The sequence below is a fragment of the Melanotaenia boesemani genome, chromosome 21, assembly GCF_017639745.1.
Source record: "Melanotaenia boesemani isolate fMelBoe1 chromosome 21, fMelBoe1.pri, whole genome shotgun sequence".
Taxonomy (NCBI): domain Eukaryota; kingdom Metazoa; phylum Chordata; class Actinopteri; order Atheriniformes; family Melanotaeniidae; genus Melanotaenia; species Melanotaenia boesemani.
Genome location: NC_055702.1, coordinates 22,275,771 through 22,418,523, shown reverse-complemented (window position 1 = coordinate 22,418,523; position 142,753 = coordinate 22,275,771). Strand labels below are relative to the sequence as shown.

The following is a 142,753-nucleotide window of genomic DNA, read 5'->3' as shown; positions in this document are numbered from 1 at the left end:
CTATCAATGTCTCGGGCAGTGGATTTAAGCGGACTCGTGTGTTCAGTCAGTGTCCTTGGAAACGGCGGCTGCGTTGGTGGTGGCGGACTACCCCGCCCTCCAAACCTCCGCCCCAAAGTGAGCGCTGCCGGCCGCGCAGGTCGCGTCTCAAGCTGACGCGCCAGGCTCCTTCTCCTTTCAAAGATTCATGTCAAGTCTGCGCCTTAAGTCTGCTTAACTGATCACGCATCTTTCTTTGTCTTTGCCCTGCCCGCCTCCTATCGCCTTCTCTTTAATGTACATGAGGTCGCTGTGCACGCTGGGTCTCCTGGCGCACGGAGTGACCACGCCGTATGCCTCCCCAATGTCCTTCAGCTTTTTGTTTTTCAGAGACTTTCTGTGCAGCATGTCGCAGTACTGCACCGACACTTTCCTGTGGAGGTCCGGGCTCATTTCGTGAGGTAGTTTGGCCAAGGCGAACAGAGTCTGAAACATCTTATCCACGTTCTCGTTCCGCTTGGCGGAGATCTCGAAGTACGCGCACTTTTCGTCCCCGGCCACCAGCTGCTCGATCTCCTCCTGCTGCACCTCCCGGTGAAACTCTCTGTCGCCCTTGTTCCCGCAGATGACCAGGGGCACGTCGATGTTCTCTTTGATCTTGTTTTTCAGGCACGACTTGGTCTCGTAAATCTGCCGCTTGAGCCGCTGCACCTCCTGGAAGGAGTCACGGTTGTCCAAACTGAAGACGAGGATGAACACGTCTCCTGGAGAAATCGAGAGAGGAGGAAAAAGGTTAAATCTCTGATTTAAACATGCACTTTGCATTGCACCTTGCAGCAGTGCCAAAAAGGTGCACAAAAACAGCACAATTATCCCGTTTTTTAGGATTTTGATTTTTTAATTTTATTTTTGCAAGATAAAAACGTGGACAAGTACCTGTTAGTATGGAAAGTCTCCTCATGGCAGGGAACGGGTGGTTCCCTGATGTATCCAGTATGTCCAGCTGGTAAACGTCTCCCTTGATGCTGTACAGTTTCCTGTGAAAGTCCTCGATAGTCGGCGTGTACTGCTCCTCGAACCTCCCGTTCAGGAACCGGGACACGATTGCCGTCTTTCCAACTTTGGTGGAGCCCAAAATCACCATCCTGTAGCAGTTCTTTGCTGGGATGTCAAAATCGCTCTCAGATGGAGACATTTTCTTAATCATTTTTATTTCCCGGGTGTGTGGACAGTGTCTCCCCGCTGCTGCTTGTATACGTAAAGCTGCTTGTGGTCAGCGAAGAAGGTTCTCAGTCAGCTTCACAATGCGTTTCTGTCTGAACCCCAGGCTGGAGCGGAGAATTTAAGCGCGCGGCGGGCTCCGCCCCCATTGCGCGTCACGGCTCGGTGAGTAGGTCCTTGTTGCGCTGTGAAAATCAGGGGAAAATGGTCCAAACTCCCACTGGTGCGTCAGTCCCTCATTTCCAACAAAGAAAAAACTATATCGCTGGGAAACCGAAACAAATATGTTCTAGAAAAATGGGACATAAGAATATTTTGATGATGGAGAACTGTGCTGTGCACAACAGCAACATAATGACTTCCACGGATGAGCAAGTTAATAATTTACGTTTCTTCCGGCGTTTAACCCGCTTTTTTGTTTACTATAAGGCTGAACCTTAGACACTTTCTTATGAAAGCTCTTAGGAAATGCAATTTTCTCTAGACTGAATACATTTGCAAATTAATGCTCATATTTAGCATTATAATTAAATATAAGCAATATTTTACACACACACACACACACACACACACACACACACACACACACACACACACACACACACACACACATATATATATATATATATATATATATATATATATATATATATATATATATATGCATATGCATTTGGAGCCTATATGTATTTACATATGCAGAAAACATATAAAACTAATCTAAATAGAATATTATCCTGCAATATACAGGCTTGTTTGTCTGCTTTATCCAAACTCACTCACACTCCGAAAAACCTCAACAACCACTCGCTGTGACTCGGCAGAAAACAGTGGAGTGGGACAGGCTGCAGTTCCTACAATGGCCAAAAGAGGGCGCTCAAGCACGATTTTATCAGTGTGAGTCTGAGGAGGAATAAACCTGTAGAGTGGTTGACAATCCTGCATGTGTGTTAGTGAGTAAGCAGAAAAACAATCTGCACTGATTTTCTAACCGAGGCGTTTGATTCATCACATCGACCACATGTGAAAGAAAAGTGTTCATCTGTTACAGTCTACTAGCAGTTTTCTGTCATAAATTGTTATTAAAGAAGGAAAATTGCACATCTCCATTTTTCTCCTCAGCAATGGGTCATGCAAATTAAGTTGATATAGAAAGAAGGACAGGTTTTAAGTGGATGATGGCAGCTTATTCAAACATCTTCATTTAAAAATAGATTTAGTGTTTTAATGTGATTTATTTAGTCAGGTATAAAAAAATACACAATACACAATATTAATGTCATGAAGACAAGAGGAAACACTTCGAAATTAGCCTGTTATTAAATAGAATGTGACAAAATTGTCAAACTATATATTTTCCCATCCAATAACTATACAATACAGAGGGGCATATATTTAGGGGGCGGGTTTAGAGGGGTGGCCAGAGTGGTGCTGACCCCCTCTGAATTCTAATTGGACACCCCAGGTGTCACCTCAGGTGATTGACAGGTCACTTGAGGCAGACGACAAACATCCTTCCAGACCTGCATAGATCACCAGTGTCCTCTATACCAACTTGAAGTAAATTTTAATGTAGTTTCCTATAATTAGTCATCCTTTATAAACATTGACATTTGGCTGCACATTAAAAGAAGAGATTTTGTCCCTGTGCAAGTACAACTACTAATGTTATGCATGAAGGCAAAGCAAGTTTATATGTATAATCAATTTCAAAGTGCTTTACATAAAACAAAAGCATTACTGCGAGGTGCAGAAACGCATTAAAAAGTACAGAATAAAAAAATAAAAAGAAAAACAAGTAATATTTGGACACTGCAATAAAATAAAAGAATTAAAATCATGTTAAATAATTTAATAAAAATGATTTAAATCAAGTAACAATTGAGACAAGTTTAAAGATACTGTGCAGATTCCACATGTAGGCGCAGTAAAAGAAAAAGGTTTTTAACCTGGATTTAAAAGTGTCTACACCTGGTGAACGTTTCATCTCCACTGGCAGTTTGTTCCACTTGTTTGCAGCATAACAACTAAATGCTGTTTCTCCATGTTTAGTCTGGACTCTGGTCTGGACTAGTTGACCAGAGTCTTTGGATCTAAGAGCTCTGCTAGGTTTATATTCTCTGAACATATCACAGATGTATTCTGGGTCTAAACTGCTCTGGGATTTGCAAACAATCATAAGGGGTTTTTAAAACTATTCTGTGACCAGCTGCTGTTTAAACATTAAACAGACCTCCTCTGTATGTTTTAAAAGCTCTCCTTAAAATCCACTTACTTCCTTTGGCTTTTAACACTAATTGAGATAATGCTTTTATGTCTTCAAAATCTTTTATTGTTATTGGTAATGTTATAATTTCTTGACTGTTGGTGTTTTTGGCCTATGTTTTAATGTATTTATAGATTTGTATGTTTTTTAAATGATTAGTTGTTTTATTATTCAGCACTTTGATCAACAGTGTTATGTTTAAAGTGCTCTATAAATAATTTGGATTGGATGGTAAAAGGTAATTGCAGTAATCTGGTCTGCTGGAGATGAATGGATAGTTGACTTTGTCCTGGTCTTTCTGTGAGACAAAACTTTTAATTCTGTTGATGTTTCTGAGTTGGTAAGTTGGATTTGTGTGTCACAGAGAGGAACACAATCCTTTCCTTTTTTCAGTATATAACCCCCATGATAAAGTCTTATAAATGTCTAGCTCTGCCACTGCTTAGAAAGGAAATTAATATTGTTCCCAGCTCTTGGGGCCCTTTGCTCTGGCCCCTCTGGATGGCCGGTGCCCAGAGGGGTCAGCGGTTGCCAATCATGGCCTGCTGGGGCCTATGCCCTGCGACCACAGAGGCCTCTGGCTGGGGCCTTACTTTGCCACCCTCTGGGTGGGTCTTGGATCGTCTTTATGGTGGGGTGGCTTGGTTTCCTGCTGCTGATCACCCAGGTCTCTGGGGCGCTCTAGTCTGCCTCTAGCCTCTGTAGAGGCGTGGTCGCATTTGCCCGATAACACTCATCTCTGATCACCCCTCACTCCTCATCCTCTGCATGCTGACAGCCACTGAGGTGTTAAGTGGGTTTCTACACCAAGAGATACTTTTGTTTAGTTTTGTGCGTGTGTTTCTAGTACTTTGGCTGTTGTTGTGATATGTTCTTTTTCTTTTTCTTTTTGTCAGCCATAGGAAATTCTTATATTGTGTTGCTGTACGGGTGTAGCAGTTGGTTATCTGGTGTTAGGTTGGATTGTAGGGTTGCTGCCTTCTGTCTGTTGTATCTTTGTTTCCTCTTTTTTTTTTCTACTCTCCTTTTCTGTCCGCTCCGGTCAGGTTCAGCAAGATGACATAAATTCTATAATTCAAAATAAATAAATAAGATAAAAGAAGAAATCTGATTATAAAGAGAAGCCTTATACCCATAAAGCTCCCCTTGGCAAAGCTTTATGGGTCTGGCACAACACAGCAGACAGGCTATTATTCTGCTTGCTACGATGCTGGACAGGACAAGTTTTAAAAAATATTAATGTGCACAGAACAATCGTCACAATGGTAAACATATTTAATGGTGTCACTACCTGTCACTAGACCGTTGTTTTGTATATTGCATCATCAAAGTTACATCATGGAGACTGAACCCATTACTATTAAAATGTGTAACCTGTGACAGTGTGTACTTTTCTTACCCTAAATATTAACTATTATCAAATATGCAACATGAAAACAACATAGATATATCATTCTTTAAATATCACAGGTATTACCAGTGCTCATCATGACACCTCTAATCTTAACCTCAGCATGTATATTTAAACACATCATATCCACGTAGTTTGAACTCCTAACCTGTTTGTAAGTGAGAAAAAAAAGTAGGAATTGCAACTGGAAGAGGAGGCAGATAAATAAAATGATTAAGAAAATGTTGCAGGATGAGTCTCAAACTAAAAATCTTTAGTCTGAGAGTAGAGTACAACCCTCTACTTCTCTTGTTGCTCACAATAGACAAACTCAGTCAGTGTGTAACATGTTTATGCTGATATACAATTACATTAATCTGATATATAATAACTGTGTTCATATAATCAAATTCATAAAACATAATTGCTTAGTTAAGGAAAGAAATAGATTGCCTAAAGTCTTCTCTTCGGCTCTATCCCCCATCTTGCATGGGGTGGTGGGCCACAGTGGAGAGGAAAATTTCCTTTTAACAGGAAGGAAAACCTTCAGCAGAACCAGATTGTGGAAGAGTGGCCATCTGGGGGTGGCGAGGACAGGACAGAGGGTCAACAGCACCACAACTCTCAACAGGGATACATGCTGAGAAAGAAAAAGTCACAGAAGTTAATGACAATAATAATGTCATGTAAATATGCATGAAAAATAAAGAGGAAAGAGAGCAGAGTGGAGAGGTAAGTAAAGGGATGGCTAAAGGCCCATTTATGCTCTACGCAAAGACGGATATGGAGCATTTAATTTGTCTTCTGCACACTTTACATGCATGTCTTGGTCTTTTTTGGGGGTTCTTGCAGTTGCATACCCTGATGGAGCAAATGGAGTGCTACCACTGGAAACCGTGGGGGTCACGGTAAGTAGCATAACTAATGTGTGACTTACAAAAGGTACGAAGAAGGCGGCGCAGTGTAATTAAGGACCACCGCCGTCTACTGTGCTACCTCTTCTTATGTCTCCTCCTGAGAATGTATTTTATCATGATCTCCTCCACCGTCACCATGTTTACTGTTGGCTAAAACTGATGACGGTGAACTCTGCACTGTCCTATGGTGGACGTCAATGTGAGGGACACGTGAGAGTACGAGAACATTGAAATGTGAAACGGATGTACCAATTTATGTATGTATAGGGAGTGCAAATAGGCTTTAAGAGTCACACAAGCCAGCCCTAACTATAAGCGTTATCAAAAAGGAAGTATACCTTTAAGCCTAATCTTAAAGGTAGGTAAGTTGTGTGGTTCCACAGAGAGGGGCCTGTTGACGGAAAGTTCACCCTCCGGTTCTACTTTTCTAAACTCTAGGAACAACAAGTAAAGGTGCAGTGTGAGAGTGATGTGCTCAGTTGGGAAAAATCTAAAATATTGCTAAAAAATTAGCAGATTGCAAATACTTACAGAATACCGTTTCCTCTGCGAGTGCCATATTTAACCCATTCATTTTTCTCTTCAGCCTCAATCCACTCTCATATTCAGTCATGGATGAAAAAGTCATTTTTGCCTATAATAATATGGGAATTTGGACAGAAACCCGGATGGTGACGTCTGACAGCTCTCAGTTTTAAATGTATGCCTGGGCGCCGAGCTATGAGTCACCAGGCAGTTTGGAGGAGGATGATGCACGCATCTAATACTCTTTGAATCTCTATCAGCACAGTTAAGCAGTACTGTGGTAAACACTTACCCCAAACTGATACTAAAATCTGTTGTTTTTAGAGCTTATCTGATTTCATGGAGTAGATTTAGGTTGTTTTAACTGGTTGACCTTTCTTCAAAAACACCACTAACCAGCAGTTTGTCATGGAGAGAGATAACAGAGAGAAACAAAGTTCAAAAAGGTGGCATTAGCTTGCTGGTTTTGAGATAAAGTAAATGTTTTGACCTTGTATGAACCAAGCTGGGATCCCAGTATTATTCATTCTCTTAATCACCTTTCAACTTTTGGACAATGAGCAGCATTTTTGTCTGTGTCAGAGCTGGATCAAGTAAACAAACAGTTCCCCATCAGAGTCAGTGGGCAAGCCTGAGCCTAAGCATTCCTCTCAAAGGTTGGGTTACATCTTTCCATGTCCAGTTCAGTTCATCCAGATCTCAGCTGGGTGTTGCTGAAACAGCCACACTGTGTCTCATGGCCTGGCTACCTGTGGGAAAATGCTATTTTTCTGAGTCATGACCCAGTTTCTTAAGAATGCATGTGTCTTGAAGCAGCTGCAGAGAAAGAAGCAAAGGGTGAAAGAATGTACTTTCGTGCATGCATTGTTCTTTGTAATCCCCAAAGGTAGGTAAAGACAAGGTGTGAACGGGCTCATCAGACAAATGAAACTGACTGAAGAAATGTAAACGGGTCAGGATAGGTGGAGGAAAAGAGAAAAAGGAGTGGAACCATTCCACGTTGCCATCATATAACCCTTCATTTCATCTCAGCGACATTAAAGCAGAAAGAAAATTAAACAAATGCACAAACCCACATTTGCCTCATGTGAGAAGGAGTAATGAAGAAAAAGAGGCGTAAAACAGTGAACAGCAGATAAATAATGACGCTGAGGGCAAACGCAGAGGTGTGGAAAACAAATGAAGCGGAAGAAGAGGAAGCATGACTTCTAGCCAGCAGCTTGTAACGGACAGACCGCATGTTAAGTGTTGAAAATCAGTTTTAAGAGTGAGCACATAAAATTAGCACCTGTTTTTATTCTGGATGAATTAGCGAGAAAACCCTTCACATGCCAGTGATGAAACAACCTGAGCTTAAAAACTCTGAATCAACAGTTTATGTTATCCAGTGTTTCAAAGGTGTCAATAACTGTGTCCAGGGGAAAGATTGTTATTTCATCATTATGCAACTTTTGTTTTTGTTTTCCTTTTGTTCCCCCAGTAACCTTATACATTTTACATAAACACAGAGTTAAGAATTTGTCTCTGTCATTTTGGAAAAAAATGTCTTAAATTTCAAAAAGTGTTCAAAAACATTGTTACAATGTGATACAGCCCTGCAGTAGATCCTATATTTTGACAGACAGATGATGTCTTGGACAATGTCTCCATTTAAGTGTAGTTATTTCCCCTGTGACTGTGTGGGTGTCTATCAGGTCAGCAAGTCCACATCTAAAGGAAATGAGACATTACATGTTGTAGAAAAGAGAGATGGATAGAAATCTATATGTGTGGGTGCACTGATATACTGCTACTTGTACACAGTGTAAACAAAAAGGCTGATAACTAGGTCAGTTATTTTCTCAATTCAATTAATTTTTTTCTTCTTTTTTCTTTTTACTTGTCCTGTCCAGCATCATAGCAGCAGAATAAAAGTCTGACTGCTGTGTTGTGCCGAACAAATTTGCTTTGCCAATATATATATATATATATATATATATATATATATATATATATATATAAACTAATAATACTAATTATTATTATTATAATTATTGTTATTATCATATCATTTATTTTGAATTATGGAATTTACATAATGTTGCCAAACTTGACTGGAGGGGTAACCATCTGGACCTGGTCATATTTGCGCCTCCTCATCAGGATGCGAGCAACACGGTTCTGGATGTGCTGAAGCTTCTGCAGGCTCCTGCTCAGGGTCCTGACAAGGAGGGTGTTACAGTAATCCAGCCTGGAGGAGACAAAGGTGTGGACCGGCTTTTCAGCATCACTGAGGGAAAGGGAGGGGCGAAGTTTGGAAATGTTTTTGAGATGAAAAAAGACATTTTTACAGAGATATTGAAGGTGGTGGTCAAATGAAAGGTTGGGGTCAAACCTGACCACAAGGTTTATCACAGAGATGGAGAGAGGGATGGAGTGGTTGGAAAGTTAAATGGTTGTGATGGGAGAGGATTGGACCTGATGCGGTGTGTAGAAAATTTTGTGTCATCCACGCCTTTATCTCCTCCAGGCAGGAGGAGAGAGTGGATAAGGTGGCCATCAGTGAGATGGGGTCAGTCCGCAGGTAGAGCTGAGTATCATCGGCATAGCAGTGGAAAGAAATTCCATGCTTGCCGATAATATGACCCAGGGGAAGTGATAGATGGTAAACAGGGTTGGGCCAAGGATAGAACCCTGAGGGACCCTACAGGTGACAGCATGAGGCCTTGACCTGGCATCCCCTAGGGCCACATATTCAACCCTACCTGTGAGGTATAGACTGGAACCACTGCAGGACAGTTCCAGTCAGACCAATGGTATACTGCAGGTGGTGAAAGAGTGTATGGTGGTCCGCTGTGTCAAAAGCTGCTGTTAGATCGAGAAGGACCAGAAGACATGGGAACCCCCTTTGTCAGCCACCATCAGATGATCACTTGTGACCAGGGCTGTCTCTGTGCTATGTGCTGAATAAAAACTAGACTAAACTTTTCGTAAAGGTCAGTAGTCTTCAGGTGGCCCACAAGCTGGGTATCCACCACCTTTTCCAAGACCTTTGAAATAAAAGGCAAGCTGAAGATGGGCCTTTAATTTGACAAGGTATTTGGGTCTAGACCAGATATTTTTTAAGTAGTGGCCTAACGAGAGCTGTTTTTAGGGGTGATGGAACCAAACCAGATTTGTTTGTCTGTCAGTTAGGGCTTATGGCAAAGAGATGCTGTTTTAACAAAGCTGTGGGGAGAGGGTCCTTATTTTTTAGAGTGAATGATACTGATGCATGATAGATGGTAATGGGATGGATTTTGATTTCTGACATGTCGCTTATCAGCAAGCTGCTAGTTAAGAAATAATCTCAAGGCACTTTTAAATATACAGTCCAGTTCAAGCCAAGTGATTTATGACCAGGTATAATCCAATTATTAAATCCATCACATGATCCCCATTAGTCCAATTTATAATAATATATAAACCAGTTCATTCAACATAATTGTTTCAGGAAACCACAAATTGTGAAGTCATGAAAACACGTCAATAAAACAGCTGTTATTTCACCACCTTAGTTAGTCTCCTTACATTAGGAAAGTAGTTGATGATGTCAGTGTTTGCAGTTAACAGCAGGTTAACTGGTTAACTGAAACTAGACTTTCAGGTTTCAAAATTTGTTGAATGCAAAATTTGTCCATCTTTTCAAATGAAGCCTCCTCTTAGTCGTGTACTTACTTACTTACTCAGCTGATCAATACAGATATATGCTGTGAGGTATGCTACATGCATTATTTCTATTCATTTGTATTGGATGCACTTTTATTCCACAGTAATTATTAAATCTGCATCCACTGAGTGTTGTCAGCTACTCATATGACTGTGGCTGACTTCCACCTTCCTGAAGCACAGTTCAGCCTCTGTCTCTGAAATCCATCAGCTTATATAAGTGTGTCTCAGGCTGTCTGTGTTGCTCTAGCTTCTGACGCAACTCACTACTCACTTTGGGAAAAGACAAATGGTTGGAGAACACTCAGAGGAATTGCTTTTTATATTCACTCAAGCTTAATGTTACATGGTTACAGCAAAGAAAAAGGCAAGTCTAAGGCTTTATATTTTGGAGAATAAATAAAACAAGAAAATAAGCTCTTTACCTCTGGATTGAAATGGTTACATTACTGCCAAACATACTTTTTAAAATTTGTATATGTATATATTTTTTTTGTGGAAACTGATTGATAAAATTGGTAATAAGTTTCTTTGTTGGTAATTTGTTGTCTGGGAAGAGTTATTTTACTGTTTGTAACTATTTTAAGTCACTATTGTGTATCATAGAATATAAGACCAGCAGTTGCATAATATTAGCTTTTTTAATGCTTACTTACTAAAGTAAGCATTAATAAGATTCTTTTGTTAAAAAAATTGCCCTACACTTATCCATCAAGAGGGGTTTGATGTCAGAGTTATGGTGTACAGATGCAATGACAAGCGGTCCTTGCTTCATCCGATGGAATTGCACAAAGATACACCTGAGCCTGTCACTAGAATAAAACATGCCTATTTCACGTTCCTAGAAACTATGAGCATGCATAATAGCACCGTTTCTTAACCACAGATACATATTATCCCAGTGCTTCTCTTAGAAGAACCGGCGTCATTCCCAGCTCATCACTTATTGATTTCGTAAAGGAATGTGCACGCTCATATAAAAGTAGAAAAGTACTTAACAGGAACCAGTTTATGTTTTTCTCTGCCTGAGAGCATACATGTTTTCCTGAAATGACTACCAGCAACCTCAAAATCTCTGAAAAATAAATGTAACACTAAACATTGGAGATGATTGTTTAAGCGTTTAGAAAACAAATTAGCTAAAAATTATCAACCAGCACGTCAATATCCTTTATTCAGATGATGAAATCTAACTTCTTAAAAGGGAGAAAAAAAAGAAAAGAAGAAAAAAAAAACAAACACCTTTGCATATTTGAAAAAAAGAACAAAGAAAATATATCAAGTCCATATTGAGAGAAATGGACTGACAGTAAAGCCCAGGATTTCTGGAGCTGGTGTGCAAAGGATGAATTATTACAAGGATTTTTTAATCAAAACCTGATAAATGACTTTAGCCTGCATTTCTGTGAGGCTGTGCTTTACCTATCGGCTTGTTTAATACATAACCTACAACAAAGCTGTGCCAAGAGGGAAGGATTACTAGTAACTGTCCAGCTGCAACAGAAATGTAACTAAACTGAAAATATCACTCCTTTATTTTTACTGGTTTGGTATGTGCTAGCCTGAGCTTTGCTGGCTATGTGTGCTAATATGAGCTACAAGCTAGGCTAGGTATTTAATACTCTTCCATATGGTAATAATGTGCTTCAAAGATTTCTGAATGACTCAAATTGCCTCTAAAATAAGTTGCAATGGGGATGGGGAAATTTATGGCTTAAAAGGTACTGAATGGAAGTACTGAACTGTATCTCCTTAGAATTTTGATGGCAGGGTCCTGAAAGCACTGTAGAGCTCAGAGTCCACAAAGGCTTAGGTAATAAGCAGAGTGGTTATCCAAATCAACACTTAAGGAATACTCAACAGGGCCAGGCAGAGAACGGTGGTCAGTCCAAACAGGGGTCATTATCCAGGTAGGTAGAGAGCAGGAAAATCCAATAGGGAATCAGGCAGCAGGGAGTCCAGGAAATGTAGCAGGGTCAAACACAGGAATCTAAAGACAAAAATGCTGGATATCAAACAATGATTATTGCTGACCATCTGGCGGGGAAGCAGAGACTGAAGGGAGGTTAAATAGGGTGAAACAGGTGAGGAGTGTGAGCATTCATCAAGCCCAGGTGGATCAGATGAGCCTGATTGCATAAGCTGCAGATGAGGCAGATCGGCCCTCATGGCACTCTGTCAGATAATATCACTCAAACAGCTTCAAATCTGGAATTAATATTTGATTCTTATTTTAGTTTTGGTTCTCAAGTCAAACGTTTTTCCAGCTGCTGATTTACAAAAGTTCTGCATGTCTACTCTTGTCTTGACTACTGTAATTCATTGAACTCAGGTATCAGTCAGTCCTGTGTAGCATTTAATTATTTCAAAACACTGCAAGACTAGAAAAAAATAAACAAAAATATGAGCACATCACTCCTGGGCCTAGCTACCTACCTACCTACCTACCTACTTTACTTCACTGAATCCTGTTAGATTTTTGTATTGATTTCAAATCCTGTTGCTCACCTTCAGAGCTTTAGATGACTTAACATCTGTCTCAGATTTATTGACCTGGTATGGTTCCTTCCATCCACAGAGATTTACAGATAGTGCCCTTCTAACTATTCCCAGATCAGTTTCTGATAAAGGGAGATTCGGCTTTTTTCATTACAGTCCCCCACAAACACTTATGTGGCATATAGTCAAAAAAATCCCATATAATTATTTATCAGATTTTTTTTACTATATGCCACCTATTAACAAGTGTTTGTGGGGGACTGTAATGAAAAAAGACCAATATATAAACATACACTATTGGACACTTTCGGATGCTCTGCTCGCTTGCACCCTCCTTGGGCTCTGGGCCCTCTGCCTCTTACATCACCCCCCCCGGGCACTTCCATCAAATCCTCCGCCTTGTCACCATAAACCTGTGGGTGCCAACCTCTGCCTGCTGCACACTGGCTCACTGCCTCAAATTTCTTGCTTGTCATTGGCTGTCTGAGCCATCAATCAATAGCCTAACACTTGCAGTCAATACTGCAATCATGTCACAGGTGGAACCAGGAAAATAATCACAGTACAATTTTTAAAAAAGCATGCACTGAATTAAAAATAAAACAAAGTAAAACCAAGAAAACATGCTATAAAAGAAAACCATAAAACACAATAAAAACCTAAAATGAACCACCTTGTGACATATATTGAAACAACTGCAATAAATAGTAGTCCGTATGTCCGTATTTATAAATTTTAAGAAAATGACGTGATGCGGTTCCAAACGCTGCTGAGCATTCATGATCTGTGCACGTCAAAGGCGAATCAAATGGACTCTTAAGGTGGATTTATACTCGCGTGGTGTCTGCGTCACTGCTATAGGTGCTGCGTAGCTCCAAGGAGGCCCAACGCACACCTCTTCCAGACCTGACGTGCACATTGGTTATTCAGTTACGAGGAAGTACTCCAGATTCCAGATTTCTGGATCTTCTCAAATTGTGCAGTAACCGCCATTTTTAAAAACAACACAATGGATCAAGTTGATGAGATGCTGATCGAATTATTCCTTTTCTTCCACAAGCTAATACAAACACAGAACTACTCTGAACGCCATTGTTGTTTTAAAACAGAAAAAACCTACCGGAACCGAAGTGAACCATCAAAAGAACTCCGACCTGGTGAGATTACTGGATGATACCGCCCCTGCTGCCACCTTCAGATTAGGAGGAGAAACTGCAACACGACACCAAAACAACACATACCCCCTACGTTCGAGTGTGAGAGCAAACTCACCAGCGTCAGCTACGCCATAGCCGCAGATGCCGTGCGAGTATAAATTCGCCTTTACTGTCCTTAATGCTCTATATCAGGGGTGTCCAGCTCCGGTCCTCAAGGGCCACAATCCTGCAGGTTTTTGATGTGTCCCTGCTCCAGAACCATCTGACTCATATTGATGAGTCATTGTGCAAAACTTAATTGGCTGTTGGATCTATTTCATTTGAGTCAGGTGTATTGAAGCAGGAAACATTGGAAAATCTGTAGGACAGAGGCCCTCAAGGACCGACTTTGGACACCCCTGCTCTATATAGGTGCTCAAAATAAAACAAATCTCTTTATAATTGATCAAAAGTTAGTAAAGAAACATCTTCAAACTATTGCAAAGTCTGTTGATTTTCTATTTCATCTTTAGTCTTTAGGCTGAAGGACACCATATAACCAAAGTTAACTAAACCATTTTTATTAAGTAGGGAAGAGTTACAAAAATCTAACGTTAGCTAAAACAGCCTGTGCTATAAAACTAGTGTTATTATAGCACAGGCTATAAAGTTCAGCAGACGTCTATGTATGAGAGTTTTGCCAGTGGAGCTCCATATGACGAAAACATCAAAACAGCAGCTTTATTTATTTTACTTTTTGCAGATCATATCACCATTGCAACTTACAGTAGTAGCGGTTTAAAAGTTCCCCTGTTTCCATGATGGGTCCTTGACTGGTTCTTGACTGGTCCTTGACTGGTCCTTGACTGATCCTTGGCCGATCCTTCACAGGTCTGTGGGGGTAATGTAATCCCCCGCAATGACGTCGTCAGCGAGGCTCTGCCCCCAAGCAGCCCAAGTAAAAAAACAGCTGCAATCCCTCTTTTGTCCACGGGGAGGAGCAGTGATTTGATCTTGCTGCTCTCTAAACAGTTTATAATGAGCTGTGTCGCTCATTTGTTGCATTTTTGCCAACATTTAAAAAATGATTTGATTTGAAAATGGCGTCAAATAAATGTATCAAAAAAGCCGACATGTGTAGCTAATGGTGTTATGAGGCAAAGCACAACCTCCTCAAGTCGGCTAAGTGGTGAATGTCACTAGCAGCGAGCTTTCTAAACATCCCGAGGAGCGCTGCCAGCGGTCATTTGACTGCAACGTAAGTTATTCACAGTGGGGGTTGATACAGCTGCTGCGTAACTGAATATTGACAAAATCATAACGTAATATCGGCAGGTAAAAATAACATAATACTGATAATGTGTAAAGCAGGGATCACAAAAGTCCGGACCCAGCCCAACCTATATTCTGAATTAGGCCTCAAAGTGCTATTATCCTAAGTAGATAAGTAAATAAATGGTTTATACTGTGAAATGAAGTGTCCCTGGATTTTATTCATAGCGATCTAGTGATAAAACGTGATAAAACGTCATACAACTGTGTCTCAGTGGTGGGACAGCCGCCTGCCTGCTGTCTGAAGCAGGCACATGCGCAAAGGCTGGTAGGAATGACAGGAACCAGCAGCCTATCATCACACAGGGTTTGTGATCTTACAGCCAATCAGAAGCAGAGTAGGGCGGCCATTTATTACAACTCCATAGCCGTGATATACGACAGTTTGGCTGAGAAAGAGTCTCCCTGAGCGGCTCTGTGGAAGTTTAGACGTGCTAAACTGCTCGTAAATATTGATGTGTTTACTTTTCCAAACAAGTAAGCAGGTAAAACTATAGACAACAACTATATAATAAAAGTCCTAAAATACCAGGTTCAGCCGTTTAGTTTTTAATACACTATAAGCATGGTAGCGTGACTGGCGGTCATCAAAAGACCGCTGGCGGCGCTTCCAGTGTTTAACACTAGAAAACCCAGAGATTTCTTACCCCTCTACCATGCCCAGAGTACAACCAAAAGGCTGCCCGGTTTGAAATTAACAATTCAATGGCCAACAATTAGCACCTTTACATTTGTAAACACAGCCATTACCTGCCGTTAGCTGTTCAAGCATACTCCTTGGGGGGAGGAGTGTGCTTGAAAAGAGCCTTGTGGACTGTGCTGTATAGTTTCACTCACCACAAACGGTATTTGTGCTTTTGACCATTTCTCACATTTTCATGTACCCTTTATTGAGCATTGGTCATGTGAGTTTTCATCGTCATCACACTATTGTACGCCCAGCTTGCTTTCAAGTGAGAGATTATCACGTTTCTGTTTCCACAAAGGCAAGAAGGAAAGCATAATCAAGTATTTCAAATGAGAGATAATTACATTCCTTTTGACCTGGGAACAGAAAAGCAAAATCAATTTAATGTTCCTCACTTCCTAATATGGTGCAACAAGGTTCACAGTCCTCAATGTTTTTAGTAAAAAAAAAAAAAATTAAAAAACACCTTACTAACAGGGTGGAATGGAACATAACAGAGTGGAACAGAATATAACAGGGTGGAAAATATTTGTTCCCAATTCCAAATAAAAACGCTTCAATGGCCAGATGATCAGCAATGAATAAAGATATTTCTACAGTGATCCAGATTTTTTGTTTGTTGTTTTTTTTGTTTTACATTTTAGATTTTGTAAGAGATGGGTGTGTTTTAACAACAGCAGTTTTATCCGTGACTTTAATCGATAATTATTATCATTATCCAGTGTATAAAAATGTTGGTGTAAAAACGCCAAAGATAGATAAGCATGATGCTGAACTTCGTGGTCTTAGCTCCTGGTTTGGTGTGTCTTGTTCTGTTTATTATCATTCTGAAAGGTATACCAAGTTGTGGGCTGCATATATGCAGCCCACAACTTGAACAAAGGCTAAATTCCTCAACATTCGCACTTGCTCCATAAAATTACCATCTCCAAGGCTCCTCCACCACCACTTTGACTATGGATTGATAAGTAAATGAGCCGCAGTTTTGTAATTGTTGCATTGTCAAAACAGTTCTGTTAGTGTTGTCACACAAAATTCAGTAGACTAGTTGGTTCCTATGCAGTGAATTTACATGTTATTACAAAAATACACAATAATAAAATAGGCAAGTGGCAAGATTAGAATAATGTTATAAGTTCTGCGCAAAGACTCCTTTTTCGTTTTCCAAAACAAAACTGACATAAACAATCTTGAAAAAAATGTGCACGTAGGCTATGAGGAAAGAATGAATGCAATGAAGTAGGGACTGGTTGAATAAACACGGTTTAACTGGACGCCTAAGCGAGCGCGTTGCAGGATGGCTCCAGATTTTATTGTCAAATGGTTCCAGGTCAACCAAGTCCGAACTGCTTAGAGCAGAGTCCTGCACGGTTCTGTTTTGCTACGCATACCTGCTCTAACCCGTTAGAATGACTCCCGAACCCGACTCGTCACCAATGTATTTATTCCATTTAAATCCGAACCAGACTGATGTTTAACCCGCGAGCCGAGCCATTAACGCATCATTGCCATGCTGCACCGCTTCTTTTCCATTATTATAGCCTATTGTTGTTTTATCATTGTGTTAATCTAAAACACATAGATAGCCTATGAATGTTTATTTTAAGCTTGCTCAACATTTTTAAAACAGCTTTATATTCCTCTGACTGAACCATTTCAGAGTGAAGACTAAACCAGACCAGTGTGTTTTATTTTGCCACTGAGAGGGTATTTATAATAGGCTACTCGGAGATTGCTGTGCTTTAACAAAATGTAATCCACCTTTCCTGGCAGCAGCTGTGTTCTCCGTTCCTGGACTACAAATCCGGCGGCAGAAAACTCTGCTGCGCAAATACCAGCGTAAAATAAACTTTCATATATTTTCTCTGTGTTGTTGTAGTATATTCAGATGATAAAACAACAATATAATAAAAAAGAAGACTTGGAAGGAGGAACCGCGGTGCAGTAGGCTATGGCACACGTTAACGTTAAAAAGCACACTGCTTGTTGTAAATACTTGGTTTATGCTTTAAGAGGTAAATATTTTGGTTAACATGTTGAAGAAATATCGTTGTTTCTTTTTTCATCTCTTGCTATGCTATTGAATTTGGCAACATTAACATGGAAATTCACTGCATTAGGACCGACTAGCCATACTGAATTTCTGGTAGCATGACAACACAAACTGGACTCGTTTGACCACTCTTACCCAATGTGCAACAATCACAAAACTGGGTCACTGCTTCAGCTGCCTCATTGCGGCTCATTTACGTATCAATCCACAGTCAAAGTGGTGGTGGAGGAGCCTAAGAGATGGTAATTTTCTGGAGCAAGTGCGAATGTTGAAGAAGGCGCATGTTCAAGTTGGGGGCTGCATACAGTACCTTTTGGAATGGTAATCAGAGCGTGTCGGGGAATAGCCCACCTGGAGGGGTGACGTAATCGGGATTCCCGGCGAGCAGGAAGTCGCAGCACAGCGAGTGTTGGATGTCCCCCCGCGATTAGACACATTGAAGTGGAAGAAATTATCTCCGATCCTGCGTGGGGCTTTTATCTGTCGCCCTGTCTTCTTATGGAGGTGAAATAAATAATATGAGAATAAAATAACCCTTCCTAGCTACCTCAAACAGATTCTGTGTTGCTTGATCCAAATCTGATTTGTCTATGTTAATAATGCTAATATTAAAAGATTAATCAGTATGATAAATACATCCTATTGAGAATAGAGCTAGGGGCTGTGATCCAGTATTTGAAAGGTTTTATTAACCTACTAGCATTCATTTCTGAATAAAACAATTGGCAGCGCACAAGCATGTTACAATTTCACATTCCACGTCAAACGATGATTATGTATTAAGTTTTATGCATTTTTATGAATTGTGACTGGCCATCAGAGGTGCTTTGAGTGGCGCCTCTGCCGGTCAGTGTAAATTCAGATAAAATCTGACAGACTACGGGCGATGAGAAGTCTGTGAGAGAAGCGCCATCTTCTGGGTCTACCCTATATTACAAGGAATGGGTGGAGTTTGATTAAAACATCGACACTCCCAGGAGAAGGAGGGGGCCTCTCTGGCGGCTGGAAGTTGGAAGGCAGCTGGCTGGAACTGGAATGGAACTGGGCTGGAAGCCAGCAGGTATTCGGCTGGCTTTCAGCTTGGATGGGAACTTTTAAACCGCTACTACTGTATATATTGATATTGTGCAGCCCTAATCCCTATGTTGCACCAGAAAATTAAGTAGAACTTGACATTCCACATTGTTCTTAAACTGCAGTGCTTCTATCATGATTAGAGGTAGGATTGTCCTGATTATTTGACTCATGTTACTGAGGGATAATCATGCATGAAATTCTTCCCACACATCTGCCTTGATGAAGTGCATATGTAACACTTGCCTGAAGTGCTTCCATTAGTGGTCTGAGCTGTCTGAGTCACTTTTCACCCCCTCTCTTTAACATGAAGTACATTACAAAACATTTTGTGTTGTACAGTTTTTTTTTTTTATGTTAATTTTGAAGCCATTTCTGAGATAATTCCTTTGGCATTTACAGTCATTCACATAAAAATTTCAATATGAAAACACTGCAGAACATCCAGTGTGGCAAGAAATGTGGCAATGTTGCAACCAGGAAAACAAAGATCTGTAGGAAACTATCACAGTACCAAAAGGTCAAGTGGCAGTTATGCAAATGAAAAAAAAAAACATTAATGGAAAACACAACTTTGGTTCTGTACGTTTACAACATAATTTACATGAAAAAAGTCATAATATAAAGGATCTTTCATAAGAGTTAAAAACATCAAACAGTTTTATTATATATTTGAAGTTCATTCAGGTTTAGCTCTTCTTGATGGATCAAACCCAAAGTGTCAGACCATTGTTTATCTCAGTGCAAGTGAGCGATGCTGCCAAGGCTCCAAAACACACTGAAGTGAGTGTTAACCAGGGCTGGAGTGGGTGGAGTGTCTCAGACCAGCCCACCCCTTGATTTGGACAGAGCTGAATCAGGGAAATGCCTCAAACCAACTGTGAAGCAAGGCGGTGGAGGGCTGATGATTTGGGCTTGTTCTGCAGCGACAGGGCCTAAAACCCTTACAGTCATTGAGTGGACCCTGAACTCTTCTGGATCAGTCAAATTCAATCAAATTTTATTTATAAAGTGCTTTACAACAACCCTAGTTGATCAAAGTGCGGGACACAGGTAAAAAACAAGAGTAAAACTATCAAAGAATTCTAGAGCCAAATGAGGGACCATCAGTGTGATAGCTGAAGCTTGACTATAATTGGGTCACTTATCAGGATAACTGTTTCTGAAAACTTTTAACTAATAATAATTCTTTTTTTATATATAACAATCACTGAACTATAAACTATTTCCTGCCATCTTCTGCTTCAGTGTATGTCTGTGCAGTGTATCAAACTGCATCATATCATGTCTGTTCATACTCATGTCTGCATTCATTTTATAAAATGTTTTAAAATTAATTCAAATCACTAGACAACTTCAAGACTGATTAATCGTTTTCATGTATCTGAAGAATAGACCAGAAAAATACCCATTTAACAAAACACACAATCATTTGGACAATTGTTAGATCAACTTGTGTTTTAATGGTGTAGCAGTGTCATTGATCATCTTCTTTATTTTTTTATTCAGTCTGCTCTTTTTGTCTCTTCTGGCTTTGGCTACAACAGCAGTGTTGCTATGCAACCCTGTCTGGAATATATGAATATAATTGGTCTTCTGCTGTCAGCTCCACCTGTTATACATAAAATTGCATATGTACAAAACCTTAGATTGACTTACTGAGTTACCCCTTTAAGCCCTTGAGTTTTTAAAGTTTTTAAGACATACTGTAAAAATTTTGAACATGAACTAGAGTTTATGATGGCAGTACGATTTACTCATCTAATTTTGTATTGTGTATACACACAAAAAGGTATCTATGAAAAGAGCCATATATGTATATAGTCATATATATGACTATATATAATAAGTAACCATGTCCAGAAACTCTCCTAAATATTGGAGTTCTGCCTCTCCGAACTCGGTTAGGATGTCTGAGAGTTGTCATCTCCCACATGTGCTGCTTTAGGTACATGACTATGGACAGATGCACCTTGATATCTGACAGAATGATCGCTTTCGCTGTAACTAGATGACCAATCATCATCCTCAAGAGACAAATGTTACCCTTCAGAATCAGGCTAATTACTGAGAAAGTACCTCATCAACAGTGAAAAAAGCATTGTGATATGTGCATGTGTTCTCTTTAATTCACTCACTGACTACTAATAGACCCCCTCCCTCACCTAACATGGTAGTTCTTAACCCCAGCAAGCCCCATCGCTCTTCTTTCACTATATGCAGTAGTAATAAGGAAACAAAGGCTTTTGTAACAAGGTGTGAAAATTTATTTTACTTTAAACAACAGATCTTGAATCTATACTCTCATATCCAAAGTCTCTCCATTCCTTTAATCCAATATGTATGTCACAGTCATTAACTAAAATGCTGTGTGTATCATATTTGATTCATATAGTTTCTGAGACCTTTTGCATTATTTTATGGTAAAAACCTAACTCAAAACCCTGTTGTACACAATCCGATACTTATCTTCTTCCCCCTGGTGGATACAACAATAATACAGTAATACACTACAATAATTTTGACATATCACATGGTAATTAATAGTGAATATACAAACAATATTATTATTTTGATTGTTATTTTTTACATTTTGTTCAAAGACCAAATAAAGACCTCAGATTAATTCTTGCTATTTTTTTCTAGAGGTCAGGCTTTGAAGGATTAATTAAATTGCTGCACATATTCTCATTAAGACAAAATAAAAAGAGGAAGATCTGGATCAGAAGTGACAACATTTTCCTTTGAATCCACAGTGGAGGTCTATTGATCACCCAAGGCTTAGTGGCAAGTCTGCCTATGTGTCCATATGACTGGATGGGAATCTTCAGCCGAACGAGGTGCAGGAAGTGTCTGGGAGGGAGGTGATCACTTATGCTTAGAACGCCGACTTCTCTCCTGATAGATCTGTTCAGTGAATGGTCTGTAAATACAGAAGAACAAACATGTAATGGGACAATAAATCAGACAATGGAAAGCTGTACCGCTCCGTGCTAGGTGCGTGTGTGTGGTGAACCGTGATGAAGAGCAAGTGTGTATGTGTGTGTGTGTGTGTAAGATGCCTTGTATCTCCATGTGTTCCCCCACTCTGTTACACATGAATGCACAAAGTTTTTCACCACTGAAAGGATGAGTATTTGACAGGAGCCTGGCAACAGAACAAGGTCAGATCATTTCTCTGGAACTCCACTGATAGACTTACACGAGACTTGTAAATCATTAGAAATGTAAAAAAGTGAGTTGGTGACAGAGAGATACAGGCTAGAATTTTTTTTAACAGTAATTGTACTGCAACACTATAAAGCCAGTACTGGGATGCACACCAACTACTCTCTGATGTAAATGCAATGATTGCATATAGGCAAATACATGAGCTAAGTGGATATCAAGGGTACTATGAGGGCAAAAGGCAATCAAGAAGTGTGATTGCTAAAATTCAGGCCATGTCCACAGAAACGAGTTGAGATGTATCCGCTTAAGTTTTTTTTTTTTTTTTGTTTGTTTTTTTTAAAATCATTTGGACATTCATTTATTTGCATGGAGTCGGCACATTGAGATCCTGAAAACACCTGTATTTAAACCAGCAGGTCCCAAAGTAATCAAGTGGGGGTTTAATCAAAATCTGCTATTTAACAATATTTCAGAACATATATATCCTTAGTCAAAAATAAAAAAGCCATTTTGTAAGCCACACATCCAATCAATTTTTGTCCATGTACTATGTGGTTTAGTGAGCTGGTGGGGCTATGGTTGAGAAGTAGATCATGTCTATCCTAGTGACCTTTACTTTTACTGCACCATTTCAATAATGAAACAAGTCTGAGAAACACCACAGTGCAGATACTTCATTCCCATTAAAAAAAAAAAAAAAGTAAGGCTACATGTTGATAGTTAACTTTTGTTTTTATCAAACAACTCAAGCAAAATGTATCATTAATGGCCCAAATAGCAAAAAATGTTTGGCCCAAATATGCCCCAAATATGCAGCTTCGTTTGGCCCAAATTTGGCCTTGATTCATGGCACTGACCTGACATGAGTGTGGCCACCAAAACTCAGTGATATGACCACCACATATGGCCCACGAGCAATTGCCATTATCTTTGTCTAGGTAGGCTTCACGTATTAGGCCCACTTCTGGCCCACAAACTCTTGCTGTAATCCACATCCAGGCCAACAACTGACATCTAGACCACATGTGGCCTACAGGAGACTTGCCATAATCCAAGCCAGGTTGGCAACTAACATCTAGTCCACTTCTGGCCCACACAACACTTGCCAGTGCCATGACTGAGCCATAAGTGCCAGAAGCAGCCCAGATTCGGCCCAAACATGTCTGCTATCTAGGGTAAGAAGCGAGCTAATGAAAGCACAGAGCCAAGCATAACTTTAGCATTGGGTGGGTGGGTGAGATAGGGAGTCCATGGCTTTTTGGAAGTTGCATGAAGTACGTTCTCAAGGAAAATAGATAAAAGGGAACCACTGCTCTATAGCTTATGTTTCTAAGTTTAACTTAAACACACTTCTTTATTACATTTAGGCAATAAAAACTACTTTGAGTTTGTAGGGTTAGAAAAATATTTCCACAAAGTTAATGTCACATAACAGACTTATCAATTACTAATAAATGCTGATGATTTAGCCAAGTTTGAAAGTTTACTGTTAGTATATGAGGTAGCCAGGACAGACTATCACTACTTAGTTCCAACATTTGTAATATAAGGAAGTCATTAAAGATCATTGCCTAAGGTTTGTTAACCCCATTTTCACTGCAATAGTTATGTAAATGATGACATAAAATAATAACTTTTTATCTTTTTATTTATGTTTGTTTATGTTGGGATTTTGGAAAATTTAGAAAAATTAATTTTCTGGGATAACCAAGACAAAATCATCAGCTTAATAACATAAAATCAAGAGCCGAAATAGTTTTTAATAGAGGAAATTTTCTCTATCATTACAAGGCTGATCCAGAGAAACAAAGACTTCTGCAGTTATTGCTGCTGTCATATAAAAACTTGGGTGATTATTTCTTCCCTTTAATAATAATAATTAGTGTTGTATTATACATCACTAGAAAATCTGATTAGTCACCTTTAGAACGAGGTATAACTTATAAGAATCATACATTTGTGGAATAAGAAACACAGGTAAATGTGTGAGTAGTGACCCCAAAAATGGGGTAAAATTCCCTGCAACATTCTCCCCATAAAGGTAACTAACAAGGCTTTCTACTGATGTATAACAGAACACTAATAGGTATTATTAAAGGGAAGAAATAATCCACCAAACTCAAATTTCCTTACTTTTTGTGCCAAGTTTAGTTATAGATTATATACAGTATAAAGTTAAATAATATAGGATCACAATTAAGTGTCACATTTGGGTTTTTCTTTATTTTTCGAGAAAAATCTGATTCTTTTTCTTTTTTTTTTGGTTGTGTGTATCACAATACAGATTTAGACATATTGTGGAAAACAATTCAAATCCAGAACACTTTCTTTAAAAATCTGAATGCAATAAAATAAAATATAACATTAAAAGTCTTCTTTGGAATCAGAAATTCACAGCATGTCACAGACTACGTCTTCTTGTCAATACTATATGGAACAAAAATTAAGCTTTGCAGCATTAAAACAATAAATACTAATATACTGTAAAATAAATATGGAATATGAATGGATAAATCCTTACAAGGGTCAAAAAGGATCTATCCTTAGAATGATATCAGCTCCCACCACTATATTTCGTTTTGTAACACGAGGGTTATGAGCTTAAAAGGCTGTAAGGCATTCAGCTCACTCGACACCTGTTCACCGCAGGGTTCCTTCATCTATTCTGCTGGTGCTTTTACCAATTCCAGTCACCGTGTGAGGTAATATCCAACTAGGCGCCTCACTCTGCATGGTTTAACTAAATGAGATCATTCATAATCTGTGCTGGAGACAAAAGACAAATATAGCAGGAGGATCTTTGCACATTCACAGCATGTAGTTAAATTCTGCACCAACCTTTCCTTCAAATCACAGGTTGGGGCTAAAAGACATGAAGGTGGATGATCGCTGCAGCTTCAGCGTGTACACCTGCACTCTCACTCACACAGCATCTTGATGTGGCACGTTTTCAGACAAGCATCTATAAGATTCCAAGGCTTTAGTTTTTCATTTGGAGCTCTGAAGTGGCTTTTTCATTTTGCTTGTTGGTCAATAACGATCTCTCTGAAAGACTCAGCTAAACAGAGATGGACAAATAACTTCCTATAACAATCCCGTTTTAGTGGTACAGCAGAAAAGAAGGGAAGAGGGTGTGAGTGGAACAGAAAACCTTGATGGCACAAGGGAAGGAAAAGGGAGTTAATTGGGTACAGTTTTCTAGCATTTATCTGTAATTAAGTTAATGTTTCTGATGTTATGATGTAAATTGTGGTTTTGGTACATGGAAAACAAGATGCATGTAGGGTGATGATTTTCCAACAAATGAAAATGTAAGAGTGTCTTTCATTAATCTAAGTCAATGTGCAATCTTTTAGTTTTAACGCTTTACATAACAGGACATACTTAAAAAAATGATCTGGTTGTTACATCTTAGGTTTTATTTGTATTTGTATTAGAAAAAATGTATACAAATGTGTCTACAATGATATATGAAGTGGATTTGTGTTTTGGGGTTTTGCTGGTCTGGTCTATTTGAGTTCCGTCTTGTTTTATTTTGTAGCTTTACCCTTGTGCATTCTGTTTTGCTTTCTGCTTCCTGTTTGTTAGTACACCTGGTTTGACTTGCTCATTTCTTTACCTGCTCCCTATTAGTTCACCTGTAAATATAAACCCCTTGGTTTCATTGCCATGTACCTGTTGGATTTCATCAGTCTTCATCTTTGTTATTCTAGTTTTTGTTATTAAAATCTTAACTTCTGCACCAGTTTTCCTCCTGCCTTGTCAGCTTGCATTTGGGTTCTACATCCACCGCACCATGACACTCTCTCTTTGTTTTGTGATCTTTTAATTTCTTTTATTTTTTCTTTTGTTATGCTGTTATATTTAATTCACTATTTAAACTACTTGCTCGAAATATTTAATTAATTCATAATTTAATGCAGTTCAGCTCAGCTTTAATTGTCCAGCACAAATTCCTGACAAAGGCATCTCAAGACACTTCTAAAATACAGTGCGATTCAGATTCTTCATTCATTCTCTGTTTTGCTTGTTCCATTACGGGTCGAGGGTGAGCTGGAGCCTATCCCAGCATTAACAGGTGAGAAGCTGGGTGCACCCTGGATAGGTCATCAGTCCATCACCAACACATAGGGGACAAACAACCATTCACACTCGCACACACACTCCTAGGGAGAATTTAGAGTAATCAATTAACCTAACATGCATGTCTTTGGACGGTGGGAGGAAGCCGGAGTACCCGGAGAGAACCTCCCCCAGCCGAGATTCAAACCAGCGACCTTCTTGCTGTGAGGCTGAGGTGCCAACCACCACACCACCGTGCATCCCCCTGCGATTCAGATCATATAATCCAAATAAAGTCTATTACATGATGCACTTTAGCCCAGTTTATAATTACTGTGGTCATACAAACTAATTAAGAAAAAAGAAATACCTAGCTAAGAAAACCAATGGGATTGCATCAAATCAAATCTTCAGGTTGTTTTCTGTATGACTCTATCAGTCTCTGACATCGTTGTTAAGGAATTTTTTTTTTATAAAGTTGCTTCAGTACCTCCAGGTTTGCAAACACTGGTCTATGCAAGGGATGTCTACTCCTCCAGGGCCACAGTCCTGTGGGTTTTAAATGTCTCTCTGCTCCAGCACACCTGACTCAATTGAAATGGATCTACCCAACAGCTAATGATCTGCTCAAGCTTGTTAATGACCCATTAATTTGAATCAGGCATGCTGAAGCAGGGAACCATCTAAAGCAGGGGTGTCAAACTCCCGTCCTCTAGGGCCGGTATCCTGCAGGTTTTCATTGTTTCCCTGATCTAACACACCTAAATAAAATCAAATGGATCCAACAGCTTCTTGTCAACTTTTTCACAATAACCCATTAATTTCAGTCAGGTGTGTTAGATCAGGTCTATGCACAGTTCTCTTAAGGTTCTTTAGTTAGGTTGTGGTCGGCACATTTTTTAAGCAGCAATTACCTTGATTCTGTTGCTGTGTGCTTTGTGTCAGCCAGCCTTTAAGCTGTTGAGATGGTCTCATCCACACGTTTTGCTTGAGAAGGTTCTACACCCACACTTTTTTTTTCTGTGTTGTGTACAAACGTGGCAGGTGTAGTGGCTCTCTGGTCTACTCTGTCTGCTCCTCCTCTCCGTCTCCTGTTGTTCCGTGATGGCTGACCGTGATCAGCTGATAAGCTTCTCTATTGCAAGCACTGTCTCTCTAGCGTTTGTTTATGGTACAGGTGAAAACGAGTTAACTAGCGGTTTGTGGTTCATACCAGCACGTATTTATCCCAAAGTATTGTTTTGACAGGACCCTTCTCAAACACAGTAGCTGACAAGTGGTAGAAAGGATTTATAGTTCAGCTATGCAGGGGCGGGTCTATAAAAGTTTTGAAGGGGGGCCAGGCAGGAGCCCTGGCCAGGAAAAGGGGGGCGCAAATGAGACCTTTGTGTTTTAATCCAGATCATCAGTTTTATCAAGTTTCTTCATCAATATCAGCGGTTTAACTTCAGATGTGGTTTTATGACAGTTTAGCTTGAGAAGTGAAAACTATAGATAAAATAGTGATTTTTCTTCCTCGAGTCCTCATCTTGAGGATGTTTTTGAAGCTTGTCAAACCCACACCAGTCCTTGAAATTTCTCTGTCATTGTGACAGCAATATATTAGCAAATCTGAACACCTACATTTGCAGCAACTGATTACATTTTTGTGTCTGCTCGCTTCATGGTCATGTTCTGCAGCTTACCTCAGCTGTTTTGTTTCTACTTATTATTCTTGCATGAATGTAGTGCCACATTTCCTGTGAAAACTTATGTAGATGATGTGAATAACTGACATAATTCTGATTCTGTTTTATTAATTAAAAAACAGACTGAGTGACTGCAGAAGCAAAGAGATTGTTTTGTTTTTTTTAAACATTACTTAATGAATTTGTCAATTCTCTTTTAAAAACAAAAGTAAAGTTTTCACTATTTTTTGTCAATGAAAGATAAATCTTGTGTTTTTCTTGAAAGGACATTGTGTAACATTTTCTGTTGTTTACTTGCCAAGATCAATGTCTGCATGTACATATGTGTTATCATTGGTGTATTAAAACCTCTGCTAATGACACACAGAATTATATTTTTGTACATACACAATATTGCCAAAAGTATTCTCCCACCCATCCAAATAATTGAAATCAGGTGTTCTAATCACTTCCATGGCCACAGGTTTATAAAAACCAAGCACTGAGGCATGCAGGTGTTTCTGCAAACATTTGTGAAGGAACGGGTCGCTCTCAGGAGCTCTGTGAATTCCAGCATGGTACTGTTACAGGATGCTGCCTGTGCAATAAGTCCAGTCGTTAAAATTCCTCCCTCCTAAATATTCCACAGTTAACTGTCGGTTGTATCATCACAAAGTGGAAACGATTGGAAATGACAGCAACTCAGCCACGAAGTGGTCCGCCTCATAAAATGAGTGAGCGAGATCGGTGGATGCTGAGGCACCTCCAAAACTTCATGTGGCCTTCAGATCAGCTCAAGAACAGTGTGAAGAGAACTTCATGGATTGGGTTTTCATGGCCAAGCAGCTGCATTAAGCCATACATCACTAAAAGCAATGCGATGCGTTGAATGCAGTGGTGTAGAGAACACTGCCACTGGACTCTAGACTGGAGATGAGTTCTCTGGAGTGACAAATCGCACTTCACCATCTGCCAATCTGCTCGAAGAGTCTGGGTATGGCGGTTGCCAGGAGAACGGTAATTGTATGACTGCATTGTGCCAATTGTAATGTTTGGTGGAGGGGGAATTATGGTTTGGGGTTGTTTTTCAGGAGCTGGGCTTGGCCCCTTTGTTCATAAGTTCATACGAGACTCAAAGCAGGTGAGCCAGTACTTTTACCAATATAGTGTATGCTGGGTAAGCCTGTAGGGCAATGCCATGATGGTTTGCCAAATAAAAAACTACAGCGGACCAACACGGAATCCCTGCGAGCCAGAGCACAGCGATTGAAACGCTGGCTCGCTGGGATAAACTAGAGTGGCAAGTTGGGAAATCAGTTTAATTGTTATTGACAAAAATGCAGGACTATGCATATGCAGCAGCAGCACGGGAGCCTTTTTCACCATCGGCAAGAAAGCGAAAAAGGGCTTTTAAAAAGCAGCGTGACCAGACAATACAAGAGGATTAACATCGGGTTAGCCTTCCCCTAATGGAAGGAGCTCAAGAAGGAGAAAGAATTTAAAAGGGATGCTGAAGTGGCCAGTTTTCTCCTTGTATAGAAAGTCAACGGCATTGCCGAAATTAGCCTAAAGCTAACATTTTTAATTTGGTTTTGTTAGACAGTGTTGCTAGTTACCATATGCAGTATAACAGTAGATCCTGCTAAAATACACCAGCCTTGTTGGTACAGAAGTGTATGTGTACGTGGTGTCAGTCGCTCTCACAGTCATGGTAAACACCGGCTTTCAGTTGCAGTAAAGCCAGACTTAAAGCCGGTGAAAGGCTTTATAAGCTGCCTTTTATTGTGACAGAGGTGTGTGCTGTGTGCTGTGTCGAGGCCAGTTTTCCAGTTGAGATCTGTTCCCCCTGTGAGAACCATTCTTAGTTCTAAACAAAGAGGAACGAAATCTGACAGTTTGATGGGATGCAGTTTGCAATATTTATGAAATCACACACTTCTTCACCTGAGTGAACACTCCATGAGCTATCGAATGACATGCTTTCATCGTGTTGTCAATGGGAGATTCTCATCATGGATGCAGCCAACAAACCTGCAGCCACTGTGTGATGCTGTCATGTCAACCTCTGAGGAAGGTTTCCAACACCTTGCTGAATCAATGACAGTAAGAGTTAAGGCAGTTCTGAAGGAATTAGTGGGTTTAACCTGGTACTTGCACCTAATAAAATGGCCAGTGGGTGTAAAGTTACATCCTGTGTTGCATGCTAGAATGGAAGCACCATCTCCTAATAACTACTTTACTGTAATCTCTGTTAACAGCTTTTGTACTTCTTGGCTAAAAATGTGAATGTGAAATAGAAGAGAAGAAGAAGAGAGAAGATAGACCTTATCAGGAGTAGCTGAATCACACCACTGTGTGCTAGTTACCAAGCAGATATTGCAGCTAAAAAAGAATCCTCTGCAAAATCCAAATACTCTTTCTTGACATCTTTATTCAGATGATTAAATTTTAATACTGCTGAATACATTCAGAGGTGTGTTTATTCTGTGGAGCTACATGTAATGTGTTTTATGAGTCATGCTGATAATTAAGATGTCTTTACTCTTGAGATTCATTTGCACTTTCTAACATGAAGATGACAAATATGTTTAACATCTGGTTATAATGAGTAGAGACAGAGTAATATAAATTTTAATGGCTGGTTCTACAGTTTAGGCATAAAAAAAACTAGCCTTGGGTTAAAATTCAAGGTTTGTGCAAACAAAAAACGGTCTCCAAGCAACAAGACAAAAATGACTCCTACTCTACTCTAAAATCACCACTAAAGATCTTGGGGGTGAAGTTTTATTCAGGGCTTTGACCAAAGACACTTCAACAGACAGACTTACTATATATAAATTTACTTATATACTTTTTTGTATTTATTTATTTATTTTGTTGGAGGGCAAACACTCTGCACAGGTTTATTCCAACAAAATAAATAAATAAATTAAAAAAATATAAATATATTCATATATATTATTATGATTATTATTTTTACAAAATCAAATGACTACTGTATTTAATCCTTCTGACTTTTAAATTCTTTTCATTCGATTAATTTATTTTATTCATCTATTGCTTTTACTTTTACTTTAAAATAATTGATTATTTATTTTTCTTTAGTTTTAGTAATTGATTGTATTTTCTTTTAGTCCAGTTGGTGGTTACCGGACCAACTGAGGCCTCATTACGTCAGACGTGTGTAAGACATGTGTCGAGCTGCGTCATGGGGATTTGGTAATAAGGGTCTGGTCTGGTCTTGGTAATGTCTCAGTACTTTAAAAAGGGGTTTTAACTCCTTGCACTACAACTTTATAAATATAGTAACACAATCGCTATCATACGAATGTCTTTTCTCCTTTTATTACTATTTAAAATCACTGATTAAGCTGGAAAAGCTTCTGTTGTGACAGATAAGTTGTTTTTTCTTTATTAAAATTCTGATGTTGCTTCCTCGTCTGTTAACCAGTAAACTTGCACACAGGTGTGGGTTAGCTCATTGGAAACAGGTGTGTGAGCCACAGCAGACACTGACTCTGGTTAAGACTTAAGGCTGGTACACACATAAGGATTTTCTAAATATGAAGAGATTTTTTATCTGTTCGAGACCTCACAGGTGAAGATAAAAAATCAGACATTTAACAGCTTTGATCATACTGTGTGTGATGTGGTCTGATAAACAGAACAACACACGCAACGATTCTGTCCCGCAAACTGATCTAGAATCTAGTCCTCGAGCCAGAAATCTTGCGTGACCAAACGTGATTAACAAAAGCGAAGAAGAAACATAGCAACAACTGAAAAAACAAAGAAGAAGAACCATGGCAACAACCGGCAAACACAACACGCAGCATAGCAGAGGACACACATGATGAAGTAATGATGATGGTTTACGACTATTATTAAACAGAAAAATCCAGAACTGAAAAATAACAGACTGGAGACAGCGTGAACACGGACTTTATATCCTTCCTGGTTCCCCAGTCAACTCGCTCTCTGATTGGCTATAAACCTTGACACGTCACCATCCACACAGTCACAACTCAGGAGTCGTTGGCTTTCCTCACACACGTGAAGATTTTTGGTCGTAAATATTGAACAAGTTCAATACTTACGATTCTCAACCTCTTTTTGCCACGTAAAAATATAAAGGCTCTTAACTTTTTTTTTTTTTTTTTGCATAGAACTTTTTATTGGGAACATCAACATCTACTAGAGGAGGTAAAAAAAAGAACAAAAAAAGGATAAACCAAAGGAGATGGGGAGTGCATCCTTCGGGATTAATAAAGTATTCTGATTCTGATTCTAACACATGTCCGCTGTGCCTTATATGAAACTCTGAAAGAAGCTGAGGGTGTAAAACTTCCAGCATGCAGTACGTGCCACTTATCTCTTTTTCTCAGAGTTTTCATAAATCATCGTTCTCTTGGTCAATGTCCAGGTGGGGTAACTCACTTTACATATATGAAAATATAACAAAAAACACAAATGTAATGACGTTTGAAACCAACAGCTGACTTAGAAAGCACCTTTTCCAGCGTTATAGCAATGTAGGGAAGCAGCCAAACAGCTAGCACTGAAAAAGGGGAAAAAACAACAAAAATTCAAAATTCTTTTAGCAGATCTGGATGTTAAGTCCTCCGTCAGGGTGATTTGTCTCGCCTGTTCACACATTTTAAATGTTCTCTGGTGGTGCTTTGCAGAAGAAAAATGTCTGTCTACCGAAGACTGACTTTTATTGAGTAATTCAAGACATTTTTCTTCACCATGATGACAAGGTTTAATGATCTAATTTAATTAATTTGATGAGTGATGAACTTAAGGAAAACCGGACTAATGAAATGTTGAATACGTATTTATATAAAAGCACAACACTTTTTATGTTTTAATCTGTTTTCAGTACCTCAATACATTCCTTTGTGCAAAAAAAACTGTTAGAAAAAATAACTTTAATGACAAAGCAGGAGACAATCAAAGACTTACCCCTCAAATCTTATTGCCACCTTGTAAGCCACGGCCACTATGATGGTCAGGACCAAACCAGCAGGACTGGCACCGCTGGAGACAAAATGAGAGACAAAAAAAAAAAAAAAAAAAGAGTGTGACGCCGTGTTTGTTTGCACAATACATAACAGGCTCCACGTCCACTATTTCTCAGTGGAGGACCCACTTCAGTCCATCTGTTTCCAGAAAATGTGAAGTGTGTAATGGCGGACAGAGAAACATGAAATGTAGGTCAGTGGAACAATGATGGAATAAGGTGAAATTTAATTAAACAAAACCTCAGAGTCTCCATCCAAACTAAAATGTAAATGCGATGCATCTGTAACAGCTGATATAAAGTAAATAAAAATAATTAGGTTTCTGAATCTGACACAAGAACAGGAAGCAAACTAGTGGGGGTGTTTTTGTTGATAAAGTCATGAATAAATGAGGCACTATCCAATAAAATAGTAATAATAATATATTAAAACCAAGTACAATACATGAATTATCCAAAGTACTCATTTTAATTCAACTTTGAAAAAAGAAAAATCAACAAAAATGACACACTAACCTATATTTTCCCCTTTAAAGAGCGACACAGAGACAGATACTTATCATCAAAATTTGATGCAGCACAAAAAGGATGGAAAGTTTCCACAGGTGTTTATTGTTAATGTGAGAAACATCTATCTGTACCTGAACAGAAAGCAGCTTAGTAACATTTAAATGAGTGAGTCAAACATGCAGGCACACTTCAATATGAAGCACATTCGTCCTTGATGATGGGAGGTAAAAAGTCAGGTGTAATGCACCTGAGATCGCAGCACTAAAAGCCCTCGCAGATAGCTGCCCACACACACACACACACACACACACACACACACACACACACACACACACACACACACACACACACACACACACACACACACAATGCACTAGATGTGTGAGCTTCACTGCAATTTGTGAAACACTTCACATAACAAGTCAATCAAAACAACAGCATAATGTTGACGAGCTGAACAAAACTGCAGATGAGAAAATTAGAAAATAGTAAACTGTGACCTATTTAAACAAAGAACAAAAAATGTCCAGTTAAACTTATCTCTATTTTTATCTATTGTTCACAGCATGATGAAAAAGGCACAGCGCTACAGAGTCTGTTATTTTTCTTGTTTAATTTAATTAATTAAAATAAATGCCACCTTGTTTTTTTTATTATAAATCCTGTTTTTCCCCAGTGGGATTGAACCTACAAAAAAATATGACTTTGTTCTCTCCAACAATTTTTAACCCACATGCTGCAGTTTTAATTATGTTAAATATTCAGTCAGTGGACTAATAGTCCAACTTCTACAAGGCAGCAGTTTTCTTCCATGATACTTCTTTCTCCTCAGCAGCACCAGCAATGTTCCCTTCTTTATGAAATCCCTCTTCATATTGTCCATATGTTTCAATAAGAACCTCTCGCCTCAGTCTGGTGAAATACCTAGCTTTTTGTTAGCAGTTGCCATAGTCTGTCCAGGTATCGGCCATCTATTGATGATGACATTTTATTGTGGCTCCCAACTCTGGTTAAGGATACTCAGAGTTAATTAAGCCAACTCAAAGCAGCTGTTCTGGAACCGAAAACTCAGAGTTGCTCACTTCAGATTAAGTTAACCAATAGTTTCTTTGTAGAGTTTTCAGAGTTAGTTGAACCTCCTTTTTGGAACAAGCCCCAAGCTGTTTAAATTAAGTAAACACCACATCAGATAAACAACACAACATGGCGTATTACAACTTATTTCTGTTCATAAAACAAAAAGTATGACTTGATGTAGAAGCAGTGTGTAAACAACTAAATAAACTCCATGAATCACTAGCTTCTAGAAACACCTTCACCATGAACAACTTATTATTATTTTCAGCACATTGTCAATAGCAGTGCTGCTCATTTCGGTCTGCAATCCAGCAGGTTTTCAATGTATTCCTGCTTCAACACACCTAAATCAAATTAAATGGATCTAACAGCCAGCAAGTTCTACACAATTACTCATTCATTTGACTCAGGTGTGTTGGAGCAGGGACACATGGGAAAAACCTGCTGGATCGTGGCTCTCGTAGGACTGAATTGAGTAGCTCTGGTCAATTGAGAAGGCCCTGGTTTGCAGGCATTTATTTATGCACAACACTCTTAAGGTCTCACCATATTTCAGTCAGGTTGAGGTCTGGATTTTGTGAGTGTGTGCATAATCTCAGTTTATTTCATTTTCAGGGAAGTATTTTGTAGATTTGCTGCTGTAATTGGGATCATTGTCATCTTGCGTGATTTACTTTTTGGGCCAAGTTTTAGTTGTTGAGCTAATAATCTCACATTTATATCTTGAGTATATTGGTCCTTGAACTAAAAAACAGCCCACACCACTAACCATCCACCACCATGCTTCTTAATAGCTGGTATCTGCTGGCAACCCATCCAAACAGACTTCAGTAATTTTCTAAATGCATTGTCATGAACATTAATGTTTAACATGCTAACTGAGGTCTGGAGAATCTGAGATGTGGCTGTTGGTTTGTATTGGGTTAAATTTCTCAGATCACTTCACAGTCTGGGATGTGAAATAATCCATAATGTAATAACGACCAATAATGGAATCATTTCCTCAATTTTAAATGTATTTCTAAGAAACACAGTCATATTTATGTATTACATTTATCAACTGGAGTTATTACATTTTCAAAGGGTTTGTTTTTTTATAGGCTATGTTTATTGTTCTTTTTAGGAAGTCCTGTTAAAAACCGTTACAGTAATCCAGCCTACTGGACATGAATGCATAGATGAGTTTCTCTTGGTCTTTACATTATTGGCTCTAACATTCTATGACATTATTGAAAACTTATTATGTTATTGAATTTATTACGTTTTAAATGGCCAAATTATTACATTGTTAACAAGTACTAAGTTATTGGACGTTATTACATGATGGTTTCATACAGGGTTGATTTGCAGGAAGTTCAGTAGTTCCACTAGTGGGAGGGCTGGAAACTATCTTTCATTTAAGGACAATCCTTCTCTCTAGACTGACTCCAAAACTGTTTAGATGTGGTCAAAACCTCTGCTTTTATAGGCACTCAAACTTACAAACGATCAGGATGTGGATGCTACTCATCCTCTTAATTCTCATAAAACTGTGTGTTATACTTAAGTTTTCACACTTAAATCATGACTCATAATAATCCCACAGATTTCTTTATCTGAGGTTGTATTTACCTCCGTTTTCATTGTGTTCTGATACGTTCAACCCACACACTTTATCACATGAAACCAAAAACAAAATATCAAGTTAAAAATGCTTTTTGATTAAATTATTCTTTACTTTCTATCAATGCCAGTGCTATACTGAAGCATAATCTGGAACAGCGCTGAATCTTTTTTATTAGATGTCAGTGTATTTTACAGATGAAAAGTGCTCTAATCAAACATTTTGTCCTCATAATGGAGCAAAATGAAAATGTAGATAATTATTTCAGTGGTTCATTCCTTGAATTCCTTGAATTATTACAAAGAACTTCAAGAAAAAATGGACCAGCAGCATGACAGTGGTATCTTTACAGCGATGGAACTACAATGGCTGGGCCAGTGCTCCAGGTATAGCAGCAATGTACTGCAAATATGATTGAAAGTTCAGTTTCTACACATAAATTAAATTGGGTGAACGGGGAAGCTATCACTGGCTAAAAATGATTATTTTTATTAAAAGCAACTCTTGAATGGGTGGCAAGTCTTTACTGACTATCTTCTAAAGAATTGAAATAAGGTGAGAGTGGTTTTAAATACAGACATTAAGCAATTTTCATAGCTACTTTCAGAGGAATCTATGAACCTTTTATATTTCATCCACAATAAGGATAATTTCAGCATTGTTGTAAATGTCTAGAGGCTGATGTTTTCCATCCTTCTCCTGTATCAGTGTAATACACAACACTGGTACTCCATACGTTTCACATCCGGTGCAGAAAGACAGGACGTAAACTGCAGAGTCTTTAAGTAGGACTCTCGTGATTTTTATTTCTATGTCAGTTCTGTAATAGGTGAAATCAGATTCTATTCACGGCCTTCATTAACTTCAGATATGATGCACATCATTGGCTTCGGAGAGGCCCACTGAATCAGATGCACCAATCTGACATCATGAGTCAGCAGCCCTTGTGTTGAGTCTCTTTTTACCACTGACCCACATTACAAACTGTCATAACTACAGAACCAAAGCTGGTCAGTGTCGGCTGACTTGATTGTGCCGTGCTGGAACATAATCTGTATTTGCCAAAGTAACACAGTGCTCCAGTTTAGTCTCTTCCTTTCAATTTAGCAACCGGAAAGACTACGCCATATATATATATATATATATATATATATATATATATATATATATATATATATATATATATATATATATATATATATATATATATATATATATTTATTGTCTGCATGTGAGAGTCTTTCATTAGTCTTTGGCAGGAGTTAATTGAAATATGCTACATGGAACTTTTATAAAGAGAAAATTGTGGAAAATATGAGGGGAAGTGAACAGGTTTAGCCCTGATATCTAGTAAAGTACATGACAACCCTGTTGGGCAACTGATCACATTTGCATGTACTGTAGGCCCACTCAAAACATGGCCTTCATTATGAAGGATGGGGGGATATATTTAGGTCATCTTTGTCGTTTCCTTGGTGATTTGCTCTGGAAAAGCTCATAGCTTGATCGTGTTCAACCTGGAAGAATTGTGACCCGAAGGGGATGGAAGAATCTGAAAAACCTGTTGGCCCTTTATGCGGGAATTTTGAGAATTGTAAAACAAAGCATAGAAAAGAACTTTTGTTTCACTGACGCATCTCTAAATTCAAGTATCATCTCAATTACAAGCATGCATGTGCTGAGGCTGCAATTTAAGGTTTAACACCTAGCATGTGGGAGATTGAAAGCTAGGTGTTTACAACTTGGAATCAGTCGTCAATGGTAATTAATCCACGGCTATCCTGAAGTTAATCAGTTGTAAAACGTTGGTCTTAAACTGATGCCCTTGCATGCCATCATGCCATCCAATCCCACCTCCTGCTTCTGTATAGATTTTGGGCCTTGTTAAAGCCGGACTTTGGCAGATTTTTGTATTTTGCCCACCCCTTATGAAGATTAATTTAGCAATTGCCTTGCATCCTGTCCTTCATGGAGCTCTTTCCATTAAGCAAAGTCAGTCTGATGTTTCTTCTCTTGCTCTGTTACTTCCTTTCTTTCTTTTCTTCTCTTCCTCTGATAATGTCCTGTATTTTTCTTTGCTGTGTTAGTTGTTGTGTTAATATTCTGTTGCTCATATGTGACGTGGTGCCATGCAATGCAGCTGCCATGTGATGCCCAAGGCTGGAAAAAAAAGTTGTAATGTGCAATTTCTCAGCCTTGGGATGCTGCTCTGCAACAATGGTTCTGGAAATATGCATAATGAATGTCAGTGTGTTTTCAAAACTAATCAGAAGCCTAGCGAGGCCAAAAACGAATGTAGATTTTTTTTAAAGGAAATCCTGGAGAATAACATCCACTGCATCATGGAAATTTTCATATGAACTCCTTCCTGCTGTTTTTAGGGGGCAGTAATTTATAAGCTGCAGTTATGTGGTATATTTAAGGATATGAACAAATGGCCTATATAACAATTTCATTTGGAAGAATTGTTGATTTAAATTTGTTGAATTAAATTTTTTAGCAGAGGCATAAAAAAGTCACAGGGCTGAAACGGTTAAAAAAGCAAATATTAAAACTAGGGATACACCGATACTGATACCAGTATAGGATATTGGTTTGATATTATGTGTGCGTACTCAGTATTCATAAAAGTGTTCTGATACTACAGAACCTAATACCACAGTGATAAAACTAGTGCTGTCAAACTTAACAAGTTAATGCAAAGAGATTAGTGAAATTAAGATGTTCATTCTTTGTAACACAAAGATTTTACTCATGTCATACTAAAATCTAAATTATCTTGGTGAGAGACGCATATTTTTGGCATGTAGGTGCCTTGTCACCAAATCCACCAAAAACATCATTTACGAAGTTTCCAACTGTTTTTCAAACCTTAGCTCAGAGGATGGCTGCAGGATGACCCACTTGATGCGTCACACAAATGTACTCAAATGTAAGTATTTGTAATTGGTTTGAAAACAATGTGGTATTGATGCATCTATAAAAAAATAAAAACTTTTGAATATGTTCAGTATGAAAAAAGAAAGACTTAGAAAACCAGTAAATCTTAATGAAGAGGTTGAATTTTTGTCAATATGAGAGAACATTATGTCACCAAAACAAGGGAAAAAACATCTTTTTTTATACTTTTTGTAATTTTCTAAAATTACTGCCTCACCTCTTTAAAAACTGTCCAGTTGGAGCCAACAGAGATGTGACCTGACCCATTTAAGTGCAGTGTTACAAAATCTGGTTACTATGAGGCATGCAGCACGAGGGTTGCTTGTTAAGTTAAACGTGCGATCCCTTTCTAATAAACCATGATGGCAATGATATTTAATTCCCAGTATTATGTATTTTGCACAGTCTGAAATGAGGGGCTGTTTGTCTAAATGAGCAAATAAAAACTGGGTCAATACCATTCAGCCCAGTGCATATCCACTCTAATTGAAAGGCAGTATGAAGGTTGCACGTGCTTTAAATCCTATGATTCTTTTGACCTTAACCCAAACAAATCTAAGCATTAACCCCCAAACAACCTGTGAAGGTGTCAGAAAAATGTGATGCAGAAATCTCCTTCCTTTTGCAAACATACAAAGCAATTAGAGAGTGGGAAGAAATATGCTTTCCTCTTTTTAAATGTCTACGCATGAAGAAGTGGGAGAGTGACACAAGCAATTATAACTAGAATAGAAGAACTTTTTCAAAGAGACAATAATAAATCTTTATTGCCATTGTTGGCAACAGCACGAAAGATGTTCATAAGTGTAGCTGATTAATATCAAACTGCAGTTTCTTCCTCAGTATCTCTGATTTCCTGCACTTTTAACAAAAAAGCATCTGCATGGTTGCTTAACCCTAAAAAGTGCCAGAGTGCGAGCACCCCCAAGCATCATCAGTTATACTGTCAACAATTTCTCAGAAACAGTAGTAACTCTACAGGGAAGACTGTGATCAGTAGCTTACCCTTTAGGTCAGAGGTCCCTAACCCTGGTCCTCAAGACCCACTATCCTGCAGGTCTTAGATGTCTTCCTGCTGCAACACACCTGGTTCAAATTAATGGCTCATTAGCAGATTTGTGCATAGCTTGTCAAAGAGCCATTTAATTTGAATCAGGTAAGTTGCAACAGGAAAACTAAGTCTAATCTAAGACAGGGGTCAATTTTCACATAAATTTGAAGAGATGCTTGAAAAATGTTGATTTCACTTTCAACACACAATAATTTCAAGTTATTGTTGGACTTAAATAGTTCTTGCTGGGCAGCAGGAACTTGGTGTGGGCGAGGTTTCTGTTAAAACTAATGTCAGACCACAGACATCTTTTGTGATGGTGCAGCAGCTGCCTGGATAACTGGTTTTAAACTCAGGGATGAGCAAGAACTGGAGAGCAGAACATGTTGTCTATACACTGAAACTATGGTGTACGGTGGGTTATTGCTGATATGAGGTCAATATGGAGACCAGAACATGTTTTCCTGTCTGTTTAGCTGAGGAATTGGTTTTCTCACACCAGGAGCTTTGGAGCTCGAGATCATCAAGGGTGACATATTAACATGATTTTTTTTCTCTTTTAACATTTTATTATTCTTGATTAATACAAAATAAGAAGATAAAGGAAAACTAAACAAGAGAAAATTGAACACACTTTAACTTGGATGATTGGAAAAAGCACATGACACTAGATCTTTCTAAAATCAGTCAAAATTTTTTCTTCCCTGATTCATTGAGTTTAAATTGTGAAAGAGTTGTTCAAGTAAGATGAGATATAATTTTTACATGCGGACATTTTGCTTTTTAAAATGACGTTTCTATAGCCTCCTTCTGAAAACAAATTTTTCATTTTTTTTGGAAGTAAATTGTTTTTAGCACTGAACATATTTGGTCCGTTTTAAACGAATAAAATTTGGAGATTTTAAAGGTTGTATTTTTAAGAGTATATTTGTGTGGTATTTTTATCCTGCATGATTTATCCATATGATATTGCTGTCCTCATATGATATCCATATGAAGACAGCAATGCTCCATGCCAACTTCAAGCAAACACAATTAATGTAAAATTTCCAAAAGATTTTGTGCTTTAAAATCACACCAAGTAATTAAATTAAATTAAATTAAATTAAATTAATTTATGTTCTTGCATTATCAGTGATTAATTTTACTTCTACATTTCCCTTATGATTACCAAACAACATCAAATTAGTTTTATTTAAATTTAAAGACAATCTATTTATATCAAACCACCAGCTGTTGCAAATCCACACTTGAGTGAAAATAAAATAAAATAAAATAAAATAAAGTGGAACTGGTTTGATCAATGATGAGCTTTGAGAGGTTACAAGGTCATTAAGGCAGTTAAATGTGACTGAAGCCTTTAAGTTGTAAGTTTATTTAAGTGTTCTTAAAGAAGTAAAGCAAGTCATAAATGCAAGTACTGTATATGAGAACACATTCGTCTGATCACACTGGAAAGAAGTTACCTTCACAGTGTCATGCAGATGCTTTTAATAATGCTGTTATTAATTTTTTATCAAAATATCACAAGCAAAATGATTTAGCCACCACAGGTACTGAGCTGCAGCAGGGTCAAACATAGCCATGAATACATTCTTTGTACACAAAAGTACTTCAAGATGCATTTTACTTTTTCATTTTTATACTCTCGCTTTGCTGTTACCCTCCAGAAGCAGTACAATATACACATTACACAGCTATGAAGCAACAGACTTGCACAAAATCGGGAGTGAGGCCATGATTTGGCCCAGAGCAGAGAGTGATCTTCTAAAAGTCACAGCACCATTGTTCAGTGGTGGTCAGAGATGCCGGCTCACCACACAAGCTTAACACATGATTAGGGTTTATGATGCAACTGAAGAGAAGAATTCGCCACGCTTATATTCACTGGGCTACTGTGACGGGGATAAAGCAAACTGACTGGAGGGGAATTGTAAAAAAACTGTGAAAAAAACAGTGGAGAAGGAGGGAACAGTTAAATAGCTGGATTAAAGAAGATCATGTGAAACTTGAGATCTTCTTTATCTACAATCTTTGAAATTGCTTCTTTACAATGTTGCTTTCATTTTTCTCACATAAACCTTAATGTCATATTCATATACATCCCAAAGCTTGCCTGCACATACTAAGCACAAATTGTTAGACATTAGTCAAAATATGTGCAAAACTCCATGTAAAGCCCTGTGGATATTCAATATTTAGCTCAGTAATACCAGCTAAACAAGGGAGACTTGTCCTATTAAATAACCCAGGCTAATTTAATCTTCTATATTCATACAGGACACAGTGAGTCCTCTCTTTTTAACAGATGTTCATCATCTCTGCATATCTGACGGAGTAGAAGCCTGAGTTTGTATGCCTTCTACTTAATTAATGTCACCTACTAGCGGTGGATCCAAATATCTGTAATATCAATACCACTGCTGTCTGAGAACATCGAAACTTTAATGTGAACTTTGAAAACTATCAGAATCTTCATAAATATGGAGGATAAAGTGTTTTTTGGTGGATTCAGTTCACCGTTGTGACAAAGCACCTACATGTTTGATTTTTATGTTTTAATAACTTTGTTGTTCATGCATTTATACATCTGAAATTAATCCATTAATTCCATAGATTAATCTCTTTGCCTTAATGTTTTGATTTTAACAGTCATATTAAAAAGTATCAGTACTGATGATAGTAGCCCCTTATTTTCATGGCATCAGATCAATACCAAATCTTGCAGTATTGCACACTCATAACACCTACTGGTGATCTTTTTGGAATTTTTCAAAGACTTGAAACCAGCGTTTTTGCAGAAGCAGATCTTTAAGCATCATAATGCTAAAAACATAACCTGTCATTGGACTACTAAAATGTTTAAAATAATCATAATTTGGTCTGTAAAACTTTTATAACTCGTTTTTTTTTTTTTTTTTTCAAATCCCTGCTTTATTACAGCTGGGGAGGCGACGTCACTCCGTCTCTATTCATTTCCTATGGAACTTGTGCAAGGAGGAGAAAATCGCTGCCCTCCTCAAGCCAAGTGACTAGCGACATTCGTGCATGTGAAATACAGCGCTTGTTCACGTAAACATGCACACGGGGGGCTTGCTACGTGACACATGAAAATAGAAAATGTTCAATTTTTGCCACTGTCGCATGGCACTTTTGTAATGTGATTTGTGTTGAGCTTTCTTTGTGGGGAATTGAGATGAGCCAGCTCCTGTTGGGGAGATCCAAATCTTTTCGACTTTCTTTTGTCTATCAAAAGAAGAAAGTCCCGCCCCTGCCATGCTTCCATTTGTCTCTGTGAGTCCAGCAAACAGACGGCTTCACTTTGGTTCTGAAAACAAAAAGGTGAGCAAATGTTCCCATATTTCATGCATGCTTTCATATCCCTCAGGAAGATTTTGCCAGATGTGCCACACCTGGATGTATCAGTCCTACGGGAGCAGCACAGCTGAAATAGCTGAAAAACAAATTTACACCCAGACTTAGTTATTCCATTTTCTGCAATAACCTACATTTTAAAAACATTATATGACTGTCCATTATTACGGAGACCCCTAGGAGACAGGGGGACATTCTTTATCTTTCGCGTTCCCTTCCAAAAAAAGGATTATCCGAGAAACGCACAGCCTGTTAAAGCTATTTTGTTTATTTTCTTTAGGTGTTTCTGGTCTGCATCTGTCCCTCTCAGCATCAAGTCCACATAACACGCACATGTAAACACAGGAAGTATGTTGTTGTAAGTTGTGACAGAGGTTTGTTGTGATCAGAAATGATTTGCATGTTGCTACTTTTTGACTGCTTATGCTTTGCTTTAATGCAATTGATATTATTTATCTGTGCTTTATTAAAGAAACTCCAATTTCCATTCATTTTCATGAGTGTGAATTTTTAACCTCTCAGTACTGGGGCTGAGTTATGGGTCATCTTCCCAGACTGTGCATGTTCCCGAGTAGAACGGCACACCCACCTTCACTGCTCAGTGTAAGGTGGAAGACACTGCGGACACCACAACGTTTTTACTGTCAACATGTCACATAAGAAATAGTTCTTCAGCTGTCTGGGAAAGCTACATTTGTTCAAATTCCCGAAGGGAATAGCCTTTAGACAGCAGTGGATGGAGTTCTTTTTGGGAAGCAGCCACAGTTGCACCAACGTTTGTATTCATCCAGCAGTCTTCACCAAAGACTGCAGTGACCATATTTTGCCGGGGAGCAGGGTCATATTAGTAGTCCCGCCCTCCATGCACTACATGACACGCCCCCAGAAGTTGTTTGTGTGTTGTGTTTGTGTTTTGATGTCTAAGTGTGATTAAAACTGAGAGGCGAGTTCAGTCAGAATCAGACTTACTTTACCTGATCGCTACCAGCAGGTAACACACCTGTAAAGATGACCAGTTAGAAATACAGCTAACTATAGTGTAACAATGCATCAAAGTGTTAGCAAATAGCACTGTTAACCTTATCTATTTCTTGGCAGCAGAAATAGATACATATGTTGTCATTATGGTACATTTCCCCACATGTACACCTATTAACAGGGGCATGTACAAATATATAAAGCTAGTGAAGGATGGTAAACAACGTTATATCAGATTACAGCTGGCAAGCAGAGTGTTTACCAAACAGTTACAACCTGCTGCGTTCCTTGCTACAGGTTGCTGAGTTGTTGCAGGTTGCTTACCTGCTGCAGGTTGCTGAGTTGGAATGGGTTGTTGAGTTTTTGCTCGTTGCTGAGGTGCTGCAGGTTGCTGAGTTGTTGCACGTTGCTGAGGTGCTGCAGGTTGCTGAGTTGCAACGGGTTGCTGAGTTGCTGCAGGGTGCTGAGGTGCTACGGGGTGCTAAGTTGCTGCATGTTGCTGAGGTGATGAAGGGTGCTGAGTTGCTGCAGGTTGCTGAGGTGCTGCGTGTTGCTGATTTGATGCAGGTTGCTAAGTTGCTGCAGGTTGCTGAGTTGCTGCAGGGTGCTGAGTTGTTGCAGGTTGCTGAGTTGCTACAGGTTGCTGAGTTGCTGCACGTTGCTGAATTGTTGCAGGTTGCTGAGTTGCTGCAGGGTGCTGAGTTGCTACGGGTTGCTGAGTTGCTGCAGGGTGCTGAGTTGCTACAGGTTGCTGAGTTGCTGCACGTTGCTGAATTGTTGCATGTTGCTGAGTTGCTGCAGGGTGCTGAGTTGCTACGGGTTGCTGAGTTGCTGCAGGGTGCTGAGTTGCTACAGGTTGCTGAGTTGCTGCACGTTGCTGAATTGTTGCACGTTGCTGAGTTGCTGCAGGTTGCTGAGTTGCTGCAGGGTGCTGAGTTGCTGCAGGGTGCTGAGTTGCTGCACGTTGCTGAGTTGTTGCAGGGTGCTGAGTTGCTGCAGGGTGCTGAGTTGCTGCACGTTGCTGAGTTGTTGCAGGTTGCTGAATTGCTACAGGTTGCTGAGTTGCTGCAGGGTGCTGAGTTGCTACAGGTTGCTAAATTGCTGTACGTTGCTGAATTGTTGCAGGTTGCTGAGTTGCTGCAGGGTGCTGAGTTGCTACGGGTTGCTGAGTTGCTGCAGGGTGCTGAATTGCTGCAGGTTGCTGAGGTGCTGAAGGGTGCTGAGGTGATGCGGGTTGCTGAGTTGCTGCAGGGTGCTGAATTGTTGCAGGTTGCTGAGTTGCTGCAGGGTGCTGAGTTGCTACGGGTTGCTGAGTTGCTGCAGGGTGCTGAATTGTTGCAGGTTGCTGAGTTGCTGCAGGGTGCTGAGTTGCTGCAGGGTGCTGAATTGCTGCAGGTTGCTGAGGTGCTGAAGGGTGCTGAGGTGATGCGGGTTGCTGAGTTGTTCACTCTCGTTTTGGGGTCTGATTCAGGCTTGAACATGTATGGCTGTATGTTTTGTTTTGACATTGGTCACTGAGTATTTACATTACTTTGGTTTGTTTACGAGTTCTGCTGGTGTTTCTATGTCAAAAACAATGCGTGTTCACAACAGATACTCCCAGCAGTTGACCGAGCAGATACAGCCCGCGTCAGGGGGAGGCGGCACTCAGGGCAGAAAAGTCTTATTCCGCTTGTTTCTGGCAGAGTCTGACGACAATAAAAACAACAGTAGAAGTGTGTGTCCGGGTCTGCAGACACATGCTTCTTGTGTAATCAGCATCTGTCAGATGATCCCTTTTTTGTGAGGTAACACAAAAGTATTGCAAGGTAAAGCAAAGGATAAAAATCTCCTTGTGTCCCTTGGGTCTCCGTATGTTACACTGTTCCATAGGAAGGGCAGCACAGCATGAAACTAGTAGTTGTTTTTTCTCTTGTGTTAAAAAGGAGAGACCATTTTTTTTTTTGGACTACTCCACAAGTTTGTTGCTGCATTCTTTCTTTGGAGCTGTGTTGCATGAAAATTTTAACCACAACAATGGATTATGTGGCTATTTATACTCCTATTTTATTGATAATGCAACACATGTCCAACTTGTGTAAGTGTAATAGTTTAAGTACATTTGCGAATGTGTGCCAGCTTATCTGTCTAGGTCACATAATGAGGCAACTAAGAGGTCTAATCTGTGGAAGGGATTGATTAGCACAGTAGGGGTGAGTTTTATCCCACCTTATGTTCCAGTGTTCTTTGTGTGTTTAATGATATGACTGCAGGATTACCTAAGCATTTTTACTTGCAGCAAGAAACGTCTGAAGGGTTTAAACACATTCTATTTATGCTAGCTGAGGATTACGCATGGAGCACAGCCAACAATTATGAAAATGGCATTTTTAATTAAGCATCATATTACATTATAGTTCTTTAGTGGTAAGTGACACAGGGCTGGAACTGAGTCTGGGTTTGAATTTTACAAGTAGCAGGAAAAATATGAACCAAGATGAAAGATCCTGGAATTTTCCTGTTATATTTTTATCACAGTTAAACCTCTTGATAACAAACTAATATGAGGCATGTACGAGGCTAATTTTATGTTTATATTGTTTATTTTACTTTACTGTGGAAATGTGGAACTAATGTACTTATCTGTAGAAGATTAACTGCTCCTTAACCTCCACAGTCAACAGGGTTGTACTCTTGCACGCTGTAAGGAATCTTTGTTATTTCATACAGACATCAGTTTTAGATAATGTTCATCTGCTGGTAAATACATTTTTTTTTCTTTTTATGATTTATATATATATTTATTTATAATGTAATTATATTATTTTATTACATTTGTGACAATTCCAATTATGATTGTTTTCATGAAGTAATCAAGTATTTTTTTTATTTAATTTTTAGTTTTTCTTTTATCCCCCACTTGTATAGTTTTGTAAAATATTTAAAGGACCCATGCACACAGTGCTGAGCTATGGGGCAATAACTTTTAAGGCCAACAACTCTCGCCTTTTTGGTGAGAGATGTATGTATTGTATATTTTCAAAAAGTTTTCAGTTACAAAACACATAATCGGTCACATTGGTCTAAGTTCAGATGTTAAAGTCGTGGCCAGCATGGGGGCTTTTTTTTTCCATTAGAGAAAAAAGGATGATTATGGTAGAGCAGGTTGAGGCTGAGGCCGCCACAGCCTCTCACTGAAAGGCTGTAGTATGGAGGTGAAAGGAGGCGGTAAAAAGAGGCAATCACTAGTCTGATCATTCAAAGATTAGAATGCAGAATGGAAAAATGAAGTATTCATTAGAAGAAGCAAAAAAAGATGTGGTAAGACCAATAGTTGGGTTTGTATAATAGCTCTGGAGAGGAAGACATGGAGGACAGCTTTTTATCGCTGGCTGGTCCATCAACCCTGAGAAGTTTGCCTAGCAACTAAGCATGCTGAGGGACGTTGCTGTGGTAGTCATGGAGATGGGAGCACACGCAGAAGTTTTCACCTCCTCACCTTTTTCAGGGGTGATTTGCAACTTGGAGTAAACATTTTCCTTTTTTATGCTACAGTTCATCATCTGTGCAGCTTGTGCGTACATTGTCTTGATTTGGATCGCCATCTGACGCACATCAGCACTGCAACGCCCAGGTGATGGAGTGTTTCTACTGAACTTTAATTTATCCTCAAATAAAACTTCTAAGTAGGGTTTAATGAAAAAACTCTTACTACTTGATTAACCTCCTCTTGACCAGAGTCCCCTGTACATGAGATATGTGCAGTACTGAAGATCTTTGCTCAAAACCACGAGAAGAACCAAAATTAAAGGACTCTACCAAGCACTGACATCCAAACAAAACACAATTAAAACCCAAAGAAATGATATGGGCATGTAAGAAACAACATGAGAACAGGATTGTCAGAGCTTCTGTTAATTTCTCAGCTTCAAGCAAAACCACACAAACAAGTGTACATGTCTGCCTCATCACTGTGTGGGAAAAGCTCAGGGAGTTTGCATCCAAAGAGTAGTAAACCAAAAAAAAGTCACTACTTTTGTTGTTTTCTGGTCAAAAGTTTGATTCCAGCTCTAAAAAAATGTGTTCTCCTATGACTGTGCCTTTGTTTAAAATTATTCATAGCGGTTCTGGTGGTTTCCATGAAGATGAATAAGGTTTTATAATACAAGTTGTGATGGCCGCCTAGGCAGCCACATACTGAGCCTGGTCTGGTAACCTTTTTTCAGTTAAATCATTTTATTTGTAATATTTACCTTTTCCTTTATATTTCACATTTTCCTTAGCAAGTTTGGCAGGGGGGGTTAACTGATTGGGTGCACACTTTTAGTTGACTCATTCTTGTCACCTTGTTTGGTTTATTTTCAGTTAATATGCATTTTCTTTGAGTTACTAGTTCCTGGGGAAGTTGCTGTGTGGGAGGCCCAAGCCTGCTAAGAGTCCCAGCTGAGGTGGATCTCCATTGACGAGGCTGCAGGCTAATTGGATTCATCCATCTTGCAAAAAGATAGTGGGAGAGGGGTTTAGATCTTCTATTGTTTTGTATTACTTTGTTTGTTCTTTATGTAAATGTATGATTATTTAGATTTCTGTTTCCCTAATGAGTTATGAATCTAAATTGTTTAAGTTCTGTTGTGAATTAAGTTTATTAAGTTAGCTGAAGATGGTTATGTTATGTATTTCCCTCTTGTGTCAAAATGGTCTGATCAGCCAGTGTATATAGTTTCCCTTGTGTGTCAGTTTGTTAGGTCAGTTAGTTTTCAGTTCCTTATGTTGATGTTCTGTTTATTTGACCTCTTTTATGGGCCCAGAACTTTATTTAGGAATTTGTATTTTTGTTGTTTTTTGGTAAAATTAAATGTCAAAAGACTTTTTCTTTAAAAAACCTCCTGTGCTCTCTTCATCCTTGGCCTCGGTCCCTCACACAAGTATTCGCTCTTCCTATGATATACCATCTCAGGGTTCACCTCTTTCTCATCCTCATGGTGTTGCTTTGGTAATTTGGGAGCTATCCCTGGATTCTCCTGACTCTGACCACCGATAAAGATGCTGATACTCAAAATCAGCTGATGGCTTCCTGAGATGTTTACCTGTGTAACGACTGCTTAGATTAACTTCTTTTACCTTCTGTTTTTGCACAGTTCCTCATGAGACATTACTTTACTCATTCTAGATGACTCGGGATGCTATCATTTGGGTTTTACTGAACGTAATAGGATTTTCTTTTAGGAGGAGAAAACTATTTACATTTCTCACTGTGTTCTAGGTGAATTTACTCTAACACAGTAGAAAATGTATCTTCTGGTATATCTGGTATATCTTGATCGTGGCACTTTCATGGTAATCTCACATGGCTCAGCTTTTTTTGGAGAGCAAGATTACACATACAGTTCTTGCAGTATTTGAGGTAAATTTTTTTGGAGGCAGAAAAAAATAGGCTTCTTAAAGAAGAAGTTAAATAAAACTCAGTTACATCTAAAAACCATTCAGTAATGAGTGACCATTCACTTCTCTTAAATTGAAACACACACTGACTTACATGAGTGCCAGGCCGAGGTAGTTGGCGGTGCTGCCCCAGTACATTGGGTTCTCTATCAAATTGAATGGAAAACCTGTCACCTTCTCATCCATGAGGATGCCAAAGTAGTCACCTGAAACATTAACAATAACCACAAAGGTTGGATTAATGCTGGAATATACTGACAAGGAGAAGTTTGGTTCTATTTAACACAAACAGGTATAAAATCAGACAGATTTTACTGTTTTTACTGTTCAGTAATTGCATTTGGTAGGACGTGCAACACCTGACCCAACAGTCTTTGTATACTGGAACTCAGTGTCGTTTTCGTTAGATTGCATCACACCGTTACCATGGTTTCTCCAACACTGATGTCTTGTTTTGAACTCTTACCAGACAGATTTCAGAATGTTTATAAGGAGAAGATCATTTTCACAAGTTCCCGACAAACTGACAGACAGAGTGCAGATGCATCACCAGGGAACATGACTTTGGCACAACACAGGCCTGTGAATGGCGCCCTGTCTGGCTGCCACGCCTCATGTGGTGGTAACTGATGTCAACAAGCATTAGGACCCCATGTGAAAACTCTACAGTAGAATCATTGTAAAAGTGCTTTAAATCTTACTTTTGTGTAAAGAAGTAGAAGTTTTGATGACAGATTTTTCAAAGGTTTTTTTGGACGTATTTCTTTAAAGTGATGCCTCTTGTGCGTTTCCAATGGCGACAGCTGACAAACACTTCAGAAACAAGTGTTACTAGGCTAGCTCCTGACAACTTCAGCTCTGAGCTGTTTCCTGGAAAGGCACTAAAGTGTGAAATGTACTTAGGCAGCTGTTTTTAAGTGCTATGAGTTTAAAACTCCCTCCAAAAACAAGAATGGCAAAAGGTAAATTCCATAACATCATACATTGATGAAACACATTAAACCAGCTCTTGGCATGATTTTTAAGTACAGCCATGCTGAAAAGATGAGGTTCGGAGACATTTTTCAACAATAGCACTCAGAATTAGGTGCAGTATCATTTGCAAGATAAGCAAATGAATCATTCAGCTCAGCTGGTGTTCCTGTCAGCTGTCACTGCAGCGAGATTTCACTTCACTCCTCTGAGTCAGTACCAGATCAGCCTCGATAACGACCTGCTAATTTAACCTGCAAACCTTTCATTCATTATGCTTGAAAAGCTGAAAATCATACATTAATGAGGGAAGTCTAACAGTCTCTATTTTTGTAAAAATGTCAGCTGAGTTGGCTGCAGAGGAATTTCATTTTTCCTGTTTATCATCACTCACTTCTTCTGTCTCATTAGTGTTCTGTCAGCAATGGTATCTGCATAATTAGTGATCTGCTTAAAGCCCAAAAGATATTGTGTGATCACCATATTTCTTTATGGTATGTGATGCAGCTGCATCAGCATCAGCTACTGTACCAAAGTTAGTTTCTTCAGGCTTTGAGGCTACAGAGCTCTTCAACTCTTCACCGTGGAAGCAGTTTTATTTCTCTCAACTTGATAATCTTTTTACTTCATACATAACTTTTTGTTGCATAAAGGAACAGAATGTGTAATTTTGGTACATGAATTTTGATTTCATAATGATAATTCAATTGGATCATATTCCTGAAAAGAGCTGTTAGGGAAGCACTTTTTAAACAATGTTCTGATGGAGTGAACTTTGAAGTCCTAACTGATCAGCTGTTTCCATTTATAAAGAAGACACATGGTCAATACTTTTCTTTGTTCCCAGCTAGCAGCTAGTGGGCCTTCCACAGTTTAATACTGTAAGGTGGTAGCATAAGCTAGGTTATTAACTTAACTTTTGGCACCAGCTTCTGACACTACTAGCCTAGTTTATCTGCTCTAATCAAGGGAATGTGAATGGGTCGGAAACACTATTTTTTAACTATTAGTTTCTCAGCAAAATTGTCAGTATGTTCAAGTGGCCACTGCTGCCTTCCAAAAAAACAAGAGAAAAAATCACTTTTCTATGGAAGCCAAAGGGTGGAGGGGATGATAGCTTAGCCATTATCTTCTCTCCCAGCATTGCAGCTGATGGATCCAAGGGGCACAGAGCAGTACAGCTCTGTTCTTTACAACATCAGATCAAGCACCAACCATGATCAATACGTTTGATTTTACTTCACATAATTACACATATGCACCATGACAGACCCCCTTCCTTCAGATGTCAGGGGGTCTGTTTTGATCACGCATTTACTTTTGAGCTCACCTAATCAGCTCGTTATCTTAAGGAAAATTAAATTTCTTAACTGGAAAATTTACTTTTTAAATAGCTATTAAAAAAAGAATAATAACCGATAACAGCCGCTCTCAGCTTCCGTACATTACTTCTTTTAAAACTGCTGAAAGAATATCTGGAAGTTCACATCCACATATTTGTCAAACATCCCCAGAGCCAAAAAAGTTTGTTAAGTGTGCTTTACATCAACAAAAAGGTAATTTTTTTTGGCTTGTTCAATTATTTATTTTTATTAATCATAAAAAAGGTATTCATATTAAAACAAACAAACAAACAAAAAAAAAAAAAACAAACAAAAACAAAAAAACACTAACTACATCTTCATGTTAAGCAAACTCATATTTCTCCCCTTCCACTAGCAAAGCTACAAAAGAAATTTACGTGGCATTCACTGCCACTGAAAGCTAGATTTTTAGCTTGCTAACAACATCAGTGTGGATTTGGACAATAGACTTTAGAAGCAACATGTATTTCTATAATATCTGAATATCATGTAATGGTATTTTTATATGAGTCATGACCTTGGTGAAACAAACGCCGTACACTGCACTTCTTAATAGCCTAATTAATTACAAGTTTTTTGAAGATATGCTTTTTTTGTGTGGATGTTCACATTATAATTAAAATGTGACCTCCAGCGTGAACAGTCCACAGCCCTGAGGTGACCCACATGTGCAGAATAGGTGACATCACATGCTTTTTTTTTTTTTACAAAAGTAAATATTGATGCTACACATGATAGCATGCAATGTTGTGCGATCACAGCCACCAAAATATGATAAAAAATATTTTATCCATTGTAACAGCTCTCACTTCATATCCAGCTGTTGGTGTGTAGTGTGGGGTCATAAAGCAAAAAAATGCTGTGATGTGATGTTCTAGCAGAAAGAAAAGTTATGAAGTAGAAATGCACAATATCAGTATTGATATCAGTTTTGGCCGATATCGGCTTCAAAATAAAATATTGGATATCGGCCATTCCATCAATGTAATTAACCGATAAAATAACAGGCGCTGAAAGAACATGATCCAAGTCTGCTTAAAGGAAGAAAGCGATGCACACGTCTTACCTGCACATATCTTAAAACATAGTCATGATTCAGTTAACTTGTACATAACACAAAGTGAAATATTTTTCTCATTTTGTACAAGGAGCTAATATTACATCATTTTCAAGTTTTTAAAGTCAGCAGGCAAAAGGCCAACATGACAAAGAGTATGCAGAATAATGCTATATTTTAATTCCACAACAGATGGAATTAGAGTAATCTCTGCAATAGATGTGGGGGGCAATTATTGCTATTGTAGGGGTTAGGGTTAGGTATTGGTATTGGTTTTTGGCCAATACCAGTATCGATGAGTTGTAAAATATCGGCATATCGGATATCCACAAAAGAGCCAATATTGTATCCCTTAATGAAGTGCAGTTTCTCAGCTTCAAGATGCTGCAGGAAAACAACAGCTACGGGAGTGTGCATAATGAATGTCGGTGTATCAAACAGAGTTTTAAGGTTAGAAAGTTATGGGGTGTTGCTTTAAAATTTTAAATCTAAATTAACACATTAACAACTTAAAGACTCAAGCAATTAATTGACCAAAAAAATCATTTTAGTTAAAGGTAAGTAAATAATTGTAACATACTTGTCTGATACGGTTCATGTTGAGCAAATGCTGAATGTCAAACCATTGTGTGTGTTCCATTAAAATGTTGGGGACAGCTGAACTAGGACACTGCTCACTGTAACCTGAGGACTTACTCTGGTTTGCTATGTAATAAGTTTTGTGCCCACACACAAACATAATCTGACCCATTTTGGGACATAAGTATAACAGGACACGCACATTTAAGTACTTTCCATATGCCTTCCACATCCAAATATTTACACACACACATACAAACATAGACTTCCAGCACGTAAAACCGACCTGTTGAATTACACATGTGTTTCTACTGGCCCTGTTTTCTGGAAAAAAAAAGCCTGTAAATGCCAAAGTTACATAACACTTTTAGTTATGTATGCACATTTAAACACCACAGGTAGGGTGTGATAAAAAGAGATTATATAAACAAATCTGTTTGCTATTCAGTAGAAAACCAGCTGTAGCTGGCCTTTAACAATACAAGCTAACCTCAATTTTGACCTCCTGGCTGATGACTGGTAACCCATTCACATCTGAGAGTCAGGCAAAATATATTTTTCTATTCACCTGCGTCACTGTAATTTCATTATTTATTTGTTATGAAAATGGGCAACTCAGATTTCCTGAGAAGTACTGATTGTACTGTGGTAGTTGTGATGTTCAAAAAGTAGGCCTAATCAGGAGGATGTAAGAATAGTTTGAATCCCAGGCCAGGTGGCCAGTATCTTAACAGTGAGTATAATTTAATTTAAAATCGATCTTTGTCCCTACCCCCGTGCTATCAGTATGAGTCATCAGGTCACAGTGACTCCAAGAGATTAATATAGAGCCAATCAGGCAAATCAAATCACAACCCACACCCACAGGTCATATCTTCAGTTATACGTCTTTCATACTATGGCTAATGGAAAAGGAAACATGGTGCTGTCACAAGTTGCATAAACATCATCCCTTAAGCCAGTGTTTCCCAATCCAGGTCCTCAGGACCCCCTGCCCTGCATGTTTTGGATGTAACCGTATTTTAACACCTAAATTAAATGAATGGCTCGTTAACAGGCTGCAAAGAACTGAATGAGGAAGTTCATTAATTTGAATCAGGTGTGTTGGAGTAGGAACATGTCAGCGTAAAAATCAGTATTGTTAAATTAGGGTACAAGACAGCTCTCAGAGGTACAATACTGGTCTTTAATAGGTACAAATTGCGAAAGTACAACTAAGTACCCACTGCTGAGGGTACAACAGCAGTACCCTAAAAGCTTCTTACATACTTCGCGAGAAGCGAGAACTTTTTTCTTGTTCCAGAGGCTGCAAGAACAAGAAAAAACTTCGGTCAATTCATACTCAATGAGAAGCTTTGTCAGCGGCGGGGTGGGGATTTCTGCAGGCGGATGTCTGAGTTTTTATGTGCAATGAACAGCGGACTGGGTCATTTCATATTTAATGAAAAACGTTGTCCGTGGAAGGGTGGGGTTGTGCATGCAGTGGTGTCTTTAAATCCCATAAATGTATACATTTATGTACTTTCTCACCACCTCAATCAGCTCTTCATTAAAACTATCCATTCAGCGTGAATGGATAGGTGAAATCCACAACTTTCCGCTTCATTCTTTTCCACGTTAACCACACCCACCTCAAATGTCCAACTAGTCACGCAATACTTCTCAGAGTATCATGAGAGGAATGTTAGCTCGGCTAATGTGTCGAGAACAAGCCGCAAGCTGTTCCCAGTAATGTCCTCAAGAGCAAAATGACGTCATTTTATCATGGCCTCGAGAACAAAACAAAAAAAGTTCTCGCTTCTTGCAGAGTATGTAACTGCTTTTAGGGTATCATCCCAGTGACAATCTTCCATTCCCCTAAAGGTACAATTAGTTCCTTTATTTTCTGAGAGTACTTTCCAAACGAGCCATACTTGTTCAGTCTTTATCTAATTACACTAAGAACTTTAACATTTAACATGCTAACTGAGACCAATAGAGTCTGAGACGTAGCTCTTGTTATTTTTGCAGCTTCTCTGCGCATCACATGACCTTGGGCTAAATGTTGGAGCATCCACAACTAGAAACACTGAAACACGTCTTAAAAATTTTCTACTTTTGAATAATCCTCCTCAATCCAAATTATTTGGAAAATTGACTCATGGCAGCAGCAGTTTCTTCTCGGGGATCATTGCTGATGACATTCTTCTTTAGCCTTGAGCTAACAAACACTATACTGTAGTTTCCTGTGCAAACAATGTTTTAGTTTTTCTCCCCAAACTCAGCTTATTCATTATGGTTAATTATGGTAAATATGGTTTATTAGATAAGTAATAGTGTGGGGGCAATGATGGTGGTAGGATGTGAGCAGTCGATGTCAAACACATAAAGGAAAATGATGAATGAATACAGCAGTGACTCACTCTGGAAAATGTTTGTCAGGTAGAAGTCAAACACAGTGGTTTCTGTAAGAGTTGCAAAGATTTTCCAGTTCAAATTGGCTTTATACAGGTACTTTTTTAAGGTACTTAGTTAATTTACCAAATTGAAAATAAAGCAAACACCAGATATTTTATGTTTTTTTGTTGTTGTTGTTTTTTGTTTTTTAATGATTTACATACTTGTTTGGATTGCAAGACTTTTCACAACTTAAATTACTTACAATTAATGGTACCATAAGTTATTTATGTGAAGAGCATTAATGCAATATGAATTTTGGATTTGGGCTTATGCACCGATGGTAATTGTTATTTTAATTTCAATCAACTACATGATTGGGAAGTCCATCTTTCATTAGTCTTTGGCAGGAATTAAGTGAAATATGATACATGGAACTTTTATAAAAAGAAAATTGTGGAAAATATGAGGGGAAGTGTGTGTGTGTGTGTGTGTGTAAATTAGCATTTAAAAAAATATTTTGCTTCTCTTAGATGAACAGTTTAAATACATTTGCTTCACTCGTGTGCTTGTACAAAAGTTAAGAACAATGATAGGTGATGAGTCAAAGTTTTGATCAATAGTTTCTTAAAGTTATTGTTTGTTCCAAGTCATGTTTGTATTGTCCACAAACAGAATTGAGTATTTTGTCACTTTAGTCATAAAAATGGTCACAGACAGTGAAAGTCTCGTTTTTTTTTTTTTTTAAAGTCTCATTTATTAAAAAAGGGGGTACTTAGTAAGTCTCAGATGTTTTTTTCTATATTTTTTCCATTTTTAACATTATAATGAAAACAAATGCTTTCTGTTGTATAATTTGCTAACACTGAATAAACTATTATTACAGGTAAGAAGATTAAGGCTGTTATTGTAAATAATCGTTAATTAACTATAATTGACTCATTTGCACCAGCATCTTTTCTTCTAGACTATTTAAGCAGATTTCAGTCTATGTTAGTAGTTCCATGTCGCAGTTTACTTCCAAGTCTTATTCTAATTAGTAGCATAAAAAGGGCAATTTGGTCACATGTGCACATGCACATGCATTAGCATGTGTTCACAGGTTGCTCATACAAGTAGGTAAACACATTTGCCCACGTGCTCACACACAAGCAGAGAAGTCCTGCCACCTTCTGCTGCTCCTTCTGTCTCTCCTCTGTGACAGACTGATGGCATTTCAGCCTATCGATGGACAGAGATGTGGAGGAACTGAGACAATCAGTCTGGATCTTGAAAATGACTCAGTCAGTTGACTGACCTAGAAACGAGATACCAGTACTTGGCAAATGGTCACCGTGTCTATGATGTGCTCGTGTTCATTTGAAATTATGACTGGATTTGTTCATGAAAGAAAAACAAGCATGTTTGTCTCAGAGGCAGATGGATGTGCTAAAACTAAAGACATGAAAAAATTGTGTTGCATACAATGAGAATAAATGCATTGGAGCTAAGTTCCCTTTCTTCATGCTGGAGCACCGTATGTCCACATAGGCTTCATGTCTTTCCAGTCAAATGTGATCCTAAAACTACTTTTTTTTCTTTATCTAAAGACAATTCTGTCTCTGCCTATGATGTGCTGCTAACATTAGTGTACCATTACATATAGAAGGTGAAAAATATAACTAAAGACATGAGCCCTGTGTCCACCACCGAGTCCAGTTCAGTATGGCATGGGTCGGTATGCATTTTTTGCATTTCTACAGGTAAAAACTGGGAAGAGTACCAGAATATCTGACAAGAACCACTGAACTTTTTAGGGACCCTTCCATTAGGGTCCCAATCTTATCAATCTGACTCAAAAGGGTAGAGCTTGACACACTGCAATCTATTGATAGGTCGAAGGAAATGGTAATTTTCCCTGCGATTCCCCGCATGCACCCGGGGAGCATTTGTTGGGGTTAAGGGTCTTGTTCAGAGCCCACAGTGGTTCACATCTGTTGCCAGCCTGGGGACTTAAACCCAGGTTCTCCAGACCCAAGCCCGCCCCTGTCACCACTAGGCTACCACTCCCCACATCTATCACTATCCAGCTGATATGCTGCTTACTGGGTAAGGTTATGGTTGCTTTGCAAAAAGAACAGATCTAGCTGTACCGAACCAAACCCCTATCAAGCAAGACCTGTTGGTGGAAACGAGGCTATGGAGACCAAAGGGGCTATAAATGTGGATGTCAATGACTGGGCTTTGGCACAATTAAAAACTTTGAACTCGAAACTTTTTCAGAATTTTATCATGCTAATGTTAGCATGCTCCAAACTGAAAGTTAACATAAGCGTGCTAACATTTTCAGAATGTTAGCACACTCATGTTAACTTGCTCCATGAGTGTGTTTACATTTCAGGGTGCATGAGGCACCCTTACTGATGGCTAATCCAGCATTTACCTTGCATCCTATCTGTACTGTCAGCACTCTCCAGACAGTAAATCTTGACTCTTTGTCAGGATCTGTGAGTTTTTGGTTAAGGTTTTTGTAGACTTGTCATGTTTAGCTGTTTTCCTTGTCTTATTTTGTAGGTTTTCCCTCGTGTCTTCTGTTTTTCTTTCTGGTTGTCGTGTTAGTTCACCTGGCGTGATTTTGTTCATTCAAGTCACCTGATCCCTGTTAGTTCACCTCTGTATATATACCCTTGGTTTCATTTATAAACTGTCAGTTCATTGTTATGGACCTGCTGTGTTTCCCCAGTCTTCATCTTTGTTAGTTTAGTTTAAAACCTTAACTTCTGCACCATTCTGCCTCCTGCCTCGTCAGCCTGAATTTGGGTTCTTACATCCACTGCACCTTGATTTTCTTGGGCTTTTTCTCACTCCTTTTCTCTCTTTCTTTTCCTCTCCATTTAATAATGGAACAATGGCAGTCATTCAAACGGCTGGTGTGTTTATATCCGCATGCTATAATGTGACACAGTACATAAAGTAAAACTCATCTGCAACGGAACGAGGCATAAGTTTTATAGTGCGGTTTCTCAGCCTCGGGACGCTGTTAGGCAGCGACAGCTCCAGAAAAGCACATAGTAGATGTTATTATGCCAACAAATGAGTCCAGATTTTTTAAGGTCCGAAAGTTACATACTGTCTTTAAATCTATTAACATTCTGAAAATGTACTGCTTATGTAATTCTTAAGAAATGTCAGGATCTATTTAAACTTCTTCTGCAAACTATTTTCATAACTGTAGGTAAGCGTATTAGCATGCCGAAAGCTTAAGAAACTTTACAGTAATTCATCCAATAGCTGTCAGAATAGCTTATTAAAAAATATCCTGGAGGTGCTGAACAAGCCACCATTTACATGGTCAGAACCACTAAGTTTCCCTTAAACTTGACAGTAATCCCTTGTCATATTGAGATAGATTACCATATTCAAGAGCAGACTAAGACATGGAACACTGCAGTAGATACAAACAATGTGGCTAACAACTAAATGGTATCACAATAAAGCTGTTATTATGGAATATTGACTGATACGTCTACCACAAGCCCACTGATCAACTTGCATTTAATAAAAGTTTATAAATCTCACAAATTGTCTCCCGAGGCCATGGGGTAAGACCACAATTACAAGACAGATTGTTTAAACTACACAAATGCTTAGCCATACAGGATATATATGTGTGATTTCAACATACTTTTTAATATACTCATATGGAAATTAAATAGTCTCTGGAAGTGAATTGCTTCAGAGTCTCTTTAATATCATCTACTTTGTTTAAAACTTACCTAGAAAGGTTCCAGTAAAGCCCAGAGAGATGAAGCTGCTGACCACCAGTAGAGTGCCCAAAACCATGAGAGCTATTCCAGCGTAGAAAACATCGGTCCGCTCTATCAACTCCCACCTGGCCTGGGTCTTCATCACCATCGTAATACTAAAGAGAAACACAAATCACAACTATGTTCTTTAACTGGTCTATATATGGCAGGAATACTATGGCTGAGCTGGCCTTCTCCACACTCTAATAATATAATCTGCTTTACTGATAAGCACATCCTAAGACAAAACCAAAAAAATCCAGCACAAATAAACAGTGTTTCTACTTTAAAAGTTGGAATTTGCTGCTTTTAATTGTGTTTTTTAAACTACAATTATGTGAAAAACAAAGTGCACTCCTTTTCAGTTAGTATTTACCTGTGAGGACATATTAAGAAACCACCTGGTCTTAACAAGATCTTAAAATTAGATGGATTTATCCCCATATGACCTTGATGATTCAATAGCCTGTACACCCACCTTTAGGAACAATAACCTAATAAATCATTTACTGCATGATGTTATCAGAATCTCACATTATGGAGGAACATAACTTAGTTCACTGAGGTTTGCAGCATTTGATTCTGCACAGGTTTCTTAAGGTCCCACCAATACATTTCACTCAGGGTTGAGTTCTGGTTTTTGACTGGACCACTGCAACACAGTAATTCTTTTCTTTCAGCCTTTGTATTGTTGGCTTGCAGAGGTGCTTTGGCTCATTGTCTTGTTGCCTAACCCAGTTTTTGCTGTCAGACACATGGCCTCATATTTGACTACACAATACTTTGGTATACAGACAAGTTCATGGTTAGCTTAATGGCTGTAAGGTGTCTAGGTTTTGTGGCCATAAAGAAAGCCGAATCATCACCCACATTGTGACACAGACAACAGCAAACTGCCTCGGCTGGCATGCCTTAATATTACCAGCTATGATATTAGAAGGAGGAACTGTTGATCTCTGCACAACCCTTCAGACTCAGTCCTAACATAAACCAGAACTTAATAACAAAGCTTAACATTAACCCTTCATCAGACACTCACTGAAATACATGGGAATTAACATTTTCAGCCAAAGAGAAGAGTGTCATTATAATACTGGAGTATATGACGAGACCTTAAAACTTAGATACTTTTTTTCTAAAATAACAAAAGTTATACAGCAGTAAGTGGTCAAACTAACAGTTTTTTAAAATTGTTATGCTGAAAATGAAGTCTGATCTTTAATGATTGGTGCGGACAAATCTGTGTGGTTCTATGACTTCATGGATTACTATGTAAAAGCATTTTGCATGTCCAATGAAATTTACAAATATGGTTCTTTGACCAATAAAGAGTTAACATGACAATGAGTACTGTCATTTAGCTAACTGCTAACACAACACTACAAGGTCTGTTTTTGCCAACAACATGAGCTCCCATGAATCTTTGTGGTTGTATTGACTCAGAATGCAACAATATAATGTACTTTAATTCTTCGTAAGCTGCTGTTACTAGTAGTTGCTCAGTTGAGGTGAAGTAAAATTAAATAAAATGAGACTTTATTAACCCACTGAGATGAAATGATAAGGTTATAGTTGTGTTTTTCAAGTATAACACAAAAAAACATGATGCAAAAACTGAGGTCCTTGTTTGTGCCCCGAAAGATTTTTCTCTAAGATAGCTGAGAGTTTTGGCCCAGTTGCCTCATTTATTAAGCCCTCAGTTAGGAACCTTGGTAATTGGTAATTCTTGACCCTGCACTGTCTTTAGAGGCTCATATAAAATCACTTGTTTGCTCTTGTTTTTATCATCTCAAAAAAATTGCCAAGCTGACTCCAATTGTTTCACCATCTGATATGGAGATGATTGACATGCTTAAGCAAACAAATCTCTTGACCTTCTCCAAGTAGTTCAGAACGCTGCTGCAAGCCTGATAACAAAATCCTCCAAATTTACTCATGCCACTCCATACCTAATCCAGCTGCAATGGCTTCCCATTTATTACAGAGTGCATTTTAAAATTCTGGTTTTAACTTATCGAGCACTACATGACCAAGCTCCTGAATATATCCAAGCCCTACATTCCCAGCAGATCCCTGAGATCACGTGATCAAGGTCTGCTGGTTGTTAAGCCAACACGGCTGAAAACAAAAGGTGACAGAGCCTTCGCAGCCGTGGCTCCTTCCCTCTGGAGCTCCCTTCCTCTCAGCCTGAGATTTGTGGACTCCATGATCTCTTTTAAAAAGCAGCTAAAAATACATCTTATAAACTTGCTTTTACTTAGTTTTATTTGTTTTTATGTTCTCTGTGTTATTGTGTTAGTTTGTGTTCTGTTTTATTGTTATCTTGAAAGGTGCTATATAAATAAACATTTACTTACTTACTCCATCGCTTCAGGCTTATCTACCCCCTTTCTGTTTTTTATTTTTTGTTTTTGTGTTGTTTGTTTTTTAACAAATATTCAGACTGTGTAAATTGAAGTTTAGATTTAGCGTATATGTCAAACAAGCCTACAAATGTTGCTTTATACTTCGTTTTGTAAAACATTTGATCATAATTAATATTGTTTTACATATGGGGCTGCCGTGCTATACTTCACTGCTGCTGGTGGCCACATTTACCACTGTCTCCCTCTACAATGCATTCTGTTTTTCTTTCTGATGGATTATATTGACAGTATGTCCATAGATAGCTTTTAGCAGACAGATTACACATACAACAGGCAGAAATGTCATGCATTCTGAACATTGGACAGACCACCCACTAACATTTTCATCCAGTCTCGTCTTATCAACGCAAACTCACACACGTCTCGTAATGTTTAATCAAAGAGCTGGTAACCGTCTCGTTATTGTCATGCAGACAAGGAGCATCAACAAAATAATTTAATATTCAAATGATTCAGTTGAACCTTTTCTGGAACAGGCCCTGAGAGTGTTTGCTGATCTCATAAAGTTCTTTACCACTACTTTAATAACAATGGTACAGCTTCTCTCCGTTTCCACAGTTTGATGTGGAAATATGGAAAAGACAAAAAACTGTGGAAAATAAATTATATAGAGCAGTCCTCTAGGGTCCTCCAGGGCTGGTGTCAACAGATCCCTTTAATAGGTTCTTCCCTGGTACTCCAGCTTCCTCCCACCATTCAAAGACATGAATTCTAAGTTAATTGGTCACTCTAAATTCGTCCTAGGAGTGAGTGTAAGCGATGGATGGATGGATTGACAGACTGAAGGATGGATGCAGTTTCATGTTGAATAAAAGTATTTTTGGATTACAGTCCAAAAATTGGATTAAAGTCCTCTAAATTCACTTTACTTTAATTTCAAGTTTCTAACATCTGAAGATTCACATATTGAATAACCTCCTTTTTAGAGACTGGCATGAAAACACTTTACACAAAGACTTTGTACGGTCTTATGATCACTTTTGTATCAGCTGCCACTGTATTTACAGTTTCAGACTGAATGAACATCAACAGATGCAGGCTTATGTAAACACTCCACAAAGTTGAGCTCCTTCAACTTTTCCACAAGGCCTGAAAGCTCTTATTATGGGGCCATATGACTGTCTTAAAAAATGTGTTCAGCACTAACTGGAGAGAAATCAATGAAGACTTATTGTCTACAAGGTATTTAATCCATTCCACATTGATGTTATCACTATGACCCTAAAAAAAGTCACATTTTTATTTTTTATTCTACTATTGAGGGTCACATATGAGGGTCATATATATATATATATATATATATATATATATATATATATATATATATATATATATATATATATATTTATATATTACTAAGCGTAATGTGTTTAAATTGCCAGAAGTAGTAGATTACTTATCCCCAGAGACAGCATTGCAAAGTCTAGCAGATGTGGTGGACCATAATTTCCGATAATCAAACCTTTTTTTAAAAAAATAATTAAATCTGATAAAAATAGCTAAAGCTACTGTAGAGTTATTTGTGGAACTGAATGCAGATTAGTCATGCAATTCCTATCTGTGATTGTAAAGAAAACAAACCATAAAAACCTCATGGACTGCAAAACACCACTAGGCAGCCCGTAATTACCACAAACAAAAAACAACAAAAAAAACCAAACGACTATTTATTTTATTGACTTCCATCTCCTCTAACACATCCAGAGTATTTATTTACCACATGAATTCAGAGAGAAAGACACTGCTTGTTTGTGAGAGTACATTTAACTTTGACGTCATGCCTGATTGGTGTCTGGACCGACAGATGATATAATACATCAAACATCACTAATGGCTCACCTGCCAAAGTCTCTGAATTCATGTCATGAGCTTCAGTCCTTTGAACAAAAAGCATTCTATTTTTGGAATGCTGAAATATCTTAGAAAGGCTCCTTTTGTCTAATATTCGGTGTTTCTAAACCAGAATATTTAATTTACAACTGTGGGGAAAAAAAATAGAGACTGACTATTTATTAAAATCTTCCATGGATCCACTTATTCTCTTTCTTATCCAGGACCAGGCCCCAGAGAGAACAGCCTAAGCAGAGAACCCAAGACTTCCATCTCCCCAGTGTCCTCTTCCAACTCTTTTGGAGGGGTGTTTCCTACCCAGTCAAAGAAAGGGAATCTCTAAATTGAGTCCTGAATCTACCTTCTATTATAACATGTCTAAATTCTCATAAGATAGAGCTGCAAGCAAAGGTTTGGGCACCCCCAAGAATTTTATGAAGGGCAGTAACCGTTTCAGTTTTCCAAATGGATTTTATCTTTGAAGAAATCACCATTGATGCAATCTGTGTAGTAAGAAACTCCATGAACACTCCAAAGCAAGCAGTATTCTGTTCAACTGGAGCTGTAACATCAGTGATTTCACGATGAGCTTAAACTTGGAAAGAGAGAAAACATAGACTTCTATGTCAAAGAATCAAAGTTCCCTTTTACTTACATTTTAGTAAATGTTGCATTGCATCTATTTACAATATTTGCAGCTCTAAAAGTAAAGTAAAGCCATCACTAGGTTTTGTCTTCTGGTTTTCTCCTGGTTATATACTAGGGCTGCAACTAATGTTGATTAGTCGATTAGTCACCGACTATTAAAACGACTAGTCAGCCAATGGGACTATGTATCTCATAATTATTAAATGGATGGAAACCAACTTATATGGACTTCCTACATAACAGTAACCACATTTTTATCCCCATAGGTGATTTTTGAGGTTCAAGATTCGGTTATAAGTTCTGGGCTGAGACTGGCTTATGGTTAGGTTTAGGGATTGGCATTCACTTAGGTTAAGTTAGAATATAAGGCTACAGCATGCAGTCTGTCAATGGAGAGTCCACACAGGCAATACAAAGTAGATGTGTGTGTGTGTGTGTGTGTGTGTGTGTGTGTGTGTGTGTGTGTGTGTGTGTGTGTCCATTCAACTCAGTGCTAATGCAGAACAGATCACCCTGTTACAACTTGGTGAAATAAATGAATGTATAATACTATTTGTAGGGCTGGGCGATATGGCCTAAAAATAAAATCTCAGATTTTTTATAACCAAATCCGATTTCTGATTTTAATCGATTTTTTTTATTTTCTTTTACAAAACATAAATAAACTTATTAAAAACATTTATTTATTTATTTACATAAATGAATACCAGCAAAAATAAAGCATATAATGTGATAACTTTCCCACCATATAAATGACTTTATATCTTACATAGAAATATGCAACACAACTGCATCCATGATCACTTTCCATCTGGATCCCTATCATACAGGATCCACTGCAGAGATAATTCCCCGGTTCCCTTTGTCTCTTAATGAGAGTTTGTGGGCTAAAGTTGACTTCTGCAATCCGTAGAGAGCAGCATTTCTCACTGCAGTTATATGCACAGCTAAATCCCAGGCATGAGTTAAGGGTCACTTCACTGAAAATCTGTCAGACAAACACTGTTCTGGTGTGGAGCGAGGGCTAACTCGGCTGCTAACTAACTATGGAAAAAAATCCAGATTTTCCTAAAAATAAATCGCCAGAAATGGAAAATTCGATTTATCGATTTTATCGATTAATCGCCCAGCCCTAACTATTTGCTTTTGTCCTTTTCCTAAATCATTGATCTTGACTACGGTTTGTCCAACCTTGATGTCTTAGATTTTCTGCCTGGGTGGTTGACAACAAATAAATATATCAAATAAATCAAAATTAATTTGACTTATTACCGCTTATTTATGTCTTTAAGCTTGTGAAAAGGTTTTCTGAATTATATAATTGCTGTCATGCCTTACTGCTTTACAAGCCACAGGGTTCAAAAACTAACTATAGAACTGCATGGACACCCCTGTGGATTTGTGTAGGCGTCAGTGGGGATGTCGTGTGTCTCCTGCAAATGAAAATGGCTCCCAGATCAAAACTAGGTTTGGGGTTAATAAGAGAAAACTGGGTTACGGGGTCTGTGCTGTGAGTCTTATGGCGCTTGTCCTTTGTTAAAGGAACCAGGAAGCTTAATGTGATGTTCTGTGTAGTTCGGTCACGTCAGACACAAAGAGCGACTGCCGGGCTGTCTGTTAAATAAGGCGGTCTGGGACGGTGCACTGCTGTGATTTGGATTAGAAAAGAAATGGAAAAAGGGGTCTAGGGGACAGAGCTGTGGGCAGGGGGTCACTAGTTCTAAGAGGACTGACCAATGCATGTGCCATAACAGCTGATAACGAATCACAGCTAACCCAAGAAAAACTTGCTTTAAAAAAATATTTCTTACACATTACCTGGATTTGTGACTGAGGGTCTAAAAGATAAATATGCTAATTACATTTCCCCTCCTTGAACTTTCCAGAACACAAAACAGAAGGACTGAGTGGAAGGAGAAAGTAGGTGACTGTCAAGGCTTCAGTGTGGGATTCAAAATGCATTCCTTAAGAAGCTGCTTTAAAGAAAATAAGCACAAAGGCCATAAAAGCAACTTCAGTTTCTTAACTTTGCCTCAATTTATAAAATCAATGGAAACTTAAACTTAACTTTCACTTTGTATGACAACAAGGAAATACAGCTCACTCTAAGCAATGACTGCACAATGTCAGTTTGCCAGTTAATGCTGCAAACCAGAACAAAATAAGTCATTTGTCAGTGTTCTAATCATTTCCTATTTTTGCCCTTTGCATTATGTAAACAATGTAAAAGTGCACCTTCCTGCGTATATTTCCTAAAAATCCTCTTTCAGTAAAACTCACTATACAAAAATACAAATATAAAAGGTTAATCGTAGCAATGAGTCACACTAAAATGAGACTGCCATGGTAACATGCAACTACTTGCTCCTCTTGACCTACATCCTTCACCACCATAAAATGCCACAATAATACCCACACTGGGACTACAGGTTTGGTGGAATGCAGTGATAAGAAGTTAAAACATGTACCGTACATGTTCTTTAGTTTCACATTTATAAGACACAAACTAAAGATGTAAACTTTAAATCTAATATTTGTGCTCTCCATTTGAATTTCCATCCAACCAGTTCCACAGTCCATTTTCCCATGACCTGATTCAAAGGAAAGTAGCAAAGAGGCTGTTAGAGCTGGTCACAGACTATGACCAGCAAAAGCTTGAACCATTGAGGGGAGGCTAATTCCAACATGACAGCAGACCTGCCTGATGAGTCAAAAGGAGTTCTTAATTTTTACCCTTGGAATGGTTTTAATCTTCTAAAAATGATGCCAACCATCAGCACCTGCTGCTCGAGCCTCAGAGTGAGTAAATACAACGTATCACATTCACTTTGACACACAGGTTGTCCCACCACCATCAGTCTTTAATATCTATCTGCTCCCCTTTGAGAGCCTGCAGCAGTGCAGAAGGACAGAGTAATTAAGGCTTCACAGCTTACGAATTTTCACGACATCATGATGGTAAACAAGAAGTTTTAATTTGCTCTCCTGTCATACAGACAACAGTCACATACCAGCAATTTTTTAAAGTATGTGAACCTTTGCTTTTAGTACTTACAGCCATTACAGCAACTTAACATTGTGGGACAGTGATAACTGTCGTGTAGTTATTATTATTAGGACATTTCTTCATACTGAAGTTTAATTCTAAGTTGGAGGGCTTCTTTTTATTTATTTTTTTTCTTTGTTTTCTTGCTTTTCTCGGGTTTCTCCAGTTAGCTAGAAAGCCCTCATCCTCTGACAAACAGAGCAGTCTAATATATTTGTTTAAAACAGGTGAATGGGAATGTGTTGGATTTACTTTTCATTTTACAGACGTAGTTCTCGTGGAGTAAGAAATGATTAGACCTATGCAAACTTTTTTCTTGTTCTTACAGCCTCGAGAACAAGAACAAATACATATTGTAAATAATGAACTAAATGTTCTTTTTTTTATTTATAAATTCTCATCTATCTATCTATCTATCTATCTATCTATCTATCTATCTATCTATCTATCTATCTATCTATCTATCTATCTATCTATCTATCTATCTATCTATCTATCTATCTATCTATCTGTCTGTCTGTCTAGTCAAGGTCAGAAAAAATACAGCACCTCTAAATGTTAAACAGGTGTCAGCTTCATTGTCCAATTCTCTTAATGACATCATACAGATCACTCCCAGTTATACATTACTTTTGTTAGAAATGCATTATGTTCGCCATCTTCATTGAAGTTCTGTGGAATCGGGAGGGTGGAGACATCAACAAGAGGAGGTGATCTTTTGAAGAAGCATGCCCAAAGAGAGATGCGCTGCATATCTACACTAAATGCTATGACTTCTCAGTCTAAGAATTCTTCGTCTTAGATGTTTTCTGGCCTGAGATTGCTAATTTCAGTGTTGCATTTCTAACAAAAGTGATATGTAACTAGGAGTGGTTTGTATGATGTGATTAAGAGGATTGGACAGTGACTAATTAGTTGAAGCTGACACCTCTTCAGCATTTAGAGGTGTTGTAAATATTCTGCAACTGACCTTGTCAGAAGTGAATGAAGGCTTTGTGCCGAAAGGCGTAAGAGTATTTTATCAGTGAAGTGAGCCAAATAAACGACTCAGTGTGAGTATTTTGTTCTCTTTCATCTGGATACTGAGATGTGCATCCTTTTTGCATTTTTGCAAGAAACAAGTGGCCTTTTAGAGTTCAAGGATGGTAGGATGTGAGCAGTCGGTGTCAAACACATGAAGGAAAATGATGAATGAATACAGCAGTGACTCACTCTGGAAAATGTTTGTCAGGTAGAAGTCAAACACAATGGCTTCTGTAAGAGCTGCAAAGATTTTCCAGCTCAAATTGGCTTTATACAGGTACTTTTTTCTGTTATCAGTAATCCTGTGAAATTACTGTGTGTCTCCTTGTAAACAAACACTAAATGTTTGGTATTAGGCCTTTTGTTTATCCTTTTCTTATATTCCACTTTTACCTAAAATAAGAAAAACAAACTGGACTTTGCTCCTTCAAATGTTTAGAGCAGAGAGCAGGCAGGGGTAGCAATCTATGGAGCTGAGGTTAGTAAAACCTGTCGAGACAGCAGTATGAAAAGAAAAAATACATAAATAAAAACACTGTATTTGTTCTGAGATGTGGGATGTATGATAATTGAACATGTGATAGAGTATGTGAACTATTTTTACTCAGCCACAACACAGTCAGGCACTCTTGCCTACTTTGTATCTGTTAGGGGTCTAAAAATATACCAATCTACACTGATACACCAATTAAAATACCAACAATCCAATAATATAAATACATTCATCTTTTATATTTTGCTTCCAAGCAGCCAGACATTGTTCTAATAATTTAAAGTACCTGTAAGCAATAATCCTTCATGCATTTGGAAGGTCTTTATGTTTGTCCAAATATAACAGATGTTGGTGAACCAGGTTCTACCTGAAAATAAGGGACTTCAGGCATTCCTAGTTCAACCTGTAGGGGGTGCAAGAAATGCTTGAAATGTGTATCACAAAAGTTATCCATCCATTGCCTATACATGCATATTCCAGGGCAGGATCACTGGGGGTTTGGAGCCTGTCCCACCAGTTCTTCAAAAATTAATTAAAAGAATTTCCCTAAATCTGGTCCATATGTTCTAGGGGCAAGTATCAGACAGGGTTGATGGATATGGTTGACAGCACAGCCACCCAAAGGGTTATCTCTCACACTTCCTGCTTCCTAGTATTCTAGTTCAAGGATAAAAATCTTTTCATATGAGTAACTTGGATGACTGGGTATTAAAGTTATTATTCAACTAATTCACATTTTCTGTCCAAGAGTGAGTGTATTACTATGTTGTACTATATTTAGCTTTTCTTTGTGGATTTCACTTTGTATTGACAATTTTCTTCAGAAGCACACACACACACACACACACACACGCACACACACACAAAACAAAGAAACCAGCAGGACAATTTTTGCCTAGAGGCAGCTTCTTCCAAGAGTTGTTGCCCAGCAACAGACATCACACACGTTTTAAGAAAGACAAAAACTAAAAAAATCTTGCACTGACATACTGCTTATGTGCAGTTATATTAAGGATGCTTTGCTATTATTTTTGTCCATAGTGGGAGGTGTGGGAGTATGTACGCGGGGTGACAAAGGGATTTGTACAACTGTGGGCTTAGATAAGGAGGAAGGAAGAGGAGATGGAGATGAAAGGCAGAAGAAAACGAAGAGGAAGGGCACCTATAAACATACTATGAAGGGAAAAATTTACAGCAAGAGATCCAAGTCATTTCTAATCTTAAATTTAGTGGGATAGCATTAAAGTTTGAACAAGAAAACACAATTTTGGATAATTGAGATAAAGAAAGGTTTTATTTTTGGGTTCTACACACGTGGACAACATTGTTGGTACCCTTCGGTTAATGAAAGAAAAACTGACAATGGTCACAGAAGTAACTTGAATCTGGCAAAAGTAATAATAAATAAAAATTCTATGAAATTTAACCAATGAAAGTCACACATTGCTTTTCAACCATGTTTTAACAGAATTATTTAAAAAAATAAACTCATGAAACAGGCCTGGACAAAAATGAAATGAAATGAATGAAATGAAAAATACTTTATTAATCCCAAAGGGAAATTCAATATTGTAGTAGTAGTAATTTTTTTTTTTTTTTTTTAGTAAAGTAAAACAATCACATTAATTAATTAAGGGCTTTGTTCTTCAGCCTGATAGCTGCTGGAAGGAAGGATCTTCTGTATCTCTCTGTCTTGCATCGGACTTGAACAAGCCTCCCACTGAACACACTCTGTTGTTTCGTCACGGCGTTGTGTAGGGGGTGTGAAGGATCTTCCATTATCTTCGTCAGCTTGTACAGAATTCTTTTTTTGATGATCAACTCCAGCGGCTCCAGAGTTACTCCAAGCACAGAACCGGCTTTCTTGATCAGTTTGTTAATTCTTTTCAAGTCTCTGGTTCTGATGCCGCTGCCCCAGCAGATTGCTGCAAAGCTGATTGCACTTTCAACAACAGACCTGTAGAACATTTGCAACATTTTGGTGCAGACGTTAAAAGATCTCAGCTTCCTTAAGAAGTAGAGTCTGCTCTGACCTTTCTTGTAAATGTACTCAGTGTTGCTTTTCCACTCAAGTCTGTTGTCCAGCTGAACTCCAAGGTACTTGTATTCCTCCACCACCTCCACCTCCTCTCCCATGATGGAAACACTTCTATGTGTGTTCTTGTTCCTCCTGAAGTCAACAATCATCTCCTTTGTTTTCTTGGTATTCAAGATGAGATGATTGTCACCGCACCATTTCACAAACTGACCGACCAGTTCTCTGTACTCTGCTTCTTGTCCATCACTGATACACCCAACAACTGCTGGGTCATCAGAGTATTTCTGCAGATGACAGAACTCAGAGTTGTACTGGAAGTCTGAGGTGTACAGCGTGAATAGAAATGGTGAAAGTACAGTCCCTTGTGGTGTTCCAGTGCAGCTGACCACCATCTCAGACACACAACCTTTCAGTCTCACAAACTGTGGTCTGTTTGTGAGGTAGTCGTAAATCCAGGTGGTTGTGGAGGGATCCACCTGGAATTTCTGCAGCTTCTCACACAGCAGAGCAGGCTGAATCGTATTAAAAGCACTTGAGAAATCAAAGAACATGACCCTCAAAGTGCTGCCTGACTGGTCCAGATGAGAGTGGGCTCTCTGAAGCAGGTATATGATGGCATCTTCAACCCCAAGCCCATTACGGTATGCAAACTGTAATGGGTCCTGAAAGGTGTTCACCTGCTTGCTGAGGTGAGCCAGTAAGAGTCTCTCCAGGACTTTCATGACGTGAGATGTCAGGGCGACTGGTCTGTAGTCTTTTGGTTCAGCTGGTTGTGGTTTTTTAGGCACTGGAACAAGGCAGGATGTTTTCCACAGCACCGGGATTCTTTTCTGGCTCAGGCTGGTGTTGAACAGGTGCTGGAGAATCGGACATAGCTGTTTTGAGCAGGTCTTGAGAACTCTGGGACTGACACCATCTGGACCTGCAGCCTTGTTCTGGTTCAGTTTCACCAGTTGTTGCATGACTTGGTTACAGGAGACAGACAGAGTGGAGGTGGAGGCAGAGGAGGTTTCAGGAAGTCCTGATGTGGAGGGAGATGAGGTTGTGTCCAGGTCCTTGACTGAGCTGCAGGGTGACAGAGTGGAGGTGTGACAGGAAAGCAGTGGGCTCATGGAGGGTGTGTGGCTAGTTGGGGTTGAAGCAGGAGGTGAGCTAAACCTATTGAAGAACATGTTCAGTTCATTCGCTCTGTCCAGACCTCCATCAGTCTGATCCTCCTTTATCCCGAAGCCAGTGATCTTCTTCATTCCTGACCACACATCCCTCACATTGTTTTTCTGAAGCTTACTTTCCAATTTCTTCCTGTAGTCCTCCTTGCACTTCTTCATTTGTGTTTTAAGTTGTTTTTGTGTGGACTTCAATAACTCCCTGTCTCCATCCCTAAAAGCTTTCTTTTTGATGTTCAGCAGCTTTTTCAGGTCACTGGTGATCCAGGGTTTGTTATTGGGGAAGCACCTCACTGTTCTTGTTGGAACGGTGCTGTCCACACAGAAGTTAATATAATCTGTCACACACTCAGTCAAGGCATTGATGTCATCTCCATGAGGTTCACATAGGACGTTCCAGTCTGTAGCCTCGAAGCATCCTCTCAGAGCATCTTCAGCTTCATTAGACCAGGTTCTAATAGCCTTTCTAATGACTGGTTGTTGCTGAACGATGGGCTTGTAGGAGGAGGAGAGAAGAACTAGGTTATGGTCTGATCTTCCTAAAGGTGGCAGGGCAAAGGAGCTGTATGCATTTTTAATATTTGCATAAAATAAGTCCAACGTTTTGTTTTCTCTGGTGGAGCAGCTGACAAACTGTTGGAAAGTTGGTAGAGTTGCAGAGAGGGAGATGTTGTTAAAATCTCCAGAGATCGCCACAAATGCGTTTGGATGTTGTGTTTGAAGCCTGGCCACTACAGAGTTAATGACATCACAGGCTGCGTCTGGAGCGGTACCAGGTACTATATATACCGCTACCAGAATAACGCATGTGAACTCTCTGGGTAAATAATACGGGCGGAGACTCACAGCTAGCAGTTCAATGTCTCTATTGCAGATCTTCTCTTTAACAGTGACATGTTCAGGATGACACCAGCGCTGGTTTACCAGCACCGCAATTCCACCTCCCTTCAGCTTCCCGCTGAGTTGTTTATTGCGGTCTGCACGGACCGTCCTGAAGCCGTGTACAGACGCATTACAGTCTGGGATGTGTTCATGCAGCCATGTCTCAGTGAAGCACATAATACTGCACTCTCTGTATTCTTTAAGAGACCTGGTTAGCACCTGAAGTTCATCAATTTTGTTAACTAGCGATCTCACGTTTCCCATAACAACCGTTGGAAGAAACGGTTTGAATCACCACCGTTTTTCTCTCTGCCTCGCTCCTGCCCTGCATCCTCTTCTCTTTCTTTTCAACTCCGTTGGGATTTGAAGTGTTGTTTCACTGATAATCTTGAGTTTGGAGAGTTTTATCAGTTGATCCCGATGGTAAACAAGTCTCGTTGCCATGGAGACTCACAATAACAAGTCTTGCAAAAAGAAAAAATATTCAGAAAAATCTCCCGTATAGCACAGCCTCTTACCAGCGCGAAAAAATCTACCCGAACAGACACAGACTGACAGCTGATATCTTAAAAAAGACGGCTTTATTGCAAAAAAATCATAAGTTAAAAACAGAGCTACTACAATTGCTGCTGCCACCTAGCGGCGCATTCTAGAACCCGTGATGGTACCCTTAACTTAATATTTTGTTGTACAACCTTTTGAGGCAACCAATGCAATCAAACAATTCCTGTAACTGTCAATGAGACTTCTGCACCTCTCAGCAGGTATTTTGACCCACTCCTCATAAGCAAACTGCTCCAGTTGTCTCAGGTTTGAAGGATACCTTTTCCAGACGGCATGTTTCAGCTCCTTCCAAAGATGCTCAATAGGATTTAGGTCAGGGCTCATAGAAGGCCACTTTAGAATAGTCCAAAGTTTTCCTCTTAGCCATTCTTGGGTGTTTTAGCTGTGTTTTGGGTCATTGTCCTGTTGCAAGACCCATGACCTGCGACTGAGACAAAGCTTTCTGACACTGGCCACCACATTTCTCTCTAGAATCCCTTGATAGTCTTGAGATTTCATTGTACCTGCACAGATTCAAGACACCCTGTGCCAGATGCAGCAAAGCAGCTCAGAACATAACAGAGCCTCCTCCATGTTTCACAGTAGGGACGGTGTTCTTTTCTTCATATGCTTCATTTTCCATCTGTAAACATAGAGCTGATGTGTCTCATCTGTCCATAGGACATTCTCCCAGAAGCTTTGTGGCTTGTCAACATGTAGTTTGGCAAATTCCAATCTGGCTTTTTTATGGTTTGTTTTCAACAATGGTGTCCTCCTTGGTCGTCTCCCATTAAGTCCATTTTGACTCAAACAACGACGGATGGTGAGATCTGACACTGATGTTCACCTTTATTCTCTTTTGAAGTTTTTCTGGGCTCTTTTGTTACCATTCGTATTATCCGTCTCTTTGATCAATTTTCTTCCTGCGGCCACATCCAGGGAGTTTGGCTACAGTCCCATGGATCTTAAATTTCTGAATATTATGAGCAACTGTAGTCACAGGAACATCAAGCTGCTTGGAGATGGTCTTATAGCCTTTACCTTTAACATGCTTGTCTATAATTTTCTAATCTCCTGAGACAACTCTTTCCTTTGCTTCCTCTGGTCCATGTTGAGTGTGGTACACAACATGTCACCAAACAGCACAGTGACTACCTGTAGCCTATATATAGACCCACTGACTGATTACAAGATTGTAGACACCTGTGATGCTAATTAGAGGACACGCCTTGGATTAACACGTCCCTGTGGTCACATTTTTTTCAGTCTTTTCTAGGGGTACCATCATTTTTGTCCAGGCCTCATAAGTTTATTTTTTTTAAATAATTCTGTTGAAGCATGGTTGAAAAGCAATGTCTGACTTTCATTGGTTAAAGTTCATAGAATTTTTATTTATTATTACTTTTGTCAGATTCAAGTTACTTCTGTGACTATTGTGAGTTTTTCTTTCATTAACTGAGGAAGACCAACAATTTTGTCCACATCTGTATAGCATAATGCAATTCCTCAGGAAGCCATCTGTTGTTCTAAAATGACATGAAAAAAAAGGCCAGTGAAACCTGCCTATTCCTTTAAGGTAGGACAGTACAGCGAGGAAAGAACAAGTGATAAAATGTGGTCTTGGCCTGAAGAACGAGGACATGCATGTGATAGAGGGTGCACAGCAAGAAAAAGTAACTTACATAAATAAATGCTGTGTTTGTGCTCTAACTGGGTATGTCACCTTTCATCAGTCTTAGCCACTCAACATTCACAGACAACCAATAAATATCTGTTTTTGTATAAATTTCAAGAACACAGCTTGAGGCACACTGCTGTCTCAAAGGACAGAACCATAGATAAATGGACAATTTATCCATGGTTATCTTTGATAAAGAGATTACAGCTTTGCTTGCAGCAATTTCACATACATTAACCACAAGGTCACTATTATGTCCAAGTATAATGTTGATGGAACTTGATTAAAGAGTGGTTATAAAGGAAATTCAACATCTTTTTTTAATGTAAGCTGATTCAAAGAAACTCTAAAACTCCAATTAGAGATAGTTGCCACAAAGACAGTCATCAGCTTTCTTTGTCAGTCCAGCTTTTCAGACTTAGTGGGCACTACCATAAGGGTTAACATTTCACTCAATTTTTCCAAGTTCAATACACTTTATGATGCTTATTTATAGAATATATGTTTAACTTATGTGCACAGTGTCCCTCTAGTCTGCATCCTAATTTTTGTCTTGCAATAACCAGTGCTAGCAGTCACTCACAGGGCCTGATCTACTAAAACCTTGCGTGGGTCAAACCATGTGCAAACTTGACAGCACACCTAAAAACATCTTGCGATTGATTTGCTAACTGGGCACACTTAGGATTGTGTCTGTTAAATTGACAAAATAATGCGTGCAATCCATTTAGCCTGCTTGGACTTGGATGTGAAAAATATTGAAAGGCAGATGCAAATAGATCAATGTAGCACAAACTGATTAAAAACTGAACGCGGTGGCTGTTTTTGCGTCTATATTTAGCACGTCTGAGGCAGGTGTTAACTGGCACAACTTGACGCAGAAATAGTGGCAGGTATTGTTGCGAGGAGGAGGCATATACACCAGGACGACGGAGAGAGAGTGTCTTTTCTGATAGTGTAAACGTTGAAATGCCAGAGGCAAAGATTGTTGAAACATATGGCTGTGTTGCTGTGTTGAATGCTGCTAACCAGGTTGTGTCGTTGCCACTGTGCTCTGGGTCTGCTGGCATTCAGAGCACTCACCACCGACTGCATTAAGCAATATTCAGCTTATCATATTTTATTCTGTAATCATATTACTAGGTAAAGCCATTACTGGTGAAATCATCTATTTTTCATTTCCATTGTTTAAAGTCAGAATATAGGGCAGTAGCTGCAAAAGGAGCTGAATAGAACATTGTTTATTGGAACTTTTAAATGTGTATCTGTTACTGACTTTTGTACAATTACTGCTCGGTTGCATTTCAGTAACATGATCTTCAAATGAAAGGCAAAAATCTACAGTGGAAGATTAATCAATATTAAAAATAATTGATAGCTGCAGCCCTAGTCCAGATACAGCACTGACCAGCTGCCAAGTGTGCACTGCAATGCACCTCTATTGGCACACACAGTGTGCACCTCATGCATAATAAAAGGTACCATAGGAAGAACATTTATTTCATCAATATGTCTTGGGCTGAAAGTTTTATTTTGCCAATAAAACCTATTATCTGTCACATACCTTGCTCTGCAATCAGCTCTAGCGGGTCATACCCAGTATCCCAGTCATCTGCTCAGCACAATAAGTGAGCTGCACCAGTTGCTAAATATTAGTCAGAGGCATCTCCTGTGCCGGCCCCCACCTCTTACTTGCTGAGGTTTTGTTAAAAGCAATTTGTTTTAGAACTTATATCGTGTCACCTCCTTTTAACCTAATCTGGTGTGTTTTTTTTTTTTTTTTTCCAACCTCATTTATATTGTTTAGCAAATACTCTTCCATATTGAAGTAATTCTGATGATGTTTAGATTTCTTTGCTGGAGCTCAGCAATATTTTTATTTGCCTTGTCCATTAATATCTGTTTCTCTATCAGGTCGAATTTCATTTTGCATTTGCGTCCTTCCTGCTCTGGTTCTAAACTAGCTACGGCAGCACCACAACGCACGTTAAATCATTTAAATAATGCTATTTGCACCCGTTATCAATTGTGCCAACATTCTTAATTGATCACCTGCAAATCATAAACAAACAACATGTACAATCTATTGCATATGCATGCAATTTTGTGCTCTTTATCAGGAATCTTAATAAATCTGGGCCATAGAGCGAACACACACCAGCTCTTCTTATTCGAATCCTAGTTTGTTTATTCAGAAAGTTTGTTTGATTGGGAATATGCAAATGTGCAGATGAACTCTGGTCTTAGTACAAACGTAGGTCTTGTTTTGTGTCAAGTGAACCAAATGTAGGAAGCAGACTACTAGACATAGATCATTGTGGGTAAACACAGCCAAAACATATGAGCGTGTAAGATAGTAGGCAGCTCTGGTTAGGTGAAATGGATCACAGTCAAATGTGGAAGAACCCGGAAACATTCTAATAGAAACATGGTCAACACAAGACCACCAGGGATTTCATACAGCTCCATGTTTTGCTCTGGTGTGGTAGAAACAAATGTCCTGCATTAACCAAATGATGAGCAAGTTTTCTTCTACGTAGTGTCTTCTTCAGTTATTCTGGAGGAATACGTTAATTAAAAGGTCCAGTTTGTTTCAGTAGTGCAGTGTGAATGCAAACTTGGTCCAGAAGAACCTTGCACCCCTCCTCAAATTAACTCTAATCATACCTTGCAGATGCATCTATAGTTTAAATTCAGAAGGTTATCCCTGAGCAGGATTCATAGTATCCCATGTGTTTCTATATTTTAATTATTTTTGCTCCACATAGAGCAGTGTTTCTCAATCCTGGTCCTCAGGGACCACTGCCCTGCATGTTTTAGAGGTGTCCATCTTTAACACACCTGACTCAAATGAATGGCTCGTTAGCAGGCTTGCAAAGAACTTGAGAAGCAGTTCAGTCTGAATCTGAATCAGGTGTACTGAAGTTGGACAGAACTAAAACATGCAGGGCAGTGGTCCCTGAGGACAAGGATTGAGAGACACTGACATAGAGGGAAGGTCTATTTGTATGCAACCAGCACAAATGGGCCTGTGTGCAGTTCTCCAGAAAGCTAAAGAGTGGTCCTCTTAGCATAGGATAGCATAAGCTGTTTGTTTGACTTGTTTGACGAGTGAGATTTAATCACAAAGCAGGCTAAATGTGAAAACTATTGAAGAGCAAAAAGACCATGGATTAAAAGCTCGGATAACATGTGAATCATACATTGTTAATTACTTTTAAGATTTACTTTAACTTCACTACAAAGCAGGCCTTTGTCTACTATGATTAGCATCCTGCCACAGCAATGAAAGCAACCCACTTCGACTATGCGAAAGATTACTTTAAGGACAGACTTGGTGAATTACAGCTGTTTCTGAGTTTGATGATTTTCTTGGGTACATAAAATAATTATTTCTGCAATTAAGCTGTTCCTGTTAGCCCTTTTCCTGCTTAACACATTAGACACCGGCATTCATTTAACCTAAAACCATGTAATTTGTTTTTCGTTTTTTCTTTTAACCTTACAATGTATTTAAAAAGTACTCAAACAATATTGGGTTTGATAGAGCTTCAACATAGTTCTGAGTGGCTGTGAACAACCTTTTGATTTGCACAATATTTAATATTTCTACTCTATATGTAGAATGCGCTCTGGCACTGTCTTGCTGAAATAAAACAAGGCCTTCACTGGAAAAACATGGGCTGTGTCCGAATGTGCACCCTACTCCCTACATAGTGCCCTATATAGGGGTCATGCCATTTTGTTGGAGTGTCCGAATATCCAGAGAGAAAAAAGTAGGGCACTCAAAATTACCCACAATGCATCTTGAAAAGTAGTGAGCATCGATGGTCACTAGACGGGTCAATATAGACCACAATGCATTGCGGGCAGAAGCTCAGTATGGCGCAAGAAGGCGAAAAAATTGAGCTGCGCAAAATTACCTATATGCAAACCAACAAAGAATAAAATACAAGGAATAATAAAAAAGATATTTACACACAACTTTGGATTGGATTTGGAATGACATCTTGACGTGGGTTGTGGTTGCCATGGTGACGGCGGTACTCACGTGGTTTGCGGCGACAAAAAAATAGGCAGCTTTGTGTGCGAATCGCCAAGAGAATGAGTCACTGTGTAGTGTGCTATATAGTGCAGCCCCATGTAGTGAACGAGGGGTTAGGGAGTAGGGTGGACATTCGGACACAGCCACGCACAGGATGGCAACATATGTCCAAAACCATCATTCAGCATATATGATGCTGGTCACTCAAAATTGGTTTTGCATTCAAAGATTTCCTAAATACTTTCTGCTACATATCATAGAAACTCCAAATGTACAACTTTCAGGATGAGAAATGTTATCCTCACATTTTTTAACTCAGAGTCATGACTCTCATCTATATTTATTTCTGACTAGAGTAATATTTAAAACCATCCCTTTAACAACTCACCTGATTAGTTGTGAGATATTTCTCAATATCTGCATTATACAGCTTTCACAGTATTTTGTTATCCTGTCAGATTTTTTTTATTTTTTTTATTGTATTGCTGTTATAGAAGTTTTATTTATTTATTAGTACATCCTTCAAACAAGTTGACAACTCCTGCACTCATTTTTTGTTTTTTATGTATTCTACACAACTTTTATAAACTTGTGCAAATCTGCATCTTCTGACATTAAAAAACAGACAGTCCAATTAAAGCTGGGCACAAAGATGTTTATGTGTTTTTACCTGTGGCTGCGGTAAACATTGAGCAGAATGATGACAAAGCCCAGGCAGTAACAGGCCAAGTAGGGGCTACCAAAGAGTCTGGAGAGTCTCCTGGTACGATGCTCCCATCTTGCTACCTACCACATGATAGAAAGACAAAGATCAGTACACAGGACATGCTGCTGTTGATCCAAAAATGGTCTATTAAACTCTGTGCATCGGTAAATAAATTGTAGCATAAAGTCAGGTGACTTCATTATTGGAAGACTAATCTGTGTCTGAGTTTTTGCCACATTAGGGCAAGCTATAAACACAACACTGACTGGCTTACGACAGCTTCTAATTTACAAATCCAGTGTATAATGATAAGAACAAAGCCAGCATTTATAGTTCTTTAAGTGCAAAGTTCACGTTGCTACTATCTCTTGACTGATCACCACCAACTCCAACTGAAAACATTTGACTTTTTTGGCCTCTTACAAAAAATAAACAAGATCACATGTGAACCAAGCAAAACACTGATGAGAATGATAAAACTGAAAGATGCTAAAATGCTAAAATAAAAAGAGAAAACTAGACTTTACAAATGTCTTTATCATGCTGTTGTTGCCTCTTTTTAAAATCGTTTATTCACAAACAAGAGCAAAATGTTAGTGCTCAGTTTCTTCCCACGTAAAAAGTTATTTTGCTGCTTGTACTAAAGAGCTCATTATTGATGATCCAGACCTTGGCCTCTGGATGACTGTGTGCTTTATTTGGTTTTCATCCTGAGTGGCAGCTTAATACCTGATTCAGAAATATATTTCCGTTTCTTTCTTAGTAGAGAATTTCAGACACAATGAATTGCAACCGTTCATAGTGAATTCATGAAATCATCATCAAAAACTTCCACTCAGCCTTGATTCAAGTTACAAAAGTTGTGTATTTTATTTTGTAACTGGGGTTCATAATGTAGTTCATCAGTGTCGGGGGGGGGGGGGGGGGGGGGGGAGTATAGTGGTATACTGTTGAACCCTTGTTATCATGCTGTTCTGCATTGGAGCAGTTTTTTTTTTTTTTTCTTTTTCTCAAAATTGGTTAATGACAAAAAACATTTACACTAACAGACATGTGTTGTACTTCTTTGCAGCACAGTAAGATTATATGATTATGATTAGGCAATTGACGTACTTGGTAAAGGATAGAAAAACATCATGGCTAGGCCACTAAAATGCCCAGTAAAATATATGTTTAGCAAAAAATTTTATAGCCCTGATAATTTTGGAAAACCCTGCATCAGCAGATATGACTCTTTACCTCTACGTTCTGAACAGACACAGCCGTCTCACTTTGCAGGTCCACATTCATGGGATTTATTAACTGCCCATGTTCAGACTTTTGCATGTTAAATGTATAAGAACATTTCCAAGCAAAAGGCAGAATCTATCAGCTTATACCTAGAAATGTGCACAAAATCAAAGCCTAACTGACCATACTCGTGCAGACAGTCTGGTGGTAGAAAAGGGAAAATGCAACTATATATAGTTCTGATGTGCTTGATGAGAGCACAGAGTGGCTTCTGCAGCTTGTGAACATGTAGCATTCATCTCTGAGGGTCTGCACAAACTGCACAAACGCTTCCAACAAATGTAAAATACGCAAGGAAGCCACGATAAATGTGCATTAATCCTCAAGGTACATTAATCATTTATCTGCTTATCATTTGTTAAATTTACCAGTCATTCTTGTGCAGACTATTGAGGGTGGCAGTCAGCTGGCCATGGGCATCACGTTGTCTGGTCCCCCTGTGTTTTTCTGCTGGTACTTTATGATGTTTAGTATTTTCAGATTCAGCATTCCTCACATGGTCTGGCAGTGTTTGACGCAGTCTGTGTGATCACAGTTGCATGTTTTAAGAATTTAATTCCTATAAGCAATGCAACATAAAAGGCAGTTGGCCAGTCCATCTATATAGTAAGGACTGCTGTATGTAATGATTGACAGCCATCAAAGGATCCTCTGACTGAAGAAGTGCATAGAGGACTGTCAAGACACACACTAAAAAAGGATAAAAGTCTCTGTATGTTGCCATGGTAACACCTTTTCTATGTACAGAGCCAGGCCAGATAGAAAAATTAGAGAAAATAGAGAAAATGAGAAACAGTTAAACACAATAAACATTGAATGATGTGTGTGTGTGTGTGTGTGTGTGTATAAACACGAGAATGAAATCTATATCTGTATTATCCTTCATGTTCATCTGCAGCCTACATCCTCTGTCCTTTTACCATAGCTGCCAGCAGTCTCTTCAGTAATGCCCCCCACACTTCTCCTTTCTGGCTTACTCCATCTTAGGAGAACACTGCTATGTAATTAACATTTGCAGCTGACAACCCACTCTGCCTCAGACTAACAGTTACATCCACATGTTGATTACATCACAGTCTACTTTATAGGAGGCAGAGTCACAGCGAGCCGTCGGGACAGAACAATGAATGAACAATTATAACAGAGGGAATAATGAATGATTAAACTTACAGATAGCAGACCTTTGGAAGTACAAATGATGCAACTTTTTGTGGCATTTTAATCTGAAGCATGATATTAGAGCAGTCAACCAATCACCACGTACAGATGTGCTGCATCTGGTGCAACCCGAACCCAGTATACCTGGTAGCAGCATCTGTGGTTTCAGAAGCTAAAACTTGGGCATTTCTTTTTTCAGAAAAAAAAATCATATTAACAGGTAAACTTTATTTTATTTATTTCAATAGTTACAAAACCAGAATGTAAATTGAAACACAGAAAAACAGGAGTTGGGTTACAGAGCTGAAAATGTGAGGGAAACTGGACCTGAAGAGGAGAAATCACATAATGTTCTCATGGTTTTGCAGCACCTAAAAGTGATTAATAATGAGAAATCTATGTGAATTATTTTAAAACCCGAGAACACATCTTTTGGCGCTGTGGGAAATACAGCGAGCAGCCTGCACTGTCTGTATTAGTCTAGATTAAGGCCATTTATTCTATCAGAGATGGACCAGCAACCTCACACATCATCATTCAGCATGATTTACAGCCACACACTGGATGATAATGTACTAAAAATACTCAGGTGTCCTACATACAGACCAGTGATATTGAACCCATCAAGCCATGGATATAACACAAGGCACACATGAGGGGAGTGCATGGAGTGGCGCCAGATTGGCAGAACTACCAGCTCTTCAAGACTAATTTAATAAAGACATAACAGGCTCCTCCAACATCCCCCTCCAGCCTACTTATATTTTAGAAGAAGGCTCTGGGCATCAAGTCATCAACTGTTATTCTTAAAGGAAGAACATCTGAGCAGCAGAAATGAGAAAATATCGCTAAAAGAAGCCCCAAGTCATCCTCACCTCATTATACCCCTGTTTCCACACAAAGAATACACACTGTGGCAGCTGAATCTAAAGTCAAACTTTATGTAATACTAAAGCATAACAGGGGTTCTTTGGGAATAACTTGAGTTGTTTTCATTTTGACACCCTCAAGGGAATTGGTCTCCACAGTGGACTGTGATCTTACCCGCCTGATCAGCAGCTGACGGCTTCATCTGTGATTAATGCAGGAAAACCTGCACACTGGCACAGCCAAGTAATATGGGTAATGAGGGAACGAGAACAAGAACATAGATGGATTACATGCTTGCATGCACAAAAAATAATTAGGGATAAAAAACAGTTAAAAAATATTGAAATATATATCATTAAATTTATATTTTGTCATCTGCAGTGCATAAAAGAACAGGTTAAAGGTCAGTTTAGAGGAAGGAGTTGATCTTAAACAAACTGAAGAAAATACAAAACTACAAGTTTGATTTCTACAAGAGGAAAATAGAGCTACTTGTCTTTGGGAATTACTTTAATCTTAGGGAATGTCTGGGATATTATATCATATCTGGGTGAGTCACAAGTTTATCGTCTGCTGGTTTAGGCCAAAAAAAAAGCTGGTGAGTCACATCAGTTAATTTTATCAGGTCAGATGTGATCCATGCAGTTGTGTCATCCCCCCCATGCACAACAAGTGTTCTTTCAAACAGAAGAGAAAAAAAACAACTCACAGCAGCATTTTTTTGGCTTATTATTAAAAGCTTTGTCTATATTTTTTTATTTATGCACCTTTTCTTATTGACATCTTTCAAAAAAAACAGAAAAAATCCAGACAGCGTTGGAGGCCTTTTGCTTTTGGTTCCTGAAGTAAAATGTCCACCATGCAGGAACTCATCACATACTCGAAGAATTACACAGGAATTTTACACATTTAATCATCTTTCATATTATATTAAGTTCATCAACTTTTGATTGCCTGATTCTGTTTATTTAGTACCATCACCCTCATTGTTAAAAAAGGTTAATTTAGTCTTCATTTTTCTGTGGGAGTGTAAATTCAGTCAAAGAGAAACACAAATACTTAAATGAACTCCATTTTATCTCTACAAGACGGGTTCAAGAAAGAATAACTTCATGTCAAACAAAAGGGAGACTTAAATGTTAAAAAAAACGATAGAATTAAGAGATATAAAACAATCAATGAGACTTATTAAAAACCATGTATATTATGTGTTATTTTTATTATTATTGTGTATTTGTGATGTGCTAAATATCCTGACGAATTGCTCTAAAAGTTTTCATATTTAATTTATGATGAAAATTATTAAAATTAAACAAGTAACTTTTCAAGAATGAAGGTTTTGACTTTGTGTTAAATGTTCACTTTTTTATTTAAGTTTCAAATACAGATAACATAAATATATTTGTATAAAATAATATGTTCACTGTTTTCTTCATTCAGACTAGGTTGTGTGTTTTTACCTTGACATGTTTCAGCTGGTGTCTGCAGTCTTCCTCAGAAGCCTTCAGTTATTATTATGTTTTTATTAACTTGTTAATATGAACGCAGTTATTGCTAATTGGACTAATGTGAATCATTAATCCATTTGTTTTAATTGGATTATAATTTGACTAAATTTTTTTTTACAGTGCTCAAAACATTTTACTGAAACCTCTTAGATTTTGATGAATTAAATATTTCAGTTAAAAAGCCTTATTTGCTACACAATACAGTATGTTGAGAACAAAATAATATAAGAATGATCAATCAAAATCAAAATTAACCCATGGAGGTCTGGATTTAGATTAATACTAAAAATAAAAGTGTAAAGATCAGATCACAAGCTGACCCAACTTCTGTGGAAATTATTTAAAACAATTCAAAACTAAAAGCACTCAGAGCGCAGACCTCCACCAAGTCGTCTTTTTTTTTTCTTTGCCAATGATTGTGGGTAATATTTATGAGGTAGAAGCTCTAATGGCAAATTTATCCCTATTTCCCCATGAGCTTGCTGGTGAAAACAAACCACGCATCACACCAGGGTTGCTGTTGAACTGTGCAACGTGTTGTCATAGTTTTAAGTTTTTTTAAGACACAGCAAACCTTCTTGCCACAGCGAGCACTGATCCTGGATGAGCTGCACTACCTGAGCACTTCTGGAGGTTGCAGACACCGGTCCATGTTACCTCTAACGGTGAGGATACTGGCAAAATGCAAACATGACCAAAAATCAGCTGCTTCAATCAGTGTAAAAACAAGATATGTCCTATGTGGGCCTCCACCTGCAGGACCATATAGGGCAGGGGTGTCCAAAGTTGGTCCTCGAGGGCCACTGTCCTGCAAGTTTTCAATGTTTCCTACTTCAACACAAATGGATCCAACAGCCAATTAAATTTTCCACAATTACTCATTAATTTGAGTCAGGTGGTTTTGGAGCAGGGATACATCAAAAACCTACAGGACTGTGGTCCTCGAGAACCGGAGCTGGACACCCCTGATGTAGCGGTTGTCTGTTCCATTTGTACAACGGCAGGTGAAATGGATTCACCATCAGTGTTACTTCCTAACTGGACAGATTGAAATCCCAGAAGAGGAGCTAACTTTTAATTACATGGAAATGATGAGATGTTCCCTTTAGTTTTTGAGCAGTGTGTAACTGCACTGTGTCTGTACAAGTACCTTTAGATGTCTTTGTAGTGAATTAGCACTGGACAAATAAAGTTAATTTAAATTAATTATTAAAAATATATGGTTATTAAATTATGTATTTTGTTGTTTTCTTTATATATTTAGAGATTCTGCATCTTTTAAATGTTTGTCACAGAAAATATTTAATTACATAATATTTTTATTTATAATACTTTTAGAATATTTTCTTGAATCTTTAAGTATGACTGAATTTGAGGTATATTTTGAAAACAATAAATCTAAGGGGAAAAAAAGTGGTGTCTTTAAATTAAATTGAAATCAAAAAGCATGTTTGAGCTTTATCATCTAAGCAAATAAAACAAGCAGCAGATTTTGAGCTGAGATCTAATCTGAAGGAAACAGCAGTCTTGAAATGTTTTCCAGTACCCACAGGCGTGACTCACCAACACATAAACTTAAGCGTAAGCACACCGCGTGGGTACACCTAAGGTCACATCGTCCTTTCAATCAGTGTAATTAAATCCAGAGAATAAAAGAAAACATGGAAGTAATCAACCACATCTTTAATTTTTCACTGAAGTCATGAGCACACATCTGAAAATACCTAACTGAACCAAATACATTTATGCAATAAACAACCTGACCCATGCATCAGACCAGCTACCGTTTCTGTTATCTCAAACATCAGAGCTATTTTTGAGTTCAAGTTGTGCTAAATCATTTCTAACCAAAACTCCAGGACAAACAAAATAATGAGAGTTACTGTTTGTGTTTTAATGAGGTTAAATAAGCACTGTGATAGCAAACACCGGAAAAACTAGGTCCCCTCTCTTAGCAACAATTTTCAGTCCAATGTTAAGTAGCATTTGAATGATTCTCATCAGGGCTGAAAGCCATTTGGATAGCCTATAATTTCCTCAAGATTCAGTAAAGAAAAGAAACGACTGATTCAGAGGCTAAAGCAAAGTTTTGCCTTCTGGAACTGATGCCAAGTGGTCTATCAGAACAGGTCTCTAGGTGCAAACAAAACAGAAAAAAATAAATGGGCCTTATATTAATTTTCATGAATAGAATAAAGGTTTCTCATATTAGGAACTGTATTTCAAATAATCTATCAGCTCTGTAGAATAATTCAGTCTATATATGAGCATCTAAAGTCTTGCAGGTTTTTAGCAGGACCAGGTCTAATGTTCTCTGGATGACAAAAACAAACAAAAAAAAATTCCCATAAAATTACTCATTTGCATTTTCACAACTAGAATAAATGTTTCACAAATCATAAACTAAACTGAACAAATCTTCATGCTCTGCAGGATAACTCAGTCCAGATTTGAACATCCAAAGACTTCTAGTTTTTAATCAGGACTTGGTCTAATGTGGCCAAAAAAGTCCCAAAAAGTAGTGGAATCGCCTTTTTTACCACACATCAGAAGCTAACTTCAGCAACATCAGGCTGCATCTCTGAACATTTTTTTTATCCAAGCTCCACAGCAGTGTTTAAAAACTAATCAGCCTGATGTTATTTACCTTATTTAAATGATGACATGTCCTTTCTGGTCGCACATTTTACAATTCTTCTCCAGACAATGTGCAAAGACACGTGCATGTGCACACAGGTGAGCACACTCCCACCAGCAGACAGGTAGAGCACGTGTTGGAAAATCTGTGGCGTAAATAACAGATAATAACCAGGCTTCACAAATTTACCCTTGATTCCACCAATAAAACTGACATAGCGTAGTTTGATTGTAGTTTCATTTAACGTTTACAGCATCTTCTCTGTCGTACCAATCTAGAATCGAGCGTAGATTTAAAGAGCAGCTGGATCTCTCAACAACACGCTTTCCCAGCTCAGCGTCCGATCGGTTATTAATGTGTTTAATTAATAGGAAAGCTGCATTCATCTCTAGATAAACTCAATGTCACAATACACCACATTTGCACACATTAACTTATTAAATAGTCCTTTTTCATTATTTATTTATTTATTTATTTTTTGCCACAAAAACTCAGAGATCCGGCTCAGGCAGTTTAAAAATGCAATTTTTTAAAAATTCATTAACAAAATTTATTCAACCATTTAAAGCAACGAGCTTTTGAAAATCTGGTTACATCATCATTACTGAGTCCATTTGTTTTCTGTAATAGTATTGCTCTTGCTGCAAAGTGATAAGTTTCAGGAAGCAAGAAAAGCTTATAAGGAAAAGTAAACAAAGTAAAACAATCTCATTCACAACTTTTTCCATAACGATTCTAGCTCAATGTAAACTAAACACCACTGACAACTATGTGTGCATTCCTAATTGTCCTTTGCAAGTAGGTGCTAAAAGCAACTACATGGGCTGAAATTGTTACAAATATTTCAAATGTTGGCCCCTTAATACCGAGTGTTGTTGCTGACCATGTCCATTGTTTTATGACCAGATCTCAGTCCAGTTGAGCAGCTTTGGGATGTGGTGGAATGGAAGACTCTCATCATGGATGCAGCCGACAAACCTGCAGTAACTGTGTGATGCTGTCATGTCAGTATGGAGCAAAACCTCTGAGGAATGTTTCCAACACCTTGTTGAATCTATGACACTAAGAATTAAGACAGTTCTTAAGGCCAAAGGGGTCCAAACCATTACTTTCAGTGTTCAGTGTTCTCCATTAAAGGTCTCAGGTTAATGTCTTGCCTAAAGATAAAAATTCCTGCATCATCTCCAGTGACTTTTTGCTACTAATGCCTTGTTTGGCTAGAGCATTTTTTTTACTTCTTTGACTTGTTGATCCTGTAAATCTTTGAGGCCTTTTACTAAGTGTTAGAAATTAAGTTTGGAGTCCTATACTTGTTACTTGCATTAAAGAAAATGTCAACGTCTGCATGAACTGAGTTTCTAGCAGCTACTTTGGTCTAACCCTGCTTCATCTCATTTAGGGTTGCAAGAGAGCTAAAGCCTTTTATAACAGCCACAGGGTGAGAGGCAGGAAGCCTCCTGGAAAGGTCAGCAGTCCATCACATGGCTGATAAACAAGACCAAGAAATAAGCACACTCCCAACTTCAGACAATTTAGCATCACAGTTAACTCCATATGCATGTATTGGGATTGTGGGAGAAATCTACAGCACTTGAAAGGAAACAGAAAGAACATGCAAACTATAATGACCAAGCTAAGATTCTCCTTGTTAGCATCACATCTCAGTGCCACCCACTATAAAAGAAAATGAAGCCAAAAAGTACTGGAAACAAGCCAGTAGTCTGTATGAGTCCATTTCTTGCTTCCTTTGGCTGATTGTGCACTTGTTATAGTGATGTGTGATTCTCTTGTTTTCTCCAACCTCTGACAGCTTCAGCTGCATGAGGCAATTTGCCCCTTCAGCATCCAGCATGGACAGGATGAGCTGGGTGCTTTGTTCCCTTATATGTAGGTCACCGGGCAGCTCAGACTGAGATGACTGATGACTGGGACCATCTCCATATGTAAGGAGAAGATCAGATGGCACTTGATATGCTGTTTAATATGCTGTTTGCTCCATTAGCTTCATCTCCACAGACGGGCAGGCTGAAAATGCATGAATTGAGTGGCTCATTTGCCGAGGCTGAACTTTGCTTGAGAGGGTAAAGTGGGAGGCAATAATATGTGCAGTTACTGGAAAAAGGAGTTAGAAAAAATGTCAACAGGTACAGGAAATGCAATGAACAAAATAGAACTAAGAAATACAAGTGAGTGCATAGCTAACAACCTTTTATCAGCTCTAATAAGCCCCAGCATGGCTGTCAACATGTCTCTGTAGGTTGTAATGGTGTGTAAAGGGGTTAAAATCCAAACCATAATGAAATTAAATGAAAAACACTTTATTCACCCCAGATGGAAATTACAAATTCAATTGTATTAATCAATTTTACTTTATCACATCTTATATGCCCCAAACTGTAGCACAGTTGCAAGAGAGAAATTTCAACTGTTTTACCTACAGGAAACTGATCTGGGCAAATCCTTGAAAACTGAAGAATGGGATTGTGTCTGGAAAACCATTTACAATATCTAAATCAGCCATTGACATTGCAAACAAGATCAGGGTATGTCTAATCACTTTATTATCATGCAGTGAATATTATTGGCTGGCCAGCCACACTTAACTCTGTCTAAGCTGAGGTCATGTATTCGGTGGCATTGGTCTGTCTGTCTGTCTGTTGGCAACATAACTCAAAACGTTATGGACAGATTTTGATTATTACTTCAGGAAATCTCAGAAATGGAATAAGGAACAAGTTATTAGATATTGGGGGTGATCCAGATCACCGCCTGGATCCAGGAATTTTTTAAAGAATTCTTTACTATGGGTGGAGGTCTGCGTTCTTTGAGTGCTTCTAGTTTCTGTTTTTTTTTTTTCTGATTTCAAAGACTCCTCATAAAGTTCAATAAATGCTTCTCAAGGACTACAGGAACACATATAGCTCATAGATTCTATTCTACTCAGACAAATTAATAGGATGTTGTAGCATACCTGTCATCCACAGCTTTCTGCAGAAACTGACACGTTTAATAGAGCAGCTACACTTCATCTCGTCATGGATGAAAATGGTGAAAATGTTTAGATTTATTCTAAATTATTTTGATGCAATCTACAGCACTGCCACCAAAAGCTTTTAGAAAACTGGATGTAACTAATCCATTTTGTTGTTAGAGTCCCTTTCAACACTTATCATTGTTCTCTTTACTCACTTGTTAACTGGCCATCACTCCATTCCCACAGGTTTTGGTATTGGTAACAATTATTTTACAAAAGCATAACAGGTAAAAATTCTCTTTATCTTTGCTCACTAAGCAACATTTCCAGCAACAAGCTGAATTTATGCTCTAGTAATTTTATCACACCTTTTAAAAGTCTGTATCTCTTTTGGTCGTTTTTTATTCTAGTAAAATAATGTATGTTGTGTAAGTAAGGCCATTAAAAACTATTTTGTGAGAATGCATAATTTGTATAAATTGTCCTTTACTGCTGCCTCCTGACAAGGTCGGGTAAATAAGGTAAATAAGATTTTGACTGAAGCCCCAGGCTCAACTCGGCATCTGTTCACGTCAACCAGCTCTGACTGATCTCAGTATTATTTTGTTAATTCAAATTATTGCCTCTCTGAGCCAGTGATTACATTACCATCACTTTGTAATCAAAAAGGAAATATCATTTATGGAAATGTGATTACTAAGAAACAGTGTTGCAGTGGTTCAGGATAATATATGCCAGTGATGAAATGCTGTATCTACAGACTCTTCTCACCTGTCATCACTGGTCACATGACTTGAACGTTGACGACGTTCACGGGTGGAAATTGGAATAAGATATTCAAATGAACAAACAGTTAACTATGTATGTACACTACGTAAGTATGCTACATATGAGGACTTTCAAAGAACAACAAACTAAATCACCAAAGAACCAAATCAAAAGTCTGACTAGAAAACATCTACAGCTGCAACTGCTTCTTGATAGACACACACACACACACACACAGAGAGAGAGAGAGAGAGAGAGAGAGAGAGAGAGAGAGAGAGAGAGAGCACAGCAGCAGCAAAACTCAGACACTTTAATGCACCTTCCTCAGCTGACGCATCGTCACTAATAATCATCCTGCCATTAAGTTTGTGTTCTAAGGCCAACATTATGCCTCCATGCACGCAACTCCTGTGCGTCAGACTGTAAAAATAATCTGACTGAATGTTGATAGTCAAATGCAGTCTTTTAACAGGTATGATAGAAAAAAATCTACAGTGCTTCCAATAAATTTGTAGTCTATGTGTAAATTAAATCAGAAAACTTGCTGAATGACTTTCAGCAGAACATAATCCTTTTTAGTTGTCTTCAGTCATAAGTAAAGGTTGTCTGTCTTTCCCAGCTTAAGTTGTATAAAGGGAAAGCGATAAGCCTGGCATATCCTATTTATCACATGATCTACCATTCTGTCTCGCACGTGGACTTCTCCTGTCCTTTCCTCCTTTAATCTGTTCTTCTTCTATACTCAGCCATTCATTGCATCCTTGTCCCTGTGGTGTTTCTTTTTTCACAGATTTATTTCTCTTATCAAATGTGAAACTTCAGTGTAGCTGCATGAGGTTTATCTCCTGGGTTTGCACACTTTGCAATTATCCTCTCCTTTTCTGGTTGTTTAGAGTTTGCAAATGATTACATATGTGCAAGAAGTCACACTGACCACATGTTTCCTTTTATTCACATGAGGGAACAGCCTTGACAAAGAGCACAACATTGGTAGCTCTACACACAGTTTTTTGCATGTGTAAGACTCCTCATTAAAGCACATGTGATTTCACCTGGTGCACTCTTTAGGTTTGATATGTTGACTAAGTAACAATGTGGTGTTACCGTATCTGTGAAGGCATTAATGTACACAGCATCAACTCCAAAAATAAATCTCCCTAGGGGTATTGTTTTGTATCGTATCATATCGTATCATATCGTATCATATCGTATCATATCGTATAATGCAATGTCCAGTCTCCTGTTTTTTAAAGTAAACGTTAAAGAAAATAGTTTTTAAGCAACTGAATGATTTTATGACAAATTATAATATATTTGAAAAATTCCAGCCTGGTTTTAGAGAGTGACACAGTACAGAGACAGCACTGACACCACCAAATGTGTGGTCAGAATTTATACGTTCGTACCTTTAGTTTTATGGCCAGAAACAAACTGCGACAAAAATAATAAAATAAAAAAAAAACAAAAACGAAAAAACAAAATTGGCCCTGGCAATTTGGCCCAGATCAGCCCACCAGGGCACTACTTGAACTTTAATGATCAGCAGCTAATTTGGCTGGTAGATTCACGAAGCTACCGGCAAATCAGAATTTTTGCTAGTCAAATTTGTCTTTTTTTTTTTTTTTTTTTTTAGTAATCCAGATTACAACTGCAACTTAGTGCATTTAAAGAGCCACCCTTTAACTTTTCGAAAAATGGCTGAGGAACGGCAGTATGCAACTTTTTCATCTGGGATGCTGCGGCTGAGTTTCGCTTTGCACACACATCACACATTAGCCAGCAGATGTAAACAAACCGGCTGTTTTGAACGTGCACCACGGCTGATTTAGCAAAGAAAGAAGACATTATTAGTGGAAGGGATGAAACAAAAGAGAGCAAGAGATAAGACAAGATTCAACATAAGACTGTTTTTTACTTTCTGGACAGCTCACAGTACAGGTAGGATGCAAGATGGATGCTGAATTAGCCATCGAAAGGGAGCATGTTACTGAGAAAATGGCAAAAGTTAAGTAGTGTGTTTTTAATCATAATTGTTTCTTTAAATTGTGTTCATTGAGTTTTTTCATGAAAAGGCTAAACAACAACATACTCGCCATGTTTTCTTAAGGAACAAAGTAACTTAATAACCACTTACCAACCAGCCTAGTTGTTTACAATGTCCAACACATTTTGCTTTTTTTTTTTCAACGTCTAACTTAATTTCTCAGCTGCGTTTTGTTCAAGCAGGAATTTATGAACAAGACCATAGACGGTATAATAAGCACACGTATGAGACGTCATAGAAAATTAGAAAATGTAGTGATTAGCTTCATCAAACATAGTGTTGGGCGGGCCTTCTCTGTTTCAACCTAATTTAACAACTGTGAACTTTTTTTATTTAGTGTTTTTATAAAAGCATTCTTATTATTACTTTTAAGCTTTTTAATCAATCCTTTGAATGAAGAACTTAACACAAAACCAAAACAAACAAATCAAATTAAGACCATAATCTAAACATTATGACTCTTTATCTAAAGTGACTACTTACTTTTAACTATTTCTGCACCCGGCTTTTCAGTCTCCAATTTCATCGAAATGCAGCCACATATTGCTTATTTTTGGTTTCAACTAATGTCTTTGCTTGTATTTAAATCTGTCTGTGGCACTGTGAACCTGGCCTGTACCACTGCACTTCAGCCACACTTTTCTTCTTTTACATAATGGTATGATCCTAGTTCCCCTACCATTGGTTCCATCTGTTCCTTGTTCAGCCTGAAGTTCTTAGTGTAATGGTAACATCTGTCACTATTAATTGTGAATTAGAGTTAAAAGTATAGTTAGAAATATAAGCACTTGGACCATGTTGTCAATTACTGAATGAAACTTTTGAATGTGGTTTGCTCATAACTGTTCTGTAATGTATGAATTATATACTTTTAAATATTACTTAATGTCAGTATGTTATGTTATCTGGATCCAGATGTTTCTTTATTTGTTTTGTTTTTAATATTAATTTCTTTGCTCTTGTGAGGCTTAGATTTGCTTACATTGCCATTTAAAGCAACACTACTGAATTTTGTGAGATTTTCATACTTTGGCACCCCCTAATGAAACCTGCGTGAAGCTGGCCCCCCACCCCAAGCTAAACTCTGTGAAAATAGGCCTGCTTTGGTTTTTAAGATGCAACAAGTTTATTATAGGATGATGCATGTCTGTGAGCATTTGGTGTTCCCAGTTAAAATTGCTGACAATTTCATCCTATTAAATCACAATCTTTTTTTTTTTAGTTAGTTGAGTCTATATTTGTACTTCTTTCTCTTTGCAACCACTCACCATACAACAATGTGGTAATAAATTCTCTATTTTGTAACAATCTACTAATGCTGAAAAATTACCCAGAAGGTCAGAAGAATATGGACTGCACAGTCTTTGTGGTGTATTTACATTTCCAACGTTCTGGTTATCACAAGCCTGGTGTCATGTCCACGTGATTCAATGTGAGATGTCAGACCAAGGTGGAAAGATATAACAGGGAACAGGCTGACCACTTTCCTCCCACTGCTTTGGATACATGTCAGCACGACCTGTACACAATACCTTCTGAAACTCAATCTAGCCTAATTTAGAACCAGATTTAACTTTGAAGTTGTTTATAATATCTGTGACTTATGAAGTCTATTGTTGTCCAAGAAAAATAGAAAACTAAATTTGAATGAGGCATCATCCCACACATGCTAGAGAGAAGTCTAAGCAAATGTGCATGATGTATACCGGATCTCTTACACCTCCAGCTACTTAATATAAGAACAGTGCACATGCATGTTACCCTAGCAACTGATTTACAGAGGTTTAATTATTAAAAGATGCAGAACTATGTGACAAAAAAGTCAACTTTAAAAATTTCTGTCACTCTAAGACTCATTTTCAATTTGTCGTTCTCAGTTCTGTATCACAGAGGATGCACACTGTGCAGCATACTAAAAGCATGCAAAAAGAAACTAAACACCATATAACATTTTAATGACAGCATTATGAAACTTGAAAAAAAATTAATAAAACCCTGCTTTGCTGCTGCTGCTTTGAAACTTAAAAAACTTTGTTACACCAAATTTATTAATAAGAGACTACATTTTTGAAGTTTGGAGTATTACTGCACTTCCATACAAAGAAAGACAAATATATACATACCACTTTCTACCAGACCTCATAAATTGTATTTATGCACAGATGTATGTGCATAAACGTTACTGTGAATATGGCGGCGGTGAATAAAGTAAACATTCAACTTCAGAAGTGAGTTCTTTGTGTGTAACAGAGTGAACACTCTATTAAATATTGGATGACATGCTTTCATCAGGTGTTGTCGAGGCTTTTTGAGATACGGTTGCTACCTTTATTGCAATACGTCTGTGAGAAAATAAGACACTAGAATGCAGACATGTTCTTGTCCTTGGGGTGCCTAGCCTTAGTGTTGGGTTGGTGTGGCCGGCGGTGGTTTTGCCTGGGGCGGTCGGGCCCTGTCGGGTTCCTGGGCGGGGCTCTGCTGGGGGAAATGGGTGGCCCGTGGGCCTGTGGGGTGCCTGTCCTCTGTGCGGGCGGCGCCCGTCGCCCTGTGCTGCCCGGTGCCCCTGCCCGGTTGCGCCAGGGGGCTCCGGTCTGGGGGCCCCTCTGCTCTGGTTTGAGTGGGCCGCTGCTCTGTCTGCTTTGGCTGTCCTGGGCTTGGTGCTCTGTGGACCTGCTGGGCCTTTGGGGCCTCGGGCTCCCCCCGTCCCCCACTGATGCTTTGAGGTGCAGCGTGATCACGGCCCCCTTGCAAGCACACATTTCTTCCTTGTTGCATGCTCACAAACATGCTTGTTTCTCCATTTACTTCTGACTAGATGTTGCTGATGTTTGTGTGTTGGTACGTTTCTCTGCAGGTACGTTTGATGACTATTGTACTTTTTCATATCATCATTATCCTATTTTCTTTATGTATCATGTAGTACTGTGGTAGTTTATATTGTTTTGTTTTTTTTGTTTTTTTTTTGTGGTGTGTTTTAGGCAGCATAGACAACTGTTATTTACACATTTTAATCCTGTTCTTTTCCAACTCCCCCCCCCTTTTTTTTGTTTTGTTTTGTTTTGTTTTTTCTTTACTCTTCCTCTATCTCCCTGTCAGGTTCGGCACTGACATATAAAAACTATAGAAAATAAGATTACAATAAAAATAATAAAAATATCAAGGACATCCATGTATATAACATGTCTCCCTTGGTAGAGCAAATCTGTCAAGTGAAATATGGCACACAGACCACCGTTCTGTATGTTAGGATGCTGGACAGGACAGGGTAAAAAAAAAAGAAGAATACATTATTCCAACCTTAGATGGCAGTAATTCTTACACAATGTCCCTTTAATACAAACCTGCATTGAATTTAAACTGCTTTAGACGAGTTTAAGTCATATTATACCATGGTCTGGGTGAATACTCGATTCTGATTGGCTGGAGGGTGTCCATTAAAACGTGATAATGGACACCTATGAAGAAGTAGAAGTTCCGGTCAGAAGAAGTTTCGGTCAAATAGACTTATTGCTGTAACCTATTATGCTGACTAAATGGTAGTTGTAACCATGGCAACAGAAACTCAGACATCGGTTTGCAGACACGCCAGATCATGTCTGTGATGCGCATTGGTGTGAAAGCAGGTGCAGGCTTATTGGGCTCCGTCAGTCCAGGAGAGAGAGAATGGCAATAATTTCTATACAAAAAAAGAAAAGGGTGACAACCCAGCTGGGGAGTAAAAACCCCCAGTAAACCTAAAAAGGGTAGGTTCAAATAAAATGCACCTTGGCAGGTGGATTCCCATAAAAATGACATTTTATTTAAACAATTTCTTTTTAAACAATTAATAATAAAACATAAAAACTGACAATTTTATAAAACAACCTATATGCTGGGGTTTAGATGAACTGGAGGAGCTGGCGGAAATCCAAGCGGAGACAAAACAGCAACCTCTCCTTATGCATAGTATAGGGTAGGGCATGCTGCTTCACGTGTCTAAAAAAAGAGGAAAACACACCAATCGTATGATGCAGATTAATGTCCTGCTCCGTCTGATGAGTGAAAGCAGTCTTACCAGTACACCCCAAAATGGGGAGGGAGAGAGAAGAGAACAGGAATACTGCGACAGGTCCCAATGAGCAGCCCCAGCACCAAACTCAGTCACAACCCAGCAGTGCACCGCAAAGGTGAAACTGCCCATCATGCGTCTTTCCGCACAGCTGCGAATATCAGCACACACAACGCTGCAAAGAAACATGCGGGTGTAAATACCCAAGGACCACCACAGTCCCCACGGAGAAGGAAAGAGATTATGGCACTTAAGATTGCAGGAGAGGTAATGTTGACACTTTGGCACGCTAGCCACACAACTGTCAGCGTACAACACAAAAGGACAAACACCTGCCCGGATATAAAGGTGCTCTGCTCCGCCCTGCAATTACTGCCATATTCACTACACCTTGCGTCTTCGATGGGGGGGAGGAGATTGGAGTAAGAAAAACCTACTCCACCACACTTACTTACATACTTGATACAGAGTGAATGGTGGATAATATTATAAAATCGATTTAGGATAGACTTACTTGACACATTTTTAATGATCAGAGTGGTGGAAATATTTCTTTCAATTAAAAAAGATTTAGGAAACTATCTGTGGACTTTGGCTGTTTGAAACAAAATGTCGCATCATCCTCTGGATACACACAAGCTCTAAGAGCTGCATCCGCCCTCTGACATGTTTGTGTCAAAAAACAACATTAACACATTAATAATTTATTTAATATTTTTTTCTTTCTTAATGGACCATGGTATAAGCGGGATAATGCCAGACGAGGTGGCCATTATCATAAATTAATGGACGACGCGGAGGCAACCGTCCGACGCGAATGATAATCTAACAGATTTTACATTCCACTTGCTAATCATTTTTTAGTCTTGGACTAATTCTGTATTCTCTATACATGGTTCCATTTTAATAAATATTTCAATATGTTGTTATGCTGCTGACACAGCTTTTTTTTTTATTTATGCATCCAGTGAATCCAATGAGTTACTCAAGTTACAGGCTTGTATGAGACATAAAAGTCTAAATGACTTATAAATTTTTAACTTCTCAACTCAGACAAAACAGAGATAGTTCACTCTAAAAACCTTAAAGGCTCACTTATAAACCAATTAGGCAATGTAGATGCCATTTCCTTGTTTTCCACTTCAACTATGAAGAACCTTATAAAGAAACATTGATTTATTGATATCTTATCCCCTGTAAGACACAACAGAAGAGCAGCAGAATCATCAAGTTAAATGAGGGCTAAAAAGCCAAATGATGACATATAGTAGCCTAAGAAAATATATGTGTAACTTAGTGGTTGTGTCAGGAAGGATTGTCAAAGTCTAGTCATACAGGACAGAGAACATTACTTCTATGATTCAGTAATCATCCTTTTGACAAAAGCACTGAGATAGAGCAGCACGACAGACTGAAATGAGCAAACAGCAGGGGACATGGAGAGAAAAATGAAAAATAGTGCACAAGGAGCTGAAATGATCTTAGATTTAATAATGGTATAATGTGCTCAAGCTGAGGAGTTGCATGTGACAACCTATCCCTGCAGAACCCAGGCTCTGCAGATGGTACCACCAGTGGTGAGTGGGGCTGTCACGATACTAGAAAATGATGCTCGATACTTGATACTATTTATAATACTACATAGGGGGAAAATGTTGTATTTTTTCCCTTAATTGTTAATCTTCACATTAAAGTAGCACTATGTAACTTTCTGACTTGTTTTGATGGCACTGTCATCATCACTTGTTTTGATGGTGCTGCATCATTTTACAGCTCAGTTTGACTTTATGCACCCCATCACCCGCCAGTAACTGGATATCAACACACGGTTCGTTTTGAATCTGTTTGAAATATCTCGTTACCTTCATTCAGGCAAACTGACTTTATCATATTAATTAATTAGACAGTTTAAAATGGAACACAAAAAACTTTTTGTTCCAGGATTTTCTGCAGTAAATAGTAGTAATAGTAAATAGTACTATGTACAGAGTACAGGTAGGATGCAAGATGGATGCCAAGTTAGCCACCGTTATGAAGCGCTTCACTAAAGAAAATCTGACAAAATTCAGTAAAGCTTCTTTAAGAAAACTATCGACAGAGGATTAAATTGCTTGTGCATTTTTTATGTTTTGTTGGGAAATATGATTAACATGTGGAGAATTGATGTTTTTAAAATGTGATTTTGAATAATATTGCTTCAAATACCCATTCCTAGTCTAACTGTGACTTGCCTGCTTCCCAGGCACCTCCATGGCTGCGCTGTCAAACGTTTTAAAAGCGCCAACAAGGAACAGGGTGTTTCAGCTGAAATCTAGAAAAGGTATGTTTTGCATGTGAAAATATCTTCATAAATGTGTTTACACAAAATAAAAAATTTGCAATGAGACAGAACATGACTGTGACGTGACATATAATTTAAAAAAAAAAATCTAAAAATTTATAGATTGTAGGTTTAGTGAGAACTCTGGACTGACACAGGACTGATGAATTAGCATTGATTATTCAATAAAATATACACCTAAAATGTTTTTTAGTGGAACTATCTATAAGTAGTTCTATTAAAACAAAAACTGTTTGCTGAAACTAGGTTGTTGAACTTGGAGGTGAGGTAAACCTTTACAGAGGAAAGGACAGCAGAGAAAGCCATGAGGTACTAGAAGTGACCTTGCAACAGAGGCAAATGGTTTTCAGGGCTCATGGGTCTGCTAAAAGGGCCCCTTGATTGGGCCTCAGTTGTTTCAGGACAAGTCCTGACGTCACCAACACCTCTGCAGTGTCGTGCACAGGTGCAATTAGCATCTGCAGGAGCAGCAGACTGTGAGCTGAGTCTAATGAGAGCACATAACTGTGCTGGCAGACATACAGGGTGTCCACATATTAAAAAACAGAACTTTCCAGAAGCTTTTAGAGGCTCATGAGTCACTATGTAGGGCACCTACACAAACATGAAAGACTCCTAACCCACACTGTGCGGGTGATGCTGAGGTGAGCTAAACCTGCAGAGATTCTAATATTCCCAACAAAACAAGAATGCCAAGTTCCTGTAGCCTGACTGTAGAAGTGGCCATGTCCCACAGTGAGGTTAGTGTGTCACAGCGTCACCATGGCACACTGACCTCCTGGCCCTGCTGAGCGTGCAATTTTAACCCAGAATTTCCCTGTTTCTTCCTCTGATTCTGTTCTGCCTCTAACAGCGCCTCTGATCAAAGTCACATCATTAAAGGCTTAGAGATTTTTCTTTACCCGCCAACTTCCAAACCCACAAACAATACACCTTTACTTCAACATGTCGGATCATTTTTTCTGTGTGTGCCACTGCCTTTTCATTCATGAGTAACTCTCATGTCTGTGTGAAAAGATAAAAAGCTACACAGTGATAGCTGGGGTGGTGGTACATCCTGATCTGTTCCCCCACACACACATAAACACTAAAACTCAGGGGACAGGCCTCAGCGTGTCTCTGTTCTCATTGGAACATTGTGTTCAGTGCAAATGCAAAGTATGCCTCAGTTATAATACAGCAGGTTAGGAGTCCCCTGTTATTTAAAAATATGAAAAGAATACAGGTGGGGTACTTAAGCCTAAGGGGAGAGTGCTTCAAGCTGGTGACTGCTGTTCACACCTTATTAAGCTCAAGTACTCAACAATGGAAAAGTAAAAATAACAAGGTTAAAAAGTAAATAAAGACTCCAGATATCATGTTTTTGAAATTGTAAGCCTGGGCTGTTGACTGAAAACTGTTTGGGTTTATGATAATACTGCAGAAATCAAGATTCATCATGTTTTGGTGAGCTTGTGCCTGGCCACATTATAAGATAAACCTGATAAATATTTATGTATAATAAACATTGCAGAATAAATATTTATAGAAATATTGCAGAATATTTCTCAGCTGATTGATGTTGACGCTCCAACCTGGAGGGTAGGCATTGAAATAACAATGTGTCCAACAGAATAACTAACATTATTTAAATATTTAACTTTTTTTAAATTACTTTAATATTTTATCATGTAAATATCTTTAAAATGCAAACAGTTTTCATGAATTATTAGAATATAATTTTCTTATTATTAAGTCATGTTAAGTAATATGCTCAATTATTAGGTCCACTTTCCTAGTACCAGGTCGGACCCCCTTTTGCTATCAAACCTGCCTTAATTCTTGGTGGCATAGATTCAACAAGCATGTTGGAAACATTCCTCATAGGTTTTGCTCCATACTGACATGACAGCATCACACAGTTGCTGCAGATTGGTTGGCTGCATATCCATGATGAGAATCTCCCGTTCCACCACATCTCAAAGCTGCTCTACTGGACTGAGATCTGGTGACTGTGGAGGCCGTTGGAGTCCATTGAACTCATTGTCATGTTCAAGAAAGTAGTTGGAGATGATCTGAGCTTTGTGACATGGTGCATAGTCCTGTTGGATATAGCCATCAGAAGATGGTAAATTTTTTCAATTTTACTTAATTTAAGAAAACTGCGATCCACTGTTTAACAGAATCTATGTACTTGAACAAACTGTGGAGCTTAGACATTTCATTTGTGTATTTGAATTTCATCTGCATAGCAGTGATAAGAGATGCATTTAAAGTTGACAGAATGTGCCCAAAGATGAGCAAATACTATTAAAACAGCACAGGCCCCAAAACAGAACCTTGGGGTAAAACAAAATGGACTAGATAAGGGGGAGAGCTGTACTTAGAAGTAGCTACAAAAAACAAAGGCACGAAGAGGACTAGTCCAAGGCAGATCCTGATAGAAAAACCCAGCACTTCAGCCTATCAAGCAGAATGTGATGGTCAACTGTATTGGAAGCTGAGGTTAGGTCCAACATAAGCAGCACAGAACAGTTACCCTTGTCGCTTTGCATCATGGCTGCTAAAACACAATAATGCCCCCAAACACACAACCTGAATCAGTAAAACTTAGGAAATATAACTTAAGTGGATCAACTTCACCATATTCATGCAGACTTTGAAAGAGAAAATGAGGAAAAGCTTTCTTACTGCATCCTGCGGAGTTATGACAGCTTTTTGACAAGTTGAACCAAACGTCAGCACATTTAACATAATACAGCTGGAAGCTATTACATCAAGACTGACATCATTAATGGATACCTGGAGTTTTACAATACCAGTCTCACCAGAAGAAACACACATGAACACTCATTTGACTGTGTGAACGTTGTATTGGCACAATCCATTTCCTCGCTCCTTACTCACACTTCAACCATAAACTTTAAACTTTACAATAATATAATTCTAACTGACCCTAAAATCAAGTCCGCTAGACTCAGTAGAATCTGGAAACTTGTTCAATTGGGAGGTGCAACTTTAAGTGGGTCTGAGTTTGCTTTCATGCCTTATAGAGAATTTTTTCTGTCCATCAATCTGGGAAATTATAAAGCCATTTCCAAATAATTTATAATTCATCCTTCCTTCCTTTGCTATATTCACAGGTGGAAATCATACAAGGCAGCTGCCATTCTTCCCAGGATTGGACATCCTAACAGGTTACCCAACTGTCAGAAAGAGTGTAATGAAACTGCATAAAACCCAACAGCTCTGGGACTTCACAGGCCCAGTCATATTAAAATGTTAAAGCACATGAAAGTACAATTACAAAAAGACTAAGTTTAGATTGTTTGATAGGGTTGCCAGAGAAAGACCATTCTCTCTAAAAAGAACATGGCAACACAGCTCTGGTTTGCATCTAAACAAACCAAAGACTTTAGTGAGGTCTTTGCAAATCCACAAAACAATGAAAGAAAAAAGAATCGAGGTGTTACCATGGTCAGTTCTAACACGTCTCTTTTCCAGTGGGCTTGTTCATTGTCACAGGATTAGCACGCATCCAATACTTTTTTTTTCTTATGTGATTCTTTTCAGCTGTTCTTTCCACTGTCCTCTGACCCATGACCTAGAAAGGGATCTCAGAATGTTTCAATACTTTGCTGAAGTCTTATGAGCATCAGTGACATTTCATCTATACATTATCACTGACGTTGGATCTGTATGGGTTTGTATGAAAGCTGGCAATGAGACGCCACCTCCAGTACTCATAACTGTCATTAATGTAACACTGTTGGTAAAACACACATGATAAAAATATCTTTTTATCACCTTTGTGTATGAATAAGTTCCATCAGTTCAAATGCTGTTTGCTTGAATAACTCCCATTACAGGCAGTTACAACTCATCTTTCACCACAATGCTTGGAGAGTCATTTGATCACATGCAGGGCCAAATCCCCCCTTGAACATTTATATAAATGAAAATAATTGGCTTCATGATGAACGCGTCCTGCTGGATTGTGTAGGTGTGAATGTGCACTGAATCAGTGATTTGTATGAGTCATTGATAAATAGTTAATGAAATGGCCATCTTAAACTGTAACACGTGCACCTGTTGAATCAGTGAAATTAGTTTCAAAACAGGTGATGAATTACTCTGATTTCAGACAATGACCCCACAGCTAAGCAATTATATTGGGTTACGAAATTTAAAATTTTTAAAAAGCTGGTTTAGATTCTCAGTCATCCATGTTGTGGTAATCCTAAGAGTTAGAATAAAGGCAACTGGGCTCTTAGATCTTGATAATGCTTCCTTTTGTCATCTGAAAGACTTCTTCAGTCCTAACTACTCAGGGGGAATTTCTGTTCCAGGGACGATATGATTATAGATTTTTCTTCCTACAGTTACTGTCAAAGAAATAATCATATTATTATTGTCACAATTATTATGCATTAATTAATTTCATAACACTAAAAATGTCTAAAATTACATGAACATATCTTATTGGTCTTATCTAATTCGGTAGGGTGCTAGCCCCGGAAAGCTAGACATCATCCTCTCCAATGCTAAATCTCAACCAGGTTAATGATCCAATGAGTACCTGCATTAGACAAAGGAATTACCACTCAGATAAAGCAAGAGATTGCCTTTGCATTTGCCTTTGCCAGCAACTCACCAGTGCATGCTCGTCACTGAACAGAATAGCAGCTGGTTTTAGGATGGATATACTCTCCTACTACAAGCATGTAGGCTCCGCTGACCAATCAATGGTCTTAATTTAGGCCCTTGTACAGCACCATAGTAAAGGAGCTGTGAAAGCTTTCATCAAAGCAAGCCACAGAGTTTTCATTAAGACCTGAGAAAAGGTATTTAATTTTTGAAAAAAGTAGCGTATGTTTCACTCAAGCACGTTGCTTTCATGCACTTTCCTTTATGCAGCTGTTATAATACAGTGGCCCTTGTGTCACTTATGGCGGTTGCAGAATAAACATAAATGACAAAAGTACATTGCTTTTTTTTACTATATGCCTCTTTAAATTTGAGCTTACAGTTTGCATAATTCACTCAAACACAATCACGAAGGAAGATGCGACTCCATTAAAGCCTGCATGACACTTGCTAATCCATTTTCAATCTGGATAATCTTTGGCTAAAAATGAAAGAGGCTAATTTTCTTCTGTACCTTTGTGTAAAGAATTCATGAGGACAGAGATGTTCACAGGGTACTGCAATCACGTTATGCAACATATGCACACATGGATCTGTAATGAGTCTTGAGTTACAAACAATGGAAAATCATTTAAAAAAAGATCATGATCAGTCATGTTGTCAGTGCAGCCTAACAGTCTACACTAGATAGAGAGTCAGTCTACTCAGACTCAGGATATCTTAAATGTCAACTGAATATAAAATATCTGGTGTTCTCTATAGAGCATTCTGTATCAGTGTTTGTCAAACCATTAATAGTAGTCTGCAAATTAGCAAAACAGTTAAAATACCCCACTGTCCCCCACCCAGTAAGTAACATGCTGTTAGAAACAAGATGGTTCTTGACCAGAGCTTTAGCCCCATTTCCACCAACAGGTGCTGGTCGGGTTGCGTCGGGAGGCTTTTTTTTTCTTTGTATTTCCACATGCAAAAAGTGGGAAGGGTACCCATTCTACTTTTTTGGGGTCCTTCCATTGGAGTACCAATCTAACTGACAGGACCCAAAAGGTTGGAGCTTGAACCACGTCCAAGGAGGTTGGACCTTTTCTTGGGACTGTGGATGATCTCCATTCTTCTCCTTTGTTTATAAGACTTTTGTGAGCTCATTTTGTATGAATGATATCCAGAGTATTTATTGCTGTATCCATATAAGGGAAGATTATTTAGGTAATCTAGTTTGCTTCTCTTTTCTTCTCTCTGCTGTCTCTGCTTTCATATGCTCTACTTTAACCCAACTGTAATCTTAATAAAAATTTGATTTTGACTATATTTTCATAAAAAAGACAGTTCACATTGAACCTGTTTACATGCACACCAAAAATCTGATGTTTTTATTTAATTCAAGTGATCGTATCGACTGCATAATCTGAAAAATCTATCAGATGACTGCTTGCTCAAAATCAGATAATGGCTAACACCAACATGAGATGTGATTGTAGATATCATTGTGGCACAATTTACAGTTTTATTTAGCATCTACAACACAACACAGCAGTTCTTACCATGTTCCAGAACAAAGGGTTGAAAACGATGGCAATCACAGCCATGCAAAAGCTGGAATCGTGAAAGTTAATGTGTCTTAGGAGATCTTCCATCAGGGTCAAGTCCATCTGAAAGAAATAACCATGTGTAATATAGCAAGACACACACCACAAACCACATGCATACATTCCTAAAAAAATAACTTTATAAGAGCATTGATGCTGTAAAGGTCTGTGCTACAATACCTTATACCTGCAGAATTATTTGGAATTACAAATAAAGATAAGCATAAAATTAATCCTAAAATCCAAGAAAAGTGGTGAATGCAACTGCAATTATTGTTTTTAAATACCACAAATTATTTTCATTCCTTTTACTCAATTGTGTTTTTGTCAATTTTAGTGAGTTCAGACTCATTAAAATGTGTGAACTTTTTCACCCATATGTCTTATTTGTAAGTTTTTTTCCTGTGTTTTCTGTGTAATCTGCAGTTCTTTGCAGCCCTGAGTTAATTTTCAGCCAGTAATCAGTTTTTATTCAGCTTGAGACACTTAAACACACAGTCTGTGAGTTTTTCTTACAATTACATTTGCTCTAATATCATCTATGTCATCTTGACTATCGTGCAGTGTTAAATCAGATCACAGCAGCAAACTTTTATACGATATTTCCTTTGTGGAGGAGGAGTAAGGATCATAACAGATCACACAGAGTTCAATGAAAATGAGGAACGGTAGAGCTCATAAACATGTCTTCACTGACTGATGAGATGTGGAGCAACAGAGATGGATTTATTCTGATATGACACACTCGGCTCCTCTGTGTGGTTTTCTGCTTTGTAGCCGCTGACGACAGAGATGACATTGCCTTTCATTTCCTATGGGTGAATTATGTTTTTTATTTTACTGCACTGGGACCAGAAGAGCAACACAGTTAAAATTATTGCGGGTGATTTTATAGGTAGACATTACAATGAGGTCTGTAAACTTCTTGGGAGGTTTTTTTTAACACAAAAACATCTGCTGAGCTGAACAATGAATGAATATTTTAGATGAAGTTACACTGAAGCAGGACAGCGACATTTTCACCACAAAAAAGCCAAAATATCGAAACATATGTTCCTACTTATCAACCCATGGTAAATGTCTTTTACTGTATATGGAAGTTTGCTTTCATAGTAACCAGGAAAAACTTGGATGTCCTGTTTCACTCTTGTATAGTTCATACCCTTATTTATTTAAATCTCAAGACCTGTTGAATGTCTGCTTGTCCCCTTTTCGCTCTGCTTGGGGTCTTCACATCTGGTTTCAGTTGCTGCAGGCTCAGAGTCATCGTGTTCCTCAGCTGTATGCATATCTTACATAGCTAAAGTAGCATCAGATGCTACAGCTGACAAACACTGTAAAGATATAAATAAGCAGAACTGCAAAGTTGGTGAAAGTTTCCACCTTTCAACAACAAAACTAACTGTTGCATGTCTCAACTGCAGCATGCGCTTTTATATGTCTAGATTATTATTATTAAACGTATATACTGAGTACTGATTTTGTTATAGTTGTTGTCATCCCTGTCATTATTGTTATTTTTAGTAGTTTACTGCTCCATTATAGTATCACGTGCTGTTGTTTAGGATGGAATAAATAGAGGTATTATATCAGCTGAGAATTATAACTTTATTTTCATCATCATCATCATAACTATTATTATTGTTATTACTGCATAGTTCAGTATAACATGATGGCATATTATCATATTAACTAGTAATTATTAAATAGTGGTGACTATGACTGGGTTTTTTAATGCTTTTGTTGTAATTGTTATTGCTACTATTATTATATTCTTGGTACTAGTAAAATTATTATCGTCACAATTTCATTGTTATTACTGCATAGTTTTATTATAACATGATTCATCATATATTAGAGTTTAGCCTAATGTTCATGATTAAAACTGAATGTGACTGTGTATGTATAGTTACTATGATAATGATGGTATTTGTTATAATTCCTCAGAATTTGGAGAAAGGTTGGGATTAAATAAGGGTTTGCTTATTCTTAATTAATTCTGAACAAGGAAATTATTATTAATTTCATTTGGCTCCAATCTTTTTATATGGATTTTTGTATTTATTTTAGTATGTAACATGACCTGAGTATGAAACGTCATGTTTTCTATTACCCCATAGCATTTTACAAGCGTGTGTACTATTTAAGGATGATAATTACGAGTGGCTGATGAAAAACATGGAAATTAATTTGAGATTAACCAGTTAACATTAACCAGTGTTTAATGAGTTTTAATTTAATTCACTTTCTCTAAATAAAATCAATAATATTTGCAGGGCTGCATAAATTCACTGCTTTCTTTATTACTCTTTAAATTATAAATCCTTACAAATGCCGTGTGTTAAATTTAAGTCTCAATTCACAGTTTGTAGAAAGCACCTTGTTTATTTCCCCTGGAATCATGCTTTTAATTGGGAAGAAATTGAGTATAGTCACACTTCCGGTATTGACAGCTCAACGGTAAGTTCACTGAGCCGAACAGAGGCTGACGTCGCGTCTACGTTTCACTGCTGTCCTGTGTTCAGTCCAAGTCAGAGGCTCTCAACAGCCTCGTTATGACTGGGAGTCGGTGTTACCTTGGAGTAATCGACGTTGTTGAGACCTCCGCAGCAGTCCAGCAGCTCAGGATGAGGATTTTCAGCGGACTTGTCGCTCCGCGCAGCTGCGGCTTCGCTGTCGCTCATGCACACCGGAGCTCGTGCGTTCAGGCGCGTGTGAAAGATAAACGTTGCCCAACATAGAGGGCAAGGGTCTGCTTTTACAGAAAGAGGAGGCTGTGGGCCTTGTTGATGTGGTGAACTGTAAACTACACCGGCCTGAATAACCTCCAACCCCGCTCAATGCATTCTGGGTAATGGGGTTTGTATTTAATGTAGTTTGAATTAAAGACAACTGTTATGTCTTATAGGCTGAAAAGTATTTAGTTGTTTTTTTTTTGTTTGTTTGTTTGTTTTTCCCCCCTGTAACACTTGGATATTTTGCATTTTGTTTGTCTATTTTTGTCTTTCTTTGAAATAAATAGTCTTTGATCCAGAGTGACACCTGCTGGTTGTGTGTGTTGTGTGGTTTTGTGCAAAGACTGAGAATAAATGTCTACATTCATTAAGTGAAAAAGTATTTGCCTATTTTATAATTAAAAAAAAAATAAAGAGACTGTGTGTATTATATATTTTTAACTAGTTTTTGTCTCTTTTCCTCCATTTTGTTTCCCTTGTTTACTTCACACATCCTTCTGCCTCCATTCCTCTTTCCCATATTTACCCATTTTCTTTCTGCATTTTCTTTTTTGCACTTCTTTGAATTCCTCCTTTTTCTTACTTACTGTCATTTTCTTCTTCTTGTTTTAGCCTTGATCTCCCTGCCCCTCCTTTTTGTTGTAGTTTTAAATTATTTGTCTTGTTCCCTCCTTTTAGACATTTTTTCACCTCCTTTCCTCTCCTTTCTTTGCTCTCTCATTACCTGCTGTTCCTCTAGTTTCTTTCTTTCCTCATTTTCTGTCTTCTACAGAAATACCCCCCGAAACACACACACAATCCCTCTACACCATCTACTCAATTAATTTTTTATCATTTTCTTGACTCTACCCCTTTTCCCTATCTTTTTTATTGTTGTCCATTTTTCACACCCTCCCCCCTTCAAATAATGTTGAAATATATGTTTTTCCCTCTGTCACTGTTCGTGCTCCTTTTTTTGTACATTTTTATCCAATTATTCGTCCCTTTAGTCTCATCTCATACAGTACTGTTTCTTTCCTGATTTTTAAATCATCTATTCATTCTTTGCTTATCTTTTCTCCTCCTCCTCCTCTTCCTCCACCCCCCACAGTTTGTTTGGAGTCAGAGAGCTAAGAAGAAGATGCCTCATGTGGAGGGAGAAGCAGAGAGAGTGTTTGAGTCTCACAGCTCCCTGACAGAGCATAATGTCAGTTCATCAGGGTGCCTGAGCTGAGGATGTTGTCATGTACAATAAAACAAGCATGACACCCAACCAGCAGGTGAAGATTATAGCCATAAATGAGAGTCTCTACTCCATCTTCGTCTTCCTGAGTTGCTTTTAATGCTGTGCAGAATGAATTAAGTCACAATGTTCTTCATTTTAATAACAGCATAGATACAACTTTGATTATAAAAATGTTGACCAATGTTTTTATCAAATTTACCAAACTCTTTTCTGTATTTAAGTGAGGATAACACCATGCTAACAATGTTGCCATGCACACAGATGCCATTGATCACCTTTAGCAACTAAATGAAAACCAAATAATCTCAAACAGTCGAAAATAGACACCATCATCCTGTTTTTATAATAGGTGATTTGGTCTGTCATGTTTAAGCCCTTATATTGACCGGTTAGGCATAAAGGGTTAAATCCTTCCCTTCTTCTTCGTTCTGACACTCAGTTTAAACTTCATCAAGTCATCTTGACCATGTCTTCATATATAAATATATTGGTTTGATGCAATGTGACTGGCTGATCAGCTTGTTTATGTTAATAAACAATTTAACAGGTGTACCTAATAAAGTGTCTCACATTCTGTCATGTTATGCTATCATGATTGTGATTGCTGATTATCTTATTTCAGCTCCTTACTCACAGAAATCATTGTAGCCAATGCATGCTGTTTTGTGAATTAATTAATAAAATGTAATTGGTCAATTTTTTTCTTTTTTATGTTGTGCTTCTGGGTGAGTAAAGCATATCAGTCACTAGGCCTTTGAGTATGACTAAAAAGTTAGCTACCGTTAATCAAGGCCTGCTTTGCCACTGATTACTGAAAACACAGTTATGAATACTACATATTGAATACCTGAAAGTATCACACTGTAACTTAGAATTTTTTTCCCATTTTAGCTTTGGGTGTCAAAAGAATTGGTTCAGGGTTTTAAAAAGTTCAAATTTTCATATTAAAATGCAGCCTTTCATAGCATTATGTAATTCTGCACACTGGACCCTTTAGCTGTATTTTTTAGTGTTTCAAAGTGAAGCCAAAGGGTCCTGACTAAGTATCCTTGTGACGAGTCAGACTGAGACCAAGCTTGAAAATAAACTTAATGTTATTTATTGAGGTCAGTAAATGTTGATGGTAGTGGTTAATGAAGGCTGAAATTTAATTCATGTCATATGTTGTACATTAACTGCAGGGAAACTTATATACCTCTTGGACAGTATGCCTTCCTGTGCAGCTGCATATGGGTCAGTACCAACATCCCTTCCCAATGTCTTTGCATCACTGCTGGATTTTATTATCATACATGAAGGGAACATTTAGGATGAGTATCTTTACCCAAAGTTAGGAACCACAATAAAAAACCTTCATCAATGGAGCCCCGATACCTGGATTCACCATGGCAACAGCCATCAAAAAGCTTGTTACTTTACCCGATTGGAGTGAGTGGTACTTACTGAAGCATATCTGCAATACAAAGAAATATTTTGTAAAGATGGGAACATTGCTGGTGCTGCCAAAGAGAGAGAAGCGTCATAGGAGAAAACAGTTGCCTGACACAATGTGGAAGATGGTATTAGTCCACTGACTGAATATTTAACTTCATTAAAACTGCACCATGTGGGTTAAGATATTAGTGGATAGAAAAAAATCTTAGTTTTATGTAGGTTCAATTCCACTGGGGAAAAAAATAACACATGTAGGTAACTGGAAATTATGTATAAGACATCTTTTAGAAAGGTGATGTATTGGGCTAGACCATGATTGTACGTTTTATCTATTTCACACTTGATATAGTTACAAAATAAATAATCTGTGGTCCCCCACCAGTGGTTTGAAAGATGTCGTGACATAAAGTACAACTCTTTGTTTGACATAATCTCATGTACCTGGTATGTGATGTTGGATAAGTACGGCTGGAGTATCCAGTACATAACACGTCTTGAAATAAATGCATGTAGCTAGGACCTATCTACATGCATTTTCCATGTTAATTTATCATCAACAATTATGCCCAAGAGCTTCATTTCATACACGTAATTAAATGCTGTCATTTATTTAAAGCTTAATGTTGGCTTTTTGCTGGTAGAATAGTTTGAACCAAGTACCATACTCATTGTTTAGTAATCCTAGTAATCTTTAAAATCTGTTGATTTTGCTCCACCCATTGGAACACTAATTGTAGTACCCCCTCCATGATCTTACTGAGCTCATTTATAGTAAATGCAGGTGAATAAATATTCAGCATACGTCACACATTTTGCTCTATTCAGAATCAGTGGTGGATCATTTGTAAAAATGCTGTATAACAATGGTCCAAGGCAACTCCTCTGTGGTACTTTACATGTTAAACTTCTGACATCAGAATAGTATCTGTTCAAAAACACAGTTCGTGTCCTGTTGGTCAAATAACTCAATCCAGGACAGAGCAGACTTTTCAAATCCATAACATACCAGTTTTTTTCAGTATTAAATTGCAGCTGCACTAATTATCTTGTAATTTTCTATTTTTCTAAACCAGTCATCAGTCATAAAAGTAAGAGCTGTAGCTGTGGAGTGCCCTTTTCTGTGGGGATGTTAGTAATCTGTGAATAAATTATTTGTGATTAAACTACTGTATATTCTCCGTTATTTTACTTAGAGGTAGTAAGCTGATTGGGTGACTGTTGTTTCTTGTGTTTGGGCTTTACTTTCTGTAGGTTCTGTAGTTTACTGAAACTGTAGTTTTTTGTGTTTGGGCAATAGTATGATGTTAGCTGGCTTTAATTTTTTGTCGACATGCACAGCAAATTCGGCTTAGATTAATTATAAGACAAACAAAAGGGGCAATGAGTTCACTGTCACCACAGTCACCAGATCCTAATCCAATAGAGCAGCTTTGAGATGAGGTGGAACAGGAGATTCTCATCATGGATGCAGCCGACAAATCTGCAGCAACTGTGTGATGTTGTCATGTCAATATGGAACAAAACCTCTGAGGAGTGTTTCCAACACTTTGTTAAATCTATGCCACCAAGAATTAAGGCAGTTCTAAAGGAAAAAGGGGTCCAACCTGGTACTAGCAAGTTGGATCTGATTATGCACTCATTATGTATGCAACAGTAATGGTGCAGATAATATTTACTAGCTGTGCTGCTCCATGTTTTGTGAAACCTGTCGTATAATCTATTCAGTTTGCAGAACACACACACAAACTCATTTTGTTTTGGGTTTTTATTGCAATGAAATACACATGCATACCGAGGAAAATTACTGAAAGTAACATCACACACTTTTGGAAAATTAGGGATAAAAAGAAAAACAAAAAAATGCAAAGAAAACAAAAAATATCACTAAGCTCTGTTCTCACAGGGACAAAAGGCGGCTGTGGCTTTATCTCACACTTAGATTATTATAGCCTGTAAGAACACTGTTTTGTGTTTTCCTCTTTTCAGACTGATATGCTTATTAACACACACACACACACACACCCCTAGAAAGTGGATAGAAAGTGGGCAGTCAAGATGCAGTGTGTTGTTTGTTTATTCCACAAAGCAGGATGAATGTGCAAATTATGGGTTGACAAGAAGAGATGTGGCCTCACCCATTTAGTCATGCAGTACATGAATACTAAGCAAAACAAGGGATGATAAAACAGGAGAGTGTGTTAAGTGCTTCAAATTGAAAATCGGAAGTCATCTTTTCCCTATTCTACCTGGGTCATAATATAAATTTACTTGTTTGTTTCTGTACCTTAATTTTTATTTAAAAAGATATTTCAGATTGTTGCATATGCCACAATTTACAGATTTAGAAGTGAAGCTATTACCAGAATCTGTCTGATCTCGTGCAGCTACTTGATTCCTATGAGCCTGTTGAAACAGGCATGAGCTCACGTCCACAGGGCGTTGGGTGCAGGTAAACATTGTCCATCGAAACAGCAGCCATATCATTTCCTCCAGCATTTTGTCATGTTTACAATCAGGCGAGACCAGGCAGAGACTGAGGGAATAATAACTAGTAGGGGGCTCTGAGTTTGTTTCCTCACATTTCCCCTACCCCCAGTGAAAGCACTGAATCATCAGAGACCAAAGATGAATAAGTGTGCCATTTCAAAAACAAACACTAATGTTTCTTCTTAAAAGACATGACGAAGACAGGCAGGTGGTTACTGTTCGTAAACACCTGCACTCACTCCTTTCACGTGCAGACTCACGTCCCCATGTTGAATACTTTCGAATATCTAATATAACCTTCGATCTCTTTAAAATTGCAGGTTGGGTTTCTAGTCTTGATTTGTTTTTGAAGTACTTTCAAATTGATGTTTATAATCTTGAAAAATTGCTGTCTTGAAGAGAACCCTTTGTTACTAATTATTAGACTTAGTTTTAAACTGTTATTCTCAAAAAAAGCTGGAACAGGTGATGTTTACCATTATGCAACATCCCCTCTTTTTTTATCAGCTGTGTAAAAATCTGGGAAGTAAGGAGATCAGTTGCTGGCATTTTAGGAGGTGAATGCCGACCCATTCTAGCAGTTCTGAAGCCAGGACAGAGTCACAGGCCACACATTCACAGCTTTGCTTCACATTTGAATTAATTTCTCTGCCCATCTTTATCACTAGATGTTAACAGGTCTTACACAGCGTACCTTTAATCCCAAATCTTAATTGTACATACACTTAATCTTTCATAGTAAGTCAAAGTGATATATGCCACTATCCTCTTAGCAACAGTGAGTGATCTCGTGCTCACAGCTTCCCTATCAGCTCCTCTATGCAGCTAGAAATAACTGGACTTCAGTCAGTCACCAGAAATTGTTCCACGTGATATGTTTATATGCTGCAAATAAGATTCTGATTTACTTTTAAATAGCTATTATTGGTAATTTCATTAGAATTAATCAGAATTTAATCAGAGTAATTCACATTAATGAAAATAAATGGAGGGATTTTAAGCATATCAATCATTTGATAACATAGCATTCATGCTCACAGGAATAATAAGATTTAATGGATTTATGCTGCCCTATTTGCATTCACAGCAAATACGTGCATGCATATGTATGTTTGCATCATTCCTAAAACACATGCAATGTCATAATCTTATTCTACATTAACTTTCTAGTTGTTTTCCTGGATGAATTTTAGTCAGGCTGCAGACAGTCAGTCAGTTCATCCAACTATACAGAATAATGCTCCTAAACTTACTGTCTGCAGAAAGAAGGTGCTTTCAAAAGTACATGTGTAGAGGCTTTAAAAATGCAAGACATTTTAATGTTATATTATGTCTCTGAAACAGCTAAGGAGTGTAAGTTTTAAAAGCATGAGGGTAAAGTGTGAGCATGTTGTTTGGTTAGAGAACAAATGAAAGGTTGGATACAAATTTCTGTTGCAGAGTTATATAAGTGTTTTATACATTATCATGGTGGCCCCCTAAAATTCTGTCTCACAAGGTCATATCTGAGTGGTTTTGTGCTGTGGAGGATTAAATCTCAAAAGAGAGGGAAAGTTCCTTACAGAGACCAAACTGAAGCAAGAAGAGTGATTCATTGTAGGATTTTAACAGGCTGAAAGTCACAAGCTGACATTTTGTCATGGATATCTCCAGCTGCATTTAAGCCAGTATTCGTCCTTATTACTGAATTTCACACTAACAATTCAAATCAAACAAAATCCATTTTAGTTATAAAGCGATTTTCCTGCCAAGGCAACACAAAATTCTTTACACGATAAAAACTATTTATGCATTTTAAAATAAAACAAGCCTTCATACATCAAAGTAAGCAACATAGCAGTTTAAAAACTCATTATTGTCTCTCTAACACATTCAGACAGACATCCACACACATTCTACACAAACGTGAACTCCCTAATTTCTGTCTCTTAGTATAAAAATACTAAAAGTAATAAATATCTGTCTTGACACTCCTGTGAGGAAACAATGTCTTAGATCACACCGATCACACCGAGAGCCAGCTCACCCATGTCCACAGAGGCCACCCCCCAGATCAGGGGGCAGGCCAGAGTCCACACCACAACCATAGGGCTGCAGTGCAGGATGCCCAGCCATCCAGACAAGGGTGATCCCCTTGGCAACAACTGAATGACACTTCCCTGTTTTTCAGCTTCAAGGACCCCTAAACTGCCGAAGGCGCCTGTGTAAATTTACTCACTCTTTTAAATAACCTCACAGAAAGTTACAGTATTGATTTAAGTGTACATGTTGTCTACTAGATCTGAATGAACCAATCATCAATTTTAACACACTTTGCAGATGAACAATTAAACAAATAAAACACATTTTTAGTATGGGAGGAAGTGAATGCCATATGTTTACGAGTCCACCACTCATCTCAATATGCCCAGCTTTCCTGTGGGTCCCCACACGTACATAGCCAAGGTAGACTTACCTGGCTTTACCTGGAAGCTTTACCTGGCAGAGGTTGAACTTGACCCTATTTTATTTTACTGAAGTGGTTCCACACAGAAAGTTTTGACAATTGTTGTCTTTGGCTGTAGATGTTTCTCATATTTGTACTCTATTAGTATCAGATCTCACAGTACCACACACTTTGTACCAGAGCCTAACAACTGATAAGCACTCTACTGCTTTTTCCTGAAAGTTAGGAAACAGTTTGGTAAATTGCTGTCACCTTGTGGTGATAGTGACACACCCTTACCAGGTGTTGGTTAAAACGAGACAGTCACAAATCAAGGTGTATAAACTTGTAGCTTTCTTACCATTTTGCTACTGAAGGATGAAAGAAGGACCCAGGACCAGAACGCAGAAGGCAACGGGATGTAGAAACTAAGGTTTTAACAAAAGGTGCTTCAAAGGTAGGATATTCCAGAAACTAGCTTGAAACAAACAAAACACAAATCAGGGAAATATACGACTGACAGGAAAGGATCAGGAAGTAAAAGCCAGCTGGAATACAGACACTAAAACAAGAACAGAAACAAACCTAACAAGAAATGGACTAAAAACACAACCTAAACTAAAAGTCCATGACAATTTTATATGCAGTTGCTTTACTAGCTGTGCATAGAGCGGTGCACAGCCCCATTTGTCTCAACAAATGCAAAAAAACAGAGGATACTTCTCTTTGTTCCACTTTCCTAATACTTCCTATGACACAAACATTTGTGTAGTATACAATGTTTAAACAAAGCCAGACATCAGCTTTAAACCTGTCTGATGTAGTATGTATATCATTTATAATGGCTCAGTTTCTAAGGGTTATAACTTTTCTAAAGGTACATCATTTTTGTAATCTTCACAGAAGATATCCATAATAAAAATGAAGCTAGTTATTCCATTCATTCGGTCACTGGGTCATATTTAGCATCACAAATCTATTTTACCAGCTACTTATCCACCCACCCATTTACCAAGCTACCAATAATCCATTCATGCTGCTAATCCTCTCACTATGTTCATACATCCATCCTTCCATCTGCAGCCAGTGATGAAAATATGAGCAGAAGCTATAACATAATTGCAGTTTTCAGTGATTAGTCTGCTGACATGCTCCCTGCCTGGCAGTCCAGCGTGCAGTGTTAAGATCACCAGTGCAACAGATCTCAGAAATCAGATAACACACAACAGGAAATTGATAAGAATTGCAAATTTGTCAAAGGAAAGAAAGGTGATAATCCTCTTGTTTATGTCTCAGGCAGGGCTTGCTAGTATTGTCGTCAGCTCGACTGCTTTGGTACTGAACACATCATCGATTAATTTGTTACAATCATGTGTTTACAAGCTACACAAAGACAGCCCTGCATACACTGACTTACAGTAATATTTGACTACAGATGTACTGATATTGTCCATGTGTTCACGAGAGTTGTATTGTTTGGGGACAGGAGGCGGATCCATGTGCACTCCGCTTACATCCTGCCGGTAAGTAAACAAACAGAAAGCTCTGTCAGAAATAAGCTGCTATCTGATGATGCAGTCATGTGATGAAAGCTAAATATATTTCTTTCATTATATCATAATAGGTTCTTAATCAGGTTTAAGCCTACAGCAATCTTCCCATGAAACAGCAAAGAAAAGGTCAGCAATATTCAAAGAAAATAATGTTAACAATTAAATTATTTGTACATAAAGTTAAATATTCTAATGAATTCCTGGGAAAATGACATAATTAAGAAGCTACAGAACAGTCCAACTGTCAGCATGTGGACATCAATCCACACTATTGTTGTCAATGTAAGCAAAAGAAAAAATATCAGGACCAAAATGTTAACTGAATGGATTATAAATCAAACCTCTGCTTGATTTATTTCCCCTCTCTTTTTTCTTTTTCCTCTTGATAATGATCAGATCAGGGGTCTGTGAGCCTTTGCATGTGTTATTGTAGATCATTGCAGACCTTGAGAGGTGTTCTTTTTTATTATAATCTGCACTCTTGCTTCCATATACCTTTTCTTATTGCAGTAGCATATTATTATATACTGAGAGATTGCATACATACCTGTATTAATATAGCACCTATTTTCATTGTTCATGTATCATCACGATAAGTTTTTATATTACTTGTTTTTGTATGACTATGGTTCTGATTATTATATATGAAGGACCCCAAGAAGAATAGCTGCTGCTTTTTGCTGCCGCTAATGGGAATCCCAATAAAAGAAAGAAAAAGCTCTGCTTTGACCTTATCAGTCTACTGGAATATTTTCAATTGCCTGACTCACTGATACTCATTTGTAAAGTTCTGATGCTGAAACATCTTATGAAGCAGGAATTCGTTTGATGTAGAGCTTATCTTGAGTTTCTTTTCCTGTTTTAAATTCATCTGAAACCTTCAAGCTGTTCTCTCTTCAAGTTCTTCTTGGTCAGCCAGTACTTACATTACATTTCTGCTTTGATTAAAAAATGTGGCGTTGCGATGTCGGTGTCTGGGTGAGGCGGATGTGAGGATCGAAATGTAGGACTCAGAGGCAAGAGGCAGACAGAATTCAGGAACAACTGATTTCATCCAAAATCCAGAAATGTTGGAACCAAACCACAGGAAAAAACTATAAAGATCTGACAAAGGAAACTAAAAACAAGAGGTATAAATACACTGATTGACTATTAAGGAACAGGTGGAGTCGGCTAAGTCAAACCAGGTGCACTAATGACAGGAAGCTAAACAGAACTAACAAGGGTAGGAACTACAAAAATACAAAAAAAACAAAAGAAACCAGACATGACCGTGGCAGAAAACCTACATAACAGTAAAAAACAAAATATTACTGAACTAAAAAACCAACATCATGACAGTGGGGTTCAGTATCTTGCCAAAGGATTTGTTAACATGTAGACCAGGGTAGTTTCTAGAGCCACCACAGTTCCAGTTAACAAGAACGCTATTAGACTTGAGTGGCTGATAAATGGGACATTTTCTATTCATGGTTAAATTGAGCAACAGGTCAGGCCATTAAATTTGATGTTGTCCTTGTCCTAATACAAAAGTATGGGAAAGGATTAGTTTTGTATAAGTATTAAGTGAATTTGTCTAAATCTGATGCAACTGGTGTTAAATAGCTCTTTTCAGAATGCAGTATTTCACTTTTTCTGGTTGACCTGTAACATCACAGACAAGAACGACTTTCAGACAATTTAGCAACAGCAAATCAGTGTTGTGCCGGGCGAGAATTTGGACATCTGTGCACATTCAGTGTTTGCTGAACACTTTACTCATTTCTTTATATAAATATGATGCACACAAGTTTTTCTGAGTATTCTATTGTTCTTTATTTCTTCTATTGCAGAGTTATTCTGTTAAAGCCTGAGACAGGAACTCTTAATTTATGTATACATGCAGGAGTAATCTATTGCCTTATTATATTATCTCAATGTGTCAGTCTGACTAACATGTAAATGGTCTATTTTAAAATCTAATTTAAGTCTGACTAATATGGTTACATTTTTTATGTAATGTGAAATTTTTTCTTTAACTTTTTTAAATGGATATAAAGCTCTCTTGCTGCTTTATTACTGATGTGTTTATTCATTTGGCAACGAAGTGATGGGACGGGACAGTAAGATGAAAACAGAAAGAGGATCTCAGGTAACGGGAAGGGACTTAGTAGAACTTGATAAGCTAAAGCAGGGACACATCTAAAACCTGCAGGACTGCGGCCCTCTAATACCAAACCTGCCTACCCCTGCCCTACAGCGTTTGTAGGAAAACAAAGCAGAAAACCATCAGGAGCACCTACAAGAAGAAGGATTAAGAAAAGCATGAAAAGCAGTAACACCTGCAACAAGCATTTCAAATCATTACTGTAGCTATTTATAATTAAAAACACACAACAACACAGCAGCTGTATGATAACCATGTGTGTTAGAGAGTGAGTGTTTCTGTGTGAATGCAAAAATATATGGGTCTTAAGTGAGATGTGTTTAATGATGGATGCAACCACACAACTATAACTGTGGCCCCCTCTAAAGATCAGAATCAGTAAGAAAGAGTCTCAAAGCCTGGGCAAACAGCAGCCTGTCATAGCAGCTACAGCCTTGGAGCAAAGGCCAATGGCCTGCCGGTCTCACCCAGCATCAGCCACCGAAGTATGGGTTGAATGTGGAACTCAAGGCCCTGCAAACCTGAGAACCACCCAGCCCCCAACAGAGGTGCTGCCTAGTATCCCAGAGGGTTGGGTCACCCTAGAAAACAATTTATGTGAACTTATTGACATTTGAAGGGTTGGAAAGCTGGAAAACCTGTATGAGAACCTATATGAGATCACCTTTAAAATTATGCACTGGAACTGTCTCATATAAAATATGAGAATAATTCTTTAGAACCTCACTCACCTTACACTTACTCACACCTCAGCTAATTCTGCTTGCAGTTTCATCCCTCTTCCTCTCTTTCTCCTTTTCTACCCATCTTTTCTTCCATCCTCAACCCCCCATCCTGTCATTACAGTGTAAATGAGGCGAGCTATATGGTTTAACTCTGTGTAAACAATGACTCGCCGTGTCAGTGGATCAATATGGCTGATGGCCCCCGCGTGACTTAAGCAGCAGACTGATGGGAAATGACAGCCAGGCTCATGTGGAATCATTAACTGTAGCACAAAGACAAAAAAAAAAGAAATAAAAATTTGCCTGCGTCAATTACAGGTTGAGACAAAAAAGGCCACTCCCATCAAATGTGAGCAGAAAGTTAATGCAGCGGTCTTTCACAGATTTAAATGCAGACTTTTAAGTTACGAATGAACTATATATAGGTCCCAAATGAGAACGATCCTCATTTCAAGTCTTGTTAAAAAAAATGACAGTGGCTTTAGGTGACATTTAACATGGAGGGTTAGACAGTCCCTATTAAATATGTTATGCAGTCCTGCCAATGACAGAGGAGGAGGCTTGCTCTTCCTACCCTTTCCCACTTTGTTATCAGGAAATTTGCGTCACTTCTCTGCTGGAGACTCTCTTTAACCCGCCCAGGAAAGGAGATTTACATGCTTTTCTAATTCAATAGTAATGTTACGTGTCTGTCAGAGAGAAGCTTCTGCCACATTGACGAAGGCTGGTCGCAAAGTGGCCCTTAATTTTGGCAGCCAGTCTGGGAAGGAAAATGAGTCATTAAAGTCATTACAGCTCAGAGGGGCTCACAGTTCGCTCAGTTGGTCGGACAGCTCGTGTCGGCAGACTTCCTCAACGTGCCTTCAATTCTCTCACCATGTCCCTTTCTCTCTCGTTTATGGATTTAGCCATTTACTAAGTAAACTGCTTATTCACAAACACATGTCCCCCATATGGTTTTATCCTCTCATCTATTCTCAGATATTTGGCCAGTCAGTGACAGTCAGAATCACCTGCTTACTAGATTAACATCCTCAGTTTTTCATGCATTCCCTCAATTCCACTTATATCTGTGTATTAAAACATACTGCTGATGGTTTTCTTCTTTTTTTACTCTCAATTTCACTCAGTCCCATTCACATTATTGAGGAATACTCAGTCAACTTATTTGTTTGTAAATGCTGCTCAACATGAGTTTAAGGCATGGTTTAAAAAAAGGAAAAGACTCACTGGTATTCATCAATTGTAGAAGTTAGTTCCAGAAATTAAGGTTCTCAGTCATATGAGCAGATTGGTAACAAAAAAAAAACAAAAAAAAAAACGAAGTGATATTCCAGGGCACCATTTCTTGTGCCCCATAACATAAAAACCCCAAACAGTAAAATCACAGTGAAATTTCATAATAAGAATAAAGTTTATACCTTTGCTTTGACATGGTATCTTTTGTTTTATTTTGAATTTTTAATGTTTAATGTAAAACTTTAGGGTATATAACAACAAATAAATTACTGAATATGGTCAGAAATTAAAAACCAAATAAAATAAACAAATTACAGAAGATTGCTGTTATTATTTGTTTTTATTGTGCAATTTTATGGACATTTTTTCCTGTATGTCATTTATTGGTAGATGGTAAACAACACTGCCCACCTGGTGCCATTTGAAATAATAGAAAGCACGAATGACGTCTAGAAAGTACAAATCACAGCAGCTGATTGGAGGGCAGGTTCACTTCTTATTCTCTCTTAATGTTTATTTATTTAATTACAGACTATCAGAATGAAGCAGTAAACTTATTTAATTCTTAAAAATTAAAGATAAAACCCTGTTATTTCAGGGGCATTTATATTGCTTCATTGCAAGGCTCTGCAAACCTGAGAAGCATGGTCAAAATTTTCTTAAGGAGATGTCGGTTCATTGAGTTTGACCTTGTCTGTTATGTCAACATGATGGCTTTTCTTTTATTTCATGCTTGCTTTTTATTAATATTATGTTCGGAAAAACATACTAATATAATTTAATGTGTAATTCATTTATACTATATGGAAACATGTAATGTAGAAGCACCATTTGGGCCCAAAGCTCACACTTTAAAACCATTTCAGTATCTTACTTACTCTATCACATATTAAATTATTATTTTCCCATCTAATCACCATTCCCTTTGGTGAATTTCTCCCACCTGGAAAATTACATTTCCTCCTTCCTGACAGATGTGTGTTGAGCAGATGAAAATACAAAGGGCAGTTCTGGGTACTGGTGTCATGCCCCCGGTTTCATCCACTCAATTCATTCACTGAGTGTAGATAAAGTGGCATCCACACTCTTAGTATTTTTATAGTGCACATTAGAGTGCTCTAACTGGTTCCCATGGGTTTGAAAATCAACTTTAGACACAAACACTCACTTTTCTAATCTGATCTTGAGTCTGTGTAGCCATTTAGACACTGAAAAACCAACACACTAAAAAACACTTTGCCTCAATTATGCGAAGACATGCAGCAAACTGTTTAAAATGCAACAGCATTTTAACACAACAACAGGATGATGCTGCACGGGAAATTAGTTGATAAATATATGACTGCTGAAAGCACAAATTGTATGGTACTAACATGCGTCAGATGTGGATTAGTGAATGTTGATGTGTGTCTTGTGCCCAGTGTGGCAGATTGAGTGCAGACTGCCAACTGTGGGGCTACATTTCTGAAGGGTAGAACTGTACAAAAATGAAACAGCCTCATTTAGGGGCTTCATCATCAGGAGCTGCAAGCAAGAAGTACAGAGTACAGGACAGGAACAGAAGGTGCTCTATATGACTGCGAACATTGTCCATGAGGGGATTATGTACCCAATTTGATCATGTATATTTATAAAAATTTAACTGATTTAAAGACCCTGTCATTTGTACGGAGATGTAAAGTCAGAGTAAACACATTACACCCCAGAAAAATATAGGCCCTGATTTACTAAGATCCCTGATAAAGAGCACAAAATTGTCTGTGCGCACAAATAGATTCTACATATTGTTTGTTTATGATTAGCTGGTGATCAGCTAAGAATGTTGGTGCAATTGATAACAGGTGCAAACAGCAGAATTTAAATGAGGATTTAGCTTGCATTACGGTGTTGCCATGGAGATTAGAAGCAAAGCAGTAAGGTTGCAAATGCAAAATGAAATTCAGCCTGATAGAGAGACAGATATTAGTGGATGAGGCAAATATAAATATTGCTAAACTCTAGCAAAAAAAACTAAACATCACTAGAATGACTTCAATATGGAAGAATATTTGCTTAACAGTAAATGCAGTTAGCAAAACTACCAGAACACCAGGTTCAGAAGATATAGGACAAAGTTCCAAAACAAATTGCTTATAATAAAACCACAGAAAATACAACAGGAGATGCCTCTGACCAATGTTCAGCAAATGGTGCAGCTTACTTACTGTGAGGAGCAGATGACTGGAATACCAGGTATGACCAGGTATGAGTTGATTGCAAACACCTCAATGCACAGAGACCTCTGAGGTATCTATTCTTCCTTCTCACAACAATAACTGCAGACATCTCTGCGTAAAGTTGTGCCAGTTAACACCTGCCTTTCACACATGCTAAATATATATGCAAAATTAGTTCATGCAATCAGTTTCATGTTTGGTAAATCACATTGTGTGGGCTACGTGATCTATTTGCATCTGCTCCTCCCAATACTTTAATTATTAAATAATTATTCTATCCTATTCATGCTCCAGCAAATTCTCAACTGATTTTATCCGCTCCACAAACAAAACTTAAATCTTAAGGTAACAGAGCAGCATGAGTTGTGGTGAATGTGCTTTATAAATAAATTTGACCTCAACTTTTGACATTAAAAGTAATGGATTGGACCAATATATGAATTTAGAGTCGGAGCTTCCAATTGTAATGAATAATTAGTATCATGGAGGAAGGAATTAACGGTTGTGCTTACAAAAAAAGACCTGAAAGAAGTGTGAATACAACATGACAACTGAACATATTGTCTTCACATTTTCTATTGAAAACTTTATTGAAGTCTATTGATTATGTTGAACTCCACAGTTAAGAACAACATAGTTGTCTTCTCTGTTATTCCCTTCCTTCCCACTCTGTCAAGCCTTCCACACTAATTATTATATCACAGCTCAGGTCCACTGGTCTTTAACATATTCTCATGTTAGGTTAGTTAAGTTAGAGTCTACCTTTTATTTGATCTCTTAGGATGTGATGGGAGCTGTATTCTGCATCCAAACCTATTTATGTGTTTGTGTTGTGCAACACCAGACCAAAAGTCTGGTGTACTGTCATTACGTTGAAGTCTAAATAAATTCAGCTTGGTTGTGCATCTCTGTGGCAGCACATATCCAAGCAGAGAGAATCCAGTAGATCTCAGCAATCGTCTACCTTAGGTGGATTACCCATTATAAAATATACTGGTTACTGGGATCCAGTACATATTTCTGTCATTCATCATGTGGCTTCCCCCTGAAGTCTGTCTTATTAATCCCAACTCAACCTGAAGTAGACCTGGAAATGAAACAACACTCTTCAAACTCCTGTCTTAGCCTGGAGGACATCATGAACCTACACCCTCTCAGGTGCTCCTCGTGTCCTCTTCAGTTAAATTAATGGAAGCACTTTTCTCAGTTTGACAACTCCATCCTGCATCCCAGTCTGCAGCTGAAAAAGCAGCTACTTGCAGGAGATATTTTTCAGCTGGCAATGTACTCAGACAAGATTTGTGCATGTACACACATACTCCCTTATACCACTTGGGATGGGATTCCCATCAAGGTTTAATACATATAATTTACTTCCTGGTTTATTTGGTGAGACTTGATATAAAAAGATGAAACTGCATTAGTGTTGAGTGGAATCCAATTCAAAAAGTGTAAAAGTAAAAAATCTTTACAACATGATCAAAAACACAATAAAACAAGAAGAAAAAGAAATGATAAGATACACATACCTGATATTTATCAGGTATACAGTCGAAACATGTCATGTATGTGTGACAGATGATGTGTCTGATACAAAAGAAACTGAAAACTATTTAAGAACAAGACACTGAATTTGAATGGATCCATCCTGCCTAGTTTCAACACTCTAGTACGGGACACATTTTTGTCTCCTCCTTGTCTCTAAGTTTTTCTATTACGTAGCCGAGGAATCTATTGCTATCTGGCTGACACTCAACCTCTCAGGTAAGGTTACGATTGGCTGTGGAAATGCAATGAAGTTACAGTTTGCAAACCATATCTGCACCCTAACCTTCCTGACCTGCACCCATTGGTGAAAATGAGGCTACTTCCAGCAGGATAATGCACCATGTCACAAAGCTCAGATCATCTCCACCTGTTTTTTTGTTTTTATATGACAATTATTTTAATGTGTACCAACTTCTCTATGAAATGTTCAGCACTTTGTTGAATTTATGCCATGAAGAATTAAAGTAGTTTTAAAGCCAAAAGGGGGTCCAACCCGGTACTAAGATGTTCAGAATAAAATGGCCTGTGAGTGTATCTAAACAGATGACACTACAGATTAAACTATCACATAAAGGAAAGGAAAAGAGTCATGTGGAAACACAGAGACTCAGTGTATGAGACGATTTCGATTGTACACATAATTTTTTTAACAATACAGCAAAAGCCAGCGGACACAAACAATATTGCCTGTTGTCCCCAAATTGTTTCACCTCTATCAGCCACATAAGTGGCACTCAGGCCCACAAAGTGATCAAAGCAGAGTGGATAAAAAGGGCACAAGTTGGTGTCACAAATCAACACTATAATCAAGAGATTGGACAATAGAAGGTAGAGGAGAAAGGCTTTTATGTAACCTGTAATGTCCCATTATCCCTCATGTTTTTATTACTGGAAAGATGACTGAAACAAAAGGTGTTGAAAATATTACCGAACAGCAAACGTTGAAGAGAGGAAGGACCTTCTGTGCAGAATGTGCAAGTTCTTGTTGCATAACACCAAGTGCATCAGAACTAATGACAACACCCACATCTGCCATGCCAGGGATCTGCTGCAGCACTTCGACACTTTAAGAGCAAAGTTTTAAAAGCACTTTCAACTATCCTCTGTTTAAATTTAAATCACAGTATTGTTAAGTGTCAGGTCATTTATTAGATTTGTGTTCTTAGTCAAAACTGCAGTTGCAAACATAGAACAGCTACGCTTAAATAATGTCTCTGCAGTAGTAATGAACATAGTTCAACCCCCCTCCCTTTTATTTAGTCTGTGCTGCAAACATATCCTACATTTGTTGTTCTGTGGGGTCACTTCATTGTATTTGGTTGGCAGCTGTCACCTGGAAAGACATTTCAGCTGAGGTTTGTGGGGTTAATTTTCATGTTGCATTTACATAGAACATTTTTAATCTGATCCAACATTTAATCAGAATAAAAATGCATCATGTAAACACCTCAGCTTATCCGATCAGCCTAAATTAGAAAGAATTTTCAATCTGAACAGGAGGGGTGGTTTCAAACTTTTCATGTTTGGATCTACAGAAAAAAATAACCTTGTCAACACTCATTCCGGTTGTTTCTGCGCATGCTTGAACCACGTTACGCAATGTAATGAGTTTCAGGGAAGACAGTGAAAGAGAACTGAACTGTGGCGGACACGTTGTTTGTTGGAAACTTAGTTAAGGGTTACTGAGTTATGTATGTCAAAAGCATTGTCCATCATGTAAACACACAACTGATCTGTCCACTTTTTCTAGCGTCCATGTAAATATGTACAGTTGGAATCTTTGACCAGATTTATTTAAATTGGATGGATGAAATATTTGTCCATGTAAATGTAGCTAAGGGTCCCATTTCTGTTAATGTTTCCCAACTTCAGTCAGAGATAAATGCAATATTTATTTCAAAAAAACTATTAAGCACAATTCTTTTACTCATTTAATTTAGTTACTTGTCCGTCCTGTGTTTACTTATCACTTGTTTTCTGTTCAGTCTACCAGCTGTAAAAAAGAACAAGATTGATTTGTGTTCTTTCTGCTTTTATATTTAGACAGGACTGAGGTTTTTATCTTTGGGTCTGAGTGCAGATACTGTCTATCTATGTAATTATTTTGGGTCACATTATCTCAGCTTTTAGTACCACAGTAGCATAGCCTCCCTTCCTAAATCTGGTTCTTCTGGAAAATTTTCTTCCAGTTAAAAGTGATTTTTTTTTTTTTTTCTTGTCACACATGGCTTTTTATGTAATAATCACTCTGGTACTACTTGTAATTAATTTTATGTGCTGTGTTAAAGTAACGGGTGGATATTTTAATACTGAGGCTGCTAAACTAGTCTGTACACATAGGCTACTGTCCACATCTGTCCACATCTGTCCTTGTCTAACTCAGAAACAGCTGTAAACTGTCCCAGTAAGGAACATTTTATTAGTCCAGGTTAAAAACTGATGAGGAAACTTTGTGACTTCATCAGTTTGTCAGTGTGTTTATCTGGTTGTAAATGATGTTTTTGCCATGTTTTATGATTGTTGGCTTATCTTACTGCATGAAATATTTGGCAGGTCCTCCACAGGTGGGCTGCTACATTAAACATAATAAAATAACATAAAAAAATAATATCATGAAATGAATGATGGAGTCCTGCTGTGACTGTTTTGAGTCTTTAGGAGAGAGAAAAGCTCTGGACTAGTGGCTGATAGTTGTATGTGAAAGTCGGTCTCTACAGAACATTGAGCTTTGGTGATTAGTTAGCCTGTGTGTGTGTGCGTGTGTGTGTGTGTGTGTGCATGCACGCTTGCATACGTGTGTGTACTTGCATGTGGCAATGTGTGTGCATTATATGAATTAGGGTGGCCTGGGTGAGGATACGACTCCCAGCCTGACTTTTTCTCCCAGTCCCTGTCCTGACATGTTTACTTGACCTTCACACAACACTGTAAAGAATTAAAGGGCAAACTAAAAGGACTATCATAATTCTTATATGTTTTTTATTTTAATGATGTAAAAATAGACATTTTGTCTAACATAAATTATTTGCAATTACAGGGAGTCAAAGTGATCAGATATAGATTTTCTTTTCTAAATTATTACAGCTGTAAGAGTGATGATGTACTTTGTAACAATGGTTTATTATTATTGGTTTATTACTGTGTCTGCAATTGTATCATTTATTTTTTTTTTCTTTTAATTTTTTTCAAGGTTTCATTAGTTAATGAATATAAGTTGACTGATTAAAGTACATTTTTGTAATGCTGATGATAAGTACAAACTGCTTTGTCTGCACAATATAGATAAGAAATTAATTTGCCAACAGATATTTTCCACTTAGAAAATTACAAAAATTATTAAGTAAAATATTTAGTTTAGTCAAACAACAACACAAATATTGTCAATCCCTTTACATCGATTTTATCAATATTTTACATTCAATATTCTTTACCTGGTTGTTTCAGTGCAGGGGTGCAGGGGGCTGAAGCCTTTCCCAGCAAGTAGTAGCTGGAAGGCAGGTTACTATCCATCCAATTAAACGATACTGCAAATAAAAGTCGATTATAAGTGCAACACAACGCTTGTCTTTCAGGGGCCTCTGTTGACCACTATTGTGCCCCTAACAAAGTCAAAATTGAACCTACACCCCCAGCAAGTCAAGCGTTTTTAGTCTGTGGGCTGCAGCTACTGATCACCAGCACTGTGACACCAGGCAGCAAGGCCTTCAATTTTATGGTTCATCTAATTAGGAAATACCAGTTTAATCTTATTTAAATTCCCATGCTTAGAAAACAGGCCATTTCCTGTTTCATACAAACAACTCAACATATCAGTGCAAAGAAATTAGATTCTTGTGTTGATAAGAAAAACAAAATGTTTATAGAGTGATTCCTGTAAATGCAATATTAAGCGTGATGTGTCAGCTGGTAAATTTATTTAGCCTCTCCATTTTCATTGCTTTCATTGCTGGGACAAATATTTGCAATAATCAAACCTTGCGAACTAATCTCTTATTTCCTTTACAGCAGTCACATTTTCCCATTAAGCTTCAGGCTTGGAAGTATTCTTAGAGCTCAGAGACAGCAAGGAAAGTTTTGGGATCTGTAAATCAGTTATGGTGATAATCAGAGATGATGTAGACACTGGACTGTTTATGTATGCCTCACTGTTCTGAAGCCTTTTTTTGGATGACATCCATCAATTACTGTTACTAGAATATAATGAGCCAGCAGGGTAGCACCGGTCCTGCTGTGAAGTCCACAGATGAAGCAAATCCATCTGTTTTCTATCTGCAAGAGACAAAAAACAATAAACACTGCGTGATAATCCTTTATGGGCAGATGACCTCTGTTCTTTACAAATAAATAAAAAAAATAGTGTAACGTTAGCATCAGCATCAAAAAAGGATTCAGCAGCAGTAAATTAAAAAAATTAAACAATACATTAAAAATGTTCTGGGCACTGAAACTATAAAAATTAAATGAAGTATAACAGCAAGATGTTTTTTTCATCGATGATTTCCGTTTAAACTACGACACATTTAATCTCATATTCATCAAGTGAAATTTTATGGTTTTGGGGGCCATAATAAATAATTAACTGAATTACACAACAATGAGTTATTTGTATATTTAAAAATAAAAAAAAACTTAAAGTTACTGAAACAAATTAACACACTTTTCTGAGTTCAACAGAGTTCAATATTCAGCTAAAGATAAAATTTCAGATTTAACAAACTTTAAAAGACATGATTTCTCATATGGAGGCCACCATGTCTATATTTCACACCCACATTTAAGAAATGGAAAAATAAAACATGTCCATTATGGAGGTGAAGAAAATACAGACTCGTATCCTCACCTTTTTTTTTGAAAGGAAGAGCAACAGCTTCATGTCCCCCTCTGAAAGAAGTGCATCCTCAACTTGATAGTACTGAGGAAATTAAGGGATACATGTCATTGAATTCTCGTTATTTTAATGACAAAAAGACTGAATATTTCTATTTGGGCCCAGTGATGCTCACAATGATCCGGTTGATCTGAGGTTTTTGACTGTTTATCTGAAACCTGCAACAACAAACCTTAACGTCAGACTTGATGCATAAATCAGCTCTATGGAGAAGTCTCGTTTCTTTTAGCTGTCTAAATTAAACCATTTCTTTCTCTGCATCATCTTGACATTTTAATCTTTTATATCTAATCTTTTAATCTACTGCAACGCACTTTATGTTGGGCTCAGTCAGACTTCCCTCGATCGGCTGCAGCTCGACTTTTAACAGGCACTAAAAAAAAAAAAAGAAAAGAAAAGCTACAAAGAAAAAGAAAAAAAGGAAGCAACAAAGACAGTTTTTTAAAAAGTGACTTGGGAACAGCTATATATATATATATATATATATATATATATATATATATATATATATATATATATATATATATAATTTTTTATTTTTATTTTTTTTTAATGAATAAATCAGGATGAAGTTCAGAATTTCTGTTGGAGTTTCTTTGACATATTATTGATGTTCACTGAAGAGATTTTAGAATGTATTATAGAAACCCTTTAAATAGATAATATTGTCAAACGACAGAAAAAATAATCAATCTTTAAGATGTTATGGGAATAAAATGTTCGGGCTGTTTATACAGGTTGGAATAACACTGTCGATAATGGTGAATTTCTGCCTCAGAGCAGAAGAAAAAAATCAATGATTTTAAGGTTATCCACTGTAAACTTCACCCATTTTAACTAAAACATTGTGTTTACAGAATCTAAATCCTACTTTTTTTATACATTTATTTGGTAATGTGGTGTTTAAACGCATAAATGCTTACCTTTGAAAATAGATCGTCCTTTGTATAAATGTTCAGTAGAAGAAATACTTGCTTCAATGTGTATTTGAGATATTTTGCTCTGAAATCTGTGCAGAACCAGAACCAGAGACTTAATTAAATGGACCAACATCAAAGGTTTAACAAAGTTTATACATTTTTTTTTTTGGTTCAGAGACATATAAGTAGGTCATGGAAGCTTTTCAAAGAATAAATACAAAGTAGAGCATTTAGCAGTAAAGCTGAAGGTGATGTAACCTAAAAGTACATTTAATAGTTTTTTTTCAATTACATTACAAGGATAGAAGTTTTATGATAACACAATAGAGTAATAATAAAAAGCTTATTGGCTGAGCAGTGGAAAATGGATGGATAGATGGATGTCTACTATGTGTAATTGCTTTTTCGCTGTGCTATTGTAGTTTTTTTTACAAACAAACTGACCTTTATGGTGCTTTAAATTCAAAATAATAATAGCAAAGTTTTCTTGTTAAAGTATGTGAGACCAACTTGCAGTTTAGACAAGTTTTCTAAATTGAACTACACAATGTTTCAAGATGCTTGGACTGTCAGGACTGTGGCGTGGATGAGAAATGTGGACCCAAATGCAGGCTTTATGAAGCAGAAGGCAGACGGATGCAGGAACAAGGATTTTAATAAACAAAACTAAACTTATAAAAGACCATAAAGGTAAGACTTTGGGACTAAACTTGGCATGAACCCTAAACAACACAACAAGACTAATAAAGAACAGACATACTGTTACAATCTGTCCGGCCACTCCCCTGATCCTACAGCACTCCCTGGTCTTCTGCTCCTCCATTCACTCCTCACCTCCCTCATCCTCCACACCTGTTCCTGATCCACTCATTACAATCCAGTCAACCTGCCACACCTGTGTTCCTCTGTTCCCCAGTCCTACATAAACACCAGCCCTTCAGTCACTCATTGTCGGACCTTAACCTACACTAGATGGACTCACTCCCACTCCGTTCCTGGCTTCAGCACCCCCAGTACCACTTCCAGCATGGGTATCTGTATGTTCGTTCCTCTGAGTTCTGGTTCACAATAAATCTGTTAACTTGCTCTTGTCTCCTGAGGGTCCTGTGTAACACATACAAAGACGACCGTACTTGTTGCAAACCTGCTCCACAGTTTTACATGCATTCGTGAAAGCATGGCCAACGCTGTGCTGTGAAATTAACCTGTTAAAATCATGCCGGCATTTTAGCAAGCAGACTTTTCCAGAATTTTCCATATTTTCCAGAATCAGATAGAGACTTATTGGCCAGAATGATGAATTTGAGCAACTTTTTCTGTGGGCTAATCCCTTCAGTTTTCAGCTTGTATGCTGGAACTTTAGCTGGAACACTTCAGGAGTGTTTACTGCACCATTATCTCTTCCCTTCTTAAGGTTTTACCCTGGAAACTTTGGTTATACACATTTCCATGCTGCGTCTTGCTTTCTTATCTAATATATCCAAATGAGTCACATGCTAAAGTACCAAAGGGAGCTCATTTCCCATGAGACTTGTCAGTGCAGATGTACGGTAATGCTGCGTCTAAACTAGAAACACTAAGTAAAACATTAAATCATATAAATATTTATATAGTACAGTTCTTATAGAAATATTTCATGAATTGATTCTGTGTCTACATATTTTGTTAGGGTTAAACTTACATGTGACTTTTAATTTGAAAACACGGAAAGGTTCCACTGTGGATCAGCAAGGTGGATCAGGGAATTCAACCTGATATCCAATCTGTGAATCACATCAATATTAGAGCCCAAAACTGATATTAGATCAGATTGGTCCCAACACAAATTATTGTGTTTACAAAGGAGTCTCTTTGGTTGAAGAAAATAACATCTAGGGAAAGGAGTAAATAGCACTGTAAAAAATTGGGAGTTTAACTTGCATAAAGCACTTCAGCATCATGGGGAAACAAAGAGACCTTTGTAATACCCATCAGTGTACGTCATACAGTATGCCAGACTAAAGTGAATTTATCTACAGACTCGCAGACTTGCCTTTTTGAAGTTCAAACATGTGCTACAACTAATGAATTGATTACGACTAATCTTTCCAGACAACCTTACCTTGACAAACAGTTATATGCACAAAGTGTCTTTGTTCTCTCTGATCATTGTTAAATTCCAGACTAGCTTCATCATGAGTGAGGCTAAGCTATTAAGTCTTTGCTTTCCATTAGACAAATCTGTAAGTACTGCGTGACTCTATGTTATGGTAATATTGTAGGATATAACCAGCAAATAAATAACTTTAAGCACATGCTCTTTGTTTGTGCAAACAATCTAAGGCAGAAGTTCACTGCTGCTATGAGCAGTTACTTAAAGGACTGATAAGTATATCCATAACCTCATTATGTCATTCATAGACTATAGTTTTATTCTTTCAGGTTTATCTAGTCAGTCATTTGTTCATTTTTGTTAAGACTTAATGAACAAGATTGAAATGTAAGTCATATCAACTATACAACCAGTTGTAATCTGTCATTCATTAAAGCATAATTCACCTCTCATACATTTAGTTTTATTTATTTTTTTGCTTTGTTTTTTTTTTTTTTTTGTTTGTTTGTTTGTTTTTTTTGCTAATGAATACAAATTAAAACAGGCTTGAATCTACCAACTGATACCATGCTTCTTACTTCAGAAGGGCCAATTAGTAAAGGCTGTGTTTATCTTGTCTGCTTGTTTACTGGGCTTCATTTTTCAGTACATAGTATGTCAGCAAATTTGTAGTGTTGATAAATATTTGAACAAAAACTTTATTCGCTATATAGTGCACTACAAACTCCTTATGCAGTGCTGTAGAAGTAGTAATCTATTGTGGACCATCATTACGGACTGGAACCAGCAGTTTTAGCACTGATTGCTAACGCTAGCTGGTGCTAGATTCTTCAGTTATGAGCTGTTGTCCTACTTTTCTCGACTTTTTGATGACTGTCTTCATCGTGCTCTATATCCAGTGCTCTGGAAATGTTTTGTAGCCTTGACCTGACTGATTCCTTTCAACAATCAAATCCCTTTGATGTTTTGTAATCTCACTGCAAACCATGGCCTTCACTGTAGCAGGAAATTAAGTAAATGCCAGAAAAAAACCCCACAAGGACGGCTGAATCATCCTCTCTGTAAGTGATGGCAGAATGCTGTGATTAAATCAAGGTTAAAATCTGAGTGATTTTATAATTAGGGGTACATTTCAAGTCCATGGGTTGTATTTGTCAATTTTACCAAATATTATTATTTAAAACAATGACCAATTTCACATTTTGATATTTATCTTTCATTAAATACAGAAATTTGATGGGTTCCATCATTTATTTAGCTGGAAATGCAAATTATATATTGGAATTTGGCATTTTTGTTTTTATATTATTTCAGCATCAGTTGTTTATAAATAATAATTAATACATGATGAAGCTGTTTTAAAATCTATTTTAAAAATTAATACACAGGAAATTATTATGTGTTATTATGTGTGTATGAGTAATTATTGTCAGCTGTGTTACCCACTGATAAAACTCCTATAAATCAGCAATGGTTTACTCCAAAGTCACATGACTCACATTGCTGGAGGACACATCCTTTTTAGTGGGAACTATGAAGACAGCTATGATGGCAGACTCTCCTTGTCAATATTTCATCAAAATGATTGTCTACACATGGAGTGGGTTCATTGTTTGTCAACTGTGTTATCGACATTTTCTGGTGTAAAAGGTTTGTATTACAAAAATGTAAAGAAAGCACCAAAAATATAAATTGATCATGGTCCTGTGGTGAAATCTGCAACATCTGTAGCAAGAACAAAGATGGAAAAAATGAAGGAAATGTTAATTGTGTTACATGTCAACCGTTACCCATCAAGTGTTGACAGGGAATTAATTAAAATTCATCCTTATTGAGCATTGTTAGTTTAAACACATTAACTTGATTACATTGTTTTTACACAAAAATTGCAAGATAAAAAAATGCAATCTATCTATCTATCTATCTATCTATCTATCTATCTATCTATCTATCTATCTATCTATCTATCTATCTATCTATCTATCTATCTATGAAAAAAATGGGCACATACTTCTGCAAATTACCAGTGAGTTGCAGTGTGTAATAGAAAAGATGACGTAAAAAGACTAAATGGTTAGCACAGATGTGCACATTCAATAATCACATGAATCATGAGTAACTATTGACATTTAGACTTGTTCTGTAATGAGGTCAAAACGTGCAGCTTTATTGAGGCTAAATCTTTTGAGAATGAATGGCAATAACCTTGCAATAGTCAGTAATTAAATTAGAGAAAAAAGTCTGTTTTGCCTGCCATTACACTGTAAAACGTAACATTGGTTTTAATAGAATCTAGTGGATATGACTTAATTTTAATCTAGTTGTTAGTATTTTTAATTTTAAATAGCTTATAGGAACTTTGGAAATTGGTGGGGGAGAAGCATTTCCCACAATGCTGTTCACTTCAGTCATCAATGAATTAAACATAATTCAGTGTAAGAAACTTTGCACTTTTACTTTGGCAAATAAGTACTAGTTGAAATTACACAATATTTTACTTATTATTTTACTTTACTTATTTTACAATATTTTATTAAGTTCTTTTTTATTTTTTACTTCTTTGTTTTATCCATAATTCAATTGACACAAGAAGGTTAAATTGATTTCAGAAAGATTTAAAACAAAAAAAAAAGAAAGAAATTCAATCATCCAAGTTAAAATATCTCAAATTTCTTCTTGTTTAGTTTTCTTTTATATTCTTGCTCTGTATTAATTAGCAATAATAAAATGTTAAAAAAAAGAAAAACAAACAATTCTCACTTTTGTTGATCTCCAAATCTATCTGTTGTGAGGAAACCAGTTCCCAGCTAGACAGGAAAACATGTTCTGGGGGCTCATTTTTAAAGCTTGCATAGGAACAAAAACTGGCATATGCCAGATATAGTAAACCTTTGGGATTTATAAAAACCAAACTTCACAGGAAAATGTTCCTACCTTACCCAGGCTTACACACATAATCTAGAAAAACAGGAAACGCTGACACTAACGGTGCATAATATTATCAAGGAAATGCTGTGAAAATGTGATACATTTGTACACAATCCACTATTACCTTTCACACCACATGTTATATATTAAAGCTGTTTGCAGAAATGAATACAGACACACATTCAATATTAATTCTCCTAAGAGCAATGCTCAGGGGAAAAAAAATGATTTTCAGGAAAAAGGGAGGTGATATTAAAAAAAAAACTCAACCACGAAAATATGTTCTGTCATTGTGAAACAAAACTTCCATGTTATAAAATCCATCCAGCTAAATAAGTGGACAGTTTGCTGCCAACATGTAGCAGTCAGTGTGAAAAGTAGCTTTGGTCCTTCATTCCAGCAGAGCGGGACGCAGACTGGAGGCTGGAGGTCTAGAAGTGATGCAACACTAATGAAACACACAAGAGGTGGATTTCCTTTGATTTATTTATTCTTACACAATGCTTTTTAATATTGTCCTAAATTCTGTCCAGACGGTCTTTATTTCCAACTCCTTGTCCACCTTGTTAAAAGCAGTGATTGTGTCCCTCTGCACCACCCACCCAGCTGGAGCACCCAGCAACTATGAAAAAATATTATTTAACACTAAATAAAGTGGCACCAATCTCAGATGTATCTGTGCATATTTATTTTATAAATTAAAACAAATTACTAAATCACCGTCATCAGTACTGTCATTTAGCAGACACTTCTCTGAAGGAATTCACCACTGTGGGATTCGAACTTCGATCTCCTGCATGGCAAGCCCTCTTCGGGTACCTCTGGCGTGCATTGTCTTCTGACACAGCGATGACAGCATCTGCCACCTGCTGCCACAATTCTACCTTTCTGACCCAAATAATGCCCACACCGTGCCCACCAATTAAACATTTTTATGTTTTTCAGCTCAGATATGTCTCAAGACATTGCTTAAACAAAAAGCCATCTATCCATCCCTTTTCTACAACTTATCTTGGGTCGGGTTGCGGGAGACGCTGCCTGAGCAGGGAAGCCCAGAATTCCCTCTTCCGAATCGATGACAAAGGGCAGACTTGGCAGAGGCCAACCCTCACTGGAAACAAATCTGATTTACTGCCGGCAATGTGGACCAAGCCCTGGCACCGGTCAAATGGCCATATGACTGGACAGCTCACCCATGTAGACTGGTAAGCAAACTCCCCTCCTTCTTTTCTGTCCCCTCCGGTCAGGTCCAGCAATATTATGTAAATTCTGTAATTCAAAATAAATAAAAATAATAAAATAAATAAATAAACTCAGATTATTAAGATGAGTCTTATGCACATAAAGCTCCTCTTGGCAAAAAAAATTTGTTCGGCACAACACAGCAGTGGTGTGTTCACCATCATTCTTCTGTTACGATGCTGGAAAGGACAATCACGCCCTCAAGATCTAGCTGTCATTGCCTATGTGAGCACTGAAGTTCTTCAGCAGAACAAGGGATTCTCCGGAAGGAGCACTCTCCAGCACTCCATCCATGGGTAACAAAAGAGTGGGTCTAAGCACAAACAAAAGTCAAGACCCGAAAACGAAGATGTAGAGATACTAAGTTGGGAGGGGGATGAGTACGCCCATACCTGGACGGTATCTCCCACCTGTTTGCCATGGGTGACCCTACCAGGGGCATAAAGCCCCCGACAACATAGCTCTTATCAACAGGACGCACAAACCCCTCCACCATGATAAGGTAGCGGCAAAGGGAGGGGTGAACAGAGGCAACTGAACAAAAGCAAACTTCTAAAATAAACGAATAACTAAAATTAAATAATAAAATAAAATAACATCTGGTAGGCTGCAGACAGGAGAGCAAAGTAACAAATTCTATGTGTAGTCATGTAATCTTAGACTTTGAAGGGAATTATGTTCAGCTTCAATCAAAGAAAAAAGAAATAAAGAAAGAAATAAAACCTTTATTATTATCTGTTCTGCTGCATTTTTGCAACAGTACAGATGCAGTAAGCCGAAGCACACAGGTAAAATCACACAAGAACACACACAAATATGATTCCACACCCACTCTTCTCCACTTATTTACTCAATGACAAGCCACCTAGCATACCAAGAGGTATTTGTGCTTTGCATTTGAATTCATGTTTGAGCCCACATGAAAAATGTTAAATGTCCAATGTTTACTTTACTTTTCGCTGTGTTTTTATGTCCACCAACTCTGAGGAACTTTTGACCTCATTAGCTGCTAAATTCTCCATTAGCAAGAAACTATGTTTGTTCACTGTTTAGCAGCTTTTGGAACATGTTTGCTGAAATTAATTATGTGTAAGTGCTGTTAACAAAACTAATGAATGTAAATAAATCCTAAATTATACCATTTTTAATTTAATAACACTGAACACTGATTTTTTGGGGGAATTTGGCTTCTTCGTGCTGCCTATATCACAGCAAAATGTCTTAGGTCTAAATGTGAAGAACAACAATTAATTCAATCATTTCATTGAAAGAAAGCTTCAGTCATGTGACGACATATTTAAAGCTTAATTTATCTTTACATTTAATTCGTAGAAAGGTCACATGTTAGTCAAATGTCACTGCCCACATTGTCCCATGCGTACTTTAGGTGGGCCTGTTTGTAAAGTCATGTGAAGTTAAGTTTACTTGTAAAGTACATTTAAAAAACATTCTCAGTTTACAAAAGTGCTGTACAAGACTAAATAAATTAAATCCCTAAGTCAACAATAAAAAAAATTAATAAATGAATAAAAAAGAAATACAAGTTGGCCTAAAACAGAATTATAATAAAAGATTTTTGATAAATAAAATACATTAAAATATAAATACACATAAGAACATAGACACATTACAAACCAAAATGCTCAAGCTGGAGGAAAAGTCAGTGAGAAAAGGTGTGTTTTTAATAATAATAATTTAAAGTGACCAGTGCTCTGTACACTCCGTGCGCTGGTTTGTTGATCCAACTCCAACAGGACTGTGAAAGTTTAAAGGCTCTGATAGGTAAGGTGGTGCTGTTCTGTTAAGGCTTTTATACAGAAATAATAAGATCTTAAACTGGATCTTGAACTGTACAGGAAGCCAGTGAAGTGAAGCCAGCATCGTTTCCTCCCTGTCATAAAGCGAGGAGTTAAGTTCTGAACGGTTTGTAAACAGTGACTGATTAATCCCAAAATAGAGAGAGTTACAATAGTCCAAACAGCAGGTGATAAAAGCATAAATAACTCATAAATAATTCTCTCTAGATCTAGTGCATCCACTAGTGGGCAGGGGGCAGTGCAGAGTTCTGGCCGCTTCATATAACATAACAAACATGGCGACAGTGGAGGAGATCATGATAATGGACATTCTCATAAGGAGACATAAAAAGAGGCGGCACAATAGACGGTGGAGGTCTCCGCGACTATTAAATACATCACAGCTTCGTGTTTTTTGTTTCTTTCGCTGGTCATGCATGAGCTGTGCTGTGCAACTTTCACCTGATGATATCTGGTGGTAACACTCCGTTTGCTACGGCTGGGATGCAGCCGCAAACTCTATAAAAAACCTGAAATATGCTTGTAAATGATGCAGATGCCAGACATCATCTCTTGTTTCATCAAACTGATTAATTTTATCCATCTTTTTGCTTCTACTCACTCTTATTTATGCATTCATTTTTATATAATTTATTTGTTAATGATTTTTTTAAAAATATAGTTATTTTTTCTGTATTGTTTTTATATAACTGTAAATAAATCCAGGTGTTAAGGTGTAGCCTACCTTTTGGCAGGTGGAAGCTAGGATAAGGCTCCAGCAACCTTAAATTGGATCAAGTGATATAGAAAATGGACGGATGGACCATCTGTTACTGATGGCAAATGTCCAAGATGGGTCACTGAGGACGAAAGGGGTTTCAGACCTAAAGCAAGTCTCCTGCTAACTACAATCCAGGAGGATTCATATTCATTGGATTCATTGGAAAAAAATGGATGGAAAAAGGATCTGCTTATTTTATTGAGTGTTTTGTACTCACTGATCTTTGAAAGTGAGACGTTGCCAGCAGCTGGAAATTGCACAGCAAATGTGTGCTTTATATTCATTGTAGTGGTGAATAGATGAATAGTTACAGTGCTGCTTTCAGGGTTAACGGGTTTACTGTGTTCTCTGTGAGTAATCTCACTCTTACTCAGGTTACTGGGGAGCACTGTCACACCTAAACTCTTAATATGTGTGCACGCTTTGCTCAGTAGAAACAGGAATGTCAGCCTCCTTTCTTTATGATACACATTGAGATTTCCTTCGGGACACAAATGACTCTGATGTTCATGTTCTCATTGCAAGACTTCTCTCACGACTTCATTGATTGTGGTGTAAGAAAGATGGTTTTCACTGACATGTGGACAGTTACAACTGTATGAATCCAGTCTTCATAACAGATATTTGCCGAACCTCTATCCAAATGACATTTTAAACATATTATTTTAATAATAACTATAAGCAAAATACAGATATATGCATGTTTTGATCAACAGCTTTAATATGTCTAATTTAAATAACATTAAGCAGTGCCAGACCTGTAAAAGAAGAAGGTGCAACTAGATAATGTTCTACCAATGCAGGTGGAAAAAGAACTTAATAGAGAGCCTGACGACTTGGAGAAGTAAAATTGCAGAAATGCTCTCTAGGTGAAAGTTGTATATCAGCCCTGTGTGGGTTTGTGGATGATTTGACTTAATTTTAAACATAATTTATTCTATTAGGATTTACTCAGCAATCTGTAAGATTTGGGGCCTCAGGGCACCAAACTGGAGAAAGCAAAGTGAACATCTAAGAATCTAAAAAGTGAATTACAGTCACAGAAAAAAAAAAGTCTTTGCTGGTGTAACAGGACAGGAGCTGTTGCTAAAACACAGCATTGCGTATCTGGTATGAGTGAATACAGTCGTCTGAATCTGCAGCATGTTGCATTTCCAACATTTTCAATGGGCATTCTTTGCAAAGAGGAAAAAATGTATAACTTTTGATTAAACTCTTAAATCTACTGTTATACTAAACTACAATCAAGTAATGAGCCCTTCACAAACGGAATTTTAGGTTTATTTGTCAACTTGAAAACCAAGCCGTGCCATTTATTTGTGCATCAGGTGTTTTCTACACAACATAACTGTGACGTAAGATTGTGTGTAGCTTTCTTTTTGGTTTAACGTCATAAATATGCATCAGTCTCCCCTTTGTTTACATGGTAATGACTGACTTGGCAAAGACAACACTGGTGCTAACCTGCTAACAGGACTTTTAACATGTTTGCACATAAATCTACATTCCTCGCTGATTTTACAAAAAAATGGCATCAGCATGTCTTATTGAGAGCACTGTCTCATAAAAAAACACTAATGTTGGCATCAAGCCTGGTCCAACCCAACAGCAATGTCGCTAACTTTGGACCAGACAAACCCAGACCTCAAGTTCGTTAGCATAACAGATGGTTTTTCTCTGAGATATCCGTTAGACACTTTTCTTATGTACCGGACATCACTTTTGAAAGGAGAGATTGGCTGTCAGTCCAGTCAAAGAAGTGTCTGTGTGGATGTGGACAACAAACTCCATTCAAATTTAAGTGCATTTACACATTGTTTTCCGAACCTCCACACAGTCAAGAGTTCCACAAACCCAACCAATCAGAGGAAACTGAGACAACACCTAAAGCAAACCATTACAAATCATGACAAGCTACTCTACTGGAACCCCAGAACAAATTAATGAAACTGGAAATTAGCATAATGGGCCCCATAGTACTGCTTAATTGGAAAAAAAGAAGTGCAACAGCTTTGATTGATGATACAAAACTACAAATCTTGTAAGCTTTCTGGTTAAACTGCACCTCGTTTGCTTTGTCAGTGTGAAAGCATGAGAGACCAACCCATCAACAGAGCATATCATCACAGTTCACACAGGGTGGCATCTTAATAGAAGACATTTTGTGTTTTAATAAATATATTTATAAGTTCTCAGCATGATTACTGACAGCTGTTTAAA

General features: G+C 38.0%; 2 protein-coding genes and 1 long non-coding RNA gene across 3 annotated transcripts in view; 1 reads left to right on the top strand and 2 right to left on the bottom strand.

Annotated features, from left to right (window-relative positions):
• Positions 1–1,304, bottom strand: part of rasd1 (RAS, dexamethasone-induced 1) — a 1,619-nt gene extending 315 nt beyond the window's left edge. Inside the window, exons 1-2 of the mRNA XM_041974089.1 lie at positions 916–1,304; positions 1–743 (exon numbers count right to left, since the gene is read on the bottom strand). The exon at positions 1–743 is cut by the window's left edge and continues 315 nt beyond it. Coding sequence (XP_041830023.1) covers positions 214–743; positions 916–1,186 — 801 coding nt within the window. The 5' untranslated portion in view covers positions 1,187–1,304 and the 3' untranslated portion in view covers positions 1–213. The remainder of the gene's footprint in view (positions 744–915) is intronic.
• Positions 1,305–21,319: 20,015 nt separating this feature from the next.
• pemt (phosphatidylethanolamine N-methyltransferase) lies at positions 21,320–108,957 on the bottom strand. Its single transcript, XM_041974464.1, has 7 exons — positions 108,730–108,957; positions 106,109–106,216; positions 80,267–80,382; positions 59,749–59,894; positions 49,740–49,851; positions 32,633–32,707; positions 21,320–21,690 (listed from the first exon to the last, which is right to left on the bottom strand). The coding sequence occupies exons 1-7, from the start codon at positions 108,835–108,837 to the stop codon at positions 21,636–21,638; spliced, it is 720 nt and encodes a 239-aa protein (XP_041830398.1). The 5' UTR covers positions 108,838–108,957; the 3' UTR covers positions 21,320–21,635.
• LOC121632748 lies at positions 108,928–110,303 on the top strand. Its single transcript, XR_006008963.1, has 3 exons — positions 108,928–109,004; positions 109,176–109,267; positions 109,979–110,303. It is a non-coding gene; the product is annotated as an uncharacterized LOC121632748 (long non-coding RNA).
• The last annotated feature ends 32,450 nt before the right edge of the window (positions 110,304–142,753 follow it).

Coding starts and splice junctions, on each gene's coding strand:
- pemt (XM_041974464.1), bottom strand. CDS start 108,837: ATGAGCGACAGCGAAGCCGCAGCTGCGCGGAGCGACAAGTCCGCTGAA. Junction 59,895..80,266: donor AATGTTTACCGCAGCCACAG/GTAAAAACACAT, acceptor GTTTCTCTTTAG/TATTACGATGGTGATGAAGA. Junction 21,691..32,632: donor GTGGCAATAAGATTTGAGGG/GTAAGTCTTTGA, acceptor CTGTATTTACAG/ACCATTCACTGAACAGATCT.